Source organism: Mesoplodon mirus (genome assembly GCF_964341445.2).
Source record: "Mesoplodon mirus genome assembly, chromosome: 2".
NCBI lineage: Eukaryota > Metazoa > Chordata > Mammalia > Artiodactyla > Ziphiidae > Mesoplodon > Mesoplodon mirus.
The window spans coordinates 81,437,902-81,557,474 of NC_138977.1; the positions used below are offsets into that span (position 1 = coordinate 81,437,902).

General features: G+C 39.5%; 5 protein-coding genes and 2 pseudogenes across 9 annotated transcripts; 3 read left to right on the forward strand and 4 right to left on the reverse strand.

The window, feature by feature from the left end:
- Positions 1 to 2,429: 2,429 nt before the first annotated feature.
- LOC309795704 (bifunctional methylenetetrahydrofolate dehydrogenase/cyclohydrolase, mitochondrial-like) lies at positions 2,430 to 3,582 on the reverse strand (annotated as a pseudogene). Its single transcript has one exon. The product of its transcript is annotated as a bifunctional methylenetetrahydrofolate dehydrogenase/cyclohydrolase, mitochondrial-like (transcript).
- A 3,589-nt stretch (positions 3,583 to 7,171) lies between these two features.
- Positions 7,172 to 7,552, forward strand: LOC309815868 (small ribosomal subunit protein eS24-like; annotated as a pseudogene). Its single transcript has one exon. The product of its transcript is annotated as a small ribosomal subunit protein eS24-like (transcript).
- A 1,593-nt stretch (positions 7,553 to 9,145) lies between these two features.
- Positions 9,146 to 48,695, forward strand: KLB (klotho beta; the record flags this gene model as incomplete). Its single annotated transcript, XM_082632916.1, is given in 6 exon segments — positions 9,146 to 9,166; positions 9,170 to 9,970; positions 29,275 to 29,785; positions 32,598 to 32,866; positions 40,112 to 41,255; positions 44,340 to 48,695. Coding segments are annotated over 6 exon segments (3,129 nt in total). The 3' UTR covers positions 44,723 to 48,695.
- Positions 48,696 to 49,723: 1,028 nt separating this feature from the next.
- Positions 49,724 to 54,117, reverse strand: RPL9 (ribosomal protein L9). The gene is made up of 7 exons (XM_082632957.1): positions 53,672 to 54,117; positions 53,467 to 53,582; positions 52,777 to 52,872; positions 51,672 to 51,804; positions 50,729 to 50,809; positions 50,095 to 50,209; positions 49,724 to 49,813 (listed from the first exon to the last, which is right to left on the reverse strand). Exons 1-6 carry the CDS (start codon positions 53,952 to 53,954, stop codon positions 50,103 to 50,105), a joined length of 816 nt encoding a protein of 271 aa, XP_082489083.1. The 5' UTR covers positions 53,955 to 54,117; the 3' UTR covers positions 49,724 to 49,813; positions 50,095 to 50,102.
- Positions 54,118 to 54,309: 192 nt separating this feature from the next.
- Positions 54,310 to 71,054, forward strand: LIAS (lipoic acid synthetase). 2 transcript variants are annotated; one of them, XM_082632929.1, is made up of 11 exons: positions 54,310 to 54,461; positions 55,575 to 55,747; positions 56,711 to 56,804; positions 58,211 to 58,291; positions 59,467 to 59,623; positions 59,708 to 59,765; positions 63,277 to 63,405; positions 65,589 to 65,734; positions 66,392 to 66,462; positions 67,411 to 67,522; positions 70,707 to 71,054. In XM_082632929.1, the coding sequence occupies exons 1-11, from the start codon at positions 54,417 to 54,419 to the stop codon at positions 70,757 to 70,759; spliced, it is 1,119 nt and encodes a 372-aa protein (XP_082489055.1). In that variant the 5' UTR covers positions 54,310 to 54,416; the 3' UTR covers positions 70,760 to 71,054. The 2 variants fall into 2 exon arrangements, with proteins under 2 accessions (XP_082489055.1, XP_082489056.1); XM_082632930.1 differs by lacking the exons at positions 56,711 to 56,804; positions 59,467 to 59,623; positions 59,708 to 59,765.
- A 3,842-nt stretch (positions 71,055 to 74,896) lies between these two features.
- On the reverse strand, positions 74,897 to 77,458 carry LOC309815206 (mitochondrial adenyl nucleotide antiporter SLC25A24-like). The gene has a single exon (XM_082641849.1). The coding sequence runs from the start codon at positions 77,390 to 77,392 to the stop codon at positions 76,199 to 76,201; it is 1,194 nt and encodes a 397-aa protein (XP_082497975.1). The 5' UTR covers positions 77,393 to 77,458; the 3' UTR covers positions 74,897 to 76,198.
- Positions 77,459 to 82,651: 5,193 nt separating this feature from the next.
- On the reverse strand, positions 82,652 to 112,848 carry UGDH (UDP-glucose 6-dehydrogenase). 2 transcript variants are annotated; one of them, XM_082611494.1, is made up of 12 exons: positions 112,589 to 112,848; positions 105,448 to 105,616; positions 96,038 to 96,139; positions 93,226 to 93,426; positions 92,917 to 93,114; positions 92,092 to 92,239; positions 89,577 to 89,671; positions 87,971 to 88,101; positions 87,334 to 87,467; positions 86,823 to 86,914; positions 86,598 to 86,708; positions 82,652 to 83,988 (listed from the first exon to the last, which is right to left on the reverse strand). In XM_082611494.1, the coding sequence occupies exons 2-12, from the start codon at positions 105,607 to 105,609 to the stop codon at positions 83,878 to 83,880; spliced, it is 1,485 nt and encodes a 494-aa protein (XP_082467620.1). In that variant the 5' UTR covers positions 105,610 to 105,616; positions 112,589 to 112,848; the 3' UTR covers positions 82,652 to 83,877. The 2 variants fall into 2 exon arrangements, with proteins under 2 accessions (XP_082467620.1, XP_082467621.1); XM_082611495.1 differs by lacking the exon at positions 105,448 to 105,616 and having other exon boundaries at positions 112,589 to 112,847.
- Positions 112,849 to 119,573: the final 6,725 nt, after the last annotated feature.

Genomic DNA, 119,573 nt, shown 5'->3' on the forward strand with positions numbered 1-119,573 from the left:
CAAACTCAAAATGTTTAAAACACCATCTTCTTTCCAAAGTCTTCTGTATTCAGTTTTACCCAGTTGCCCAAATCAGAATTCTGGGTCACCATTGGCTCCTTCTTCTCCTAAACTCAGCCTCAACATCCAATTGATTATTGAGGCCTGTCGATATTATCTTCTAACTAGTTCTTTTTTCTTTTTTTTTTTTTTTTTGGCTGCGTTGGGTGTTCGTGGCTGCGCGCGGTCTTTCTCTAGTTGCGGCGAGTGGGGGCTACTCTTCGTTGTGGTGCTCGGGCTTCTCATTGAGGTGGCCTCTCCTGTTGCGGAGCACAGGCTCCAGTCTCATGGGCTTCAGTAGTTGTGGCACGCGGGCTCAGTAGTTGTGGCTCGCGGGCTCTAGAGCGCAGGCTCAGTAGTTGTGGCGCACGGGCCCAGTCGCTCCGTGGCATGTGGGATCTTCCCAGACCAGGGCTCAAAGCCGTGTCCCCTGCATTGGCAGGCGGATTCTAAACCACTGCGCCACCAGGGAAGCCCTTCTAACTAGTTCTTGAACTTGCCTCTTTCTCACCACCTACACTACTACTACCTTTGTTCAAGCCAAATCATTTTTCACTCAGATTAACAGAAGAGCCTCTTAACCAATCTCCCTGCCCCCAGGATTACCCACTCCCTGCCAGAGTGATTCTCCTAGAGTGCAGATCTGATCAGGGCACTCTCCTGTGGCAGAGGATGCTAGCTAAACACCAAAATGTGTGCTCTCCCTTCCACAGCATTGAATATAGAGTAGAGAATAGAGTGTCCAGCCGGCCTTTCCTCTACAGGTGGCCACAAATCTATAAGATTTATGAATACTGTGACATCTTCAGTTTTAAATTCCAGCCTCCAGCAAAGTGCTTCATCCATAGGAGATAGTCAACAAAGATTTGTTGAACGAATAGATGAATGATTAAATGATGAATTCTGGCCTCTAATATCTTGGTCTCAAAACACTCATCTATAAAATAAAGGGCTGACCTATATGATCTCTACAGACCCTTCCAGCTGTAAAATTCTGTCATTTGTACAAAGCATTATGAAGTGATGTTTTGAATGTAGAATTCCTAGAGTGTGTATATCTGTCCTACTTACCTGGTACTTGGCAGACGTTATTTATATTCTTAGACATTTTATGGTTTTTATTATGTTTTTTCCTTGACTAAACTGCATACTCTTTGAGGGCAGGGACATATATATAGTTCTCTCCTAGGACCTAAGATGGGTCATTTTATGAGTAAAATATTGAATAAATATTTGATAATTGTTTAGGAAAGATGATGCCCTATCCTGATTCACTAAGTCATGATAAATACTTCATGAATTCATAGTCTGTTTTCATAAATATTTAGAAATTTTTAATCTCAGTATTAAGTCATTGTCATCATAAAATTTCTTCATATGTGTTTTTTCTTTCATTCTTTTTTTTTCATTCTATACCAGTCAGAGTGTTTTATTTAAAAAAACAAAATGAAGCAAAAAAGTCCTTTAATCAGAAAGTCTGATTAAATTCAGTATTAACTCAAGTTCTCAGAAATCAATCGAGGAAAGCCAACAGGTGCATCAGAGAAAAGCTGGCAGCTATTGACAGTTCTTTGGTGGAAAAGTAAGTTGCATACTTATACAAGCTGCCCTAATGATCATCAAGCCCAAGTTATGTTGTCCAAATACAGGTTTCAAGATACACTAAAGAAACCATACAGACACCCCCACCAGTATAAAAATTTGACAATGAAGTTGAAGTATGTAGGAAAGTCGAGTATGACAACACACATGACTAATTTATAAAATAAGACTGTCAATCCTAGAAAACTAAAATGGGGAGTCCTCAGGAACAGTAACGAACATAAAACGAGGGCTAATAGCAAATGAAACAACCCCAAACATTTTCCCAATGACTAAGCTACAAAATGACAGCTTAGGAGACTATTAACATGTAGTTTTTCTTCTGGCTATCAATCAATACATATATTAAATTAGGGTAATTTTTTTCCACTCAATTACTATCATTTCTTTCTTTTTACCTTTTCCCTAATTTTCTCTTGCAACATTTTTCCTTTGGCTTGACCAGTTGAACTCAAGAGGTTTGGAACCTAAAGTGAGCATCAACTCATTATTGGAATAGCACTTGGGAAATGCAATTGTAGAAAAGACAAATTTGTGCAGTGTTGGTGGTATAGTGGTGAGCATAGCTGTCCTCCTAAAAAAGACAAATTTTAACTGAAGTGGCTTGATAAAGTTAGGCAGCCATTCTCAATGTGACAGTGTCCCCCTGTTAATCAGTAGGTTAATGGCTTCTCTTGGCTGGATCGCATGATCCTGCACGATAGCGGCGTGTTCCCTGGCGGGTAACTGCAGACCTATGTGTTCAAATACCCACCCATTTAAGCTTACAAATAAATACAAAGCATTGTTTTAAACCATTTAAGTAGAATAAATATTGCATTTCTATCGGCCTGGTTTTCCTCGTGAACTAGCTTGGAGTGCTGTGCATGACACAGAAGACACAATAGTTAATTACTTGCTACTCCAAGCTCCTTAGACTTCAGTACTTCCCGCTCTTCAAGCCTCAGCACTTTTTTTGCAGCAGTAATGGTATTCTTCATTAGCATTGCCACTGTCATGGGACCAACACCACCCAGGGACTGGAGCGATGTAACCGGCTTTCTTCCTGACTCCTTCAAAATCCAAATCTCCAACCAACTTGGGTTTAGCAGTTATGGGATCTCGAATTCTATTTATTCCCACATCAATGACAGCTGCTCCTTTCTTAATCATATTGGCTGTGATCAGATTTGGAATGCCTGCAGCAGAGAGCACAATATCTGCAAGAGCTGTATGTTTCTTCAGCTGCTCCTTGGGAGTTTATGGATGAGAAATTGTGACAGCGGCATCACCTCCAGGATGTTCGTGCGCCCCTCTGGTGTGTAGTAACACTGAAATGGGCACTCCAACACTTTTTAACCTTCCACCCACACCCACATTCTTCCCTAGGGTTGGAACGCCAATTTGCTTAATTATTTCCTACACACCCCATGGAGTAGCTGGTAACATGGAATTCTGGTCCAAACACATTCGCCCTACGTTAATTACATGAAAGCCATCACCATCTTTGTCTGGAAAACAGCATTGCAGATCTTTCTCTCATCAATGTGCTCTGGAAGAGGCAGCTGAACGAGGAGGCCATCTACATTATCATCATTATTTAGTTTATTGATTAAATTCAACAGTTCTTCCTCTGAAATTGAAGCTGGTTTCACAATTGTCTCACAGTTGATTCCCACATCGGCAGCTACTCTGGTTTTGTGGAGGACAGAGGAGTGACTTGCGGGATTCTCGCCAACCAAAACCACGCTCAGGTGCGGTCGTTTGTTGCCTGACGCCACCCACGCTTCCACCTCCTGCTGCACTTCCTGCTTGATCTGCTTGGCAAGTTTCCTTCCAGCATTGACAACAGCTTCATTTCAGACTGCTGATCACTGGAAGGGGCGGTGGTGGAGGCAACAGCTCTGAGCTGCTCTGGAGCAGCAGGGTGGCCAAAGTGGACACGAGGGACGCTGCAGCCATGGCCAGCGCCCTCTCTTTCATTCTTTAAAAAAAGAAAAAGAAAAAAAGCCAAGACATTGAAGCAACCTAAGTGCCCCATCAGCAGATGAATGGATAAAGAAGATGTGATATATATATTCCATTATATATATAATGTATATATTACATACTAGGTATATAGTATGTATAATATATATAGTAATATATACTATAGTATATGTATAATGGAATATTACTCAGCCATAAAAAAAAGAATGAAACCCTACCATTTGCAGAAACATAGACGGACCTAGAGATTATCATGCTAAGTAAAGTAAGTCAGAAAGAGAAAAACAAATACCATATGACATCACTTATTTCTGGAGTCTAAAATATGACACAGATGAACTTATTTACAAAACAGAAACAGACTCACAGACATAGAAAACAAACCTATGGTTACCAAAGGGAAAGGGGAAGGGGTGGGATAAATTAGGAGTAAGGGATTAACAGATACATACCACTATATATAAAATAGATAAACAACAAAGATTTACTTTTTAGCACAGGAAACTATATTCAATATCTTCTAATAATCTATAATGGAAAAGAATTTGAAGCTGTACACCTGAAACTAACACAATACTGTAAATCAACTATAGTTAAATAAAAATAAATTTTAAAAAATACTCAGTACACATTCCAAAACTTGCCTTTGTCAATTAACTTTTTTTAATTAAAAGACTTTTGTTGAGCAATTATAGCTTCCACACACTCCATCACTCCCTCCCCCCACATTTCCCCTATTTTTAACATCTTGCATTAGTGTGGTATATTTATTATAATTGGTAAGCCAATATTGATACATTACTAACTAAAGTTCATAGTTTACATTAGGGTTCACTCTTTTTTTTCAATTAATTTATTAATTAATTTATTTTGGCTGCATTGGGTGTTCGTTGCTGCACATGGGTTATCTCTAGCTGTGTCGAGTGGGGCTACTCTTCCTTGCAGTGCATGGTCTTCTCATTATGGTGGCTTCTCTTGTTGTGGAGCACGGGCTCTAGGCACATGGGCTTAGTTGAGGCACGCAGGCTCAGTAGTTGTGGCTCACGGACTCTAGAGCGCAGGCTCAGTAGTTGTGGCACATGGGCTTAGTTGCTCCATGGCATGAGGGATCTTCCTGAACCAGGGCTCGAACCCATGTCCCCTGCATTGGCAGGTGATTCTTAACCATTGTGCCACCAGGGAAGTCCCAGGGTCTTAGTCCCAATAAAAGCTATTGGTTATAGCTTTTATTACATCATTATGATCATACTATTATTCAATTTATTGTCTGGATTTTTTCAGTTTTTTATCTTCATCATTTTAACGTTACTATATATTCTTCGAAAATGTTAATGACTCTACAACATTTCACCAAATGAATATTTCATGCTTTAGGTAATTATTCTCTTATGAATGAATCCTTAAATTATTTTTAATTTCCTTCTGTCATAAACAATGCTGCTATAAAAATATTTGCACATATAGCATTTTATATATTTGTAATAACTTATTATGATACATTTCTGAAGTTATTAGATTAAAATATATGACAAAAATCTAAGGTTCATGATATATTGAAAAATTGCTTTCCATGAGTATTGTACAAATTTATATTCTAATCAGCAATGTCCTACAATCTCATCAACACTGATTTTCATTACTTATACTTATTTTTGCTAATTTTATAAAAGAAAATATTATATAGTTATTTTTGTATGTGTTTTTTTGTTGTTGTTTTTATTTTTGGCTGTGTTGGGTCTTCATTGCTGCACGAGGGCATTCTCTAGTTGCGGCGAGCGGGGGCTACTATTCATTGCGGTGCGCGGGTTTCTCATAGCAGTGGCTTCTCTCATTGTGGAGCACAGGCTCTAGGCACGCGGGCTTCAGTAGTTGCGGCACGCAGGCTCAGTAGTTGTGGCTCACGGGCTCTAGAGCACAGGCTCAGTAGTTGTGGCATACGAGCTTAGTTGCTCCGCGGCATGTGGGATCTTCCCGGGCCAGGGATCAAACCCGTGTCCCCTGCATTGGCAGATGGATTATCAACCACTGTGCCACCAGGGAAGCCCCTGTATGTGTTTTTAATTACTGGTCATTTAAATTTTTTTCATTAGCTACACAGTCCTCTTTTTATATTTTTCATTCATGTTGTTTGTCCATTTATTTGATTTAGAGTATTTTTCTTATTGATTTGCAATGAAATACTTATATAACAAAAAGTTGGCCATTTTCTTTCTATATCTGCTCATTTTTCAAGTTTGTTATTAGTCTTCCAATTTTTACTTTTACAAATATTTTAATTATAAATTATATGTGATCATATATACATAAGATCATACAAAATATATATTTATATAATTTCATATTTATTTCTGTTTTCTTTTAGAGTTCTGTGGCTCTCTCTTTCTCTCTCTCTCTCTCTATATATATATATGTTTTTTTTTTTTCTTGGCTGTGCCACGTGGCTTGTGGGATCTTACTTCCCCATCCAGAGATTGAACCTGAGCCCTCAACAGTGAAAGTACAGAGTCCTAACCACTGGACTGCCAAGGAATTCCCTATATATATACTTTTTTTTTAATTGTGGTAAGATACACATTACATAAAATTTACCAACTTAAATGTCTGTGGCTATATATTTTTGAAATAAATATATTTGTGAGGGTGCAAATTATTACATTAAATTTTTTATTTTTAATAATCATTTCATAATATATACATATATATCAAATCATTATGTTGTATACCTTAAACTAAAACGATGTTATACGTCAATTAAATCTCAATAAACCTAGAAATTTTCTTTTTTGGCACGCCACACAGCATGCGGGATCTTAGTCCCCGACCAGGGATCAAATCTGCACCCCCTGCAGTGGATGCGTGGAGTCTTAGCCACTGGACCACCAGGGAAGTCCCAAACCTGGAAAATTTTTATTTTAAAATAGGGAATTAGGGCCTCCCTGGTGGCGCAGTGGTTGAGAGTCCGCCTGCCGATGCAGGGGATGCGGGTTCGTGCCCCGGTCTGGGAGGATCCCATATGCCGCGGAGCGGCTGGGCCCGTGAGCCATGGCCGCTGGACCTGCGCGTCCGGAGCCTGTGCTCCACAACGGGAGAGGCCACAGCAGTGAGAGGCCCGCAAACCGCAAAAAAAGAAAAAAAAAAAAAAATAGGGAATTAACTGCATCAACTCCATTCACTTAACAGACAGTGATTAAGCATTTACTCTGATAAGCGATGATAAAGATTTGATAAGAGATATTCTTACAGTCTAGTAAGGGAGACAAACAATCCCCGGATTATGTGATAAATACAATGATAGAGGTATACATAGTATACCATAGGTACATTCCTTCATTCAGCATATACTTTAGGCCCCAGTTATTCAACAGGGAACCAAACAGTAATGGTCCTTATTTTTAAAAGAGAGAGAGATGACAGTCAAACAGAGGATACAAATAAATGTATTATATGTTAAGTGTCAAAACAGCAAAAGCATGGGCTGCTATGGGGACACAGAGAATATCCATCTAAATCATATCAAACTGGCTTTTTTCACTCCCTGGCTGCCTGAGGATCAACTGCCATCATGAATGACACTGTAACTATCTGGACCAGGAAGTTCATAACCAAATGACTACTTTAGCAGAAACAACTGGTCACTGACGTCCTTCTTCCTGGGAACACAACAGTACCTAAGACAGAAATTCGAGAAAAACTAGCTAAAATGTACAAGACCACACCAGATGTCATCTTTGTATTTGGATTCAGAACCTATTTTGGTGGTAACAAGACAGCTGATTTACAGTTCCTTAGATTACTCCCCAAAAAATGAACGCAGACATAGACTTGCAAGACGTGGCCTGTATGAGAAGAAGTATGCCTCAAGCAAACAGCAAAAGGAATGCAAGAACAGAATGAGGAAAAGTCAGGAGACTGTAAGGCCAATGTTAACGCTGGTATAATGTGAGCTGGAGATTGGACACAGGTGGAGTAGATTCTGCAGTGACTTTATCTGCAGCGATTGTGAAGATTTTTCACAAGAGGATTGATAAACTAAAAATTTTTTTAATCTAAATTTAAAAATAAATAAAATCAAACTGGGGAGTCAAAAAGGCTTTCCAGAGGAGGTACTGAAGTTTTGAAAAACAGGTAGACATGAGCTAGTTGAAGCAGGGGAGAACACATCCTATGCAGAGAGCAGAGAGCACACGTACCAAGGCACAGGGATGGGACTGATCAATGTGTGCACAGCTATTTAGAAGTTATTTGTTATGGCTGCAGGGAAGGAGGTTACTTGTGGTTAATGGATGAGAAATGAAGCTAAAAATGTAGGCAGGAGCCAGAACTTAGCGTCTCTTATGCTAAATCATAGCGTCACTTCCTGAATAATCCTTACCTTTCACATAAAAATAAGTAATGTTCACTGAGCACTTACTATGTATGTGTCAGTATCTGCTGGACGTGCTTTACATGTATTAACTCATTTAACCCTCACAATAATTCAGGCAGTAGATACTATTATTATGCCTTATCTTACATGAGAGGAAACTGAGGAGCAAAAAGGTGAAAGAACTTGTCCCCAGTCACACAGCTGTATGACTGGCAGTCTAATTCCAGGGGCCAAACTATTAACCACTCTGCCTCTCATTAGTATGTGATGCTTCAAATATTTAAAACTTTAACTTTTTTCAAGGTTATTTGGAGGCTATAGATTCTGCAATATTTCTTTTTATTTATTCTTTTTGCAGACAATGCTCTTTAAATTGTTTTTTAATGTTTTTATATCTGAAGGTAGTAAACAGCTTCACTATTTTCTTTTTCAGTTTTTTTTTTTTAGTGATTGCCTATTTATTCTTTAAGTGAGCTTCCACAATAATTTTGTTGAACTAAAATTTGGGATTAGAGGACTTTGGTTAAAAGTGCATTAAATGTATAAATTAAATTGGAAATGACTCAATGTTTCGACCCAAACAATTATTCAATGTTTCAGTGTTATATATTTCTTCGTTCATTTTTTTAATTTATAAAGACATTTTTATAATTTTCTTAAAATAGATAGCATTTAATAAGATTATTCTTAGATGTGTTGTAATTTTCGTGGAAGTGTAATATCTTATGTTTTTTAATTCTTTATTTTGGACATATAGGAATACTATTTATTTGTCCATAAGATTGTTTTTCCTGAAATGTGAAAAATAAAATTACCACTCAAAAACTATAAAAATAGAAAAGGTATACACTTTGCTCAATAATGTCCAAAACATTCAGAAGAAATTTGGATCCATATGAAAGGCTACAAAGAAACTATGGCATTTTATTCACTGTTGATGTGTGTTTGTTACACATTGGAACTATTGGCACATGCATTTCCATCTAATTTTTCCAATAATAAGAGAGAAGGTGACGTGTTGGTGAGTGTAATAGAGCCCCCTCCCACAAATTACGTTGCTCTCCATGACCCATCCTAAGTCTCACAGTTCAAGCTAATCATTGACAGAGCTTTACAACCACAAGCTTTTTTACTGAAGCGTTGATAAGACAGTCGAGCCGCTAGTGGCAAATGAAGCCAGGCTGTGAGGCATGATCTCCAGGGAATGAATGGATTTTCTTCAGCACCGATGAAAGAAACATACGCTATAGGAAAACAATGTCCAGCGGGGGACTGCAAAGATCTGTCATCCTGTCAGCATTTATTCTCCTTCGAGCTGTTACTGGATTCTCTGGAGACGGAAGAGCTATATGGTCTAAAAATCCTAATTTTAGTCCGGTAAATGAAAGTCAGCTGTTTCTCTATGACACTTTTCCTAAAAACTTTTTCTGGGGTGTTGGGACTGGAGCATTTCCAGTGGAAGGGAATTGGAAGACAGACGGAAAAGGACCCTCTATATGGGATCATTTCATCCATACACACCTTAAAAATGTCAATGGCACAAATAGTTCCAGTGACAGTTACCTTTTTCTGGAAAAAGACATATCAGCCCTGGATTTTTTAGGCGTTTCTTTTTATCAATTTTCAATTTCCTGGCCAAGGCTTTTCCCCAATGGAACAGTATCAGCTGCTAACGCAAAAGGTCTCCTGTACTATAATACTCTTCTCAACGCTCTGGTACTTAGAAACGTTGAACCTATAGTTACTTTATACCATTGGGATTTGCCTTTGGCACTGCAAGAAAAATATGGGGGGTGGAAAAATGAAACCATAATAGATATCTTCAATGACTATGCCACATACTGCTTCCAGACGTTTGGGGACCGAGTCAAATACTGGATTACAATTCACAACCCATATCTAGTCGCTTGGCATGGGTATGGGACAGGTATCCATGCCCCTGGAGAGAAGGGAAATTTAGCAGCTGTCTACACCGTGGGACACAACCTGATCAAGGTACTGTACAGATGACTTCTTATTATAGCTTCAGAGGATAAAGAGCAGGAGTTTAAAAGAAACTCTAAGAAGTGTATCTTCCATTTAAATAACTTTTTATCAAAATCAACTCAATCAATTTTAGTCTAATTCACAAATTCTATCCTCAAATTTCTTTCTTAGTGTATGTTTTATCTATCTAAGCTATTATTAATGTGTTAATCCAATTATTTTCCTTAAATATTGCACTTTTTAAATTAACTATTTTTAAATCTACTGTTATACATCAGAGAATGAGAATGTGAGTTTCCTTTCATTCTGTGGAAAACCAGCCCTTTATAAATTTAATTGTTGAAACCCTTTTCTGACCACATGCAACAATTTCAGAATTTTATGTTAAGGCATGACCATTTCAAATATGTATTTGTTGTTAGTCTTGCTATTCTTAGTGATATTTAGAAATAGTGAGCTAAATAAATGTTAGCTAACTGATGATACACATTAAATGCAGGAATTGAAATAAATGTATTTCACAGTTGGTTTTATTTGTATTACATGGCAGGAAAGATGAGATTATTTGTTCTAGGAGCTAAAATTAAACTAGTAGCATAAAAACTGGGAAGAATATGCTTTAAGTGTTCTAAAGGAGCATATTTCAAAAGCTAGAGTTTATGCTGGGAAATGCTAAAATGATTAAAACAATAGTGAAAATGTAAGCAAAATAATAGCTAATATTTATTGAGTGCTTACTATTTACCACAGACGACATTAAGCATATTACATGCATTATCACATTTAATCCTCATGATAACCTTATGAACTGGGTCCTATTATTATCCCCATTTTAAAGATGAGCAAACTGAAGCTTAGTGAGATTAAATAACTTGCCCAAGTTTACAGAGTAAAATGAGCTGTTGTCAACATGGAATTTATAAATTACAGCATTAGTAAACATTGGATGCCTCTATTAAGAATATTTTTAAAAGAGCAATCTTTCAGGAATTTTCAAGAGATTTCATCTCACATTGAGGCTAATATCTAGAATCAGACTTCACTTTTTGAGCTAAATAGTTTGCCTGGGAAAAATAAATTACCCTGGACACCTGCTACCTTTTGAAAATGAAAAAAGCTTTCCTAGTAGGGTTTCATAATGTGCTATGAGACATAATTTGATTTTTTAATAATCAAATGTTAAATATATAGAAATAGAAAAATGTATAGGAACATAAAATTACCCCATGTCTAAATTTGCACATACAAAATACGTTAATCCTTCTTTTCTTTTTGAACTTTCTGGATTATTATACGTGTGGTTCAGTCACATCTGCCCTTGCAGTTAACAGATTGCATTACAATCTCAAGGTCATTTACATAGCTTTGAATATAGCTGTATATAGAACATATTATTAATATGTGTGTATACTGTGATTTGGCAAATAGGCCTCAAGGGGAGAAAAATTATAGCTATTAACTATGAAGGTTATGGTATATATTTTAGAAAAAATATTCCTTTTATTTAGTTCTTTCAATTATTAAAACAATACATGCTTGTGTAAACTGAGAAACATCAGATTGTACCAAAGGGTACACAATGAAAAGGTTTAATTTCTCCCTCCCTCTCCACCTGATAATCCCAACCTCAAGAAAACTAGTATTAGTAGTATTTTATATAGTCTTTTTAAAGTTGTCTATGCAAATACATGCACATATATGATTATTCAACTTTTGTGTAAAGAAAAATATTCTAAATTGTTAAAAAGTTTTTGGTTACCTGGAAAAATGTTCACAATTAGAATTATCATGAAGAATATGTTTCAGTGATTCATTTAAAGCCTTATAAACTGACTGATAAAAATACACAAGAAAAAGTTATAACTAACAAATAGATACTGCTTCCGAACCTATCCTATCAAAGCTATATTTTCAGATGTTTTTCATTTTCCTCTAATTTAAGATAAACTCTGCTTCTAACACAAGATTAACACTCTCTGATAGTAAGATAAATTTTATAGTTTTAAATTGATGGATTACATTTTAAAATTATTATGTTTTCCAAATAATTTCTCTCATCCCTTTAAAGTTTCTAAATCACAAACCTACATAAGGAGCATGAGGGGTCCCTTGTAATTAGTCAGAAAGTGAACTCTGCTGCATAACCCAGTGGCTTACAGCACCAGAGAGAAATCTTGCAATAGTCTGGCTGCCTGAGGTGAACTAGATTTTCTCACTTGCTCCCTCTCTGTCCTCCTTCTGACATAGAAAAGATTAATTTGATATTTTATGTTGCAATGAAGTATTTCTTCCTTATTATGCCACCTTGTGACCCAGAAGAAGCATTCTTTAGGACTAGTTTTTTGTCCAAGAATATTTATTGAGTTAAAAAAACTAATATAAAACTAAATTCATGGGTGGTTTATACACCACTTTATTCCCCAATCCTCAGATATTGAAAAGATTTCACAGCAGCTATTGCAATGTTTCTAGTTCCAGGATGATGCTGAAAACGCCATCTCAGTCTGAAATGTCCTGGTTTGCAGGACACCTAAATGGTCTAGGCAGTCCTGAGACTGACCTGGAATCTAGACTCCACTTTATGCGGACTTGGTGGCACCTAGAGCAAGTCTCTCAGGTAGAAATTTACCATAATCACCCCTACTAATAGATGCTCCACTCTGAGTTTTTTACAATATTTGGAACAGAAAGAGGGTGACTTTTTTGGCCTTAACCATCTCTAAGCACTGTAATCATAGCTTTATATACTATCTATAATTTTTTTTCTTTTTTTTCTTTTTTTTTTTTGCGGTACGCGGGCCTCTCACTGTTGTGGCCTCTCCCGTTGCGGAGCACAGGCTCCAGACGTGCAGGCTCAGTGGCCATGGCTCACGGGCCCAGCCTCTCCGCGGCATGTGGGATCTTCCTGGACCAGGGCACGAACCCATGTCCCCTGCATCGGCAGGCGGACTCTCAACCACTGCACCACCAGGGAAGCCCTATCTATAATCTTTACAACAACCTTGCCAGGTACCTATTATTATCTCCATTTACAGAGTGACATTTCTACCAAGCATCATGTCACTCCCTTGCATAAAATCCATTAGTGGCTTCCCAAAGTTTTAGGGATAAAGTCCCAAGTTTTCATCAAGATCTTCAAGACACAACCCCGGCCTCCATTCCCTCCTTCCTGACCATCCCCATCCCTCTCCCATCCCCATCACTAACGCTGACCCCTTGTACCCTACACTCCACAATAATGCACAACTAGGAGTGCCTTAATTTTACCTTACTATTCCTCTCCACTCAGCCTCTACTAACTCTCTATCCAGCTAGAACACCCTCCTTACTCCCTGCTTTATCCAACTACTGTCCTTCAATACTCAATTTAGGCGGTCACCAGCTCTAAGTTCTCCTTGACTCATTAGGGTTAGTGTCCCTCCTGAGGGCTCCCATAATAAAATGTGCTTGCTTTTATCATAGCAGTCTTTTCATATGGTACTTTTCCATCTCCCCCAACTAGCCTGAGAGTTCTTTGCAAGGAGAGACTATTTTTCATGTGTTTTATGTTTCCAGTACCTAGCACAGAATATTAGGTACAAGATAGGTATTAAGATTTGTGGAATGAGTGGTTTAGGATTTCTATCTTAAACCTTGTAATGAAAGAACCAATCTCAAGTTCAAAATTCATATTTCATTGCATTCTTGCTAATTCTTGAAATATTGCTTATATTAATCCAGTGGTGTGTTTATAAGTTAGGACTCTTGGTTGCAAGAGACACAAACCTAATTCAAGTTGGCTTAAGCAAAAATGAGCATTTTCCTGTAACCAGATCACAGGGATGAATGGACCCAGTAACCAGGACACTCTCAGAAGCCCTTTATCTCAGTCTCTCACGTCCATTCCTTCTTGTGGGTTCTCCTCATTCTCTCCTTTGTAGAGGAGAGTTCTCTCTCCCAAGTTCAGTTTTTAAAACCCCAGAGACAGATCCTAGCCTGTTTGGCCTATGCACTCATGCCTCAGAGCAGCAGAGCCACAAGTTTTCACATTAGTAAAGGCAGTAATGGTGTCAGTTTTCATTCTATTTTTAAAGCAGTAAATATGCATAACTGAAATTTATAGATTCCATCCCCTCCTCCTTAAAATGAAATATCTGAGAGCCTCTGAGTAAACATGCAGGGAGGTTGGAGGATATGAGATTGCTCATAAGATGGTAACTCATTCAGTTTATTACTCCAGTAAATACTGCCAGCTTCCATGATAGTTCTGACCACTTCATGGCTTTAAATTATTATCTTTCATAGATGTGAACTGTTTACATAGTACCAGGATTTCTCAACCTGGGCACTATTGACATATTGGGCCAAATAATTCTTTCTTGTCGTGAGTTGTCCTGTGCATTACACGACGTTTAGCAGCATCCCTGGCCTCTGCCCCCTAGATGACAGTGGCACCCTCCTCCACAGGGTTACAACAACCAAAATTGTCTCCAGACTTTGCCAAATGTCCCCTGGAGTTGGAGGCAGGGGGCGGGACAAAATTTCTCCCCCTTCCCTCCCATGAAAACCACTGACTTAAACCTATAAATTGGCAACTGGTTAAAGACATGAAGCATAAAAAATAAGATGTTTGAAATAGAATCAGTATGAGGGACATAAAATTGTCTCAGTTTTACAAAATTGCCTCAAGGAGATTTTCACCAGACCTGTAAGTCACATACATAGACTCTAATTTATGCCATATCAGGATGTTTTTAGAGAACAAACAATTCTTTAAAAAATGTTAAATGAGGAAATAATGTTGATGATTGTATCTAATTTGGCTTTTCACACTTTGGGAATAAAGACTGTTCCTACTAACTTTGTGTTATTTGTAAAATACTTGAAAGAGTTGCCGCAAACTATTTCTCTTATATAGTTATTTATGAACAAAACAGTAAACTTACTTTTTGAAAGCTTGTACTTTTTTTAGAGCAAAATTCAAGAATTCAAACAGAATGTTATAGAAGCAATATTATAAATATATAAATATTTATCCATTTTTGATGCCATAACACTGTGTTTCACAAAGTTTGGATATTTTGTGCATCACTTCATGCTGGCTTTTTTGCTGGCTTTTTTGTTTGTTTGTATATCCAAGTACCACATGCACTATTATTTATTAAAACATTTTTCTTTAAAAATGTTTATTTTGGGCTTCCCTGGTGGCACAGTGGTTGGGAGTCCGTCTGCCGATGCAGGGGACATGGGTTCGTGCCCCGGTCCGGGAAGATCCCACGTGCCGCGGAGCGGCTGGGCCCGTGAGCCATGGCCGCTGAGTCTGCGCGTCCGGAGCCTGGGCTCCGCAACGGGAGAGGCCACAACAGTGAGAGGCCCTCAAAAAAATAAATAAATAAATAAATAAAAATAAAAATAAAAATGTAAAAATATTTATTAAATGGGAAAATGCCAATACTTATGTTTATGTATATGAGTATTTTATATATGAGTATTTTATTTTCTGAATATTTTAAACTTTTCAGTACAATCTTTAAAGAAATAGACTTATATAAAACAAAATATATGTCAACACTTGTTTGTATACCACACACAAATAATGCAATGATTTTTTAAATTCCTCAGGGGCTCAAGAGATTGCTTAGTACTGTGAAAGAGGGTTTCAGGACAAGAAATGTTGGGAAACTCTACTCTAGGTCAAGGCCTCATCCATTTGTTCCTGAGCCTAGAATAAGACTTGATTTATTCCCTATTTTTCCACCTCTTTGAGGAACTCTGTCTTAGTATTTACTGGCGTCATTCTCTCAGAGAAGGTCACACGAGTCTGCATATGTATTAGGTATTCAATAAATAATATTAATTATTTTCTATTTAAGGGAGATCTGCCTTGCCCCAGAAAGTATTTAAAATTGTAATTGAATAAAAGTGGACTTCAGACACACACACACACACACACACACACACACACCAACCCAGATACTGGCATAAATATATAGTCTTTTCAGAACATGCAAATCAATTTCTGTGTATACCAGCTTCTATTAAAAAGTTTACATTGAAAGCCCATCTTGAAACAAGGTGCAGAATGTTGATCATCATTAAAGCTGAGAGATGTATTTTGAGGGGTCATCATACTATTCTTTCTATTTTTACATGTGACAAAAGCAAAAAAAAAATAAGATAAGAAAGTAATGAGAATATTTTGTATTTTTAAAAGAAAAGAAAACAATCATCTTTATATAGTACGCTTCTTAAAGACTTGTCGAAATTCTTAACCAAAATTTAGTGCTAAAACTGCAAAAACAGCTGTGAAAAAGCCACCATTCAAATGATTTATAGCTAAGCCTTCTTTGGCAACAGACAGCTGCAACTGCTTTCTTTTTTCTTTTTTATAAATTTATTTATTTTTTATTTACTTATTTTTTGGCCGCATTGGGTCTTCATTGCTGCACGTGGGCTTTCTCTAGCTGCAGCCAGGGAGGGTTACTCTTCATTGCAGTGCAGGGGCTTCTCATTGCGGTGGCTTCTCTTTTTGTGGAGCATGGGCTCTAGGCGCTCGGGCTTCAGTAGTTGTGGCACGTGGGCTCAGTAGTTGTGGCTCACGGGCTTAGAGTCGCTCCACGTCATGTGGAATCTTCCCAGACCAAGGCTCGAACCCTTGTCCCCTGCATTGGCAGGCGGATTCTTAACCACTGCACCACCAGGGAAGTCCCTGCTTTCTTGAACAAGAAGGCTGCAGTGTTTCACAGGCACATTTAAATAGATTAAATGTCATTTTTAAACCTCTTTGACCCAACCCCCCTACCAATATCTTGAAGACTAAGTGTAATATTTTGAAATGGAGTTTCTAGCTGGAGCATTTTTAGCTTGCCTTGGTTAGACAGAAGCAAAATCTTCAAGGATCGTCTGAAACTTTTTTTTTCCATGAAAAAAAAAGGAATTTTTAAAAACTCCCTTATTAAAGTTGGGTTGCAAGACAATAACATATTAAAATTAATTTTTGCTAAATCTTGTAGCTAAAAAACTAGCCCAAGCTTTTCTGTCAGTGAGAAAGTTAAAAAAAAACTTACGGGCTTCCCTGGTGGCGCAGTGGTTGAGAGTCCGCCTGCTGTTGCAGGGGACACGGGTTCGTGCCCTGGTCCGGGAAGATCCCACATGCCACGGAGTGGCAGGGCCCGTGAGCCATGGCCGCTGAGCATGCGCGTCCAGAGCCTGTGCTCTGCGATGGGAGAGGCCACAGCAGTGAGAGGCCCGCGTACCACAAAAAAAAAAAAAAAAAAACTTACTTGCTACCTTCCACCATGTCCCCGCCAACACCAAAAACAAGCAAAAAATGAAAAAGAACACAGAAATGGGGAGCATAAAGGACAGAGATTGGTCTTAAGTCTTAAAATGGAGACTTGAGACAATTATTACAGATAACTTTTTGACATTCTATCATACTATTCTTAATAACTATTATTATAAGCAGAATTTTTTTTCACACACCTAATGTATTGTCAGAAAGTGTACTAGGTACTTTTCATATGTTAGCTCATTCAATTCTCACATCAACCCTGCCAGGTAGATATTCTTATAGGCATTTTATAGTTGATGAAACTGAAGCCCACAGAAATTTGCCTGAGGTTACAAAGCTGTACAAGTGTGGGTTTTTTACTCATAATAAGTGTCAGATCCAAAATTTAAATTTCATCTGTCTGAATCCAAGCTAGCAAGGTTTAATGACATGAATCAGCTACCTAGCCTCAGTGAAAAACAATTTACAGCCTACAACTCCATTGCAGCCACTTGTGTTGATTCAGACTCAATAGATATTTGACTCATAATCCCTATTTAAAGACCAAAACAATCTATGTATATCCATTCATCTGTCAATGGACATTTAGGTTGCTTCCATGTCCTGGCTATTGTAAATAGTGCTGCAATGAACAGTGTGGTACATCTCTTTTTGAATTATGGTTTTCTCAGGGTATATGTCCAGTAGTGGGACTGCTGGGTCACATGGTAGTTGTAGCACATATATATGATGGAATATTACTCAGCCATAAAAAGAAACGAAATTGAGTTATTTGTAGTGAGGTGGATGGACCTGGAGTCTGTCATAGAGAGTGAAGTAAGTCAGAAAGAGAAAGACAAATACCATATGCTAATGCATATATATGGAATCTAAAAAAAAAAATGGTACTGATGAACCTAGTGGCAGGGCAGGAATAAAGACATAGACATAGAGAATGGACTTGAGGACATGGGGAGAGAGGGGGAAGCTGGGGCGAAGCGAGAGTAGCATCTACATATATACACTACCAAATGTCAAATAGCTAGCTAGTGGGAAGCAGCTGCATAGCACAGGGAGATCATCTCGGTGCCTTGAGATGACCTAGAGGGGTGGGATAAGGCGGGTGGGAGGGAGACGCAAGAGGGAGGGGATATGGAGACATATGTATGCACATAGTTGACTCGCTTTGTTATACAGCAGAAACTAACACAGTACTGTGAAGCAATTATACTCCAATAAAGATCTATTTTTAAAAATCTATCTACATGTTTTATTTGTCCACAAAACCTGTGAACAATTTATCACTGACCCATACATTAACCATTAGTTTTTTCCTTTGTCCCCATGATTTTACTTTTTATTTGCTCAAAACTTTAGCGTCCCATTAAAGTGCTGTTAAATCACATACGTGTGCCCTTGGCAATACCATCTAAAGTTTAAAAATGTTAAAACAATCATTCATTTAATTAGCTAATGCATAGTACATATATATATATAAATACATATATATATATATATATATATTTTTTTTTTTTTTTTGCCACGCCACACAGCTTATGGAATCTCAGTTCCCTGACCAGGGATTGAACCCGGGCCACAACAGTGAAAGCCCAGAATCCTAACCACTAGGCAACCAGGGAACTCCCCGTAGTACCTATATTATTATCCCAACTCATCTTCATTAGGACCTAAGACACCTCTAACAAAATATAGGAAATAATGATCAAACAGGTTAACACTAGTATTCTTATAGATGTTCCTAATCAAATTTGAATAAAAGGTAAAAACAGCTTTTGGATAAGAATTGCTAAAAAGTTTCAATAACCAGAATACCATTGTTAGATAGAAGAGTCATGTAAAAAAAAACTATTTGTAGATGGCAATTGGTATTTTAAACCTTCAAGAGAGCAGTATTTACCTTTTCTAATCATTAAGTAGAAAAAGTTATACTTCAGTGAATGATTAACAGGTTTAAATAAATGTAATTATAAATGTTCAGAGAATAACATTATGATCGTATTTAAACAGCTTAATTTGATATGAACTCTCTCATACATGGAAAATTAGGCCCAACTGGAGAACAGAAAATATTGTAAGTAGTGGAAACAGTGCTAGATATGACGAAATTATGAACTGAGGGAAACTTCACACTCGTTTATAATATAATACATGTATCATTTAATTGCATGTAAAAAATCTTACTGAGAAAACTCAATATTAGAAAATAGTCTATGTTAAAAAGGAGTAATTAAAATTATTGAACATTAACAGCAATTCTGTTGCTGAAAAGTAGAGGGATGCTGAGAATAGATCACAACCTTCTAACTTACTAACCAATAAACAGTGAATCACAGAAGTAATTAAAGTGATTTCCTGGATGATCTAATAGTGCTACTTGTTTGGGGGAACCTTAAGGCTGATGAAAACCAGGATCTTTTAGTATTTGGAGGATTCCATTCATTGGTTCTTTATAGCATCATATCTTGACCAGAGATTATGTGACTGAATCATAAATAAAGAGCTGGGTTTACTGTTATCAGTTCTTCTTCCGTGTTAATCACGTGTGTATTGTACGCCTCCTCCTTTTACCTTTGAATATCAACGTCTTATTCTGGAGTAAAAATATATAATGAAATCCAGAATAACAGAACTTTTATTTTTTTTGCGGTACACGGGCCTCTCACTGCTGTGGCCTCTCCCATTGCGGAGCACAGGCTCCGGACGCACAGGCCCAGATGCCATGGCTCACGGGCCCAGCCGCTCCGCGGCATGTGGGATCTTCCCGGACCGGGACATGAACCCGCGTTCCCTGCATGGGCAGGCGGACTCTCAACCACTGCGCCACCAGGGAAGCCCCCAGAATAACAGAACTTTTAAATTAAGTTTCTTTTTTTTCCTTTGAGATTTTTGGAACTTCAGAGAAAGTGAAGAGTGATAGCATAGAGCAATTAAATTCACTGACAGAAACCATCTGTTTCAACCAATTCTCGTGACTTTTTTAAATTTCAAAGATAATGCATTTTTACTGCAAAACATTCAAACAACACAGAAAGACATAAAGTTAAAAAGGAAAGCTCTCCTCTTTTCTTACTCCCTAATCCCATACCCCAGAAGTAACCACTGCTAGCAGCTCGTTCAATGCCCAAATATTTTTCTATGTATATATAAGCATATACATATAGTCATTTTTTTACAAATTTGAATCATATTACTACCTTGAGCTTTTGTTATCATTTCTAATTAATTGAAATGTAGACGTATACTGTTTTTCTTCTACTTATTTCTATACTTCTCTCTCCTACTAGAGGTCAGAGTTCATCTGAAGGCAGGAGGTGTCTTGTTAATATTTTTTCTAAATGCCTACTAAGGTGACTTGCTTTTTTTTTTTTAAGCAGTCTCCATAGAGACTCTCAAAAATTGCCAACGCCAACTATATTTCAAGTCTTCATGGCAGGGTATTAGGAAATTTTTCAATTAGCAATAATCATGCCTCGGATAAACCTCATTGGCTATGATACTGCCACTGCACAAAGCTGCCTTGTATTTGCTAAATAAGTGTTTATAGACTTGAATTTAAGCAATCAATCAACATAAATGAATGAAGAGTGAAGAAAAGGATAAAATAATAGCCATGGGTTGAGGCCTTCCCTGGTGGCACAGTGGTTAAGAATCCGCCTGCTGGGGCTTCCCTGGTGGTGCAGTGGTTGAGAATCTGCCTGCTAATGCAGGGGACACGGGTTCGAGCCTTGGTCTGGGAGGATCCCACATGCCGCGAAGCAACTGGGCCCATGAGCCACAACTACTGAGCCTGTGCGTCTGGAGCCTGTGCTCCGCAACAAAAGAGGCTGGGATAGTGAGAGGCCCGTGCACCACAATGAAGAGTGGCCCCCGCTTGCCACAACTAGAGAAAGCCCTCGCACAGAAACAAAGACCCAACACAGCAAAAATAAATAAATTAATTAATAAAAACTCCTACCTCCAACAAAAAAAGAAACGCCTGCCAATGCAGGGGGCGTGGGTTCAAGCCCAGGTCCAGGAAGATCCCACATGCCCCAGAGCAACTAAGCCTGTGCGCCACAAATACTGAGCCTGAGCTCTAGAGCCCGCGAGCCGCAACTACTGAGCCCGTGTGCCACAACTACTGAGCCTGAGCCTGCGTGCCACAACTACTGAAGCCCGTGCACCTAGAGCCTGTCCTCTGCAGCAAGAGAAGTCAGCGCAATGAGAAGCCCGCACACAGCAACAAAGAGTAGCCCCCGCTCGCCACAACTAGAGAAAGCCCATGTGCAGCAAAAAAGACCCAACGCAGACAAAATAAATAAATTAATTAATTAATTTAAAAAAATAGCCATGGGTTGAAGGAAAGAGATACGTAAGAATGATTTCTCTAAACTTGATTTTGCTGATGTGTATAATTTCTTGAAGGGGAAAAATAATTAAGCAGAACAGAAGGTAATGCTGATGAACTGTTTGACTGGGGACTGAGGGGGTTGGATAAAGGCGTAATCAAAACCATGACTCTTAGATTGTCTCTTAGAGTGTTCCTGGAACCCAAACACTGTCAGATGGCTTTCTCAATGTACTGGCCCTTGTTTTTGTGCCATGTCTGTTACATACCCTTGCATTTGCACAGCCTGTTCAATCACCTTTGAGTCTAAGATGTAAAAGTCTGTTTCAAAAGCTCATAATTTAATTTGCATCATGTCCAGAAATCACAGTGATCTAGAAGCTGAAGGATTTAGTTCTAATTCTGGCTTTGCACTAACTGAGACCTTGAGCAAGTCACTTCTTTTTCTTTTTCTTTTTTTTTTTTTTGGCCGTGCCATGCGGCTTGTGGGATCTTAGTTCCCTGACCAGGGATCGAACCCTGGGACCCTGCAGTGGAAGCGCAGAGTCCCAACCACTGGACTGCCAGGGAATTCCCAAGTCACTTATTTCTTTTGCTTCAGCATCTTATCTATAATAGAGAGTTTTTAAGAATTGGACCAAATGATCTCTAAAGTCCATCTTCTACCTCTAATTAGCAAGCAAGAACACAGAACTTGGAGCAATACAGCCTGGGCTTGACTTAGCTTATGAACAAGCTACCTAACCTCTCTTCCCTCTCCTATAAAACGGGAATAATAATAGTACCTACCTCTCAAGATTTAAATGAGGATTAAATGAGATGGTACATGGAAAGTGCTTAGAATAGCGCTCAGCACATTTAGCACTAAATATATGTTCATTCTTATTACTGTTTATATTGTAAATTTTCTATGGTTCTGTAATTTAACCACTTCTGTTTTATTTGATCATGAAAGTCACTCATCTTTAAGGACCATTTAATTATGATTTGTTCAAAGGTGATGCTGGGCTAACTGCTATGCAACCACAGCGTCCCTGCCCTTTCAGTCTAATATTGACAATGGTGTAAACATCACCATCCTTGGTCAAGACAGTCAAGTGTAGAAATGGTTCCTAAGGGACTCATTTAGCCTCTGACGCCAGTAAGGACAATATCCAATGTCAACATCGCTGGTTCTAGGAAAGAGGTACAGGGAATTACACATAAATGTTACATGCTGTACTAGACACTTAGACAACTACATGGTTTTCTGAATACCTCAAATTTGCTGGCAGGTCCTCCATGAACTTTCTAGGTAATCCTAAATTCCAGACACGTATAGATATTTTATTCTCAACAGGTGAGAGTGGGACCCTCAATCTAGGACTGTTTAGTTCTTTTAATAACCAAGTACAGCCTAAAGAAAATATAATTTTAAAACAGTATGCTGTGGTTCAAGTCAAATGGCCTTTCCCCAACATTCAAAATTTAGAACTGGTGGGACATACAGAAAGCACGATGGTTTAGTATAGTGATCAGAGAGGCCTGGATTCATATCCTATCTCCACGACTACCTAGCCTCTGTGAACTTCAGTTTCTTCTCTAAAATGGGAAAAATAAAACCTGCCTTGCAGAGGCTGTATTATCAACAATGTATGTCAGGTCACCAACAAACTAGCTGATCCATAGTGGGCATTTATTCAACAAGTATTCTATGCCAGGCTCCTCCCTGGACATCTGTATGTATAACTGTGAACAAAAGAGATACAGTCCCTGCATTCAAGAAGCTCCTAGGCCAGGAGTGGATCTATGTTGCATGGGCCTGAGACTTACATAAGGAAAAAATTCAAAATTATGGACACAAAAGTTGGTACAAAAGTAAACATCTATTTAGAATGAGAAAAATATTACAACAAATTACTGTGGTCTTGGAGATTCAGATTCCTTATTTTCTGAGGTCTCTTCAAGGAATTTATCAGAAATATCGATACTTTCTTAGAAATGTTTCCAATCACTACCTGGCTCCCCACCCTCCCAGCACATTTCATGGGGACTCAGGCGAGTGAGGAGTACTGAAGTTTCAGCTTCCTTAGGTTCATGGTCAGTCTGCCTTTGTTGCAGGCCCCAAAATGGTAGGTCTTATTTTTGTTTCTGTACAAATTATATTGTTTGTAATTTTCAAAGTGGTTTCTATATTGACTATCTTTAACTTTTTATTCCTAAATCCTGAGGAAAGGCTTTAAGTCTCCAACCCAGGCCATTTTAGCTTCAATTATACTTGGAGATACAGTCTTTTTGCATTAAAAAAATTACTAATAGGATCACTATTGTTAATTTAGTACTAACAGAAAGCTTAAAATGTCATTTCACCTTCTGCAAAGTTGGCTTGCAAATGTTCTCCTTGGGTAAGGAACCTGAACTTCAGTAAGGTACCAATTTACTGATATTGATTTCTTCTAAGTGCCCTTCTAATATCTGGGGAAACCCACAGATGCTTCTTTTAATAAATTATGAACTTTATTCTAGACCTTTTTCCCATTGTGTTGCCAGGTTTAGATTCTGGCTCAGGCATTGGTTTAGTTTAGTAATATTATACTTGAAATTAGAATTCTATAACAATAATAGGACTTCTTTTAAGGAACAAATATATTAGGGTTTAGTTTTTACATGATTTCTATGTGGAAATCCTGACACTAGGCAAATTGATAATAATCGATGATTTGTTAGAATAAGTTGAAAATATAATGATTGAAAAGAAAATAGGAGGAAAACGAATTTTAATATGATCATTACTGAGTTAGTCCAACCATAGAAAATATGAATTCGAACCATTAAAAATAGAATGGGTAAATATGTTCTTTATGAAAGGTGGTAACTTTTGTTAATATTTAAATTCTCTCCTAAGAATAATGAGGGTAAAATATTGTTTCCAAGAGTTTTAAGATTGTCAAAAAAATAATAAGAAAATGACAATCACATAATTTTTTTTTAACAATGAACAATAAAGTTCACATATCTTAAGCACCCAATAAATATTTGTGGAATGAATGAATGTTAAATAATCTGGAAGAGCAGCAATTGTAACTAGTAGAAAACTTGATACTTAATATAAAGAAGTGCTGAGTAAATTAAATAATAAATCAAACTGAAATGAATCCTAGCCCAAATGAACAATGAATAATTTTGATCAGCAGCAAAAAAATAAATGAGGACAAAGCGGACAGCTGCAAGCCTTGAGAGGTCAGGGAGCACCATCTGTGAACACCCCTCATGCCTACACAACTCCCCACCATTCTGCACAGTAAGTTAAATAATTTTCAGCTCGCTCTTTCAAAGTCCTTAAAATTTAGGTTCATGTGGTTTTCATAGGGTCTTTACATGTATTACCTCATTCCATCTTCACAACGATTCTCTAGAGTGTTTATTTTTAGCTCAGTATAATGAAGGAGGGAACTGAGGCTGCTAAGAGGGAAATGACTGGTCCAAGACCGTAAAGCTAATTAGTAGGAGGGCCAGTACTAGAGCCTGGGTGTCCTGCTTTCAAGACCCGGGACCTGTCCCCTGTGGTACCAAGTAGGTGAGTAGCACTTTTATATCATTCCTGATGGCCAGTTATCCCCCAAAAGAGCAATCAATGATTCCAAGCAGGTGGTCAGAAAACACTCTCAGTGAAGGACAAAATGTATGGAAATCAATTTGGAAACATGCAAAACAATTCAAAAAATAGGTAGCTCATTCCTGGGATTAAAAAAAGGAAAGGATTTAAACAAATTAAAGGCTATAAGACCAAAGTTAGTTACTACATTATTTATGACAGGAAAGAAGGAAGGCATGAGGAGAGAGAAAGAGAGAGAGAGAGGAAGGAGGGAGGGAGGGAGGGTAAGTAAAGGGAGGGAAGAAGGAAGGGAAGATGGCAGGAAAAGAAAAACAAGCTAATTTTTATCAAAAGAGGGAGATGACTAAGTAAATCATATTTCATCAGATTGATGAATCGTTATACTAAGATTATTATGAAAACTAAAAATAACATGGAAAATGTTAGAGTGACTTTAGCTGGGAAATATATTTGGAAAAGTTGGGGGGAACACAGAAATATGAAAACAGTTTGCTCTGTGGAGTTTTAAAGTATATTTTCTTTAATGATTTTCATTTAATACTTTATTAAATAGCTTTAGCAATAAACAAGTTTATAGTTACATGAAAATATTTCAGCCAAAATGTGGCTTTAATTCATGCAGATTTGAAAATTTAACAAAAATTTAATTTTTGACAAATGATTGGGTGTTCCTTAAATACAGACACGTGTAATGCGCTAGGTTTCTTCAACGTACGCCTTCCAAAGCACTGCCTTCCACCCGTGTCCCTTCCACCACGTCTCCCTGACCTCTGACCCCTTCTTCATCTTTGTTTCTAAAGTTGTCCAGCTATCTTATTTGCCTCCTATCATCCACAGAACTTATCTGAGTCTGGACTTCCAGGGGCATCAAAGAACTGCTACGTTAGATTAGAGGAGGGAACAGAATGAGATATTAGGCCCCTGGCTGTCTCTCAGTGACATTCGGTCCTGCTATCTGCCTCAAAAAGAAAAAGCTGACTTCCCCTTTAAGCTACTGAATCTAAAGAACAAAGGTTGAAGCTCCCTTAAATCAATCATTCCAAAGGTAGACGGCCTTGTACAAGATAGAGGGTAACCTTGGAAAATCACAGAATGACTGTTGTGTAAGGTTGCAGGGCCCAGGTTGCACTCCCCCGCCAACCCCAGTTCAGTTTCCCCAACAGACCTCCTTTATGAGCGTTGGACCAAAGCACACACATAGATACCCCAGTTTCATCAGGAGTTATGTCAAACTCACTGCCTCAGAGCCATAGTTTTTACCTTGTTACCTGGCGAACAGATCAGGTTATAACTACAAGTGCTGCACAAAGAACCTCCCCCACATTCTCCACATGAGGATGGAGAGGCTGTCTTCAGCCCAGAGCAAAGATAACCCTAGATACCTTGATAGCCTATGCAAATAGCAGCAAAGGTGAAAGAGACACTGTGAAACACCAAGGTCAACTTGGGGCATAACAACACATGTATATATAGATATATGGAGAGATATATATCTCCAGAAAACTCGGTTGGAAAGCTATTGCAAAGGTACATGTCTGTCATCACAGCTTAGGTCATCTTTCATATAGTTACAGAAATATGCAATAGAATATCTATTTCAAAGAAAAGCCCCCCTGCTTTTTTTCCCTATTAGAACCGGTTAACTGCTATTAGGACTGGTTTAATACATTTATACTAATTTCATCTCACTCTCCCTTTAGTGTCTGATGGCATCATATTCACAAGGCAGCTAGTTTATGGCTCAGAATCTTACGTGTGTTTAGTGCTTCACAGTTTACACATAAGAGGTGCACACCCACCCTAAAGAGGTGTACTGATCACTCACTGCGGCTTTTATGGTTGAAAGCGCTGAGGCTACCAAGGGATTAAGTGACCGCTTAGAATAAAGCAAAGAATGCCTCCCTGTGAATTCTAGTAATGCATGATTGCTTTTGTTTCAAATCAGGAAAAATGAAGTTAAGAGTTTCTGCTGTGTATACACTACCAAATGTAAAATAGATAGCTAGTGGGAAGCAGCCGCATAGCACAGGGAGATCAGCTCAGTGCTTTGTGACCACCTAGAGGGGTGGGATAGGGAGGGTGGGAGGGAGACGCAAGAGGGAGGGGATATGGGGATGTATGTATATGTATAGCTGATACACTTTGTTATACAGCAGAAACTAACACACCATTGTAAAGCAATTATACTCTAATAAATGTGCTTAAAAAAAAAAAAAGACTTTCTGCTGTGATTCCAGCCCCAGAAAAGTCCAGAAAGAGCTGCTGAGACCACTTAAGGTGGAATCTGCCCTGGGCTGCCCTGAGATTCCTTTCAGAAGCTGGAACCTAGGGGTGGAGGCAGGGGAGAAGGCTACAGCCTGAACACTTTTCTGAGAAGGACATGCTTAAGGATCTTTGGGAACGTTTGGGTGCTAAGTGGTTCCAGGATCTTCTGATGAAAATGGAGTAAGAACAGGCAGATAGAGGTAATACCTTGAGTCATCTGCTTCTTCAGAAAATCTTTCATGGAATTATTTAAATTAGCTATTCTTGCATAAAGCAAGGAGACACCAGTTTTGAAATCCTCAGCCCTTACATTAATGTCTATCTTTCCCCACTTAACAGAGTTTATGGAACATTTTTAATGTCCACAGGATCTATTAGATTTGAGCCATTGCTTGTATTTTTTTGTTTTTGACCTTCAAAAAGGCACTTTTAGATAATTCAGCCCAATATAAAACATCTCCAATGAGCAAAAGGAAAGCTAAAGAACAAGACTGAAAGCAGACTTTGTGGGTTACAAACAGTAAGGGTTTGTGCCCTTGTTTTAGAAACACCCAATTAGAGGAGAAATTGGCACACCTGGGAAGAGCCATTAAGAGACAAGCAAGTCAGGTGCTGAGAGGAGGAGAGGCGGATACGTAAAGGAGCAAGCTCTGGCTGGCCAGGCAGGAAGGAGACCTTGCACATTTAACTGGCCATTAGTCCTTAACTGGAATCCTCAAGTTAAGAACCATACAGCTAGCTCATGGTTCTTTATTGAACCATGCCTCTGCCTTAATTTAGTGTCTTATTTTATTCAGTTTTATATGTTTCTCTTTCATACATTTTAGTCTTATTTTCCCATTAAGATTATTGGCTCCTGAGAGCAAATCCTTGCACCATTTATTTCAGCCTCTTAGGGCAGGGCAAGACAGGCAATGAGTCAGCGCTCAGTAAGTACCTATTAAATAGACTGGAAACTGATCACGAGGCTCTGTTTTAAGTGAACGCAACAGGAAATGTAAATTCCAGGGGGACCAATAATAATAACATCCATCTTTAGGCAGTAGCTCCTAGGTGCTCTATTCTATGCTACATATTTAATATGTACATGATGCTCTACATCTAACAACAACTTTACAAAGGGTATTATTATTTTTAACTTCATTTTACAGCTGAGGATATGAAGAGATTTCACACAGGCTAAGTGCCTTATCTAAGGCTACTATAGTTAGTACCTGAACTTCAAGCCCAACTGTGCTGACGCCAAATCCTACACTATTTCCACTGGTTTTCTGAGTTGTGCCGTGCCTGCCACCCTTTTATAATAATAGTAATAATAGCTAAGGCTTATATAGAGCTATACTGTGTGCCAGCCACTATTCTAGAGTGCATTAATTCATTCAATCCTTACAACAAGCCTAGGAGGTGAGCTCTATGATTATCCATTTACAGAATATAGAAATTGTATTATCCTGGACTTCTACGTTAGGGCCAAAAGAAGACTCTGTAGAACAATGAAAGCGCACTGCTCTGAGTCTTTCTATGTAGAGGAAGAAACCCTATAATCCACATAGTGTCTCACCTGTACCCAGCCCCAAGAGAGCCTGGAAGGGAGCCAGGGAGAGGAGAAGTAAGATGGAGCTGGGACAAGAGCTCTCTGCCTGCCTCTCGGTAATCCTATAAGGGAGGCTTTAGGATGGAAGCACAGGGGAAGTGAACAGAGAGCGGACTTTGCGGTCATCAGGGTTCCCTGGCAGCTTTCCCCTGCAGCACCCGACGCTTCACTAATTTGTCCATGAGAAGACCTTCTATCAGCCAAGTCACAACCCCGTGAGTAAGGACAGTAAAGATTAACAATATTTTCTTGTTCTTAGGCTCATTCAAAAGTTTGGCATAACTACAATAGAAATTTCCGCCCACATCAGAAGGGTCAGTTATCAATCACGCTGGGATCCCACTGGATTGAACCAAACAGATCAGAAAACACAATGGATATACTCAAGTGCCAACAATCCATGGTTTCTGTGCTCGGGTGGTTTGCCAACCCTATCCACGGGGATGGTAACTATCCAGAGGTGATGAAAAAGAAGTTGTTCTCCATTCTACCCCTTTTCTCTGAAGCAGAGAAGAATGAGGTGAGGGGCACAGCTGACTTCTTTGCCTTTTCCTTTGGACCCAACAATTTCAAGCCCTACAACACCATGGCTAAAATGGGACAAAATGTGTCCCTCAATTTAAGAGATGTGCTGAACTGGATTAAACTGGAATATGGCAATCCCCGAATCCTGATCACTGAGAATGGCTGGTTCACAGACAGTCATGTGAAAACAGAGGATACCACAGCCATCTACATGATGAAGAACTTCCTCAACCAGGTTCTCCAAGGTTGGTTGCACATTAGCTCAAAACAACTGTCTTGAATACTTATGCTATAGGGTATTTAAAGTCACCTTTGAATATATGATTATTGTTGTTATGGTCATTGCTGGACTTCTCTATTTTCCAATGTTGACAGAATTTTTTAACGTTACTCTCGTCCTTTTTTCTTTATAAATGTATTTATTTATTTATTTCTGGCTGCGTCGGGTCTTCATTGCTATGCATGGGCTTTTCCCTAGCTGCAGTGAGCGGGGGCTACTCCTCGTTGCGGCGCGCGGGCTTCTCATTGCGGTGGCTTCTCTTGCTGCAGAGCACAGGCCCTAGGCGCGCCGGCTTCAGTAGTTGTGGCACGGTGGCACGTGGGCTCAGTAGTTGTGGCTCACGGGCTCTAGAGCGCAGGCTCAGTAGTTGTGGCGCACGGGCTTAGTTGCTCTGTGGCATGTGCAATCCTCCCGGACCAGGGATCAAACCCACATCCCCTGCATTGGCAGGCGGATTCTTAACCACTGTGCCCCCAGAGAAGTCCCACTCTCGTGTCCTTTTAAATAAAGGTCTGAAAACAATAATTTTAGACTGTAGATACATCCTTAATTGGCAACAAGATGCTGTTTCATTCCTTTTAAAAGGACATAATGCTAAAGGAGACATGTAAAAAGTTTTCTAACAGTAGTACTTTAGTCTAAGATGCTGAAAGCTTTTTTTGATTGTGCTCCTTTTACTCTACTACATGACTCAATGACAAAAAGTCTGAAGACAAAGAATGAGCCATGAATGGCTAAGGTGAGCAACTTCTATTGTTCTTGGATATTTCTCTAACCCCTGCCCATCCCCTCATTCCTTTTCCTTTACTCAGGTAGTGACATCTGCAGGTGGCTGACTGAAACGATGGAGCAGAGGACAAGCTCGAATTATGACGTTCTGTCCCCTACAGAGTTGGGCTCCATTTCTCTCCTATGTAAAGGAATTCTCAGTGGATCTTTCTACAACTCTGTAGCTCTCTTTAGAAGTCACAAGCTTGGAGGGAATTCCCTGGAGGTCCAGTGGTTAGGACTCGTGGCTTTCACTGCTGAGGGCCCGGGTTCTATCCCTGGTCAGGGGACTAAGATCCCAAAAGCGGTACAGCATGGCCAAAAGAAAAAAAAAATGTCACAAGCTTGGAGAAAAATTCCTGGTTCTGCAGAAGAGAGTGTTCAGGGAGGGTCCTCAGGGAGAGCAAGACGTACTGCCCCAACTCGCAGGAGGAGCACATGGAACAGAGCCTTGCCCAGCCACGGGGCACATGCACATGGGGGCCTCCAGAGCAGAGAACTCTGCCCACAGGGCCTGGGCCAAATGCCAAGCACTTTGGCAAAAGTGGTGTCATTCCCCAGGCGTTACCATTCCACCACTCCTCAGGACCCTACGACAGCAGAGAGACTAGAACCAGGGCCTGCTGAAACATACTTATTTCATCGGAACCCCTTTTTTTAGGCTGTGCCATGCGGCGTACAGGACCCCAATTCCCCAACCAGGGATGGAACCCACGCCTCCTGCAATGGAAGCACAGAGTCCCCACCACTGGACCACCAGGGAAGTCCCACATCAGAATCTCTTGACATCAATTCCCTTGACATTGACTCCACCTTTTAGGAAAAGAATATCAGTGATAAAACCCCCAAAGTGCAGAAATGAGACATTACCATGAGAAAATGAAAGTTTTTAAGAAAAATGGTTCATGATTGATTGGGGTATTTGTTGTTTTTATTGCATATTTCATTTTTATCTAGTTCCTAAAAGTAATTGAATTTAAAGCTAGAAAGTTCCTGAGAGATCATCTTTTCCAAACTTCTATATTTACAAATGAGGAAACAGAGATCAAGAAACTTGCCCAATAGCCCCGTCCCAGGAGCACAGGAGAGCAAGCCCTCTCCCCTCCTGCCCCTCGGCCCAGTCAGTTCTTGTTCTCTTACATCACTGTGCTTCTTTCTCCTCCTTAAATCTACATTCACATACGCTCATTCTCAAAGCTGATATTTCAGTCCCTGAGGATTGTTTCACAGAAGATAGTTTGTCCACAAATGGGAACCAACCCAAGGTTGAAATGAGAAACTCTTGGTCATGAGCAGACATCTACATTGGTCCCAAAGGGCTCTGGAAATTATCATGCCCTCTGACACAGATTTTTTTTTAACTATTTCAATTCAGTATTTTACTTTTTTTTTTCTTCTTATAAATCCTCAACTGCTATTTATTTATTTATTTGTTTATTTTTGGCTGCGTTGGGCCTTCGTTGCTGCACGCAGGCTTTTTCTAGTTGCTGCGAGCGGGAGCTACTCTTCTTTGTGGTGCACAGGCTTCTCACTGCAGTGGCTTCTCTTGTTGCAGAGCACAGGCTCTAGGCACACGGGCTTCAGCAGTTGTGGCTTGCGGGCTCTAGAGCACAGGCTCAGTAGTTGTGGTGCACGGGCTTAGTTGCTCCGCAGCATGTGGGATCTTCCCGGACCAGGGATCGAACCCACGTCCCCTGCATTGGCAGGCAGATTCTTAACCACTGTGCCACCAGGGAAGTCCTCTGACACAGATTTGCACACTAAGCCTCAGGAATATTTTAAATTTTATCCTTTAACTGTGTCATTCACTTGGGAAGACCACTCTAGATGAAAATAATTGCCCCTTTTCAAATATAAAAATAAATTTTCTATTTGATATATTGGGCCTGCGAATTAGGAAAAAGGTTGGTTTCACAATATGCTGCCCCTGGCATGTCATTAGTGAAGTCGTAAACATGAACCAGAGTGTGTAGTCCTCTGAACATCTCTGCTTTTTTCCTTCTGTGCAGCAATCAAGTTTGATGAAATACGAGTGTTTGGTTACACTGCCTGGTCCCTCTTGGATGGCTTCGAATGGCAGGATGCTTACACCACTCGCCGAGGATTATTTTATGTGGATTTTAATAGTAAACAAAAAGAAAGAAAGCCCAAGTCTTCAGCACGTTACTATAAACAGATCATACAAGACAATGGTTTCACTTTGAAAGAGTCCACACCAGATGTGCAGGGTCAGTTTCCCTGTGATTTCTCCTGGGGCATTACTGAATCTGTCCTTAAGGTAAGTGGCTACTTACAAATTAACTATAAAGTGGTGCAAATAGTACACAATATTTTCTTTCACTTTACTCAGTGACATCTAGGAGATAACTGTCAGACAATATCAAATACCATGATCACCTGGAGGTTATGAGGGGAAGCTGGGGAAAGAGGAAGGAAGAGGAAGAATTCATGCTTACTGAGAGCTTTTCATACTGCCCTCAAGTTGTATACAGTCTAGAGTGAACTTACAGTCATTTTTGTGAGAGGCATTTGTTAGTACTGTCAAAATTAAAGGAAAATAATTTTACAGATTTAAAAAAAATTTTTTTTGGCTGGGCTGCACGGCTTGCAGGATTTTAGTCCAGGGAATGAACCCTCAGCAGTGAAAGCACGGAGTCCTAACCACTGGAATGCCAAGAATTCCCTAGATTTTTGTTTTGTCAAAAGCAAATTGTTAGTGGCCTTTTATTTCAGTGATTCCTCTTATTTGATAAATTTGGGTTATTTGCCTTATGAAGTCTTTATACCCCAGTGGGGCCTCCTGACTTGTCTCATTCCTCACCTTCTTCAGATGTTTAATCAGATGTCACCTTCTCAATAAGGCTTCCCTCCACTCCAAAAAGCATAACTCCATCACTATCAGTGCACATTCCCCCTTCCTGCTCTATTTTCCTATATAGCATTCATCACTCTCTAGCATACTATGTACATTACACATTTCCCTTTTTTCTCCAGCTGTACTGAGATACAATTGACATACAATATTGTGTAAATTTGAGGAGTATGATGTGTTGATTTGACACGTTTATATATTACAAAATTGTTACTACTGTGGCATTAGCCATCACTTCCATACCATCACACGCAATTCCCATTCCTTTTTTTGTGCTAAGAAAATTTAAGATCTACTCTCTTAGCAACTTTCAAGTATATAATACAATATTATTAACTATAGTAACCATACTGTACAACAGACCCCCAGAACATGTTAACCTTTTTTTAAAAAATGTTTTCTACATACAACAGCTTTCTTTTATTAATTAATTTATTTATTTTTGCTGTGTTGGGTCTTCGTTTCTGTGCGAGGGCTATCTCTAGTTGTGGCAAGTGGGAGCCACTCTTCATCGCGGTGCACGGGCCTCTCACTGTCGTGGCCTCTCTTGTTGCAGAGCACAAGCTCCAGACACGCAGGCTCAGTAGTTGTGGCTCACGGGCTTAGTTGCTCCGTGGCATGTGGGAACCTCCCAGACCAGGGCTCGAACCCATGTCCCCTGCATTGGCAGGCAGATTCTCAGCCACTGTGCCACCAGGGAAGCCGCAAACATGTTAATCTTATAACTGGAAGTTTGTGCCCTTCAACCGGCATCTCCCCATTTCCCCCACCCCCAGCCCCTGATAACCATTTTACACATTTTTCTTACTGATCACCTGTCTTCCCCTACTAGAATGCAAACTTTCTCCTCAAGAGGGTGGAGAGGTTTGAGGCTTTGTTGCCTGCTGTATGCCTTACTAGAGCAATGTCAGGCACATGGCAGGTGCTCAATGCATAGTGCATGAATAAGGTCAACTTTTAGAGCCAGGTGAGCCCTTCGAAACCTCTTACTCCAAATCCTTCATTTTACAGCTGAGGAAAGTAAGACCCATCAATTAATAATTGAGCCCTGGGCTTCCCTGGTGGTGCAGTGGTTGAAAGTCCGCCTGCCGATGCAGGGAGCACGGGTTCGTGCCCCGGTCTGGGAGGATCCCACGTGCCACGGAGTGGCTGGGCCCATGAGCCATGGCCGCTGAGCCTGCGCGCGTCCAGAGCCTGTGCTCCGCAGTGGGAGAGGCCACGGCAGTGAGAGGCCCGCGTACCGCAAAAAGAAAAAAAATAATAATAATAATTCAGCCCTAAGTGACTTGCCCAAGGTAACACAAATAGCGGCAGAACTGTAGCAGGCAAACTTCAAGCCCCCAGATGCACAATGCTCTTTCCAAAATAATAATAACTATTTTTTGAAGCTCCTACTATGTACCAAGCACTTAACTGCTGTATGTATGTGCATTCTGTCTACTTAATCTTTTTTTTTAATTTATTTATTTTTGGTTGTGTTGTGTCTTTGTTGCTGCGTGCAGGCTTTCTCTAGTTGCGGCGAGCGGGGGCTACTCTTCGTTGTGGTGTGCGGGCTTCTCACTGCGGTGGCTTCTCTTTGTTGCAAAGCACAGGCTCTAGGCATGCAGGCTCAGTAGTTGTGGCGCAGGGGCTTAGTTGCTCCGCGGCATGTGGGATCTTCCCGGACCAGGGCTCGAACCCAGGTCCCCTACCTTGGCAGGCAGATCCTTAACCACTGCACCACCAGGGAAGTCCCTGTCTACTTAATCTTAAAACCCTCATTTTGGGCCTCCCTGGTGGCGCAGTGGTTGAGAGTCCGCCTGCCGATGCAGGGGATACGGGTTCGTGCCCCGGTCTGGGAGGATCCCGTGTGCCGCGGAGCGGCTGGGCCCGTGAGCCATGGCCGCTGAGCCTGTGCGTCCGGAGCCTGTGCTCCGCAACGGGAGAGGCCACAACAGTGAGAGGCCCGCGTACAGCAAAAAAAAAAAAAAAAAAAAAAAAAAAACACCTCATTTTAAGGGACACAGATGTAGAGAACAAATGTATGGACACCAACGGAGGAAAGTGGCAGGGGGGTTGGTGGTGATGGGATGAATTGGGAGATTGGGATTGACATGTATACACTAATATGTATAAAATAGATAACTAATAAGAACCTGCTGTATAAAAAATAAATAAAATAAAATTCAAAAACAAAAACAAACCTCTTTTTTTTTTGCGGTACGCGGGCCTCTCACTGTTGTGGCCTCTCCCACTGCGGAGCACAGGCTCCGGACGCGCAGGCCCAGCGGCCATGGCTCACGGGCCCAGCCGCTCCGCGGCATGTGGGATCTTCCCGCACCGGGGCACGAACCTGTGTCCCCTGCATCGGCAGGCGGACTCTCAACAACTGCTCCACCAGGGAAGCCCCAAACCTCATTTTATAGGCAAGGAAACTGAAGTTTAGAGAGGTTACATAACTTGTCCAGGTTACCCAGATTTGTCTGTCCCCTGACCATTATGCTATAAGACCCCACAATACCACACTATTACCTGTATTCTAGAAGCATATGGAAAAACAAGATGTGCAAGTGATAGAACCAGACAAAAGGGCCCAAACCATGAGTGGGCAAAGTTATGAATCTCAACCCCTATCGATATTTAAATAAGACTTTAGTAAAGGCTCAGAGGTGATAAAAGGGGGAAAGATACAGAGAGTAATATAAACACAGTGACTCACCTTCAGTTTGTGTTCCCTGGAGAGCCACCTACTTACCCAGTGTCTATCTCCTCCTCCACATGGCACAGGCAGGCCATCTTTTCCATACCACTTCAAGTAGGTTTATATTTTCCAAAATTCCAGACCCAGCAAAGAGAGGCCTCAGGGGAGACAAGAGTTCCAGCCTATACATGACCCAACCTGTAAGTTCCTGCTTCCTCTGAAGACCTATCTGTTCCCCAGTGTTTGACACTGTGAATGTCTGCCCCCTCTGAGGACCCTACTCCTATTACTCAGAGCAAGAGCTGATCACTTGGGTCAGGGGAAAGTAATTCTGTGATCCATCAGGCCTGGGTTTCTTGCTCACACCTGGAGCCCATCAAGGAGTCAGCGTCCCTTGAACTTAAACCAGGAGTGAGGATGAGTGGTTTGCCAAGAAAAATTAGGGTGCGTTTTGAAAACTCAGCCAGATGATGTATGAATAGATGATGGGTAGGCAAAAGAGTAGATGTTCTCTATAGGAAGACTTATAAAGTGAAAGTAACATTTTAAAAATATTGCTATGCCTACCCACACACATCTTATTTTCCTCCAACCTTTTTTTCCTTCAATATTTTTTTTTTCTTTGGCGGTACACGGGCCTCTCACTGTTGTGGCCTCTCCCGTTGCGGAGCACAGGCTCCAAACGCGCAGGCTCAGCGGCCACGGCTCATGGGACCAGCCGCTCTGTGGCATATGGGATCTTCCCGGACCGGGGCACGAACCCGTGTCCCCTGCATCAGCAGGTGAACTCTCAACCACTGCGCCACCAGGGAAGCCCATCCTTCAATATTCTTCTCCAACATTTTGTTTCGAAAAATTTCAAACTAGTACAATAAACACCCATATTCCCTTGATCAAGATTGGCTGATTGTTAACATGTTGCCATGTTTGGTTTATCTCTCTCTTTTAGAACCATTAAAATGTTGCAGACATCACTATACTTTACCCCAAAGTATTTCAGCATGTGTCTTCTAAGAACAGTGACATTCTCCTATCTCATACTATTATCATACTCAGGAAATTTAATATTTATTCAATATCATCCAACATACAATCCATATTCAAATTTTCCTAAATGTCCCCAAAATGTCCTTTATAGATTAAAAAAATTTTTTTTTAAATCATGAACAAGGAACACATATTTGTTGTTGTGTATCTTTAGCCTTTTAATTCAGAACAATCCCCCTAATCTCTTGGTATTGACATTTTTGAAGAGTTCAGGCCAGATGCTTGTAGAGTGTTTCATGGATTTCTCTGTTTCTTTATTAGATTAGTTAACCATTTCTGGAAATAATACTACATAGATGATGTTGTGTATTTCCCATACATCAAATTAGGAGGCACATAAAATCAGTTTGTTTCATTACTGAAGACATTAGTTGAAGTAATAGTCACCAGATTTCTTGGTTCAGGTGGCATTTGCCAGATCTCTTAACTGAAAAGTACCTTTTCCATTTGTAATTAAGAATTAATCTGATGGTGATACTTTGAGACCGTATAAATACCCTGTTCCCCAACAACATTTAACCAATGGTCTTAACATTGATACAATAACCTTGCCTGAATTAATGATTACTTTGTAGATTGCAAAATGGTGAATTTCTAATTAGATTATTCCTTCTATATTTATTAGGTGAATTCTTTAAATTCAATGTGTTATAATTCATTGTTGTCATTGTTTCATTGGGCCTTTTGATACTCAAATTTTCTCAAATTTGGCCAATGGGACTCTTTCAAGCTGCTCCTGTGTGTCTTTTTGACATTTCCCTTTTAGGTTTTAAGCACTTCCTTATTTTTCTGGCACAAGATGTACCACCATCACTTCATTCTTTTCCTGCCCCAGACCTGGAAAAAGCCATTACTCCAAAAATCCCAGGATCCTTTTAGTGGAAAATAGAACTTTAGAGCCAAGCTCTGGGAGCCAGGGTTGAGATCAGGGTGCAATACTTTAACTATACCTATTGGTAGATTAATCACACACTGGCTAAGACTAATGCTTTCTGGAGATTTTTTAAAGTAAGACAGATTTGGGGAATTCCCTGGCAGTCCAGTGGTTAGGAGTCAGTGCTTTCACTGCTGTGGCCCGGTTCAATCCCACGTCAGGGAACTAAGATCCTGCAAACTGCGCCTCCGCCAAAAAAAAAAAGAAAGAGATTTTTCATTTGATCTTGCCTTACCTTATGGCAAGATTTCCCTTTGTAAATACCCTTTCAATATCATGATGCTCTACGATTTCAAAACACTGAAACTGACCATCTAGGCTAGGAGGGTTTTACTCAAATAATTATATACAGATTTACCTTAATGCTCACATGATCAATGTTCTCTCAGTTTAATGTTCTAGATAACTGGCTGGCAGATGGCAAGTGGGAATGATATGATTTTGTAATTAGACTATGAAAGATGACACACGAGAAAACAATTAGAGGGAAAATATTTACCAAAGGTTAATTACCCATTTATTCCAGGTGTATTTAAATTCAATCATGGGAAGAAAAAGCACTTTAAAACAAGTTCAGAACTTTTACTTTTTTTAAATTAAGCTTGAATTTGGATATGTTTTTCTTAAGCCCTTTTCTGTTTTAATTTAGACTCAAGGGGCTAGCAGGCAATTATTGCAAGGAAAACTAAACCCAAGTTATAAGTACCTTATGTTTGTAGAGTGCTTTAGAGTTGACAGAGCAGTTGCCCAGATCACACCTGTGAGGTGCGTGAGATTGCTCTGTCACTATACAGAGTTGCCAAGCCTTGAGTTTTAAAGGGACAGAATTAGAACAGGAATCCAGGGCTCTCTCCCTGGTGGAGGGGCAGGGAATGGGATGCCATCAGATCGAAGAGTCAACTTGGGAGTTTCTGATGGTTATTTTAGGGTCCTCTCTTTTCATAGTTCAAGTACCTTATGTAAGGAGGGTGTTGAGTATTCTCCCTTTAGATGAATAAGTGCTTTGTTCTCACAGGCACATGGGTGGGGGAGAAACAGAATGATGCACATGCGATATCACTTGGACTTTTCAAATAAAGTGCGTTAGAGAGATGCCTTCAGCAAATGCAAGGGGTCATTCCCCACCCTGTCCCACTGTCCTCTTTTAGGAACCGTGGCTGGGGTCAACCAGCCCCCTCTAACCCCAAGTGCCTATCTCAGTGAAATCCTCGACATCTGGAATGTTAACTTCGCCTTCAATTTATGGCAGGGTTTGGAAGGTCCATCTTTTGTGACTCCTTTTAACTGAGAGGACTAAGCCAATTTCCTGATGCATTTGAACAGAATCACATGAGAGACCCCCACTACATTACTGGGTTTTTAGGACCGACAAACTGGAAAACAGCTTCTCAGTGTTTTCTTTAATTAATTAATTAATTATGGCTGTGTTGGGTCTTTGTTGCTGCACACGGGCTTTCTCTAGTTGCGGCGAGCGGGGGCTACTCTTTGTTGCAGTCAGTGTACGGGCTTCTCATTGTGGTGGCTTCTCTTATTGCAGAGCATGGGCTCTAGGTGAGCAGGCTCAGTAGTTGTGGCACACAGGCTAAGTTGCTCCACGGCATGTGGGATCTTCCCAGACAAGGGCTCGAACCCATGTCCCCTGCCTTGGCAGGCAGATTCTTAACCTCTGTGCCACCAGCAAAGTCCCTTCTCAGTGTTCTCTGAAAGACAACTTGTTTTCCAAGGCAAGCCCTGGGTGTAGTTCCTTCTCTACATTTTCTGGTCTCCCCAGTAAATTTCAAGGGCTGAGAGGGAGGATAACTCATCAGGCCTTTTTTCTGACATCACCAGAATAGCAGGAAGACATATGTTGTTATGAAGGACATGTGCATCATTTATTTTCTCTGTTGTCAGTGAGAGGCAAAATAAGATCAGGCTCTTCTTCTCAGAGGATGTATGCCGAGTCTGTCTGCCAGGGTGTGCTTTACCTGAATGTGCTTGTTTTCCACAGCCAGAGTCGGTGGCTTCCTCCCCACAGTTCAGCGATCCTCACCTGTATGTGTGGAATGTGACGGGCAACAGACTGTTGCATCGAGTGGAAGGAGTGAGGCTGAAAACACGACCAGCTCAATGCACGGATTTTGTCAGTGTCAAAAGACAGCTTGAGATGTTGGCAAGAATGAAAGTCACCCACTACAGGTTTGCTCTGGACTGGCCCTCAATCCTTCCCACTGGCAACCTGTCCACGGTTAACCGACAGGCTCTGAGGTACTACAGGTGTGTGGTCAGTGAGGGACTAAAGCTCAACATCTCCTCAATGGTCACGTTGTACTATCCAACCCACGCCCACCTAGGCCTCCCCGCACCTCTGCTGCACAGCGGAGGGTGGCTGAACCGGTCAACGACCAAGGCCTTCCAGGACTACGCCGACCTGTGCTTCCAGGAGCTGGGGGACCTCGTGAAGCTCTGGATCACCATTAACGAGCCTAACCGACTGAGCGACATCTACGACCGCTCTAGTAACGACACCTACTGGGCAGCCCACCACCTGATGATCGCCCACGCCCTGGCCTGGCACCTCTACGACCAGCAGTACAGGCCTGCGCAGCGTGGGGTTGTGTCGCTGTCTCTGCACTCGGACTGGGCCGAACCCGCCAATCCCTATGCGGACTCGCACTGGAAGGCAGCCGAGCGCTTCCTCCAGTTCGAAATCGCCTGGTTCGCAGAACCTCTCTTCAAGACCGGGGACTACCCGTTGGCCATGAGGGAGTACATCACCTCCAAGAACAGGCAAGGGCTCACGCGCTCCGCACTGCCTCAGTTCACCGAGGAGGAAAGGAGGCTGGTCAAGGGCACTGCAGACTTCTACGCCCTGAACCACTTCACCACCAGGTTCGTGATGCACGAGCGGCAGAACGGCAGCAACTACGACACGGACAGGGACATCCAGTTTCTGCAGGACATCACCTGCCTGAGCTCCCCCACCCGCCTGGCCGTTGTACCCTGGGGAGAGCGCAAGGTGCTGAAGTGGATCCGGAGGAACTATGGAGACGTGGATGTTTACATCACGGCCAGTGGCATCGACGACCAGTCTCTGGAAAATGATAAACTCCGAAAATACTACTTAGAGAAATACATTCAGGAGGCTTTGAAAGGTGAGGTTCGGGGGCTATTTCACATACAGTGAAGTATGACATTCCCAGATAATATGAACAGAAGAATGAGGGGAACAGGCTCATTAATGACAGACAGTGTCAGCTCATTATGGGAAATTTGGCAGAGAAAAATATTTTTAAAAACCTGAAATCTTACACCCCCCCAAAAGTGCCTAGATTCGTGCTGACTAGATATCATTAATACAATTGAGCCCATACTATAATATAGTCTTGTAGCCAACTTTCTTCTTAATATCACATTATAAATGTGTTGTCATTAAAAGTTCCTTAACATTTTAATGGTTGCTTAATATCTCATTATAGGGAAATACCTGTGTACTTAGCCACCCCTCTAATGTTTGATACTTAGGTGATTTTTTAACTACTAAAAAATAGGTATCTTTGTATAAATTTTTGTCTTCATTTCTAATGATCTCCTTGGGATGGATTCTCCAACATGGAATTATTGGATCATATATTATAAACAGCAGTGTTTGAGAGTGCTTATCTCACATACTCCTCCCAGCATTGGTTAATATCACATTTCTAAAAAAGATTATTTTTAAATGTTCATGATCAATTTGTTAAAGCTGCAAAAAGTTCCTAGAAATTTATTCATTTATCTGACAAATATTTATTGAGTACCTAGTATGGGCAAAAACTGTTCTGGGCACTATGCCACCACTGAACAAAAATAAAGATTACCGTCCTTTATGGAGCCTATATTTTTCTGGAATAAGTCAACAAACAAGTGTAAGATATAGCATGTCAGGGGTGAAAAGGTCTGTGGAGAAAAAACAGCAGAGAAGAGGGTGCCTCAGGGTGGGAGACAGGAGTGGTTACAATTCTAAATAGAGTGGCTAGGGAACCTCAAAGATCCTCAAAGACAAGTGAGGCAGCAAATCGAGTTACTTAAAATGTTCCAGGTAAGAGCAAATGCAAAAGCCCTGATGTTGGAGCATGCCTGGCCTATGCGAGGATCAGGAAAGAGGTCAGGATAGTTAGAAAATAATGAGCAAGGGGGAAAGTAATTGAAGATGAGGTCAAGGAGGTAAGGGAAGAGGCAAATCAGGTAGGGCTTAGTAGGCCATTGTAAGAACTGTGGCTCTTTGAGTGAAATAGGAAGATTCTAGGAGGCTTTAAACAGAAGGGTGACATGCTTCAACTCACACTTTAAAAGAATTACTCTGGTTACTCTTTGTGAATACACTGTAAAGAGCAAGAATTGAAACAGGGAGAATTGCACTGGTCTGGGTAAGGATAACAGTGGATTGGATCAGGCTATTAAGAGTGGAAATGGTGAGAAGTGGCCAGGTTCTGGATGTATTTTGAAGGTAGTCAAACAGGAATGGATGTGGGTATGAGAAGAAAGATTCCAACATTTTGGCTTGAGTAACTAAAAGGATGAGTGGCCATTTATCAGGATGGGGAACAGGTTTTTGGAGGAGTTGTTTGTTGTGCACAGGTTAAATCTGAGATGTCTCTTAGACGTCCAATTAGAAATGTCAAGTAGGCTAACAGATATGAACCTCAGGTTCAGAGGAGAGGTCTGGGGCTGAGACACAAATTTGGGAATCAAGAGCAAATGGATGTATTTGAAACAATAAAGCTGATAGAGATCATTAAGATAGCAAGCATAGAGAAGAGGGCTGAGCCCTGAGAAACCAGTTAAAAAAAAAAAAGACTCAACAGGAACCAATGCGGTAAAAGATAACTACAGGAGGATGTGCAATCAAGGGAGGTTGTTGTTTTTGCTTATTAAGATACCAAAGTTATAGCATATTTATATGGAAATGATCCAGTAGTGAGGGAGAATACATGAGAAGAGGAAGAACAATGGAGCGATGTTCTTGAGTAGACAAGAGAGAATAAACTTAGTGAATGTGTAAGTGGAGAAGTCAGCTTCCTCCAGGAGCATGAATAGGTCATCCATAATAACAGGAGAGAAAGCAGAATACCAGTGCAGATGCCAGTAGGTGGGTAGATGTGATTATAGGAGACTGAAGTTCTCCTCTGAGAGCTTTAGTTCAGCGTAAGTAGGGAGGAAGGTCATCACTTCAAAGCAAGGATGACAGAGTAGGGTCTATCAGTTTGAGGACAGAAATACGGTGTGGAAAAGTTGAGGAGAGGGCTTCCCTGGTGGCGCAGTGGTTAAGAATCCACCTGCCAATGCAGGAGAGACGGGTACAAGCCCTGGTCCGGGAAGATCCCACATGCCGCGGACCAACTAAGCCCGTGCACAATTACTGCGCCTGTGCTCTAGAGCCCGCGAGCCACAACTACTGAAGCCCGCCCTAGAGCTCGTGCTCCACAAGAAAAGTCACCGCAGTGAGCACAGGCACCGCACAGGCACCACAATGAAGAGTAGCCCCTGCTCACTGCAACTAGAGAAAACCCACATGCAGGAAAGAAGACCCAACACAGCCAAAAATAAAAATAAATTTATTTTTAAAAAGTTGGAGAGCTAGAGTCAGTGGCTGGGGAAACCAAGTGTAGTTATTAGGCAGCACGAAGGGCACATGTGAGATTTAAAACCAGGCCAAATAGGCAAGATTTTTCTGCTTTTGACACCAGGAACAAAAGTGACAGTAAGTCCTTTGAGCTTCATGGCTCCAATTCTTAAATCTGCTTTTCCTCCAGGTGTTTTTGTATTATAGATCAAAGTTTTACTTCAAATTTCTTTTTAAAGTTATAGCATTACACATATTTTCATCTTCTTAAGATCATAGAAGACTGTCGGGCTTCCCTGGTGGCGCAGTGGTTGAGAGTCCGCCTGCCGATGCAGGGGACATGGATTCGTGCCCCGGTCCGGGAAGATCCCACACGCCGCGGAGCAGCTGGGCCCGTGAGCCATGGCCGCTGAGCCTGCGCGTCCGGAGCCTGTGCTCCGCAACGGGAGAGGCCACAACAGTGAGAGGACCACGTACCGCAAAAAAAAAAAAAAAAAAAGTGAAAAAAATCTTTAATGAAAATCACATTTTATGGGCACGAGTTTCAGACTGTTTCAATGAAAACTAAATTCTTATTCAAAGATATTTTATAGTCCACTTGTGATTAATAATGTTCATTTCTGATATTTTTCAGCATACTTGATCGATAAAATCAAAATCAAAGGCTATTATGTATTCAAACTGACTGAAGAAAAATCTAGACCCAGATTTGGATTCTTCACATCTGATTTCAAAGCTAAATCCTCAATCCAGTTTTACAACGAACTGATCAGCAACAATGGCTTCCCTTCTGAGAACAGTAGTCCTAGATGCAGTCAGACTCAAAGAAACACAGAGTGTATTGTCTGCTTACTTCTTGTGCAGAAGAAACCGCTGATATTCTTTGGATGTTGTTTCTTCTCCACCCTGGTTCTACTTTTATCAATTATCGTTCTTCATAAGCGAAAGAGAAGAAAATTTTGGAAAGCAAAGAACTTACAACACATACCATTAAAAAAAGGCCATGAGAGTTCTTAGCTAAGCTGATCCTACAATATTTCTGTCTGCATGATGTAAAAGTTTAAAAATTCACTCCAGTTCCATATACTGGTAACTTACAGAAGATACGCCTATATTGTAGAAAAACGACAGTTTTGAGATATTAGTGAGAGCCAAGGTAATGACAATAGATGTCTCCACTGTGTGGTTCAAATTTTCCCTTATGTGTTAACTTCAATGAATTTAGTTCTTGGATCTAAGGTAAAGGCTTCCCTAGAAGGTAAGGTATGAGGATTATCTGATACATTGTTTCATGGAGTTTGATGAGCTGTTTCCTATCATTACAGTTTTTTTTCTACTAATACCAATAGCTTCTTATGATAAAAGAAATTGTTTTGAAAATAGTGCAACTTTGTTTTGTTAAGACTCCATACCAGAGATTTAACTCAACACGGGATAGTCAGTGATAAATTCTGTCACTTCTAACAAGGTGCATTCCCCTTTGGTCAGGGTGTTTCTCAAATGGAAACAAAAAATAGGGTAAATAGTGCTTGTCTATAGCCAGTTACAGTATAGACTAGCACATCAATCCCTTAGTTTTTCTCAATAAAAATTAAATTAAGCACTCACAAAACATCTAATTTTGTGAGGTCTTTTCCAGATGATTTAAAAAAAATAACATTTAATTTCCAAAACTCATTTCATGTTAAAGATCAGATGACTAACATTAAAGAGAGCTAGACCCAACTGCCTGTGATGACAGGGAAGTCACTCAACCTCACCGTACACATACAGCAACTTCTTTAGACAAACTGACATTATTCTTCACTTGAATTTTCTGAGGTGACAAGATGTAGCATACTTAGGAAAACTAAAACATTCTAAAAAGACGAAAAGTTTTAAATTATCAAGTTACCAAGGGGCCATTTATCCCATAAGACTTGCTCTCTCCCCTGAAGTGCTTCACTGTTCTGACACATGCACACAGAGACCTCTCAAGGGGTAGACTGCAGCCATATCTGGACCTCTCAACTGTGTCTCTTTGGACACAATTCAGAATGTTGGTGGTCTGCATGAGTTGACACTATTCTTACACTGCAACTTTTTTTTTTTTTTTTGCAGTACGCGGGCCTCTCACTGTTGTGGCCTCTCCCGTTGCGGAGCACAAGCTCCGGATGCGCAGGCTCAGCGGCCATGGCTCACGGGCCCAGCCGCTCCGCAGCATGTGGGATCTTCCCGGACCGGGGCACGAACCCGCGTCCCCTGCATCGGCAGGCGGACTCCCAACCACTGCGCCACCAAGGAAGCCCTACACTGCAACTTTTGAAACTAGGATTAAGTAAATTCTTAGACCTGAATTTGCAGTTTGACTTTCTTGAACTCTATGCTTAATATTCATTCACTGTATTCTCAATGTTGGAAGAAAACCTGAATCTAAACCCATTTTTATACACATTCTTTCTTTAGGTGAGTCAGTATTTAAATAACTAACCACTGTCTACTCTCCTGGAATTTTGACTTTTAAGAGTCAAAGGAGGGACCTCCCTGGTGGTGCAGTGGTGAAGAATCCACCTGCCAATGCAGGGGACACAGGCTCAAGCCCTGGTCTGGGAAGATCCCACATGCTGCAGAGCAACTAAGCCCGTGTGCCACAACTACTGAGCCTGCCTTCTAAAGCCCGCGCGCCTAGAGCCTGTGCTCCGCAACAAGAGAAGGCCACTGCAATGAGAAGCCCCTGCTTGCCACAACTAGAGAAAGCCCGTGCACAACAAAGACCCAATGCAGCCAAAAAATAAATTAATTTTAAAAAAAGGAGCAAACACTCATTAAAAAAAAAAAAAAAGACCAAACGCAGCCCAAAATAAGTAAATATAAATAAATAAATCTAAAAAAAAGTCAAAGGAAAGCTCTTACTTCCTACATAACTGAGATACTAATTGATAACAGCATTACGTTTCAAAGATACAAATAACTGGTCAATTCAAACAAATGCAAAAGTGATGAGACATCAATTTGCTATCTCTGGCTGGCCAATCTCAAATAGTAAAATTTGGCAGATGTGTTCTTCTATATTCTCCTTGCTCCAACTGCACCCCTCCTTCAAACTTAGCAGATTTTAGGTTATGCTTTCCAAGGAATTTTTTGTATTTTCTTTTTGAGAACCACTTAGTTATTGGGCTTGAGGCTATACACAATTACTAGTCAATTATTTTAATTTTATGGATTATCAGTTGAGCAATTCATCAACTCTTTAACCTCTAACGTCCAAGGTTTTGAAAAAGAAATGCATTTCCAGTCATAGGAATAACAAAGCTTTAGAATTAAGATTTTGCTTTTATGGTCTCTACTTTGTGTTTTGACTAAAGTATCTTGTATTGTTTGTAACTCCACTAAACAGCATTATTTTGTCTTTACATTTAGTGCTTAAGACTTATGACCCCCTTTTTTAAATTTGTTGCCTTGCCATAAATTCTTGCAAATAGTAAAGTCCCTAACCCAATGCTTACCTCCTTCCCTTTTTTTTTGCCACTTGGGAATTATTTTACTTTTGGCCACACCATATGGGAATTAGTTCCCCAACCAGGGATCAAACCCACCACCCCCTGAAGTGGAAGTGCAGTCTTAACCACTGGTTTAAGCCACCATCCTACGAGTCCCTAGGTAAACATTTAAATCTGGCTCATGATCAATTATATTTACTATTCAGGTTTTTCTTAAACTCATTTTAAAATCATAAAGGGTCAATTAGGAACTGTTGATAGCTTTTGACAGGGTAAGATCTTTAAATTTAAGCTTTTCTGAGACTTGGAAGAAAATCATCTTAAAATGTAGCTTGTGTTACTTTATATATTGTTACATTACTGTTGTATTCAATGTAACAAACCTTTCACTAAGAAGTCTGATATATATGGAAATATCACAACTATGGTGTTTAAAGAGCCTCTGGAAAATGAGGTCAGTACATTGTGACTAGGTGTTTAATCCTCGATGTAATTTATTCCAAATAAACTGGTTTATGCTGATTATTTATATTCAACTAACAATCTGGTCAGTTTTAAGAACTGTGGAATGTGAATGGGTTTGGTGTTGTAACTGGGTTCTGCCCCAACAATGCCTCCCCCATCCTCCCAAACTGTGTGCCAACTGGGTAACTTACTCCTGAGTATGTTTTCTGATTATACAACATGGACTCCTACACCTCAAAATTGAAAAAACACACACGTGCTTATCCATAGTAAACAGAAAACATGGAGGTCTTCCCTGGGGAGAACTAGACTTTCATTTACCACACCCAAGTTACTGAATGGAAATAACTCCTTAGCTACAACCAGACTGCAATAGTTATGCTGTGAAGGTCTCACACCACCCACTTCACTCTTGGAGAGCATCACACTTACTCCCACAGCTGCTACTACTGCCTATATGCTGACACCCTTCAACAGTAACACCTCTCTATCCCTCTGCAATATTGCCACTTGGAAATTACTTTCCTCAACCCTCAAATTCTGTCAACACCTTCCAAAACATCTTTCTAGTTCCATTACTATTACTGAATCTGCATAACTTGAATCTCCCTGGCAATCTGGGAACCATTCACTCAGCAAACAACTAAATGCCAGACATTTTTCTTTACTTGGAATATCCCAGTGTAGAAAAGACCACATCCTCATGAAGGTCAGACTCTAGCAGGAAAAAAGCATACAAAGTAAACTATTAATATTACATTATAAATACTATGGACAAGAACAAGTGAAGCAGGGTAAGGGTATGCTAGGATGGACATGAGGAATGAGCACAATTAATAGGATGGTCAACGTAGGCTTCACTGAAAACACTGGACTATAGACTTGAAGATAACCTGTCACTCCAAAGGGAAAGACAACTTGAAGGCTTTAAGGCAGTGGTATTGAGGAGCAGGAAGGTCAGCTCAGTCAGTGTGGTCAGAAAGGTTACGAGGGAGTTTGAAAAATGCATTCTGGCTACTGCTGAGAACAGATGGGGGAGGGAGGAGCAAGCGTGGATCAGTTTAAAAGGTTTTGGCTTCATCTTCTAATAGTGAAAAATTTCAAAACTTTCTGCAAATAGGAATAGTATAATGAATCCCCATCATTCAGCTTCAACAAGTATCAATGTATTGAAACCCTAGACCTAGAACCCCAATGCCTACCCCAAACTTCATCTAAAATATTTCAAAGCAAAACTTGCATTTACAATTTCATCCATTTCTTAAATACTTAACCATTGTTATCAAACCAAAGATTAACTCAATATAAAAATTCATTTATCTAAATGAAGATCTTCTAAGATCCTTATGTTCCAAATGGGTTTTATTTTTCCTTGCTTAGTCCCTGAACATACCTTACTTTGAAGGCACAGCCCACAGATTTTTCTAACAGACTAGACACACAGGATGTTAGAGAAATCAAACTTGAATGTTAAGTTTTGCCTGAGAAATCATAAAGTTGGAGTTTCTATCAAGGAAGAGATTTAGAGGCGATCCTATTGAGTTAAGATAGTCTAGTATGGTAGTGTATCTAAAGCATGACACATGGAATGAAGAGACTATGGAAGGGTTATAAGTTTTTTTTTAGATATCAAGGACTAGGACATAGGAGTAAATGGCTGAAATTATGCTAAAACAGAGAACCTTGGGCCACAGCAACCATGTTTATCATGAATATAAATTAACTCTATCTTCTAATTCTTACTAAGACTGTATCACTTCTCAGCTGCTTTTTCACACAAAGTTACTGTGACTCAGGCACTTGCCCTCACAAATATTCAAATTCGTGCCTCTGCGAAATTACACATAACTTCAGGACATCTCCCAAAGTTCTTCATCCAATAATGAACAACCACAGTGTCGCCAGTCACTGGTACCCATATTCCTCTTGCCTGAAATACCCTTGCTATTCCTTCAAACCACTTCTCCCATTAAGTCTTACTAAAAAAAACCCTCCTATTCCTTCTGTTATTGTCCTTAGCACACTAGAATTTACCTAGCTGCTTACTGGCCAAATAGTTGGAAAGGATAATCAATTTAAGAAAAAGTCCCAAGTCAAAAGAGCTTTTATTCATTTTTAAAATATTACATGAGCCTGGCCTCTTGCAGTTTCTGTAACTGGATCACTGTAAAAAGAAATGAAAATGTCAGTAAATCTCCATCAATATCCTTGCCCAGAAAAGTTCTACTCTGAATCATCTCAAACATACTTTAAGATTATGACTTACTGGTTCATAGTAAAAATGTGTCAATTGATAGAATTATTATTATTCTGCCAAATTTACTGTTCCAGAATGCAGCTCTCCATTTTCTACCTTTGCTACACCTCCAGTTTAAGTCTCTTAATCAATTAAGACCCCCAACTAAAGCAGTTAATGAAATTTATATGGACATTACAAGAACCTACCTCAGATCTTATTCATCAGCCTGCTGAACTGTTCCTTTTTCAGAAACATAGATACCATCCAAAAATTTTCTGATATCCTTATTTTTAACTGTTGTGGCTTGCTGAATCAAAGCAGCTGTAAGAGTGAGAAAGATAAGGCAATTATTTTTTCAGCCAAACCCAAATCATAAGTATTTTATTATATGCTATATACTTAAAACCCAAGTATCCTTGGGATAGTTTATTAGAGTCCCACAATTAAAAAAAACTCACCAATCTTTTTGTCTATCTCATTTTTCTGCTTTCTCTCTCCTTCCCCGTAATTTTTTTTATTTACAGTTACTTATGTTTGATTGCTCTATTAGAGGTATAACAAATTAAACTTGAGTCTTTTTGTCCCTATTAATATCCAATGTACTTAAGAGTCTTTTCTTTTGTGCCTTCACATGTCTAACTGTTTTTCTGTACAGAGTTCCTAGGTCTGTTTTTAATTGACTGACCAGTGTCTTTACAAACTCCCCATGGAACACTGTAAGTAAAATAAACGGATGAAAAAAAAAGAAAAAAGCTCACTAAAAGAACATATACCATGTATTCAACTACAAGATTTAGGTAAGATTTTATGGGTTCAATCAGGCACAGTAAACACACAAACCTGAATTTGACACAAGTTCAATGTCATTTCCTTCAAGAATCAACTCATCTTTCTGGGCTTGAGATACTGAACAACCAACACCTAAAAAGGTAAGAGAGCATGTGCATAGTGTCAACATAAGATTTGTAGCGTATTTAAAATACTTAAATTAAGTAGCAATTTATTCCATTTAAAATTCCACACACCAAAAGAAATTGTTTTGTAAAAGAATCTGTATTATTTGGGCCAATCTTGTATTCCTGCTTGAATGAATCTGTCCCAGACTGATTATAGACTCCGATTCAATTAAGGAGTACAAGAAAAAGGTATTCAGCTAGGATTTAGCTGTACAAAGATTTGTATCCAGTCTTACTTCTATTGTATATTTGGTATCCCTTAAAGCTCATTTTTCACCTAAGGGCTCTCATTAAGTATTGCTGACCATAGCAACTATCATGTAATATTATTGTAGAGCCATTAATTGGTACAATCCCTTCTTCCCACACCCCCAATTCAACGGCATCAAAAAGCATCGAGAGCACTAAGTTTTAAAACTTTCTAATGCTTCGGTGTTAACTATGCATCAGACAAGAACTATTTTTAAAACGCATTTCAATTTGAAGTCATTTAATCATGAGATGTTCCCAATTTTACAGATGAGTAAAATGAGCTACATAGAGGTAATCTGCCCAAGGTTGCCAGTGAGAGCTGAGATTTGAAACTAGGAAATCTAGGTATTAACCTCTATTCAAATGGTCTTTTTTTGGATTTCACTTTGCAAAACCAATCAAAGCTCCCATGGCCTGCAAACTACCCCAAATGCAAGTCTTCAGGAACCACAACTGGTATAAATATGATACAAAGCCATAATCAAACTGGATAATTCTGAAATAAATCTGGTCTTATTTATAGTTAACCCAAAATACCAGCCTTCACAAGTAGAAAGAAAATTTCTAAACCATACCTGGCCTCATCCGAACCCTGCGGATGTATTTTTCACCCAAAAAATTTCGGATTTCAACAAGAGAACCATTCTCCTGAATAACAACGTTGATGGGGAAGTGAGCATACACAGACCTCATCTTGTAACGGAAGCCCTAGGTTAAATAAACAAACTATTAGCAATGCTGAGAAATTTGAAAGGTAGGATTTCCAGTTTTTCTCTGAAAACCAAGTAAGAGTTGCCCTTTTATAGGGAACATTTACATATTTCTCAAGACTGTCTCCCTCCCTGCACCTAGAAAAAGATGACCAAATCTCTATAAATTACCAATGGAGACTTTAGAGGAAAATTTCCTCCTTCCTGACAAAGGAAACTGAAACAGTTCTCACGCAGCACTCATTGTCAAGGTTTTGTAAAATGTATCACCTATACCAAGCCTTACAACAATTTTACATACAAACATGTGTTTCTGTGTCTCCTCACTGGACTGTGAAGCTCCTTAAAGAAGCATGTATTTCACCACCTGCTATGCCCACAGTAAACAATGCTAGTTTCCCAGTAAAGGAGAACCCCAAAGCCCTTCATCTTGGACATCAAGCTAACATACTGAGTTACTAAGGTACGCTAGATCGCAAGAACTGATGACACCAAGACAGGCCTCCTGCCCTCAAGGAACCTAACCTAGTATGTTTTTAAGGAAATGGACAGGGAGCTCAGAAATTAGACCCACCTTTTTCTATCCCTAAAAGAGGTCCTGGTGGTGACAGGCATAAAATAAGAAACCAAAACCTACCCTGTATGTTACATTTTTTATGTAAAAAAAAATGCACCCCAAAGGTGAGTCCTATTTTGTGTGGAAAAAACACCATCAGCATACTATGAAGACCATCTGGTCTTTACTCATCTATCACTCAATCTTTACTCACATCACTTAATCCTAAGACCCAGGAATGCCTATTAAACACATTTGCCAAGATCACTTTTTCCCAAGTACTTAATAAGTACACATAACTCACTAAGTTACATGCATAATCTATTCTCTGCGGCAGACATTTATGTTGCATACATAAGTCACAGCTGAGAAACCTCCCCTTCCAAAACAAAGTAGTCTGGTTAACCTGCTTACCAGTGTAACACCCTTGATCATGTTCTGTACATGACTACAGATAGTGCGAACAGTGGCCAGTTCCTTCCTATTCCCCCACCATTTGTCAACCCGGAGCTGTAACAGAACAAAAACTTTAGAAAATTCTTTCCAGTAGTAAGTAGGCTTGGAAAAAAGTCCATTTATGCACAGTAAGTACTCTAGATTCTAGTATTTGCCCAAATTAAAACACACGATTTTCAAGGAAAAATTAAACCACAAAGCCCTCAATTAACATTTTCGTTACTGTACATTACAGGTACACTACTACTTCACAAAGGAATGACAACCCAGAACACACGTTTTGTACAAGCTACATCAAACTTCACTCCTGGAAAACTAAAATACCAGGTTTAAAAGACCTACTGCTGCGTTCCTAAGATTCTTACAAAACAATCAGAAGAAAAATAAACTTAACTTGTAACAGCATTAACACCTGATACGAATGACAACTACTAGTACTGATCTTTTACAACCCACTCCGTTCAGAATCTCGTTTTCCAATTTCACTGAAGCAACAACACCGAAACTAGTTACGCTTCTGGACACCAAATTTTAAGTTAAAACACTTAAAAATTCCATAATTTTAAAAGCAACCCAATTTGATGCTCTTAAAATCACAACCTTCCAAACAAGTAACTGAAGTGTCAAAAAACAAAAACAAAAACTCACCCTCTTCTTTTTCTTCCCAAGGAGACTGAGTTCTACATTGATGTGATTGAAGTCCCTCCGCAGGGTGCCTCTGGGGCCCTTCACAATAACTGTGCGTCCCTTCAGAGTAATGTCGACTAGGAGAGAACATATTCGTGAGGCCTCGGAACAAGGTATAGAGCATGTAGTAAAGATGTAAGAAAAATGCAAGTACCAAGTCTCGTACCATTTTCTGGAATGTCGACAGTCTGATTGCTGAGAATGGTCTTCATTCTGAAACACAAACACTTGGGGTAAGAAGGCCGCAGAGGACCTGTTTTCGACCAAACTACGATGCACGGAGCTCCACTCCTACCGGAGACCGCAGGCAAAAGTCCCGGGAAGGATACGGGAGGACCAGAACGGAGAACGGCCCCCACTACGCCCTGGCCTGGAAGGAGCAGCTCCTCGGCGGATGTTATAAGCCCAACGGGCCAACTCCCGCTCAGCGCAACCCTGGGACTCCCCATCAAGCCGGCGCCATCCCGGCAAAGCTGAGGAGCGGGAGTAGGCCTAAAAGCCCAGCACAAGGCTCGAATCCCATCGCCACCAAATTCATACGGCGTTCGCCGCGTGGGGAGACAACCAAAATAGGGTTTCCGAAGGCCAGACTCGCGCCGCTCGCTTTCCCTGAGCCGATGGCTTCAGATTCCCAAGGCCCACCGATTACGGTAACCAAACTCACCTCGCAGTAGATGCGGCAAAGAGAGAGCGTCTTTCGTCATCACGTTCTTATAGGCCGTAAGAGTACTGCGTATGGCGTCATAAGCGCGCGACGCTACTAGGCTAAAGCAGCCAATCGCGGAGCAGCGCAGGTTCCGCAGGGTCAGGTGTGACTCAGGTAGTCGGTCGTAAATCGAGTGATGGTTTTTCCATCTTTCTTTTCCCGGGAATTAGTGGTCGCTCGGCCCTGCTAGAAAAAAAAGAGAGGGATGTCTCTACGCTGCAGGGGCGTGGTCCGCACCGTGGGCCCCCGGGTGAGCTGCGGGGCGAGCAGGGTGCGGGCGTGGGGTGGAGGGGGCTCCCGTCCCTTAAGAGCGCCCAATAATGCCAGCACTTACTGAGTGTTTAATTCGAGCCAGGTACTGTTCTAAACATTTTTCTTGTGGTATCTCATTTAATTCTTCCGACACCCCCACGAGGTTAAGTCTCTGGTACTGGTTTGTTTGTAGATCTCTCTGGCTGGCACTGAGAGCTTTTTTTCTGCGTATCAGTGATTTGTACTTTGTATTTATTGGAGCGTTATAGGAGCACTGCGGTGAGCACTCCAGATTACTACTTTGTGTTGAGCTCTTGTGTACTAGACACCAGTTTGGACAATTAGAACCCAAATCTATGCTCTAGACTCGAGCGGGAGACCTGGGCAAGTACAATAGCAATCGTGCAGCATTAATAGGCACTGTATATATATATTTTTAATTCTTGAAGGTTCTTTTGCTTTATAAGTACTGACTCTTGAATTTTATAGTGTTTTGGCTGTCTTGTCCGTGTGTGTTCAGATCTAGAAGCCAATAGCTTCTTATGGTCAAATACATATTGAGTGACTTCCTTCTTTAAACACAGAATGTAACCTAGAAAATTAAAGCATTAGGTTTGGTTTCCCTTCTTCAAGTTCTGTGAAACTAGTTGAGCACTTACCTCTACGTTTTAACACGTATGCTTATCCAAAGTCCAAAGCAGAGAGATTTACTTCAAATTTCATTTAAACGTCCTTGACTCAAGTCAGGAATAGAAAATTCAAAGCTGTAGCGTCTTCTCACTTACTGCAATTTAAACCTGAAAAACAGACTTTTAGTACCTAAATGGGTTACATGAAAAGTGTGGCATGTTAGCCAGTTCCAATGGTTTCCAAATCTATTCTAAATCCAGCAGGAAATGGTCAGCTCCCATTCTCCTTTAGGTTTGGTTTGTTCCCCTTGGGTCCTCCTTAATCTTAGATTCTCAGCTCCTACACAGAGCTTGTAAATAGTTTGACATAATTTCTGACTCAGTTCTCTGGGCTTTACCCTTCCTTTTAGGTATTAAAATAGGTTAAAACTAAGTTATTCCAAACCCCACTAAATAAATGTCATAATGAACCCTTTGTTTAGGTATTTGGAAGATATTTATGCAGTCCAGTCAGAGAAGTAAGTTCCTTGCCAGATAAAAAAAAGAAATTTTTACAGAATGGACCAGACCTTCAAGATTTTGTATCTGGTGATCTAGCAGACAAGAGCACCTGGGATGAATATAAAGGAGACTTAAAACGTCAGAAAGGAGAAAGGTAATTGAAATTTTGAGGTAATTTTAATGTCCCATTTCTTCATAGTGCATCATTTTCAGATATAACCAAGTCCTAGGATATATTTTTAATCAGCTTGTTAAATTTAGCTAAAAATCATTAGAAGGAAGTGATAACAAACATAGAATAGGTGAATAGGTGAAATTGTTGGAATCTATTTCTTTTCTCTCTGCCCTCTGACAGTTTTTCTGCAACCTTCCTAGGACTTAGCCATCCTACACCACCATCTCCCATTTTCCATCCAGCAATAAATTTCTTCAGAGAGCAAAGATTATCACCCTGTTACTAGTCTATTACACTTTAAAGTTTTTCATTGTTACTGGGTGTCGGTGATCTAACTTGTTGCTTCGCCTAGTCAATGTACATATGATCTATGGATAGCATGCCTTAGTTTAAAAGAATTGTAAGGGAATTTAGTGCAGAGAGCAAATTGTATTGGGAGATACTTTACCTAGCAACTTCTAGATCACAAGTGGGTGGAAGTCAAAGGGAACCTGAGGAAATGTAGTCTTCACTCCAAATTTTAGATTTTTTTCCACTTAATAACTATCAAAATCTAGAATGTAGAGTAGAAAGTTCACTTGTGGGGTCTCTCCTTAATCTGAACAAATATAGAACTTTTTGTTAGTATTATTTTTTAGGGAATGAGATGTTCAAAAGCTTCTTCATTTTTTTATTGGGATGGTGTTACTCTGTGCCTTTGCAAAAGTAGACATGAGCACAGTGCCCTGCTAGACACAGTTATAGATGTTTTCTAAAGTGGTTTGAGCAAATCTAAATTTCATTCTCTGTTATTACTCCTATGGCAGAATTTAAAAGAGTTAATCCAGGATTATGGGGGGAAAATTCCTAACTAGGAATTGTAATAGAGCAGAGTAACTTCAAAGCTGTGTGATTATTTGGGAACATACTTGTTAATGTATAGTTATATTTGGCTTTCCTCAGGTTAAGACTACCTCCATGGCTAAAGACAGAGATTCCCATGGGGAAAAATTACAATAAACTGAAAAATACATTGCGGAATTTAAATCTTCACACAGTAAGTTATCAGAGGGTTAAATATCCCTCTTTACCAGAAGCCGTAATTTTTCCATATATATGTAACTTAAAAATTAATAAAATACATATCAAAAATAACAAGGAGGGCCTCCCTGGTGGCGCAGTGGTTGAGAGTCCGCCTGCCGATGCAGGGGATGCGGGTTCGTGCCCCGGTCTGGGAGGATCCCATATGCCGCGGAGCGGCTGGGCCCGTGAGCCATGGCTGCTGAGCCTGCGCGTCCGGAGCCTGTGCTCCGCAGCGGGAGAGGCCACAACAGTGAGAGGCCCGCATACCACAAAAAAAAAAAAAAAAAAAAAAAAAAAAAAAAAAAACAAGGAAAGTAAATAAAGATGTTTAGTGATACATTACTCTCAGTAATGGAAATACATTTAAAGATTATTTTCCCTGCAAAAGAAACAAAAAGTAATTGTATTTTTTAAACTTTCATTTAATAGTGCAAACAAAAATATTTTTTTCTGCAATTTCGGGAATGAGGGTTTTTGTGTGTTTTATATTACAAATTAAGTACATGCTTGTTGGAAAGGGTATATTAAATGTGAAGCATCCTATATGCAATCTCAAATGTTTAACTGTTATACCACTTTAACTGTTCAACATATACCCTTGCAGACCTTTTTATTTGCACATGTAAAATATATACATTCATACAGGTTTTTTTTTTTTTTTTTGGTTTTTTTAAATTTACTTATTTATTTATTTATTTATTTATTTTTGGCTGCGTTGGGTCTCCGCTTCTACGTGTGGGCTTTCTCTACTTGTGGCAAGCAGGGGCTACTCTTCGTTGTGGTGCGCGGGCTTCTCATTGCAGTGGCGGGGTTCGGGGCTCTAGGCGCCCGGGCTCAGTAGTTGTTGCGCACGGGCTTAGTTGCTCCGCGGCATGTGGGGTCTTCCAGGACCAGGGCTCGAACCCGTGTCCTGCATTGGCAGGCAGATTCTTAACCACTGCGCCACCAGGGAAGTCCCTTCATATAGTTGTTTTTTGTTTTTGTTTTTGTTTTGCGGTACACGGGCCTCTCACTGTTGCGGCCTCTCCCGTTGCGGAACACAGGCTCCGGACGTGCAGGCTCAGTGGCCGTGGCTCACGGGCCCAGCCGCTCCGTGGCATGTGGGATCTTCCTGGACTGGGGCACGAACCTGTGTCCCCTGCATCGGCAGGCGGACTCTCAACCACTGTGCCACCAGGGAAGCCCCCTTCATATAGTTTTTAATTTAAAAATGGAATCCTAATATCTATATACTTTGACAGTTTTAACAGCATTTTTGAATAGTGAATTTCTTCATAAATAGGCTGTGAAGAATGGATAGTGTAAACATGCCTGATGACTAATTTGCTCAACGGGTAAGTATTTTCAACCTGACTGTATTCAGTTCCCTTTTACCCACAGGTGTGTGAGGAAGCTCGATGTCCCAATATTGGAGAGTGTTGGGGGGGTGGAGAACATGCCACTGCCACTGCCACAATCATGGTAAGCCCAGCCTCAAATTCTAAAGTCTAGAGACTGAAAGGAAATGTTTTGTGTCTTTCTCCTACAAATGTACTTTATGAATCTCTGATCAGATTTCTTGTTACATATGAGTTTATGAGAAATGTGGGAAAAAACCCAACAGAATAATCCAGCCTGTTACGATCTCACCCTTCTCTGAATAAGTCTATTATTGATTCTTCCATCTACCTGATGGTTAATCATGTGCTGCTTTGAGAAATCTCTTCTATTAATTTTTGGAAATGTTCTTCATGTTGGCTTAACTTGTTATTCATTTTGCCCCTTAAATAATAAGCATTTATTTTTCTCCCTCATGGGACTTTCAGTTGGCCCGTGTTCATCTGTTCTTGACTGGGCTAAGTTGGACTCCAGGAAGTTAGGCTGGGTTCAGGTCTGCTCTAGAGAGCTTTATTCATGGACCGGTGGCTTTCCAAGGCATATTCTTATCATGGAGGATGGAAGGAGCACAAGAGGGCAAGCCAACCATCCATGCACATTTGAGGCTTCTGCTTCGTCATGGCTGCTATCATTCTATTGGCCAAAATAAGCCACGTGGCCAAGCCAAGTATGAGTGGGAGTAGAGACATAACTTCCTCCCCAAGTAGGCAGGCCCTGCAAGTTACATGGCAGTGGCTGAGATGTATAATCTTAATATGATAGAGTAAGAAATGGAATTAACAATGCAATCTACCATATTATTTATACAGAGGATTTTGGAGATTGAAGTATTGGGTTAAATATAAATTATGTGCAACTGAAAGTTCATACTTGTCTGGGGAATGTCTGATAAACTGTTGAGTTATATCAGCAAGAGACTATTTAGACGAGGAGCTGGGGATTCTTATGAGATAGAGCTCCTTCTGGAATAATACAGAGCCAACCAGAGAGCTTATCTAAGTTATGCAATGTCAACTCTTGAAGGAAGGAGTGATTCTGAATACTCCATGATGGAACTCTGGTTTTATCCCTTGCCTTTCCTTTTCTTTAGTTTTACCATATATGTTTGTATTCCTTAACTGTATTGTTTAGCTTTGAATGTTTTAAATTTCTTAAAAAAAGAATCGAAGTTTATACATTCATTGCAGTTTTATTCCCTTAACATTACATTCTCTAAGTCATCTGTTTATTTGATTTAAATTGTAACATCTCTATTCTAGTTGATGGGTGACACATGTACAAGAGGTTGTAGATTTTGTTCTGTTAAGACTGCAAGAAATCCACCTCCACTGGATGTCAATGAGCCCTACAATACTGCAAAGGCAATTGCCGAGTGGGGTCTGGATTATGTAGTCCTGACGTCTGTGGATCGAGATGGTTAGTGCATCATCATTACCTCTTCCAGAAATTGGCTCTTATTAAGTTATGACATCATCTTAAGCAGTGGACTCTTGTTTTTAGATATGCCTGATGGAGGAGCTGAGCACTTTGCAAAGACTGTGTCTTACTTAAAGGAAAGGTACTTACTTGTGTTTGCATTTGCTTGTGTAATTTAAGGACTTTTGTTGATCCATGTAAATTCAGTTTATTTTAGGTCTTTACCTTAAAGCAGTGGTTATTAACCTTTTGTGGGGATTATAAACCTGTCTCATAATCTGCTGGAAATTATGTGGTCTTTTCTCCGGAAAAGTCATATTCAAACAGATACACGTTCGCAGAAATTTTAGGGATGTAGGGACACAAACTTATTCATGGACCTTTAGTCCATAGAACCCCTCCTTCATATTTGAGTATCAGTTTAAACTTTGAGTAATTTTATGAGAAGTATAAAACTAGTCTTCCTGGCACTGATTTAAATAAACCATCATCTAGAAGAAGTTAGGATGAGATAAACTCCCACACTGTTAAAATATGTAATCTTGATATAAATTTTATCACTATTGATATGCCCTGGGAATTTTACCCATAACTCACATTTTATTAACATGTAAATTCTATGTATTTAAAAAGCATTTAAAAAGGAGTTTGTTTTTTTTAATTAATTTATTTATTTTATTTATTTTTGGCTGCATTGGGTCTTCATTGCTGCATGGGCTTTCTCTAGTCGTGGCGAGCGGGGGCTACTCTTCATTGCGGTGCGCGGGCTTCTCATTGCGGTGGCTCCTCTTGTTGCGGAGTACGGGCTCTAGGTGCGCGGGCTTCAGTAATTGTGGCACACAGGCTCAGTAGTTGTGGCTCACGGGCTCTAGAGCGCAGGCTCAGTAGTTGTGGTGCACGGGCTTAGCTGCTCCACGGCATGTGGAATCTTCCTGGACCAGGGCTCGAACCCATGTCCCCTGCATTGGCAGGCGGATTCTTTTTTTTTTTTTTTGTATCAGTAATGTTTTATTTCTTTGGGAAACTATTGGATACATGGTTTTTTTTTTTTTTTGCTTTATAACAAATTTAATCAGTTATACATATACATATGTTCCCATATCCCCTCCCTTTTGCGTCTCCCTCCCACCCTCCCTATCCCACCCCTCCAGGCGGTCACAAAGCACCGAGCTGATCTCCCTGTGCTATGCGGCTGCTTCCCACTAGCTATCTACCTTACGTTTGGTAGTGTATATATGTCCATGCCGCTCTTTCACTTTGTCACAGCTTACCCTTCCCCCTCCCCATATCCTCAAGTCCATTCTCTAGTAGGTCTGTGTCTGTATTCCTGTCTTACCCCTATGTTCTTCATGACATTTTTTTTTCTTAAATTCCATATATATGTGTCAGCATACAGTATTTGTCTTTCTCTTTCTGACTTACTTCACTCTGTATGACAGACTCTAGGTCCATCCACTTCATTACAAATAGCTCAATTTCATTTCTTTTTATGGCTGAGTAATATTCCATTGTATATATGTGCCACATCTTCTTTACCCATTCATCCGATGATGGACACTTAGGTTGTTTCCATCTCCGGGCTATTGTAAATAGGGCTGCTATGAACATTTTGGTACATGTCTCTTTTTGAATTATGGTTTTCTCAGGGTATATGCCCAGTAGTGGGATTGCTGGGTCACATGGTAGTTCTATTTGTAGTTTTTTAAGGAACCTCCATACTGTTCTCCATAGTGGCTGTACCAATTCACATTCCCACCAGCAGTGCAAGAGTGTTCCTTTTTTTCCACACCCTCTCCAGCATTTATTGTTTCTAGATTTTTTGATGATGGCCATTCTGACTGGTGTGAGATGATATCTCATTGTAGTTTTGATTTGCATTTCTCTAATGAGTAAAGATGTTGAGCATCCTTTCATGTGTTTGTTGGCAGTCTGTATATCTTCTGTGGAGAAATGTCTATTTAGGTCTTCTGCCCATTTTTGGATTGGGTTGTTTGTTTTTTTGTTATTGAGCTGCATGAGCTGCTTATAAATTTTGGAGATTAATCCTTTGTCAGTTGCTTCATTTGCAAATATTTTCTCCCATTCTGAGGGTTGTCTTTTGGTCTTGTTTATGGTTTCCTTTGCTGTGCAAAAGCTTTTAAGTTTCATTAGGTCCCATTTGTTTATTATTGTCTTTATTTCCATTTCTCTAAGAGGTGGGTCAAAAAGGATCTTGCTGTGATTTATGTCATAGAGTGTTCTGCCTATGTTTTCCTCTAAGAGTTTGATAGTGTCTGGCCTTACATTTAGGTCTTTAATCCATTTTGAGCTTATTTTTGTGTATGGTGTTAGGGAGTGATCTAATCTCATACTTTTACATGTCCCTATCCAGTTTTCCCAGCACCATTTATTGAAGAGACCGGCAGGCGGATTCTTAACCACTGCGCCACCAGGGAAGCCCTATGCTTATCTTCTACAGCTCAGTACTAGTCTAGCACCCTCAGTAAATGTTTTTTCAGTGATTCCCCCAATATTTTCTATTTTATTTTTTTATAGTTCATTTAAAAAAAAGTTTTGGGACTTCCCTGGTGGCGCAGTGGTTGAGAGTCCGCCTGCCGATGCAGGGGACGCGGGTTCGTGCCCCGGTCCGGGAGGATCCCACATGCCGCGGAGCGGCTAGGCCCGTGAGCCATGGCCGCTGAGCCTGCACGTCTGGAGCCTGTGCTCTGCAACGGGAGAGGCCACAACAGTGAGAGGCCTTCGTACGGCAAAAAAAAAAAAAAAAAAAAAAAGTTTTGTTTGCCACCCACAAAATTGATCTCACAAACTACTAATGAGTCTCAACTTGCAGTTAAAAAAACAGTGAGTTATAAGATGTGTTCTTTGAACATCTCTTGTATCCATGGGAGGGTGTGTATGTGGTCCTTTCTACATCTGTTCTCGCATGAAACAGCCCCCAAAAAAACTTTGCAGTTGGGTTTGTGAAAAAGTTTTAGTTTCCCAGTCATTTCTACTACTTGTCAAAGGGAACAGCTTTATGACCTAGTTCATATTTTAATGCTTGAATGCATAAATATAGCCAGAATATAAATAGGAGGATTAATGTTTAGCTTGTATTTCATTTAAGCAAAGCTCATGACTCAGCAACTCAGAAGATAGTTTTTAAAGGTCAGAGCACTTGTGAAATATTTGTCTAGAGGACGGGAGGAGAATTCATGAATTTTAAAAGAATGCAAAATTAAAGGAATTAATATTTGCATTCACATAAGAGATATACCAATTTATTTTCTAAAAAAAATACAAAGGTTATTTTATATTTAATGTTTTATATTTGTATTTTAATTCCTTTAAACAATTTTTAAATACCTACTTAATTAAAATTCTATATAATCCCAAAATTTATTCTGATCATTATTTACATGCAGATGTGTTTAAACCACAGTGTGCATATTATTTGATATTATAGGTTTGTTTGGTTTTTTGGGGGGTTTTTTTGTTTGTTTTTCATTTAACAGTTCATATATAAACATTTGTGTGTTCTTGCTATTCTTGGCAAGGTCCTAAAGCTTACCATGTTGAAACTGATACTGAATGAGTACTGGTGACTTCTATTTTGAGCAACAGTTATGTCAATTCTTTTCCTCAGTTTGATACTTATCTCTTTTTCACCCTAGGAATCCAAAAATCCTTGTGGAATGTCTCACCCCTGATTTCCGAGGAGATCTTAAAGCAGTAGAAAAAGTTGCTCTGTCAGGATTAGATGTGTATGCACATAATGTAGAAACAGTTCCAGAATTACAGAGGTGATTTCATATACAGAGTAATGTTGGGAAGTTTGGAGGGTCAGAATCTGCTATATTTTCTCACTTGTTTCAGGGGAGAACTTTGTAATTTGCTTTTATAAAGTGAACTCTTTTTAAACAAAAACAACATATGTCTACTGCAGAAAAATAAAAAAATGTAGCCAACAAAAAGAGTGTAAACATCACCCATAATATTTCCACCTAGTAGTATCAATTACTAACATCTAAGTGTAATATATATACTTATATATTTATATATGTGTATATATGTCTTGGTACACACACACATAATCAGCATCTTTTTTTTCTTTTTGTTTTTGTAAAGTATCATTGCAGGTGCCAATGAGCTGTTTTTTTCAAAGAACAGTTTTCAAAACTTTCAAAACTTACTCAAGAGCAATTGCTTTGATTGTAGTTCTAAAAAAAGACTTTTAACCATCCACTTGGCAATAATATGTGCAGTAAATGATGCTGAAGAAAAACCTAGTACACTCAGATGTATTTCAAATCTCTTTTAAAAAGTAGATACTATGCTGTCTTACTTTTCCTAATAATTTTAGTAGTTAGGAATAATTACAGATTGTTATTCTGCATCAATAAGTATATTCATATTTCAGAAAAATGAAAAATTTTGGGCAAGATTAATAATTCATTTTCATTATTTTAGTAAAGCATTTGATAGTGATTTTATTAGGTTCTACACATTATTCTGTGTTAAAGAAAGAAGTAGGATAAACAATAACCAGGATTTCCACTAAATTATAAATATATTAGGGAGCATGACTTGAATTCAGTGGAGAAATAACTTCCAAAAAGTAATTCCCTTATTATCAAGTGTGTGTGTGTGTGTGTGTGTGTGTGTGTGTGTGTGTGTGTTTAATATTTATTTATTTATCTTGGCTGTGCCTGGTCTTAGTTGCTGCATGAGGGGTCTTCATTGCGGCATGCATGTGGGATCTAGTTCCCCGACCGGGGATCAAACTTGGGCCCCCTGCATGGGGAGTATGGAGTCCTACCCACTGGACCACCAGAGAAGTCGCAGTGATTATTTTTAAATTCATTAATTTGTTTCCTCTCTTCCCTGTGAACTGGTCACTGATTAAAAATAACAACCATAACAACAAATCAATTACACAAAATAAAGGTACATTAGAATTCAAATGAAGGCTGATTTAACATCACCAACTTTGTGTCCTTTGGGCCTTATCCATTTAAGCCATGGTGGTTTAGCCCCTGTTGAAGTCTAGCACACAGCCTGTTCCAACCCTGTCATATCTCATGATACCACCACCAGTGGGTGCCAGTTTCTCTGTTTTCATTTAAAAAACATTATCCGGGACTTCCTGGTGGTACAGTGGTTAAGAATCCACTTACCAACGCAGGGGACACGTGTTCAAGCCCTGGTCCCAGAAGATACAACATGGCTGCGGAGCAACTAAGCCCGTGCGCCACAACTACTGAACCTGTGCTCTAGAGCCCATGCTCCGCAACAAGAGAAGCCACTGCAATGAGAAGCCCATGCACTGCAACAAAGAGTAGCCCCCACTCCCCACAACTAGAAAAAGCCCATGCACAGCAACGAAGACCCAACACAGCCAAAAATTTAATTAATTAATTAATTTTTAAAAATAATAAATAAATAACATTATCCTTTGCAGTGAAATTTCCAGAATGTATTTGGATGTATTTTTTTACCTAAGAGATGTCAAGCTATATACTTACCAGCAGAGGGCAGCTTAGTCTTTAGAAATGAACATAAAAGTTTCATTCCTCTGAAATGGTTCAGGTTAAATAGTTTTTTCTTTGTTCAGTATCGAGATTTTCTTCCACTTTTTTCCCCTTCTCTCTTGACTACTCTTCTAATCACTATTCTCAGCTTCGGAATCCTGGTTTCTCAATGAGTAATTCATAAAATGAATTACTTCATTCATTACTTCCATTCTCATTTTCTCTGCCTCAGGCTTGAAAGGCCTGAAAAGTCAACAGAGTTGGGGGCCTAGTGAAGCTTGATTTTCTTTCCTAAAGGAGCACTTAGACATTTATGCAAAAATGCTACCATTGAACCATATGATGTAGCATGATGTCCAGAATGTACTTTTCTGGTCTTTCAGGTTGCTTGCATAATTATGTACTTAGTTCAGCTTGTGGTTATTCTTGCTGACAACAGTTTTGCTGTTTTCAAGGAAGGTTCGTGATCCCCGGGCCAATTTTGACCAGTCTCTACGCGTACTGAAACATGCCAAGGAAGTTCAACCTGATGTTATTTCTAAAACATCTATAATGTTGGGTTTAGGTGAGAGTGACGAGCAAGTATATGCAATGATGAAAGGTAAAGAAATTGAAAATGAAAACTCTTTTCCATTTAATTTGAGTAATAGCAGGAATCCCACTTTGAAGGACCTGTTATGTTTTCTCCATTGTCTCAGTGAAAGTGCCAGTGAGAACAAACATATAGTATATGTTGTAAACAGCAGCATAGAAAGGAAAGGAAGTATGTTTTCTTAAAACTTTATGGAATGATGTACAGGATGCTCAGGATATGAAATTTGCATCCCATTTTATCTCTTACCCTTTCATCAGCTAAAAACGTGATTTTGTCCACTTTTCTTATTCACTCATTAGACAGTCTTTGAGTCCAGCCAGGTACCAGGAGCTCTGTCAAGCACTGACAATCCACAGATGACTAGGATGAATTCAGGCCTTTGAGGAAGTGCTTACTTATAGAATTGTTACATAACATGGTGTGCTTTGGACTTTGCTGAACCTTAGTCCATTAAATCCATTTGCTTTGTGATTCTTGTGCTTCTTAAATTTTAAAATATAAAAGCTTTTATTTTACCTGAAGATCCTTGGCTAACTTACAGTTATTTATTGGTTCAAAGAGTAATAAGTTCAAATAATAATTAAAAGCTGCTCTTTACAACAATGCATGCAGTTAGCATTGTAAAAACATCTGCTAATGTAATGTGTGCTTTTTTTCCTGTAGTACTTCGTGAAGCAGATGTGGACTGTTTGACTTTAGGACAATATATGCAGCCAACAAAGCGCCACCTTAAGGTACAGCTACCATAAATTGCCAAATGTTTAATGGTAATTTGAATTAAATCTTTATTTTCTTTAGGTAAAATTAAGAAGCTACTGGCTTTTTAGTGTAGTGTTCTATGTATATTTCTAGGTTCCAGTTTCCATTTTATAATCTGCATAAAGCAGCTACACTGGCACTTATTTGTTGCCCCCAAAATTGTATAACTTAAGTGACCTACAGGAAAAAAATTTTTAAGTTGGAAAGTTGTGTTCATTCACACTTGGTGATCTTGTGATTTGTTTTAGAATTATATGAGAGCCAGAGGTGAAGTAAGAAAGAAAAGTAGGTCTCCCTATTTCTATATTGGACCTTTATTCATTCATTTAAAAAACATTTCTTGGGCTTCCCTGGTGGCGCAGTGGTTGAGAGTCCGCCTGCCGATGCAGGGGACACGGGTTCGTGCCCCGATCCCGGAGGATCCCACATGCCGCGGAGCGGCTGGGCCCGCGAGCCATGGCCGCGGAGCCTGTGTGTCCGGAGCCCGTGCTCCGCAACGGGAGAGGCCACAGCAGTGAGAGGCCCGCGTACAGCAAAAAAAAAAAAAAAAAAAAAAAACATTTCTTGAGTAGTGACCATGTGCCAGACACAGTGCCGAGCGGAAGATACAAGATGAGTAACACAGTCTTGTCCTTAGGAATCTTTTTTTTTTTTTTCTGTCAGGAATCTTATAGAAACAGGTGTGATTAATTTTTGATTGTACTTGTTGGTCAATAAAGGAATGATACAGATACATAATCTCTACAAATCTCATTTTTTTTCCCTTTTGGAATAGCTAATATAATTCCAACTTGATATGTTTCCCCTCCTCTCTAATTTTACTATAATTACGTTCTGACCGAGTAGCCAACAAGTAGATTTTTGTATAGAACAGAAATGATTTAGGAAAATTCTATAATCTAGAATTAATTCTTTAAATCTAGGTTGAAGAATACATTACTCCTGAGAAGTTCAAATACTGGGAAAAAGTAGGAAATGAACTTGGATTTCATTATACTGCAAGTGGCCCTCTGGTGCGTTCTTCATATAAAGCAGGTAAGTTAGACTGCAGAGCATGGTTCTATTTAGTCCGTAATTTTCCACATTAAAATGATAATAGCTGTGGTTATCTTTTGTGGGGAAGAAAAAAAAATTTTTTTTTCTGAAATATCTTTAGGAACTTTGCTCCATAAGGGTAAGTATCTATTTGACAACATTGCTGCTTGCATTAATATCTTTGTGTTTTTCCTCCCAGAAGCAACAGGGAAAAAAATCCATAAGGTTATTTACCCTATGGAAATGTTTAGTGTAATTTTACTATCTACAGTGCAATTATTTATTTTAACTTATTAATTAATTTATTTATTTTTGGCTGCATTGGGTCTTCGTTGCTGCACATGGGCTTTCTCTAGTTGGGGCGAGTGGAGGCTACTCTTCCTTGCGGTGCATGGGCTTCTTACTGCTGTGGCTTCTCTTGTTGTGGAGCACGGGCTCTAGGTGCACAGGCTTCAGTAGTTGTGGCGCACGGGCTTAGTTGCTCCGCGGCATGTGGGATCTTCCCCGACCAGGCATTGAACCCTGTCCCCTGCATTGGCAGATGGATTCTTAACCACTGCGCCACCAGGGAAGTCCTACAATGCAATTTTTTAACCTCTGTAATTTCAGCTCTTATTTTGATCAGTAGCTTGAGCTGACTTATAAAAATAAAAGCCAGTTTCTTTTTTTCTTTTTTTAATTTATTTATTCATTTTTGGCCGCGTTGGGTCTTCATCCCTGCACATGGGCTTTCTCTAGTTGCAGCAAGCGGGGGCTACTCTTCATTGTTGTACACGGCCTTCTCATTACGGTGGCTTCTCTTGTAGCGGAGCACAGGCTCTAGGCACACAGGCTTCAATAGTTGTGGCATGCAGGCTCAGCAGTTGTGGCTCACAGGCTCTAGAGCACAGGCTCAGCAGTTGTGGCTCATGGGCCCTAGAGCACAGGCTCAGTAGCTGTGGAGCATGGGCTTAGTTGCTCCGCAGCATGTGGGATCTTCCCGGACCAGGGATCAAACCTGTGTCCCCTGCATTGGCAGGCGGATTCTTAACTGCCGCACCACCAGGGAAGTCCTGAAAGGCTTTTTCAAGAGATAAAGTCATGTGGTAATGGCCATTACAAGAATAAACAGCTAGTTATTTTTTGGGTATGTCCAAACCATGTTATACTATTAATGATCTTTTAAATGACTGTTACATAGTGGAGTCTAAATCCTAGATATGTTAAAAGTAGGCATAAATTCTATTTGTAAAAATTAATGTTCAGATGTTAGTAATATTCATTGTGTTCCTGTAAAGAAACTGAAGACATTTTAATGAACTAACAACAGCTTATCTTAGTTATAAAATCCAAGAATTTGATTCAGCACTGACTGACAGGATGTGGGAATTTTGGAAACCAATAATGATAAGTGATTTATTCTTTAAGGAGCACTACTGGCAAGCTAAAAATATATATAAAGGATAGGACCAACATCAGCTTTCAGGGTGGTCAAAGTAGAATAATGTCATTTGAAAGGACTTTTTATTTTGTTGGTTTGGTTTTTTTTGTTTGCTTTTTGTTTTGTTTTGTTTGTTTTTGTTTTTGGTAAGAAAAATTTCTAACAATTATGAGGAAGTGAACTATAAACTTTTTAATTCCTTTAAAATTACCAGTAAAAGGTCAAAGTCTTAGATTCAGATGATGGATTAGGATCTGATAATATGGTTCTACTCTTACCAGATTTAGATGAGGCATGGGGCAGCACGGATTATTCTCTCCATTACTTGGCAAGGTTATGAGCCTTAGGATTCTTGGTGATTGTGTACAGATACAATCATCACAATTCTACTCATGTATTAAGGTGACAGAGAAGTTCATCAGACTCCTCATAAAGTCGGGCCTGCAGTGCTGAACTCTGCCAATAAGCTTTGAGCCGTGCTATAACAGTGATAGACTAAGTGGAACCTAATGACCTGAAAAGTGAAAGTGCCCCCTCTAAGCAGCTAACTTAGTACACAGGCACATCTTAGGGGATGGAGAGAAAGCAAGCCCATTATAGATGAGAGCTCTTGCTTCCCTAGAGGGGAATAAGCTAAAGAGATGCCATCAAATGAATCTGCTCAACTGCAGCAAGGTCTGTTTTATAAACATCAGATCCAGGCTAATAATGTAGCAGAATTACTCTCTGAAATGAATTGTGCCAACAGCAATACTTTGTCGGTAATGAGGAATAGATTGTGCACATGAAGTGGAATAAATGCACAGAAGCAGCCCACAGATACAGTAGGGTCACCCTTTATAATATTTCTTTACTAGAAAGAGTAATGGTAAAAATTGTAGTGATAGAAAAAGTTTTTTAAGAATAATGACTAGGGACTTCCCTGGTGGCGCAGTGGTTAAGAATCCTCCTCCCAATGCAGGGGACACGGTTTCAAGCCCTGGTCCAGGAAGATCCCACATGCTGCAGAGCAACTAAGCCCATGCATCACAACTACTGAGCCTGCGCTCCGGAGCCCGCGAGCCACAATTACTGAAGCCCGGGTGCCTAGAGCCCGTGCTCCGCAATAAGAGAAGCCACTGCAATGAGAAGCCAGCGCACCGCAACGAAGAGTACCCCCCACTCACTGCAACTAGAGAAAGCCTGCGCGCAGCCACAAAGACCCAACACAACCAAAAATAAATAAATTAAATAAATAATTAAAAAAAAAAAGAATCCATCTGCCAATACAGGGGATGCAGGTTTGAGCCCTGGTCTGGGAAGATCCCACATGCCGCGGAGCAACTAAGCCCATGCGCCACAACTACTGAGCCCGCATGCTGCGACTACTGAAGCCCACGTACCTAGAGCCCGTGCTTCGCAACAAGAGAAGCCACCGCAGTGAGAAGCCTGCGCACCACAATAAAGAGTAGCCCCCGGTCGCCACAACTAGAGAAAGCCTGCACACAGCAACAAAGGCCCAATGCAGCCAAAAACGAATAATAAATAAATTTATGGGAAAAAAAGCTCTTTTAAAAGAAAAAGAATAATGACTAAGCATTATGGTTGAGGAAAGGACCAAAGATATGGGGGATATGTGAAGTTAGAAAATTATTGCCATTGAGATTTGAGAAGAGAAAAACACCAATAAATACAAAAGTCTTCTTTAAAGGGAAACACTGAAGTATAATTATTCTGAAATTTACTTTAAATTGCTATTAATGTATTTTTATTTTTCCTAAATAGGTGAATTTTTCCTGAAAAATCTAGTGGCTAAAAGAAAAACAAAAGCCCTCTAACACTTAACAAGACATTCAAGATCACAGGAATTTTAAAACTTTGACTCCAGTTGGTAACAGAAGTGATGGCAGAATGCCTAGACTTCAGTGGATATATCCCAGTCTTTTTGTTTTACGAAAAATATCAGTAAGCTGTGCATATTTAATTATAATAATTAATTTGTCTTTTAGCATATCTTCTTTGTCCCAGTAAACAATTGCTTGTTATGATGTAATCATGAAACATCTTTGTAAGAGTTTACTGTTAATAGTGTAGTTTAAACAATACATTAAAAACTTCTAGAAAATCTTTTAAGCCTCTATACATCATTGTCACGTTTCATTTCTGAAAAATGACATACTGTGATGAAACAGTCAAAATAGATTGAGATTGTATCTGTTTACTTATAAGTAGCATATGTCCTTTGCATAATAGCATAACATCGTTGGAATAATGTAGAAAGGCTTAAGAGTTTCAGTGTTGACTCTTCACATTGATATGACTACTTTAGACCTGCAGAAGAGTTTTATGCTGATTGCTTATTTAGGACCTCTATTAAACCAAGACCATGATGTTGTCCAAGATGGGGAAATAGAACCTAAAAATAAAATATTAACTCTCATTTTATAATAGTTTGCTACATCACATGCACTATCCATTTGTTCCTTTCATTCCTCACACCACTCTGGTGAGGTGGCTGTGTTCTATCATAGTAATGACCTGAATGAGGCATTTCTTTCCTAAGTACTAGAACTCAAATTCATCTTTTGACTCTGAATCCTGTTTTTCTACTACATCTCACAAAGGAAGTACTTAGATGGCAATATTGTAAAATATGTAATTTGGATAGCCGATTCTGTTTTGAAGTTTTAAATATGTGAACTAATATTTTTTTTATAAAATGCATAACTTTGAAAATTAGTTACATTTTAATTTAACTCAGGGAGCCATATATACTTTGAATCACTTTCCTTATAGATCCTAACAAATTTTGCTGTGTAAAATTAACCCCATCAACTTTCCATTTTAACATCTCTGGCAACTACCCTCCTTCAAAATCTATTATTTCACCGGAAAAATGGATTACTTTTCAGACTCTGATTTTGTAACATAATCTAATGTTTCCTAATTTTGCACAGTGTAGGCAGTTGGTAATGAAACATTTTAGCAGAAGAGTCATTTTGTCAAATGAAATGTTTGGTATCCCAACGTAAAATAATTTAAATGGCATTTTATTAGCACAAATGTATGTTAAGGTTTTAGATTTGTAACAACTACACATAAAAATGGTGAATGATAAGATGAAGCTGTTTTGATACATATGTGAAATTGGGAGTCATGGATGACGTTTGCAGTCTTTGTCAGACCTCAACAGTCTACTTACTCCTTTGTTTTATTTTGGTTATATAGTATTGAGAAAAATCCTGACTGATACAGCTAAATAATGATAAATTATTTTAAAAATTTAAAACATCTTGCAATCTCAGCATACTCTCCAGTTAAATTTAATCCAAAAACCTGAAAGATAATTAGCAGGAAATGTTTGTTTCAAAGTGGAATCAAAAATAGTATCTTCTGAATTTGTTATTCATTCACTCATTAGAATATGTGACCAAATGCCTGGATCTTGCTGGACATTTGAGTGTAGAGAGTGGGTGCTGTAGAGGTGTAGTCCCTTGCATAAATATACAAGAATGGACAGGCTTGAATTTTAAAAGGCCAAGGCAGAGCTTTGACCTTCCTAAACAATGATGCATTAAAAGAAGTGTATTTAAATGCACAGACATGGCAGGTGGCCTATACAAAATTTCTTGATCGCGCAGCACAAGTTAATGCATCAGTGGTCTCCAGTGTGTTAAAATCTGATATGTGCCCATTTCAGTATGTCTGATCTTTTTCTTTCTGTAGCACCAATAGTATTTTTAAGAAAGTGAAAGTGACAAATGCACATGGTTTTTAAGAAATCAATTAGTACAGGGGTCACTGTCCCCTTTCCAGCCACTGAATCAGCCAACCCCAATTCCCTGAAAACCCAATTCCTGTTTAGTGAGATATCTTTATTATTATTATTATTATTTTTGACCGTACCATGCAGCTTGGGGGATCTTTGTTCCCTGACCAGGGATAGAACCCAGGCCCCAGCAGTGAAAGTGCCGAGTCCTAACCACTGGACCGCCAGGGAATTCCCTGAAAACATCTTCACTTTAGAGATATTATTTGTATTACTGCATTAAGAAGCATGAGCTCCAGTGTACTTAGGCAGAAAAATGGAAATAACACCCCAAAGAAAGATTCAGAGTATGAGTAGAGCAAAACAGCAGGAGCAGCCGCTGAGAGAGATTTGAGTACATGCCCTTCATCCTTGTGGGGACTCCCAGCTACTCAGAAGCCACACATACATTTTAACATACATTTGTGCTAATAAAATACCATTTAATCTATTTTTGTATTGGATTTCCATGAAATTTTAATTTGATGATGATTCTCTTGCTAAAATTTTGGCCACCACATTTTAATTTTCAAGAGCAGTTCTCTGATTTTTTTTTCCCCGTTTAAATAGCATTCTGTTCTTGTTTCCTAGCTACAAGTTCTTCCATTTTTCTCTCTGAGGATAGTGTCATTCTCTGCATTGAGCATTGTCTCTGTTTCCTTTTTTTGTTTGGTCTCTGCCTTTTGTTTGTTTTGGTCTCTGCCTTTTGTGTTAAAGGCTCTCCTTCATCTCCTTGGCTGTACAGACATACTGAGTGATGAGCCACTCTAAAGCTATTTGGAAGCTGGGGTGGGGGAAGCTGTCTAATTGATAGAGCTCCACTGGAGCGTGTTTGGGGCATGAGCTAGATTTCTCAATGAGTGACTCCCAAATGTCAGGATTGAAAATAATAATTATAATCCTCAAGTCTTCTGCCTTGAGGGTTATAAACTTGGCTGCCTGCTTACTCAGAGCCAGATGAGTAAAAGCAAGCTGGTTAGGGGAGCGTGGGTCTCTGTTCCATAGGCAGGCTTTTATTTAGTTTCCTTGTTTCCAGTCTGGCAACTTACTAACACCCTCCCCAAGGCTGAAACTTTCTAATTCTATTCCTCCTGAAAATAAACCTCTAATATCCCATGAGAGTAAGGGGTGGGAAAGGGAGTTTCTTGGTGTGGGTAGGGTAGAGACTTGGGTGCAGTCAACTCTTCCTTATACAGCCTTCCATCAAAGTCCCCTGTTTTTAGCCCCACACCTAAACCCCACCTGTTGTGGTAATGTGGTGCCTCTAATTCTTGTGATCTTCTAAGGGACCAGTTACCTACATCTAGAAGGCAGTCCCTTATGTGGGCATTGAAGTTTCTGCTTGCTCTTTATAGTAAGTTACTTAGCCTCCCGTGGTCCACCTTCTAAAAATTGTTTGACATCTCTCATCTACTGGTGCCTCCTTTCTCATTCTTTGTCCTTATCTATTATTTACAGCTTTCTTCTTTCTTTTTTTTTTTTTTTTTTTTCGAAAACAAACATATATGTATTTTTAATATAAACAGAAAGTAAATATGCAGTAATGCCAGAAATAAACTATCTTCAACTCCAGGCTCTTTTCAAAAGATACAAGATACACAGATAAACCACATTCATTCCTTACAAATGTTAAAGAGCAAACAATTTAAATTCATAATGAACAATGAATATTTTTCAGTAGCTGAAATTTTACTCATTCCATAATTTTACAAGTGAAAAAAGAGCTAATCATGTACCTTAATATTGTCATTTATGTATTACTCAAAAGTACAAACACCCTGAAGATAGAGTCCCATTCTTATCATATGTATTATAAAAATACTGAGACATTTATCAGGTATAATTAATATAATAAAAACTATATGTTAGGATATGTTTCACAAACACAAGTCCAACATTTCTCTCTGGTTCAGAAAATATGAGAGGTAGGTTCAAATAAAGTAAATGCCTATTATGTCACTAGATTTCCATTAAAATGTTGGTAATTTATACAAATTACTAGAAATAAAAATTGAGTTTAAGAACTAAATTGAATATGGGGATATGAGTATATGTATAGCTGATTCACTTTGTTATGAAACAGAAACAAACACACCATTGTAAAGCAATTATACTCCAATAAAGATGTTAAAAAAAAGAACTAAATTGAAAAATGATAAGAATAACTTCAACTAATAAATATTTTTCTAAGTCCTAATCACACAAATCAGAAAAGATAGTTGATTACAAAAAATGGCTTCGGTAAAATAAAAACATGCTATCAATATTATAAATCAAATTTTCTATATCATAATGTGTTTCTAAGCTGGGGGCAAGAGAAAATATGAATGTACATGTTTGTAAATTGGGCCTTTCATTTATAGTACCAAATATATAAAATTAATATATACTACTATTAATATACACTATTCTCCTAGCTTTGTGGTGCCCAAATTGAGAATTACAGGGTCAAATAAATTAAAAGTGAGGGGGAAATGAGAATGCCATCTACCCATGATCAACCTACTTCATGTAATTAAGAAATTTCAGATAACCAAGAATGGTCCCCAGAAGCCTTCCTGATTAAAATGGAAGTCTGATTCAAGTAGGAAACAAAGGACAAAGAGAAGAGAGATGCTCTTCAGAAACTGATACAAGTAAAAGGGTTTTGTTTCCTGGTGCTTTTCAAAGCAATGACAATAAACAGAATTTTTCAAGTAAGTTGACTTGTGTTGATAATTTAACAGTAATATACTGACAATCAGTGTGTCATCCTGGGAACCAAATAACAGTACAAGAAAAATGGAGAAGTGTTCACTGAAATAAATATTATTTTATCACTCTTACACAAAAATCATATAAGTGGACTAGGGTATTCACATGTCTTGAAGTTCTGTTGCTTATGTTCATTCTTATTCAGCTTAAAAAAAGAATATAGACCTTATACCTATTTGGCTGCTGTAAGATTATGTTTTCATGCAATGATTCTCCATGAATGGTTCTACAAGGAAATTTTAAGAAGTTTATAAAGACATTCAAAATATATAAACAATTTAAGTTTCTAGGTTTTCCAATCATTTTGTTTTTAAGAAGAAGACATTTAAGTATAAAGGAATTGGCATAATCTTGAACCAACCAAAATAAAGATCAAAGATTTATAATTCACACAAAGCAAATTTAGTTCAAGCAAGTACATTTTTTCAGATTTAGGATTCCAGGCAGAGATTTGTAGAAAGGACTAATAAGAAAAAATATAATTTTATTGCCTTTTCAAAACTGTATGAGTTTATCAAAACAATGATTTTTAGCATTTCTGAATGTATAAAATTGAGTCCAAATGTTTGAAGTTACCATTGATATGCTCTTCCCTTTTGTGAAAAAAAAATACAGCTTCTTTTTGCCATGGACTTGTTGCAGTTCTAGGAGAAAAGGTCACTCTGGAGATGGCTGAAAGTTTCAATAATCATGCTAAAGCAAAAAATTCATCATGTCACTTCTGAGTTACTCCTAAAGTTTGTCTCATATTTTCATAAACCACATAACTGATGCCTACAGCAGGGAGCACCTTCATAAAGTTTGGGGTGATGCCTCTGTAAAGTCCTGGTATTCCTTCTTTAGAAATGATTCGTCGAAAGAGCCCAACCATGTTCAGCTGTGGGGCTCCTTCTACCATGGCTTGAGCCTGCATGCGTGTTCTCACCAAAGCCAAGGGGTAGCTGGCCAGCTGACCACAGGTGCTGGATAAGGCACCACATCCCAGCAGCACCATGACTCCAGGGTTTACAGAGTCTTTGGCAAAATTATCTAGCCAATGGGACTTCAAGAGCTCATACACAGCAAGATCTATACCTGCATAAGGTATGATGCCTAATAAATTGGGAACATAACCTTTGTAAAAAGCTCCCATGCCTTCATGTTTCAAAATCTTCTTGGCACAATCAAACATCCCAGAGTATTGTCCAGTTTTGCCTACAGCCAGCCTGGTTTTCAGAACCTCCATAGGATAAATAAATGTCTGTGCAGTTGCTCCAGCCATGGAACCAGAAACAAATCTCTCAAAGGTTCCTACTTTTTGTCCTTCCTCAGTAAGCAACTTCTTGTACTGTTCATATGCCCAGAACTTAACAGCTGTCTCAGGAGCAATTTTAATGACATTTGCACCATTTCCTCTCCAAAGTGAGCGGATACCTCCCTCTTTCACCATCTGTCGAAAGCCACCATATATGTTCATTTTCTCTGATTTTGAACCATGGACCTGCATCATGACTTTCAGACGATCCAAAGGGGCAGTGCTTGTTCGAGAGACGGCACCAGCAACACCTCCTGCCAAAAGCTGCCTCCACCACTGCCCCGACTTCTTTTCATCTTCCGTGAATTCATCTGGAATAGTTAAACTATCTCCTATGTCAATACCAGTAGAATGTTTCCAGAAACGGATAATTTCCTCAATGTCTGTAACAGGGTTAAATAAGAAGTAGTCTCTCCATTCATTCCAGTCCACTGTCATCGTTCCATCAGCATCGATGCTTTGAAGAATCAACTCTGCTTGTTGTTTAGAAATAGTTAGACCTAGTATCTGGAGAGACTGGACAATTTCAGAAGCCTTAATTTTTCCATCATTATTTTTGTCCAAACTCTTAAATGCCAATTTCATTTGTTTCTCATGGTCTTTAAGGTACTTCATAAATTCTTCAAAATCCAGCTTTCCGTCTCTGTTGACATCACCAGTAGTAAAAATTTTAATTTCCAGTTTTGTTAAGAATTATCCTCTTCCTTTGGAAAGGCTTTCAAACATCATCAAATTTTCTATCCGTCTTTAAAAACCTCTTTCAATCCCTGTGATGAACACTCGGTACTTGAAGAGAAGCTGCTTGAAATGGTCACCTCAGACTTAAATGTTTTTCTTCTTCTTTGTCTTTTCTTTCTTTTCTTTACAAGAGCCTCAGGTGATCTTTCACACATTCAGGTTTAAGAAGCTCTGCTACCACTCAAAGTGTAATTTGCACACTGGTGCCAGACTGTAGGCTGTTACCTTCTCTGAGTGCAGGCCAAAAGAGGAGCTCCAGTTTTTCAGGCCCTCTTGGAGCTCCACGATGTACACCAGCCCGTCGCCATTGTGGTCCAGGTCTTGGAAGAGAATCCTGTAGCGGAAGTAGTCGTCGTCGTCGGTATGGCAGGTCGCCGCGGGCAGCACGAAGCCCCGCAGCCAGCGCAGCATGGCCCTGCCGGCGCTGGGCCGCGGCGGCCAGCTTTCTTATTTCTTTACTGCCGTTTTAGTGAGATTTCAGAAGAGAATGAAAATAGTGCATGTGGTTAATTCAACGCACGTAACCCAAAAGTCCAGACAGTGCTTTGACTTGCTGGCTTTGCTTTAGGGCAAACTTGCAGACAGTTGGTATTGGACTTAGGGTTTGTTCTGGTGGAGAACAGTACGCATTGTTATAGTTCTCCCCAGGCAGTCGAATCAATTTCTTTAGAGAAGAAACTTCACCCTGTCTCCACCTACCTTTTTTTTTCTTTCCCCTTGACCCTGGGGGCTGGAAGATGTAATCACATGGGTGTAAATGCCAGGCTGCCTGTCATTGTGCCTCTAGAGGTGGATGAGATGAGAAGGTTGACTGTTCAAGTTAAAGACCTACAGTTAAGGCCCTGGTGGGTGCCCCTCTCTCTCCCACCTCCTTTTGGGTAGAGCCTCTGCTGTTCTGCTGGGCAGGGCCTCCTCCTCTGGCCCTCACATCAATATTCCAGGAAGCAACTCTTCTCTTTAGTCCGTATACATCTATCCACTCAAGGCTTTTCAGAAACTATTAAATTTCTTGACCACTGATGGCCCCCTCCTATTCTCTTTGCTTTATTGGATTATGCCTTTTCCCCCTCACTGTAATTTTAATGGTGTCCTTAGAAGGGAGTGGATATAAATGTGTGCTCAGTTTGCCATCTTGACCAAGAACTCTACTTGCTGTCTTTTTAATAGTAGCTTTGTAGATAATTTTACATATATAATTATCTATGTGTGTATATATGTATTTATGTTTATATTTAAATCAATCATTTGCTGAATCCCTGAAGCATCTCTATAGAGATGCTTGGGTCAGTCATGGTTTGAAAATCATTGGTAGAGAACAAGTAACATTTAATATTCACTTTACATCTATATGTTTTCCATTATGTATGCTTGCTCATTAGTGTTAGAAAAACTAACAAACACTATGTTTAGTGTTACTAATTAAAATACATCACCTACCCCTGTTTCCTAAACTCCAGTCATTCATGTAAAACCGTCACAAATTTTTGCCCTATCTGGATGGGAACTATAGTATTATACATATATATATATTTTTTACAATTGACTAAATTTCTAAACTTAAATTCCTTTAAAATGAAACTTCATGTAGAATATTTAGCTGGCGCATGGTTGATTATCCTACTAAAAATTATATTTCCCAGAGTCCTTTGCAGCCGGTTGTGGATATGTGACTAAGTTGGGACTGATGGTATGTGAGCATAAATGATTTGTGCTACTTCTGAATGTGCTGTTAAAGGGTGGGTCCTACTTTTCCCTTCTCTTTCCCCTCCCCTGCTGGCTGGAATGAGAACATGATGTTGTAGCTGGAGCAGCCATCTTGAACTATGAGATAGGAGACTTGTGTAGAGGGTGGCAGAGCCCAGGTAAAGAAGTCTGAGCCTCTGATGACTACGGAAGTGCTCTCTCTGCCAGCCGTGGACCACTGACGTGGACTTCCATGTCTGAGAGAAATAAGTTTCCCTTCTGTTTAAAACACTATCATTTTTGGTCTCTGTTAGAGCAGTCAAGTTTATGTACTAACTAATATAATTTGTAAGTCATGTTTATTCTAATGCCTTTAAAATAAATGCCTATTAAGAAAAATGTATGTTCACCTAAAATAATCTGCCTTGTTACTAGTGGTATATTGTAAAATGCAGATCTACAATGAGGGATCTTTTGGACTATATTCAGGAAAAGGAAGGGAGGAAGACAGCAAGAGGTCACTGTATCCAACTTATCCTCTGAAGTTTAAAGGTCCCTTGTAAGTATTATTTTGCAAGTCTGGCACTAATGATATATTCATGCCTGGGTTTTGGTCTAAAACTTTAATACAGTGTCAATGTATGAATAAACTAGATGGTAACATCTAGTTTGGGGCTGCAACTCTGGAAAGCAAGTTTGAGTCTGCCCTTTAGTGTGACTAACAAACATCTTTTTTTTTTTTTAAGAAAATGACTGCATTTAAAAAAAAACCTTTGGTGATTCCATTTATCATTTTTTTAATTAATTAATTTATTTATTTGGCTGCGTTGGGTCTTAGTTGCGGCACACAGGATCTTTGTTGTGGCGTGCAGGCTTCTCTCTAGTTGTGGCGCACAGGCTCTAGAGCGCACGGGCTCAGTAGTTGCGGCATACGGGATCTCTAGTTGTGGCGCAGGCTCAGTAGCTGCGGCGCGGACTTAGTTGCCCCACGGCATGTGGGATCTTAGTTCCCTGACATGGGATCGAACCCACGTCCCCTGCATTAGGAAGGCGGATTCTTAACCACTGGACCACCAGGTAAGTCCTCCATTTATCATTTTAACAATTCTAAAGTTTACACTTCAGTGGCGTTAAGTACATTGACAATGTTGTGTAACCACTGGTGTCTCCATTTTGACTATTAAGTGAAGCCCAAACTCAGCCTGAAGTTCAAGGCTTTCTACAATCTGTCCTTAGTCTAAACTTCCAGTCTCCTCCAGCTGTTCCTCTTCATGCTCCCTTCAACCCCAAACAAAAAGCAACTTGCTTTCCCTAGAACCAGTCTGAATTTTCCTGCAGGCGTCTTTTTGCTCCCATTGCTTTTGCCACTGACGTGGTCATTTGACCCACTTTCCGTATCAAGATCATGTTTGTCTGTTAAGGCCCACTTCAAGTGCCCAGATAGCATTTCGTTTTTATCATTTATGGCTGTTTTCATATTTGGTCAGTTATTTCTGCATGTGTCTTAGTTTCTCCACAAAATTGCTCTCATTCATCTGTGCCCTCCATTTCTTAGCACCTCACAGTATCTGCCTTACAGTGGGTACACAGACACCCAATTTGAAATAGTTTAAATAGGGTTACTCAAATGTGAGTACAAATGAACTTACATAGAAAACGAGACCTTAACTTCAGTAGTTTGTCTTACTGAACCTCGCTGCTCTTCCCCATCCCAACCCCCTGCAGAACCTCAGACCCTTTTCTAGTAGTTGGGAGTCCCTGGGAGGGGGAAAGGCAAGTATTTACATCCTTCTCTGCTGCCGCTCATGCTGTTTTGCCCTACCCATCATCTGTTTCTTCCCTTGGGATGCTATCCCATCAGTCTGCTTAAGGTCACAAGTGCCCACTCTTAATAATAATACCTCTGAAATTAGGATGCTTTCAACTTCAAGTAAGAAAAGCTCCTATTCAAATGGTTGTGACTGTGAGCAAGTTACTTAATCTTTCTAGCCTTCTGCCCTCCATCTGAAATGGGATGGAACTTACCTCAAAGGCCTTACATGAGGAATAGATGAGAAAATGCACCTAAAGCGCTCAGTGTAGTGCCTGCCCTGTAAGGCTGTGTCAATTACTGTACTCTTAGTGACTCCAGAGCCTACATGTGGCTCTGGGTCAGTGGGCCTAACAGGAGTGCCCATCACCTGCCGGCCACTGCCAGTAAGATCTCTGTGTAGACATTGATCTCATGTAATCCGCATAACAGCTCTGAGTTAGAGATGAATTATCTCTACTTTACGGATGAGGAAAATAATGCAGTCAGGATTTAAAGCTGGAAGTCTTAAGTGGAATAACATGATTTCTGGAGAACATATTGTGGGAGACAGATTTTACTTTTTCATATATTCTTTTCTATCTATTTGAACTTTTAAAAATCATGTCCATGTATTATTTTCAATTTTAATTACTAGTTAATAATCTCACATAAAGTACTAGCTAATAAAAATAGAAATCTTTTTTTTCTTTTTTTTACCACACCTGTACAGTTTGTGGGCTCTCAGTTCCCCAACCAGGGATTGAACGCAGGCCACGGCAGCGAAATCCTGGAATCCTAACCACTAGGCCACCAGGGAATTCGCCTAAAAATAGAAATCTTTATCAGTTTTTAAAATACACATGGTCTTTAATTTTCTTAATAGGGGAGAACAAGGCTAACCATCTTCTTCCAACTCTTCACACAAAGGCCTCAAATAGCTGTAAGTTACCTGCCCAGTCACTGGGGGATTTTTCCCCATTACAAAGAGCCAGTTTACATGGCTCTATGAACGGTCTTTTGTATTTTCTTCCACTTACCAGTTCTCCTACCTTCTAATCAGTGACTATATTTTACATGTTTACTTATCAATTTACTTATCAATCCTAGGCATTGAAGCATCCTGCAACTTGAAACCAGTGCCAAATTCTATCTGTTTTAGCAAGACATCTTTGGGTTATTATAATCCCTTTACTAGAATATAAGATTATTAAGCACAATACAAAAATATTTTCAAGCAAAAATGTAAAGCAAATTCTAATTAATAAGCTCATCCTCACTTCAAAGTCTTATGAGCAAGGGATCATCTTATGTTCAAATACTCTGGCATTTATCTCTTTTTGGTGTTTTGTTTCTTTCACTCTGGTCTGCAAACTTTTTCTTAAAGGACCAGATAGCAATTTATATAACCATTTAAAATGTAATCATGTAAAAATGTAAAAGACATTCTTAGCTCACATGTGGCTGGCCAGATTTGGCCAATGGGATTTAGTTTGCCGATACCTGGTCTATTTGCTAAATTCCCTTGCTTTCTTGCATCATTTGAAAGAACAATATAATTCCCCTTTCTCAAAAAAGTAAGGAGTGTTGTTTTCCTGTCTAATGTCATACTGTCATGACTTATTAGTTACTTGCACTAGACAAAAAATAACCCACACAGTGGCTTATGCAGAATATTTTATTTATGTATTTGATATCTGTATAGGTGTCTCTGTCCTCATCTTTGTCTCTGTATCCTTATTGAACCGCAAAATTCCTAAAGGATGAGACTTGTATCTGTTTAACTCAATTTGTATACTCTCAGCAGAGCACAAGCATCAAATGGACATCTGACATATTTCAATAATGATAAACACAAGAGAAAATCAAATATAAGTCAAAGAGACATAAGAAAAAAAGTAGTTGAAGACACAAAATTCCTTATTTTAGGATTATGCTATACATAACCTGTAAAACCTACTACTTTAAGTTTATATATGAGATTATATTGGTTTTATTACTTAAAGAAAAAGGGAGAAATTGCAATGAGTTACAGGAAGAAAATGCAAAGTAAAAGTAACAAATATTGGACTAAAAAAACGTAGTGATCAGTGAGGAAAAACAAGAAGTGGAGTGAAATAGATTTTCATTTCACTACACTGATTTTCTCTTCATGTTAAAAAAAATATTGCCTTTTAGTCTTATTTGGATTGATTGGAAATGGGCAGTGATGATCTTTTTGGACTAGAAAACCAACAACACAGCTCATTAAAACAAAAGGAACAAAAGAACAATAACCAAACCATACTTGTAGGGTTACTTCTAACATGGAAGCATAGGAAAAAAAAAAGCTCAAAGGCCACATTCCGTCCATTGCACCCTCCTCAGTTCAGAGAGACAAGAAATGGCATGGAAAACATCTTACCCAATTAATCCAGAAACCTCTAAACTTCCATGACACTTTTGGAAAGGTTAACAGGTTTAGCCCAATATTTAGCATAGCCATTTCATGGTTTAAAATACATACTTAAGGACAAGTAGATAAACCAATGATCAGAAAAACTGAAGCGTGCCATTCCCATTACGATGTGATATTAAAGTGCTGCCTAAAGACATTTTATAAAGTAAAAAGTGTTTGAAGTTTAATTTTACAAAAATTGACACCATTAAAACCAACACAATTATTTGCTATGCATCCAATCACTGAGGTAACAACATTATAAAAATATGTAAAAAATATTCTAGTTTCATAATTACCAGATATGCTAATTCCCATACAGCTAATATAAATTTGATTATTAAAAAAATAGTTTTGTTTCCTTAAAAGCACTTGATTCATTTACCATTTAATATCAGATAGATGTTTGCTATCCTGAAGTACCAAAAAAATTACAAATAAAAATGGCAATGTCTATACTCTGGGTTTCTTGTTGGGTAGATCCTGAAGACTAAACTTTGGAATTTCACCAGAAGGAGCATATGGAATTCTCTTTGAAGACACCTTTTTGCCAATTGTTTCAATCTAGAGGGGAAAAAAAGATTTTAGAAAGAAAATTATTAACAATTACAATACTTAAATGTAAAAACTCTGTAATGTAGTATAATAAGGGCTAAAAGCTAGATGCTTTTTTTCTTTTTAAAGGCAGAAAAAGTTTCTCAAGTCGTCTGGGCTGCTATGAAAGATCTTTGGTTCCTTCCACACTGTTTATGTTTCTAGAGTCAGTCTGCACTCCCCTTTTCATATTCATAAGAGGGCACACTGACTCCTGTCATTCTCAACACCAGACCCCCTCAAACAGAATAGGGAACCACCTGCCACGATTGTTTCAGTAGCACATGTGAAAGCAATAAATAGACCGGATTCCAGTTAATTCACATTCTTTCAAACTCTATTCTAATGTCTGTTTCCCTCATTCTAAAAAGCTTGCATAAGCTATAACAGCATAGCTTTTTAGAAGTTCAGGCTTCAGAGTCTGAAAGGATCCAGCTGGAATCCTGACTGGTAAGTGCTGTTACCTAAACCCTCGAAGGTCTTTCTTCCTCATCGTAAATGGTGTTACCCATCTACCTCAAAGAGCTATGGTAAGGATTCAATTAGATAAAGTGCTCAGCACAGTATCTGGCATGCGAGCCAACCTTCGATAAATCAACGGTAGTCAATTTTCATTTTGCATATTACATTAAAAATTTCCCCCCTCTATCCAAAATAATCAATCTTATCTTTAAAGACACTGTTTCTTTAATAGTCATAAGTTTATCTCCTCTCCACACAGCACAGATAAATATACTAAACAATCTTCATAAATGTCTTTTTAATTAAAAATTAATATTTAATGCTGACTCGTACCACAAAGGGCTTCTGCTTTATATTCATCAATTGTCTTATTTAGTGGCTTATAAATTCCCTTTATTTAGTAATTCCAGTCTAATTTTTTTTTAATCCTTACTTGGAAAAGTTAATTTTATAAGAACTGAAACTCATTTTAAATATATATACCTCTACATATCTTCTCCTTTAGATGAGTAACACAGGAATGAGAGAAAATGTGTCTGTGCCTGCAAATAATCTTTAAAAAATAACATTGCTGAGTTTCAGTCATGACTGTGAAAAACAGTCACATTACTCACTAAGGAGGGGTAGGATAAAAGGGCCCCCAGGGGGACTTCCCTGGTGGCAGAGTGGTTAAAAATCCGCCTGCCTGGGGAGGGTGGGAGGGAGGGAGATGCATGAGGGAAGGGATGTGGGAACAGATGTATATGTATGACTGATTCACTTTGTTATAAAGCAGAAACTAATTAAAAAAAAAAAAAAAAAAGAATCCGCCTGCCGATGTAGGGGACACGGGTTCGATCCCTGGTCCAGGAAGATCCCACAGGCTGTGGAGCAACTAAGCCCGTGTGCCACAACTACTGAGCCCGTGTGCCATAGCTACTGAAGCCCACATGCCTAGAGCCCGTGCTCCGCAACAAGAGAAGCCACCGCAATGAGAAGCCCGCACACCGCAACAAAGAGTAGCCCCCGCTCGCCACAACTAGAGAAAGCCCACATGCAGCAACGAAGACCCAATGCAGCCATAAATTAATTAATTAATTAATTTAAAAAAAAAAAAGGTCCCCAGGGTCTTTGATGGAGTGTGAACAGACAAGGATGTCATCTGATTTTTCTTGCAAGTTAATCTCTCATGAATGAGACATGGGCACTGAATTCTAAATAAGAAGGATCTTCAACAAGTCAGTGACAGGTTAAGAGAACCAGATCAGATATTTTCAACAGTGGATGAAGCCTTATCAGTACCTCTCCAAGACAGCTGGTGCCGAGCAGATGCACACAGCCAGCTCTAAACACTGCTGCACTCTGCTCTGCTTCGGGACTATGCTGACCGCAATCTCCCGGCAGATTTCTTTATCCTCCCAACCACCCCCCAAGCCTCCCACCCCATTTCTGCTCCTGCTCTGAGGAAATGGAAAGTAGCTCCCTCTTATTAATACTTTTGGGGCCCCTGGTAGAATTGAAATGGATGCAACATAAAATGTACTGTGCAGGTTTGTGTCAGCTCTCTAAACGTTCCATAATTAACTGACAAACTCTGAATTAAAAGAGCCAGCACCACTGCAGCTCCCATACTTTTCCTTCAGACCTCTCACAGCACCAGCACAGTGCTGAGCACCCAGAGGCACAGGATCCTATACCAACATGTGACAACTATATTGCATATTGCAGTTTTCAAAACATTCATATAGGAATAAGTGACCTGGCCTCAGAGTGGGTCAGTGTGATGCAGACAGTGCAGCAGAGTAGCTTTGGAGGCTCCAGGAAAAAAAAAAAATTTTTATGTGTATATTTTCTTACTTGATGTTTATATGAGGTAAGGCAAGGCATATCTTGGCCCCATATGATAGGCAACTGATATTATGTAAGAAAGACCAACACTGAATGACCTTTAGATCACAGTTTTAAGGAGGGAGTGGAGTACTTCACAAATATCACAGAACTTCCCAGAGAATTGACTGACATGTTGCCCAGAGTTATGCTATTGCTAAATGAAAAAATTTTTTAATTCTAAAACTCAAAGCCTTTAAAAAGGAAATGACCAAACAAATGAAACAAAACCAATCCAGGATCATGCTTACCTGGAAGCCAATGGTTTGTAGTTCATTGTGGAGCCCATCCAGGACACGTCGTCCATCAAAGATAAAGGCTGGCTTCAGCATTTTTTTATGAATGCGTTCATAGTCCAGTTCCTGTAAAGACAGAACCAAAGAAACAAGTAGAGCATATATGGCAACACATACTCAACCCCAAATGGTACTAGAACACCTCTAAAATTTTCCTTAATCTCACTACTGTCACCTCACCTTAAACATGTCCCATTCAGTGCAAATCACAACAGCATGGGCACCATCACATGCTTCATAGGGGTCCTTGGAAATGGTCACAAGCCGGGCCACTATAACAACCCAACAGAAAGTTGGAATAAGAAAGGAGTGATTTGAAATTATGCATTTTAACACTAAGATTGCTGGAGGAGTTGAGGGTCTGACAGAAGTGGAATGGTCTGGTTGAAGTGTGAGTAGGGGTAACGGTGGGGGACCTGGAGTACTCCCAATTTTGCCCCAGAAGCAACTCCTTGGAATCTCCGGGACTTTTTAGAATATGTCGGAAAAATCACTAGACTAACCCATAGCTGATTACTTCAAATCAAAGTTGATGAAGCAATGTCTGAGAGTTTAATTTTAGAGAAATAAGGTTGAAAAGACGGGCCTACCAATGATATAAATGATAAATACTGAGCAACCAAAGGTTTCTAGAGGACAAAGTCTGGGGGCCCAAACTCAAAGTGATACATGAGACTCAAAGCCTACTTACCTTGGTCATCCTCTGAAACTCCTGGATGAGAAAGATCCACAACTATTTGTTCCCTTGGTACTTTTGGATCATATATATGGAGGTGTGCGCCTTCATCCATCAAATATTTGCTAATATATATACTAGACGACTCTCTGAAGGAAAAAAAAAATCAGTATTGCTGCACTTTTAAATGGCATATATTCTAAATTTTTTTTTTAATTTTTTTTTTTTGGCCATGCCGCATGCAGGTGGGATCCTAGTTCCCCGACCAGGGATCGAACCCACAGCCCCTGCACTGGCAGCACAGAGTCTTAACCACTGGACCACCAGGGAAGTCCCATAAATGGCATATATTCTAATACCTAAGGGGTTTAATATACAGGTGAGATTCTATTCCTTGTGAAGATATTGATGTCCACTTTATTTTTATTCTTTATACTATATACATACATGTATTTCACATATACAACCACCATCAAAAAATCAGGATAAGGCCTTTCTCGCCTTCTGAGATGACCCACACTCTGTGGAGTGTGTTTCTCTCTAAATAAATCCACTTCTTACCTAAAAAAAAAAAAAAAAAAAAAAAAAAAATCAGGATAAGACGAGGAGTTAACATTCTCAAAAAGGTTGAAATATTTCAAAGAACTGGTACCTCGTATCACCGGTGTCCTTTTTGAATGCAAACCCCAAAATAGCTATCTTCTTATCAGTCACTGTATTAAACAGACTGTCTATAATCCGGGAAGCAAACCTCCTTCTCTGGTAGTCATTCATGTCTATGACCTGAAATGACAAGGACAATTATGCAAGGATCAGTTAGAAGAGGTGCAGCCTGTACCATACACTGCTCACAGCTTTATGGTGAGTACTCTTGTATGAATACAAGCCTTATAAATTAACAGGAGGCAAAGATTAACAACCTCTTTAGTATCTGCAGACTGAAAAAAATAAAGAATTACCCACCCCCCACTCCTTATAGCCAGCCTGAAAATTTTCATTTTCATTTGGCTTAACTTTCCATGCATCGGGCTGGGATGGATGTTAAGGTGGGGAGCACAGCTAAATTTCAACCCCATTTGAGGTCCAGCCATGAGTCCACCTAAAAAAAGACAGCTAGCCAACTTCTCCAAACCCTGTGGAAGCAAATAAACCCCAAAGTATTCCTTCATATGCTTACTCCCAACCCCTCACCAAAACTGAGTGTGAGTAGAAAGTGGACAGAGAACAGTCAAACTATGTAGAGTTATAGCTGCCTCTGGATGAACCATAACAGCACAAACATCTGGCAAAATTTTTAACTAAATGTTACGAGTAAAACATAACATAGTCTCTGATCACCTAATCTGTTACTCTCCTAAGAATTTACAAACAAGACATCATATTGGTGACCAGATGGATATAAGGAAAGACTTTTTTTTAAGGCTCTAAGCTTCTAGAAGCCGTCTCAGAGCCTGAGAGCTTGGGAAATGAGCCAAAGTTTTGGAAAATCAAGCCTTTATCTAGATTTCCCCCACAATGGACAGTAATATAAAGCCATCATACTGGATTGACTGAAATGAACCTAAAAGTGTACATTTCCCTAAAAATGTTAATTTCCTCCCATTCCTACTCACTGCTGAAATCTGAAAAACTGTAAACTTGGGGGAAAAATATTTGGGAAAGTTACATACACTGGCTGTTATCTTGAACAAACTACTTAACATTGCTAAGCCTCAGCTTCCTCATCTATATATGAGGGATAATATTAACGATGAGGACTAAGATACTACATGTAAAGTGCTTAAAAGAGTGCCTGGCACAGAGTAAGCATGCAATAAATGTTAACTCTATTTCCACTTTGAGAAGGGTCTCTAATTTTAGCTCTGTGAATCTCAAAGGGACAAAACAAATATCAACATATGCAAACCACTTGGAAGCATGACAATAGAGGTTCTTTTGCCTTTACTTTTATCTTACGCCTTTTAAGATAAAGAAGAATTATAATTAAAAGTAGTATTTCTTGCTTTACTCAGGGAGCAAATTTAGTTATTAAAATTAGAAGGAATACTGGTTTCTCATAAACTTCCATCATAGATGATTACCAAAAAAGACAAATTATAAACACAGAACCCCAACAAATAAACCTAAAATGAATATATTGAATATAATAATAATTGAGTTCCTGGAAAAAATTAATCCTATCAAAAACATTTGACAGAAAAAGGTGACATGTTTTAATTAGAAGTTAATCATAACCTGTTGACTATAAAGATTAATACCTGCTGCCAATAACGAGCTACTTCGGGCAAATTTAGAGCCTCACAGAGATAAACCAAATTCAGAACATCCTTTTGAAAGCAACTGCCACCAAAACCTGAAGAAAGGAAAAAAAAAAAAGATAATATTTTCATTTAGGAACCAAACAACTAAATCATATTACAAATTTCTTTGTCATACTAATCAGAGGGCCTATGCTTGGATTTTTAATAATAAAATTTGAATGTTGGAAAATTAATGGGTTTATAACTTGTATGAAATTTGCAAGCAACTAATCAACTCTATAAATAATTTCCTAATAATTATAAATAATCTTAAATAATTACAAATAATTATAAATCACTTTCTAGCTTAAGTTTTATTGTGGCTATGTTTTCTTTTTTTTCCCCTCATTCAGCTGGTATCACTGCCCTGCATCTCTAACTCTAACATAGAGCTGGCAAACTTTTACAGGCCAGGTAAAAAATATTTTAGCATTTGTGGGCCAGATATTCAACTCTGCCTTTGTAGCTCAAAAGCAGTCATAGACAATATGTAATCAAATGGGCATAGCTATTTTCTAATAAAACTTATTTACAAAAACAAGCTGTGAGCCGCATTTTGGCCTGGGGGCTGTAGTTTGCCCACTCCTGTTTTAATGCAATGCAGTACACAATGAGGGTTGGCGTGGGCTTTGGAGTCAGAAACATCTAGCCACTCATTAGTTTTATGACTTTGAGCAAGTTACAAAAATTCCCCCAATCCTTAATCATCTCTAGAAATACCAACACCTTTGTAAAAGGTTATAAGGATTTTTTTTTTTTTGGCTGTGTTGGGTCTTCGTTGCTGCGCGCAGGCTTTCCCTAGTTGTGGCAAGCAGGGGCTACTCTTCGTTGCGGTGCGCGGGCTTCTTATTGCAGTGGCTTCTCTTGTCACTGAGCACAGGCTCTAGGCACGCGGGCTTCAGTAGTTGCAGCATGCGGGCTCAGTAGTTGCGGCATGCAGGCCCTGGAGGGCGCAGGCTCAGTAGTCCTGCCACGCAGGCACTAGGGTGTGTAGGCTTCAGTAGTTGTGGCTCACAGGCTTAGCTGCTTCATGGCATGTGGGATCTTCCCGGACCAGGGATCAAACTTATGTCCCCTGCACTGGCAGGCGGATTCTTTTTTTTTTTTTTTTTTTAAATCTTTATTGGAGTATAATTGCTTTACAGCGTTGTGTTAGTTTCTGCTGTATAACAAAGGCAGGTGGATTCTTAACCACTGCACCACCAGGGAAGTCCTGGTTATAAGGATCAATAATTAAGATATATAAAGTTCAGAACTTGGTGCATAATACACCTTCAGTAAATAGGAGCTATTTTTATTAAATGGCCACTAGGAGAAAATATCAAAAAGATACAAAAGGCCAGGGAAATCAGTACTGAGAAATGGCATAAAGCCCCAGAAATACAGGAAAGGCTGTCTATGGCCCCATCTGTAAAAGACTCTATTTACCTTTACATCAATCTTATTAACTTATATGCAAAAGAAACATTGTCAGTTCTTATTAAACTCAGTAATTATGTTCTACAGATTTGCCACAAACGCTGAATTAGCAAATACTGAAGCACTGCTCCTAGGCGAAATACAGCATTAGGTTCCTGTGAGCTTCTGGTCACATTTTTGCCAACTGATCAACATAATCTTGTTTTATGTGTATTTCTGTTTAAAGACACCTTATTTAAAAATATTGTTGATTCATTAACATTGAACTCACAGCCAATAGCACTATAACTCATGCCTGAATGAATGAAGCTTATCAAACCACATGTATTTTCTCTGTAAGGCACATCTTAGCTTGCTGATGCTTTGGAACACTAGACAAAACTTCAGCAATATGCTTGGGGGCCATTTTAAACAGTGAAATCACAGGAAAAAAAGCACAAAAATGCAGCACTAAATAGACCATAAAAAGAGCACAAATTTGCAGTATGAGAGCTAAAATAAGAAATGAGTATTGCCTTATTCAACTTCAGCTGGGAATATATGTGTTGGGTGACTCAAATTTTTTGCTGCTCTGTTCATGTCTGCAAATGACCACATGAGTATTGATGTTGGGTTACAAATACATTTTATCAAGTAGGCTAATTCACAAATATGGAATCCACAAATCATGAGGATTGACTGTAGTTCACCAAGGTCACATTTCCATAATTGTAATAGTAGGAAAAGCAAATGATAAGGAATTTTTTCCTATTTGCTTCAATAAAGTGTTACATGATTTCCTATGTGGTATCCCAAACTTATTCTACCTAAATGTTCTAACAAAATACTAACATATTCCTCCTAAAACATTGAACTATGTTTATCTACCAATCAGTCAGTAATTATTAAACAATATAAGTAACAGTTGCCTCACTTAGAAAGTCCCTAATAGGCTGAAGCCTACATGTATAATGGAATCATTGTTTTAAGGGCATTTAAATTAAGCAAAGGCTTCCTTAAAGTTAGAGACCTAGCTAAATGAACCTACTTTATGTACAGAAAAATTTCAGCTTACCAACACTGGCTTTCAGAAACTTATTTCCAATTCTCTGGTCCATTCCAATGGCTGTTGCCACCTCTTCTATATCAGCTCCTGTTGCTTCACAGAGGGCACTTATAGAGTTAATGCTGCTGATTCTCTGTGCTAGAAAAGCATTTGCTGCCTTAAAAGAAAAAAAAGGAAGAATACGATGAGCTAAAATAAAAATTTTATATATCCGTATTATATTTCATTGAGTTGATCCAAATTACTGAGGGAGATATAAAAGTTACTGACGGGCTCAATTTGCGTAGGCAATGGGTGGGTTGGTAAGGGAAATTTTTTTTTTTTTTTTTTTGCAGTACGCGGGCCTCTCACTGTTGTGGCCTCTCCCATTGCGGAGCACAGGCTCCGGACGTGCAAGCTCAGTGGCCATGGCTCACGGGCCCAGCTGCTCCGCGGCATGTGGGATCTTCCCAGACCAGGGCACGAACCCATGTCCCCTGCATCGGCAAGCGGACTCTCAACCACTGCGCCACCAGGGAAGCCCGGAAAATGCTTTAAATTAGAGAAGAAGATGAAGAAAGGGTAAAAGAAGGGAAAGAGTGATTTTTTACATTACTATTTTAATTAATTACATTAATAGTAATGTAATTACTATTTTCTTTTACATATTCCAGAATATTTTATACCCAAATATTTGATCCCCTTGTGAATATTATTTCATAATATACAAGAATATTATCTTCAAAAGCATATCTTTTTATTAATGTTAAGAAAGTACCTGTGTAGCTTATCAGGGTTAAGAGAAATAAGTCCTTGGCTTTAAATTTAACAGAGAGTTGAGTGCTGTGTACCAACCAGTTTGGAAAGTTCTGAAGACCAAGTATTAGTGGTGAGGATCTTTTCTCTGGGAACCCAGTGCTCATACACAGCACACAGTGCCTGCACAGCTCTCTGACCCTCTGGGGTTTCATCCCCTCCAATCAGTACTCTGTCTGGGTTCTTCAGGTCCTTGATGGCTGTTCCTTCTGCCAAGAACTCAGGGTTGGACAGCACCTAGACTCCCAACACAAAGGAAAGTTTTAAGCTAGAATTAATTACGGACAACTTTAAAGCATTGATATTTACATAAGAAGAGCCAGATTCCAATGCTTCCTTTTTTTATACCTGTAAATTCAAGTTGGGTTTTGTGTTTGCATCAAATATTCGACGAATACTCTCTGCTGCCCGCACTGGGACTGTGCTTTTCTCAGTCACAATTTTGTACCCGTATGAGTTTTGCACAATGCGTCTAGCACAAGCTTCAATGTACTTCAGATCTGCTGCGCGGCCTTTCCCCATTCCGTAGGTTTTGGTTGGAGTGTTCACCTGATGAAAGTATACGGGATTAAGAAGAGAGTATGAGATATTCACTGATTACAAGATATGCCCTGGACCATCAACTGACTAGTCAACTGGGCAGTTAACATCATTAGGAGCCCTGGTTTCACCCTCTATTAGTTCCATGGAAATAATATTTTATGAGAACTCATTCAGTACATTTCTGTTGAGAAGCTACTATATATGTGTCAGAATCAGGGCAGGCAGGTTCCAAGCTAAGCCTGCAGATATAAAGATGAAAGAGACTCCAAAAGGAGTTCACAGTCTGAAATGAAATGTAAGTTTTCTCTTCTTCCTCTCTTGATGGTATGTAATATACTATCCTGGTCTTTAAAACTAAACTTTAAACTCCTTTTTATTCTCCTTTTTTATAGACCTATATCAATAGGTTTTTTTAAATGTCTGCAGTATCATTCACAAATGCTTTCTTGGCTCATTAGAGCTAGAAATTATCTAGCGCCTTCAGGATACAGAATACTATGTGGACAAAGACTATCATATAGAAAGAAAAATAAATCATGAGTCCAGAGTCCACGCATTTAGTTTTGGCTTAGCTGTATCATGTAAACTTGGAGAAGTGTGGCTGCCTTTGTCTCAATGACCTCATTGGAAAATGAGAATAACACACTCTCTAAAATCTAACACACAAGTTTTATAACACTCTCGTAAAAATGAAAGTACTCTGAAAAGTCTAAAATTCTATGTAGGAATAATTTTTGAACCAGTAAGTAGCACCAACTGTCTTCTCTTGACAAGCTTATAACTTAATGGGAGACTAAATAAAGGAATCAAGCCAAAATAAATCAAAACGTGAAGATTGGGTTGAGGTGTAAAAAGCAGGAGGAAAAAGTGGTTTATACGCATGGAACAACTTAGGAAAAGACCTAGACATGGAAGTAAGGGTGCAGTGGAACACAGAGGGGCAAAAATGGTTAATGGGGTAATGTGAAACATGTCAGAGATGGGGATGATCAGATGGCTTCCCTGGGAAAGGAGCTCTGAAGATAACAGTTGAAAACTGATTCAATAGTATAAAACTATTTCTACCTGGAATTTGCCTAAAAATAATTTGGGTAATCTGGGGTGGGAGGAAAGGGAGAGAAGTAGTAAATAAATCAAGATCAGCCATGAAAACTGTTGACAATGGGGTTCACTATATTGTTGGTTTCATTTTTTGTATAAGTTTGGTGTTTTCCACAATGAAAAGTATACAACAAGCACATTAAAAAAAAAAAAAAAAAACGGATGCAGAGAATAATGGGAACTAGGTAGGAGTTATACTACAATAAATTACCCTAACAGGCACACAAAGTAATAGCTTGGAAAGATTTAAGGCAGCTCAGGCTAGATCGGCAGAGAAGCAAGCGTAAAATCAGCTATCTGTGCCAGACCACACTAAGGTGAACTCTATTGCCTTAACAATAGATACTTAAAAAAATTTTTTTTCATATAGAAAAGTCCCCTATTCCTATTCCAGGCTATGGTTATCCAAATGTCAGACTAAGGTAACTTCTTGATTTTCTCCAAACATCTAGCTACTCCAAAATAATTTCTCCTTTTCTATGCCTCTACCCTAACCTCCTGCAAGCTTAAGTAGAAGATTGGGTAGGTGAGTCATAGAAGTGGCACCAATTTCTCTGAAGCAATTTTAAAAAAGAGAGACTGAATTCATAACACAGTTTTACCAAGGGTTTCATTACTACTTTCTTCTGGAGTTCCTATTTCTTCACAATACTGCTTTTGTCTCAACACACAATCAATTCAAGATCATCTCTGCTCTATGGGCCCCATGGTGTTTATCTCATGGAACCCAGTCAAAGCTCACACCACTGGCTTTCCCTTTATTCCTTAAGGCTGTACAGGTCTTGAGTCATATAACACCTTAGCTCAGCCACCAATTAGTGATAACTATACCATTACACACAGAATATTTGAGTAGATGGTTACCAGGACAGCAAGAAAAAAGTTACCTTGGTTCAAATATTGAATTATCAGAGTGTATTCCCAAGCATTCATTCTACTTGTTTCATCACAAAGGTACAACAGTTAAGCCCTATTATGAGCTGAAGGTGTCTGTGGACTAGCCTAATAACCTAAAAAACATGTGCCAAGTTCTAAACAATTAATTTAAAATGACTTTTGGAACATAAACTCATCTAAATAGGAGATGCCTGTAAGTTTGCTGCAAACTTACAGGCATCTCCTATTTAGATGAGTTTATGTTCCAAAAGTCATTTTAAATTAATTGTTTAGAACTTGGCATATGTTTGTTAGGCGCAGTGGAAACAAGAAATGATGAAATACATATACTATCACCATATGTGCTCACACATGCTCACATGTTACCAGCACTTCCTAATTCTAGATCTCATATTAGAAACTTTCTCTGAACTTATTTGTTCAATGACCTGAAATGATCAGATGATTATAGAGTTTGGTGAAGTGTTGGATAAAGTTAGTGACAATCAAAATTCAACTGGACAAGTCTATACTAAGTAATGCTGTGGCTTAATACCAATGGCTTTACTATTAAAATACAATGAAACTTCTATATAGACAAGAATACATTAAAACTCACACAGCAAAGGAAAATACTTACAGAAATAAATACAAGATCAGCTTCTTTAATGGCATCATCAATATTGGTAGAAAAAAATAGATTTTTTCCTCGACAGGATTCTACCACTTCTTTTAGTCCTGGCTAAAAAGAAAAAAGAAAAGAAGTTGTACATACATTTTACCAGTCATATGAGATAACCCAATAGTATAGAATTACATTCATTAAGGGGAAGGTCATGTGTAATTTAAAGGTCTAGATTTGCTCTCAAATAACACCTCTGTAGAAAAATCAAAGATTATACTGGTACTGAAGGCCATCAGGTGTACATTATGTAACAAATAAAGCAAACCTGAACTTGCCACAATTAAAGCAGCAGATTAATTTAATGCATGTCATTCTTTACCATGTTCCGGACTTCTTCATAAGAGTTAACAATTAACTCCAAGTATCAACACAATCATCAGAAAAGTCAAGTCTTTGTGGTTTCAAGCAAACATTTGATTTTGCATTGTCACTAGAATACAGGTTTTTACTCCCAAGAATTCAGGCCATAGAATACAGGCCATTCAGAGTGGCTGTGAAATAGTCTTTACTCTACACATACATAAATATATATTTTTTCTAAGTCCCATTATAAGAAACACTTCTATTAAAAAATTTGTTACTTTTCCCATACAATTTAACAGGAGATATAATTAAGAATTTTGAGCTGTACAACACCACCTAACAAGTATTCTTGACTCCACCCCCCAAAAAAGTCAGGTCTAAATCTGATCAGACCAGTCCAATCAGCAAAATCTGTTTATCTACAGGATAAACAACCTGGTTTCTTCAATAAACAAACTGAAGAGAAAAACAAAGAGAGAAAAAGAGAGATTAAAATATTGTGGTCTTGGGACTTCCCTGGTGGCACAGTGGCTAAGACTCCATGCTCTCAATGCAGGGGGCCTGGGTTCAATCCCTGGTCAGGGAACTAGATCCCACATGCATGCCGCAACTAAAAGTTTGCATGCTGCAACTAAGGCGCCAGCGAGACACAACTAAGGAGCCCTGGAGCCACAACTAAGGAGCCCTGGAGCCACAACTATGGAGCCCACGTGCTGCAACTAAGACCTTGCACGACCAAATAAATAAATTTTAAAAATATATATATTGTGGTCTTAGGGAATTCCCTGGCGGTCCAGTGGTTAGGACTCTGTGCTTCCACTGCAGGGGGCACAGGTTTGATCCATGGTCAGGGAACTAAGATCCCACATGTTGTGCAGTGAGGCCAAAAAAAAATATATATATATATATATTATATATATGTATATAGTGATCTTAAAAGACACTTAAGTGATACAAATCTATTGCAATATATGGCTCTTACTTGGATTCTGATTCAAATAAACCATGGAGGGGAAGGACATGTTTAAGAATTCTTAAAAACCAAAGCAAAACAGACCTTTTCTCCTGGGAGAGAAGGTTCAAATAATATCCAAAATATTATGAATGTATAGAAAACTATATAGCAAAGTAAAAAGTCAATTCAGGGGCATAGGTCTAGAATTATATCCAGAGGTAATTCACTTTTCTTCATGGTTCCGTGAACTTTTAACATAAGCAATCAGAGAAAGTGTAAAATGTAAATTCAAAATTTCTATTAGTTTGGCTAAAATGTATAACAGGACCAGCAAAATATATGAACCACTGCACCATGAATATAGTGTCACTAATTACGGCAACTGGTTCCTTAGTTATTTTGACTAGTTTCTAGAAAATAAGAGTAAAAGGTTATGGAGTTGGAATTTTACAGAGATTTAATTCAATCCTATATAATCTCCTAACATTTAAATTAAAGTAACCTAAAATCACAGCAACACAGAATTTATACTAAGTCTTAATAAGACCTCAAAATGAACAACTACATTACTCCGTTAAAATCAATGGGATATTTGTAGATAACCAAAATGGATGCAGAAGCAGTTGATAATATATGTTCTACCTCTTATTAGATTCATTATGTAATTTTCATAACTAGTATTTAGAATTTATATGGCACTTTTTATGGAAGTAAAATCCTTTCACAGGATAAAATTAGCTTTCATTTTACTCAGAAAAAGCAAAGCAAATTATCCATTTTGGCTTTTTAGAAGTAGTTATTACATTGTTTTTTTAATGAACAAAGTTAACAAAAAAGCAACGACTATTCAATAAATATGGCAACACAAAACAGAATGTTTTCATTGTTTTTTTTTGTTTGTTTGGGTTTTTTTGGCCACACCGTGCAGCTTGTGGGACCTTAGTTCCCCAACCAGGGATTAAACCCGTGCCCTTGGCAGTGAAAGTGCAGAGTCCTAACCACTGGACCACCAGGGAATTCCCTTCATTGTTAAATATTAAGAGTTTCTATTATGCTGTTCCCTGAGTAAAAACTTGAATATCTTATTACCATATTTCATCTGATAGTCATTACTATTTACTTCTCAGGTGGTAAAAATGACTACTTTTTTATTAACATAGTTTTGACCCATAAAATATAAGCCTATAAGACTAGAAAGAACCACAATGAACACATAAATTCATGGACCCTAAGTACATTTAGCTGGGTTTTTTCAATGTAGCCTGGTAATCTTTTTACTTGTCCTCTCATTCTGAGATTACTGCTCCAACCTCCACTACATCATCTTCAGAGTAGCTGGCATCCCACCTTCAATTGAGATGACCAACGTTTCAGTCACTTTTATTTCCTGTTCCCACTAACAAAACAGTATCTTCATCCACCCTTGTTTACTTCCCTCCAGTCTGAGAAAGAGGCTTTCAAGGCCAATTCCTCTTCTTGTGTTTTTGATACCATCATCTTTGCTATTTTTCTAGACTTTATTCCATCAATTAGCCCCTTTCTTCTTATACTTTTTTTCTTATACTTTTGACCTTTCCTTCTCTATGTGATTTGTCTACCTTAGTTTATTAACATGCTTGATTCTTTATCAACCATAGGAAGAAATATAATTTTTAAAAATCACTGCTTTTGTGCTTCTCTGGTGGCACAGTGGTTAAGAATCCGCCTGCCAATGCAGGGGACACAGGTTCGAGCCCTGGTCCGGGAAGATCCCACATACCATGGAGCAACTATGCCCATGTGCCACAACTACTGAGCCTGTGCGCCTAGAGCCTGGGCTCCACAAGAGAAGCCACCACAATGAGAAGCCGGCACATCGCAACGAAGACCCAATGCAACCAAAAATAAATTTAAAAAAAAAATCACTGCTTTTACCCTGTGTCCCTCTCCAGTGACCACCCCCTTTATTTCCTTCTAGTTAAACCTTTTAAAAGAAGAGTCTTGGAAAATAGTGCGGTGGCTGTGTGAGGGAGGGGGCCAGGCGGACGCAGAGCAGCCCTCGGGCGTGGAGGGTCCTAAATAGGAGAGGGATAACATTTATGATTATGATTTTAAAATGTTTTTATGGTGAAATATAGCAAAGGTACAGAAAAGTATATTTTTTTAAAATGTGCAGCTTAGGAGACAAAAAAAAAAAAAGAAGAGTCTTACTCCTTTTCTACACTCTCTCACTTCTTCAATTTCCTACCTTTTGCAATTGTTCTTGTAAAAGTTACAATGGCCCCCATAATACCGAATTTCATGAGTATGTCTCTGTTCTTATTTCTCCTGTGTTTGGCAGAATTGACAGCTTACTCATTCATTCAGCAAATATTGATATTTGTTGAGCACTTACTAAGTACTGGTCACTGTGTTCATCACTCATAATCAAAACATATACATCTTTATGGAGCTTGCGCTACTAAAACTCTTCTGGTCTTTGGTTCACCTTCTCTGAACTACTCTTCATTGCTTCTCTAAGGCATTTCTTCCTCCACCCCTCATCAAACATTAGCATTTTGACCCCAAGCTCTGTTCTCTCTACAGGCTCTTCTTGGGAGAGCTCAACTGCTCTGACTTTAACTACTGCCTGCATAATTTATTTTTTTAACTTCCTGCATAATCTTAAGTTTACATCTTCAGCCCTGAATTTCTTTTTTTTTTTGGCCATGCTGCACGGCTTGTGGGATCTTAGTTCCCTGACCAGGGTCTGAACCCAGGCCATGGCAGTGAAGGTGCTAAGTCCTAACCACTGGACCGCCAGGAAATTCCCCAGCCCTGAATTCTTGAATATCATTCTAGATTCCTTCCTCTACTTCATCCTTCTTGAATCAACAATCAAGTCTGATCATTTTTCCTTCTGAATATTTCTCTTGGGAATTCCTTGGTCATATACCAGAAGCCGCAGGGTAAGGCCAAAAAAAAAATATCTCCAATTAGTCTAGTGAGTTTCAGACTGAATGGAGCCAGGGTGGAACAACTATCAACGAGGCTGTGTACTCAAAAGAGTTCATTAAATATTATAATTACATATTAGTTATCTTTTCTTTATCAGTGACCAGGAGTTAAACATTAGTCACCAAAAGAGACTCTCTGATATTAAAAATTGGTATTTACAATGAAAAATCAATGCCATAGATATTTTTTTTTTTTTTTTTTTTTTGTGGTATGCAGGCCTTTCACTGTTGTGGCCAGCACAGGCTCCGGACGTTCAGGCTCAGCGGCCATGGCTCACGGGCCTAGCTGCTCCGAGGCATGTGGGATCTTCCCGGACCAGGGCACGAACCCATGTCCCCTGCTTCAGCAGGCGGACTCGCAACCACTGCGCCACCAGGGAAGCCCCATAGATTTTTATAATATCATTGAAAACAAACATCTGCTTGGTTGTGTTTTTTTTTTTAATTTTATTTATGTATGTATGTATGTATTTGGCTGCGTTGGGTCTTCATTGCTGCTTGCTGGCTTTCTCTAGTTGCGGCGAGCGGGGGCTACTCTTTGTTGTGGTGCGCGGGCTTCTCACTGCAGTGGTTTCTCTTGTTGCGGAGCACGGGCTCTAGGCGCGTGGGCTTTAGTAGTTGTGGCGCGCGGCGTTCGGTAGTTGTGGCTCACGGGCTCCACAGGCTCAGTAGTTGTGGCGCATGGGCTTAGTTGCTCCCTGGCATGTGGGATCTTCCCAGACCAGGGCTCGAACCCGTGTCCCCTGCATCGGCAGGCGGATTCTTAACCACTGCGCCACCAGGGAAGTCCCTTGTTTGTGTGTTTCTTAATGCATAATAGAATATACAAATTTAAGGAGGAGGTTGACTGCAAAGGTATCTAAGGTTACTCTGGAAATAAAAATATTTCTTTGCCTTGTCCAAGGTAGATCAGTATAAAATCACAAGTAGTAACAATATCTATAAGCTACTCAATAAAGGAATTCAGAAAGCAGCATAAATTCTGGTTAAACCTGCCATTTGTTTTTCTTCTTTTATAGTTCTTCCTGTTTGACATTTCACATAACATTTTACATCTCCTATACGGCCAAGGGAATGTGCAGGAATAGTTACAGTTTTACAACATAAAATAAACAAAAAATGGAACAAAGGCCTAACGTATCTTTGAAAATGGATAATTGGGACACACAGTTTTGTTTTGTTTTGTCTTTTTAAATACACGCTACAGAAATCATTTATTTTCTTCTGATTTATAAATTTCTTAAGCAGGTGTCTTTTAACAATTGATGTGTAAGAAAGACACATGAAAATTATAAGACTAAAGTCATTTACTTGCTAAGAGGAAAATCATTCTACTTGTTAAAAAGATTCCTTCTAGAATTTTAAAGTAGCAGTGCCATGTTTTTAACCTCCAAAGTCAGCTGGGTTGTTTTTTTTTTTAAAGATTCCATTTCCTTTGCAGGATACAACTAAATAGTGCAGAAGTAAAACAGCTGCTTCGGTTGTCATAATCTAGTTTTGTGGAGTAGACAGATTAAAAATGAGATAAAAATAAGACTTTAAAGACCAAATAATTACAACCATTAAATAAAGCCAATACAATTATGGGACATTAGAGTTCTGAGAACTCAGAAGTTGCTTCTAATGAGCACAGTGCTAGCTAGACTTTGAAATCTTTTATATTCTATTTAAAGAGATTTAAAGAAGAAAAAATTTATTCATGAAATAAAACTGTGAAACAACAAGAAATACTTTTGTTTGTTTATAAAAGCTAGGTTATTGAGAAAAACAAGTAAGATGTGGAAAAAAAATCATCTTAGATCGTAACTCTTTTAATCTAACTATATATCCCACCTGGATTCAATATCAATGTAGAACACACTATTTTCTTTTTTGGAGGAATTTAACTTTTAATTTTTAAAAAAGTAACAAGAGTATAACATGGCAAATTCAGATCATCTCACTTCTTTTGTGACTTACTATTGTTTTTATTTGGGTTTTTTTGGTTGTTATTTATTTATTTTTATTGAAGTATAGTTGATTTACAACATTGTGTTAGTTTCAGGTCTATAGCATAGTGACTCAGTATATTTGCAGACTGTACTCCATTATAGGTTATTACAAGATGATGGGTAAAATTCCCTGTGCTATACAGTATATCCTTGTTGCTTATCTATTTTATATACAGTAGTTTGTACCTGTTAACCCCTTACTCCTAATTTGTCCCTCCTCCCTTCCTTCTCCCCTTTAGTAGCCACAGGTTTGTTTTCTATATCTGTAGAACACACTATTTTTTTTCCCCATTTATTTATTTATTTATGGCTGCATTGGGTCTTTGTTGCTGCGTGCAGGCTTCCTCTAATTGCCTTGAGCGGGGGCTACTCTTCGCTGCAGTGCGCGGGCTTCTTATTGTGGTGGCTTCTCTTGTTGCGGTGGCTTCTCTTGTTGCAGAGCACGGGCTCTAGGCTCATGGGCTTCAGTAGTTGTGGCACATGGGCTCAGTAGCTGTGGCATGCAGGCTTCAGTAGTTGTGGCTCACAGGCTCTAGAGTGCAGGCTCAGTAGTTGTGGCACACGGGCTTAGTTGCTCCGCAGCATGTGGGATCTTCCCATATCAGGGCTCGAACCCATGTCCCCTGCAGTGGCAGGCAGATCCTTAACCACTGTGCCACCAGGGAAGTCCAAACACTATTTTTAATTTAAAGCACTAAAGTCTTAGGAAAAAGAGTTTCAGATTTCAAATAATAGAAATAGTACTAATAATAAGAATCTGGCCAGGGAATGTGCCTGGCCAACTAATTTTTTTGTTTTCTCCAAGAAAAACATCTAAATCCAATATATTATAGATAGTTTATACTTTTTTCTAGCTCAAGATAACCTTTTTATTTTGTTTTTATGTAAAATTTTTATTGAAGTAAAACAAAAATACAGAAAAGTGCATAGATTTTAGTATAGAAAAGTGTATAGCTCAATTTTCACACGTGAACACACTTGTGTAACCATTATCCATACAAGAATTAAAAGAACATTAACAGGGAGTTCCCTGCTGGCTAGTGGTTAAAATTTTGGGCTTTCACTGCCAAGGCCTGGATTCAGTCCCTGGTTGGGGAACTGAGATCCCACAAGCTGTGCAGCATGGCCAAAAAACACCCAAAACAACATAAACAGTAAATCAGAGCCTGCAGTATGCCCTCTCCTAGTCTCTACAGCCCCTCAAACTACCATCATGCTGAATACTATCACCAGAAATTAGTTTGCCTATATTTGAACTTTATACAAATGGGATTATATAGCATGGACTACTTTGTGTCTGACAACACATTACTTTTGTGAGAATTTAAACATATGCTTGCATGCAGGAGTAGTTCCATGGATTTTAAATACAGTATAGTATTTTACTGCAGGATTATACTACAATTTATGTATCAATTCTACTGCTAATTAACATCTAGGTTGTTTCCCATCTGGGGTCATTATGAATTACACTGTTAATACCTGTCTTTTGGTGCATAAATGTATGCCTTTCTGTTGGATATACACCTACAGGTGGAATTTCTGGGTCAGATATTCACATTTTCAGCTTTAGTAAATACTGCTGCACAGTTATGCAAAATGGCTGTACCAGTTTACGTTCTGACCAGCTGTGTATAAAATTCCAGTTGCCCTAAATCCTTGTCAGCACTTGGTATTATCGGTAGTGATAATTTTAGCCATTCTGGTACATTTTGTGTTTGAAAAGTAGAGTATACTGCTGGCATAATTAATTACTGAATGACTGGATATAAATATGGCTCACAAGGTTTCAGATGACTTGCAGCCCTTTTATGGATATCAGAATTATAAAACTCTTAAGTTATCTTTCCAAAATGTTTTTTTAAATGTTTTAAAAAATTCCCCACGACCTACTATAGTAGTAATGTTATGTTTATATAACAGGAAAAGAAATGCTATAACACTGAGATATTTAAATAACTATTATGGGAAGTTAATCTGGTAGAGGAAGAAAGGGTAAAGTACAAACAGAAGCTACCACACACACAGAGGGCTTTTTTTTTTTTTAATTCTAAGTCTGATTCAGATATTGGTTAATCTGTGATGTTAAGTGGTTACTACTCTATAGGTACTTTTTCATGGATTTCTATTCATAGGCCTATAAATAGCGGGCAGATTTATCTTACAGAGACTTCCCCTTCTAAAGATCACTTAAAGACTATGGTTGATAAGAGTCTTATAAATAATAAAACTTTTCAGAAAAAAAAAAGAAAAGAATATATTAATGTTGGAGAGAAAATGCTACCCTCAAATTTTCAAGTGCTTCTCTGTATGTCAAAAGCATAATATCATGAACTCATTTTACAGTGAAAATTTTAAAAAATGGAACCCTGCTTAATAAAATAGAGGCATATTTTCCTAACTATGAGTTCTCTAAATTCACAGAAATTTTGAAATTCCAATTTAAACAAATTTATGGTACTAAACACTGAATATGAAAGATACCATTTATTCATCCAAGGTTTACCTGATATAATAAATACAATCACCCAAAAATATAATACTTAACATGAATTAATATTATAAACATCCACAGTTTTTTAATTTTTACAGATGTCACTATTTTTTTTTTTTTTTTTTTTGCGGTACGTGGGCCTCTCACTGCTGTGGCCTCTTGCATTGCGGAGCACAGGCTCCGGACGCGCAGGCTCAACGGCCATGGCTCACGGGCCCAGCCGCTCGGCGGCATGTGGGATCTTCCCGGACCGGGGCACGAACCCGTGTCCACTGCATTGGCAGGCAGACTCTCAACCACTGCGCCACCAGGGAAGCCCCAGATGTCACTTTTTAATTGTACTATTACCATATGGTAACCATACTAACAAACAAAATTAGAAAATAGAGAAGATAAGAAAATTACCCATAATCTCACTCCACTAATATAACCATTATTAATATTCAATATACTTTTTCCTAGGCATTTTCCCTGAGCATATTTGACATAATTATAATTGTAATGTCCATAACATTGTATATTTATGTTTTTTCATTTAATTTCTTATCAGTTGAAGTCATAGAATTTTATATTAAAAGTAAATTACTTAGCAAAAAGAGTAAGAAAACAAAGAGCATAAGAACAAAGCATTGTTTAATATGGTTTACCTCATAAATAGGAAGTGTAGGAGAGTTCCATGCATTGATTCTTGATTCATTGACATCAACAACCGTTACCCTGATTTCAGGGCACATATGAGCAATGACACTACATGTGGGTCCTCCAACATAGCCTGCACCGATGCAGCAGATCTTCTTAATTTCAAACATGATTGTACTAGAAGGGAAACAGTAAGACCGTCCAACTATTGAGAACAGAAAATTTAAAGAAGTCACACTGCACATTCATCACCCTTTATAAAAACTGTCAAGGTGACAGATACTGGAAAGATTTCCTACATTCACACTCATTAAGAATTATGAAAACAATGATAATAAAAAAATAACATTCCAATTGGATGACCTAGCCTGTTCTCAGCTGTACCAGCATGAAATAGGGAAAAAATTATAGTTACTGATATTACTAAAGAAGTGTCACAAAGATTATAATGACCTAATATAGAAAGTCAAGAAGCAAAATAAAACCATACTTAATCTTCTAACACTCTAGGGTAACTTTGATTGCTGAGGGAAAATTCAAGGGTGAACACACCAGTGCAATTCTTGCTTAACTAAATGCTGGTGTACAAAGGTCAGCTTTACAACAGGTTTAGACTAAAATGACAGATATTAAGATTAGTTCCTAAATCCAGAATTGGCCTCTGAGATTATATTCCCTGCACAATTTGGTTTCAGCAATTCATTTTTAGGTACTAGACAATGATCTTAAACTCTATTTCAACTTTAATCAGAAACCAGGAGATGGTTAAAAGAAAATAATTTCTGTAGTTAGCAAAGCTGTTACACAGATTTTGATGGGTTTTTCAAAAACCAGTGAATTGATTCACTCAAATCAAAATGACAAGGGACTGAGTTATATGTAAGAATTTCAGTTTATTCAGTAATGAGAACGAGAACGGTCAAACTGATAAGATTCTTAGAATTTTTGTCCTAGAGAGTTTAAGCATTTTTTAGTATATTCCTGCATGGATCAGAGAAGGTACTCTGGAAGGCTGATCTAATTACAATGCCTGGCAAGTATATCTCTATTATGAAAAAAGATACACAAAGCACATAATTAAGATGATCCAATTCCCTTTGGTCTGAATCTGTATTAATCAAACAATGCTCTAATCTTCGTTGGTTCTCTGGGTAGACTTCCCAACTGGAAGAGAATGAGCTGACAACCCAAACAAGTATCCTGGTCTGTGTTAATAAGCAAGTAATCTGGCTTATAAATTGATCTTTAGTAGTTATGATTAGCAGATATCAACTCATAGAGTCTGATCTCTAATGACTTTTTTTTTTTTGGCTGCATGGCTTGTGGGATCCTAGGTCCATGACCAGGGATGGAGATCAGGAGTCGAAAAATAGCCACCCCACCCCACCCCACCCTACCCTACCTCACCCTCACTGGCAGTGGAATAGCGGAGTCTTAATCACTGGACTGCCAGGGAATTCCCTCTAATGACTTTTTTTTTTTTTTTTTGCAGTACGCGGGACTCTCACTGTTGTGGCCTCTCCCATTGCGGAGCACAGGCTCCGGACGCACAGGCTCAGCGGCCATGGCTCACGGGCCCAGCCGCTCCGCGGCATGTGGGATCTTCCCAGACTGGGGCACGAACCTGTGTCCCCTGCATCGGCAGGCGGACTCTCAACCACTGTGCCACCAGGGAAGCCCCCCCTCTAATGACTTTTTAATAACCTAAAAGAAATGGAATTTTAGTAAACCAGTAAATATGAACAGAATTTGGAATCTAATGATTCCCCAAAAGAAAGAAATATTCTTAGCAATATACATACAAAGAAATATTTTAAATGTATTTTTATTTTGAATAGGTAATAATTCATATGATTCAAACATTAAATCTGGGGAATTCCCTGGCAGTCCAGTGGTTAAGACTCAGCGCTTTCACTGCCATGGGCCCAGGTTTGATACCTTGGTCAAGGAACTAAGATCCCACAAGCCAGGCCGTGCGGCCAAAAAAAAAAAAAAAAAAAAAAAAAAAAAAATTCATTAAATCTCTATAACAAGGTAAACACTCAGAAGCCACACACTACTCCATCCACATCTACTTTGCTACCCTCTACTTTGCTTCTACAAGCAACCTCTTTATTAGTATTCCAAGATTCACCTTAGCAAAAACACTGAGCCTAGAAAAATTTACGTTTAGCAACCATATATCTTTCTTCACCCTTCTTCTGCTTTTCAGTTCTGCCCTTCACACTCTCCAGGCCTCAAGGGCCCTATACATGAGGAGAATGCATGGGGAGATAGACTGCACTGGGATTGCTAAGTGGCTAAGACTGAGCTGGATGTTCTGAAAAGCTCCCACCTGTGGGAGGGACAGCTGGCCTGGAGCAGGCTTACCAAAGATGTGTCTCCAGCATTCACTGCTGCTGTCCCCACCTCTACAGCAGAAAAGTCTTGGCATCTGGTTTCAGAAAAATTGCTTCAAATGGCTTCAGGCTTATTCCCTTCCTCTCATTCATGAAAAATTAATATTCCCAATTTAAGGATTTACTGTGTGGGCACAGCAGAGAATTTGGCCATAGAATAACATAGGTCCTGACACTCCAGTACTTAACAATTTATTCAGCAAATAATTCAATTGAAAAATGTTTATTAAAGACCCCACTATGTAACAGCCACTATTGTTCTATGTACTATAGATACAATAGTGAACATGACAGATACAGCTCCTACCTTTACATAGTTATATTCTAGTAGGAAAGCACACAAACAAAATTATGGCAGTTGTGGTAAATTCCACATAAAGGAAATAAACATGTAGCTAAAAGAGAAAGATTGTATATGGGGAAAGGACTATTTTAGTTAGGGTAGTTAAAGAAGGACTCTCTGAGAAGGTGACTTTTAAACTGACTTAGGGGCTTCCCTGGTGGCGCAGTGGTTGAGAGTCCGCCTGCCGATGCAGGGGATACGGGTTCGTGCCCCGGTCTGGGAGGATCCCATATGCCGCAGAGCGGCTGGGCCCGTGAGCCATGGCCGCTGAGCCTGCGCGTCCGGAGCCTGTGCTCCACAACAGGAGAGGCCACAACAGTGAGAGGCCGGCGTACCGCAAAAAAAACAAAAAACAAACAAATAAACTGACTTAAAAGATAAAATGGAGTTAGTTGCATCCAGGTAACATGGTTAAATTACACAAGGCAGTATAATCAATTAAATGACAAAATGAGGGTTAAAGTCCGGGGGGGGGGAAATCGAAATAAGAAAGTACCTATATCAAGGCAAACGTAAAATCTAAGCTTGACCTAAAGAATGAGTAGGATTTAAAAGGAAAGATAAGTGGGGAAGGCATTCCAGATGCCAGGAAGGAAATAAATAAGGACTTGAAAGACATAAATAAGGACTTATAGACATAAATGAGTCCAGGCTTCCCTGGTGGTGCAGTGGTTAAGAATCCGCCTGCCAATGCAGGGGATACGGGTTCAAGCCCTGGTCCGGGAAGATCCCACATGCCGCGGAGCAACTAAGCCCGTGCGCCACAACTACTGAGCCTGCGCTCTAGAGCCCGTGAGCCCCAACTACTGAGCCCACGTGCCACAACTACTGAAGCCTGCACACCAGAACAAAGAGTAGCCCCCGCTCGCCGCAACTAGAGAAAAGCCCACATAGAGCAACGAGGACCCAACACAGCCAAAAATAAAATAAATAAATTAAAAAAAAAAAAAGAAATAAATGAGTCCGAAGAAGTGAGATCTGCCTAGTTGCACAAAAACGTGGGTGTTAAGAAGTAGTGAGAGGTAAAAATTGTCTCAGGGTGGAAATGAATTGGAAGTGGGTCTTGAATGCCCCTTTCAGGAAAGCATGACCATAAAAATCCATGAGGCTATAATTTAATAACTTAAGGTAACACAGCTGAAAGTAACCATAACAACCAAGGCATTAATATATTAGCTAAAATCTAATAAACTCCACTGAAGAAAAAAGGGGGGAGGGGGCAAAGGGAATGATCAGCTTGGAGCCTGGAAAAGGGGCATTAAGAATAAGAATGATGGAAAAAATCTTTAGAAAAAAAAAAAAAAGAATAAGAATGATGGGCTTCCCTGGTGGTGCAGTGGTTAAGAATCTGCCAGCCAACGCAGGAGACACGGGTTTGAGCCCTAGTCCAGGAAGATCCCACATGCCACGGAGCAACTAAGCCCGTGCGCCACAACTACTGAGCCTGTGCTCTAGAGCCCGTGAGCCACAACTACTGAGCCCCCATGCCACAACTACTGAAGCCCACGTGCCTAGAGCCCGTGCTCTGCAACAAGAGATGACACCGCAATGAGAAGCCCACGCACCACAATGAAAGAGTAGCCCCTGCTCACCGCAACTAGAGAAAGCCCACGCACAGCAACAAAGACCCAATGCAGCCAAAAATAAATTAATTTTTAAAAAAAAGAATATGAATAAGAATGACACAGTGTTTATTTCAGCGTTTCTAAAGAGTGACACAGAATCTGGAAGTCAGAAGTGTTCTGGTTTCACAGAGGTGGGGCAAGAAAAAAGCTTTCCGAATGCTTGGATGGCACATTCCCCCCAAATTCTTTGTTCTGATTCCACTAGGCCTTATGAGTTCAGATTGCCAGGAATCAAAATACTAGAAAGGGATGGCCTGGATTTGAGACATAAGTATTCCAGACACTGGAATAAAGTTTCCCTACTGTAATAGCAAGTTTCCATTCTAGAGTATCCATCAGTCTCTTATGAGCTTAGTAATCATAAGTTACCTAAAGCCTCATTAACCCTTAGGTTTGTGGGAGGAAGAAAAAAAAATCAACCTTCCAGATCTGCAAGGCTGAAGATCAAGTCCTGAACTGTGATGAACCTGGACTACCACTCACAGTAACCCCTTACTGGATAGGTGGCCTCTCTAATCAAAACCAGTATATCTGGAATACCGAAAAAGCAAAATCTCAAAGGATTTTTGGACCAGAGGATCTTGTGGTGTTACCACTTAATCCATAGCCAAGAGGTTATAAGGGCAGCCTATGCCCTCAGTCTCAACCAGAACATGGTTGAACCAGAACATGGGTTGAGCCCATGATGAACTCTTGGGCTCAAGAGTTTTATAAGGTACTCCCAGGCTAACACTTCTCTGCTGCTGTTCACCTCAGCACCTAGAACAGTAGGCTCTCAATAAATATTAATTGCATGAGTAATTCAATAAGGGCCTATCTTTTTGAGATGAAGACTGGTATTTGAATATCTTTATCTCAGATGCTCGATCAGAGTATTTTTGCAGATTGTCCACAATCCTATCAATCTTTCTTCTTTAGGTAGAACTTCAGCATGTCTTCTCAGAGCTACTTCTTATCTACCTTGGTTGCCACGCCACATTCAGCTTGCCTTTCAGACAGCAGCTGGGGTAAATTATTGATGGCAAGTGGGTCTGTATTATAGAACTGCACGTGTTTTAGGGTATCCCTGCGTTGCTCTTTCATATGAAGTATGAAGTATGGCTCGCAGATGACAATGGGAAAATTACTGAAGAAGATAGATGTACAATCTGTGCAAGTCCAAATAAATTACCACTTGGAAGTTTCAACAAAATCTTCAATAAGCTTTAATACGGAGCTTGATACAGTGTTAGTGATATACTTTGCCTGACACAGATATCTTCTGATTCCATTTTCTATTTCTACTTTTATTTACCTTCTGACCCTCTACTGTGCTGTCAGGAAAATGAGAATGTTTGCTTACTGAATGAGTCAGTTTGAAATGAGTTTTTACCTCCGTATTTTGGGAAAGTCACAGCAAACCAGGCCATTCCAAAACTACTTTTCATCTAAAATTTTACAAATTCAGATCAATATTTCAGCCTAAAAGATGTGGCTAACAAACAGCGAAGCTCCTATTACAATCTAAACTGAATATAATCCCTCCACCTCCACCACTCTTCAGTATACTCTGTATAATTACCCAGTATCTAAGGCAATGGACGTTATAGCTGGATACATCAACTTCACACATCATCTTAGACATTTCCAAAAATTAAATACTAACAGATGCCTGACCCGGGAAAAATATTTAATCAGTGAGAAAGACTGTTAACCTCATATCTAAAGAGTATCATGTAAAACTGTGGAAACAGCAAGAGAGACGATGGAGTATGCTTATTGGTTACAGGTTTTATGTTGGAGAAAGGAGTAGTACAGCAATAGGCGCAGAAATGAGATCCTTTCAATCAGGGTTGTCTATCCCTTACCTTAAACTAGATGCTAGGCACTAACAAGCACATATCAGAGCAGACAGTAACCTCTTTCATTTCCAGAACCACCCTCCGCTCCCCGCATCCCCCAAGAAACAGACCACTGTTGTCCATTTCATAGGGGATTTGAAGAAACTCAAAGACTCACTGTGTCTTTGAGGGCAGGCAGGCAGTGAACAGCTACTCCTCTGTATATCCCTGAAAAGTTCCCTACCAGTGAATCCCTCTTTTCTATATACCAAAATTCTCGACCTTACTCAATTATTTTCCTATATATAAAGAGGCATCATTTTTCAAGGTCTCACACAAACGCAATCTCCTGAAGCACCCAAGAAAGGCCTTCCCTAATATGAAATAAAGCCATTATATAGTGTGGCGGCCAACAATGGATTCCAGGACAGTCCATACAGATGTCACGACAGAATGAATGTCTTAGGATTTCGCCTTCAGAAGGGCTCCCTGGTTCGTTTTCTCTTTAGTTTCTTAAGAAGGGCGACCAGCGACGTGAGGAAATCAGCAGCCCTCCATGTGAGCAGATTCTAAACACAAACAAAAGACTATGATTCTGAGACCAAAATGGGGTCCCTGACCAGAGGACCACTTCCTTTGGTGGACGTTCGGCTTTCAGAGGCGCCAGGGAAATCTCATTTAAGTCGGAAAGTGGGGAAAAGCAGAAAGAGAAGCGGTTGGAAGACTCGCGAGTCTTGAATTAAAAGCCCAAGCTCTCCCTCTTCCAGGGCAGCAGATCCAAAAGACTATTCCCGCCCAGAGCCCAAAAGAGGAGACGGGGGGTCGTGACACTGGGAGCCTGGGACCGAGCGCAGGGAGCGACTGGAAGCAGCGCGCACACCCCGCCAGGCTCCTTCCACATCCCGCCGGGACCCGGGAGCATCCCCACGGGGTGGCGGAGCCAGCCCGGGAAAGGCGCTTACCCACTTCCAGGCAGAAAGCGGTAACTGCTCCAAACCCGACCGCTCGGACAGCTCCTCGCTCTGGGCCGCGCAGCCGCAGCTTCAGCACTCCCGCCCTGCTCCGTCTGATCTCCCCTCTCCGCACACCCCTCTCGGGCTGCCAAGCGCCGCACCCCGCGTCCCGGGCCCGAGCCTGTATTTAAAGGTCTCCACCCGAGAAGGCGGAGGCTTCATTCCCCCGCAGCCAAGCCCTCCCGGACTTTTCCCTCCGCTGCATCCCTGCTCCCCCTCCCGCCACTGTAGGCCGGGGCCCGCCCCTATTTCCTGCGGGCCCCAGGGGCGGTGGATACGGGGGCGTGACTAGTCGTCGCTGGGAGGGGCAGACCCCAACCCCCCCGCCGAGCCTGGGCAAATCCGCTCAGGCCAGCTCAGCGGCCCCGCCCCTGCCGCGAGCGGCGCTGGGGAGGGCTGCGTGCGCCGCAGGTCGGCCAAGGACCGAGGGCTAGGCTCCCTGTTACGCCTAGGTCAGGTTCTATTTTCCCGGTAGTCCAAAACCCGCTCTTGCCGTCTGGCCCCCGCTTCCCTCCCTGTGTCCCCATCCTGCCTCACAGCGCTGAGGTGGTGCCCCGTGCGCGCCAGGTCAGCCATACTCTGGGGCTGAGGCCCAGGGGGACCGGAAGGTCCAGGCTCCCTTTCCGGTCTCCCCAGCAGCCTAGAGGGCCTGCCTCGTCTTTCGGCCCCCTTGACCCTGTGGATTAGACGTGGCCAGCGGCTTACTCCACTCCCACGCCTTCCGGTCCCATGGGTCCGCCGCACCCTCCGGGCCCGCGGCCCAGGGTTTAGTCAGATTACCAACGACCCACCGCTTCTGGGAAGGAGGCGCCTCACGTCAGAAGGATGCTGAGTCCCGTCATGACTGGACCAGTTAGTGATCCCCGTCCTGATCCCTGGGTAGAGAAGTGGGACAGCCCTCCTGCCACATTTTCCAAATACTCCTGCCAAATTCGGGATCTGAGATGTCTGTGCATGATATATAGCAGAGAGCATGCAAGATGTAAATGCCGCCTAAGAGGAAGTGAAATTAACGTATGGAGTCTCCCACTTTTAGTGAGAGTAGTTCTGTTCCTGTTTCCCCACTCCAAGGTCATCTTAAACGTCAAATTTAAAGAAAGAAAGCACAGTCATGACTTTTTATTTCCTCTCATTGGATTAAGAATTACATCATCTAGATGGACCTACAGATTATCATGCCAAGTGAAGTAAATCAGACAAATATATGATATTGCTTATATGTGGAGTTTAAAACAAAAATGATACAAATGAACTTATTGACAAAATAGAAGTAGACTCACAGACATAGAAAACAAACTTATGGTTACCAAAGGGGAAAGGGGAGGGAGGGATAAATTAGGAGTTTGGGATTAACATATACACACAACTGTATATAATGTAAATAACCGACAAGGACCTACTGTATAACATAGGGAACTATACTCAAGATCTTGTAATAACCTATAATGGAAAAGAATCTGTAAAATTATATATATATATATATATGAATAACTGAATCACTTTGCTATACACCTGAAACTAACACAACATTGTAAATCAACTATACTTCAATAAAAAATTAAAAAAAAAAAAGAATTACAGGGACTTCCCTGGTGTCACAGTGGTTAAGAATCCGCCTGCCAATGCAGGGGACACAGGTTCCAGCCCTGGTCCAGGAAGATGCCACATGCCGTGGAGCAACTAAGCCTATGAGCCACAACTACTGAGCCTGCCCTCTAGGGCCCGCGAGCCACAACTACTGAGCCCACGTGCCACAACTACTGAATAGAGCCTGTGCTCCACAACAAGAGAAGCCACCACAATGAGAAGCCCATGCACCGCAACGAAGAGTAGCCCCCACTCGCCACAACTAGAGAAAACCCGTGCGCAGCAACGAAGACCCAACACAGCCATAAATAAATAAATAAATAAATAAATAAATATTTTTTAAAAAGGGAAAAGCTTTAAAAAAAAGAAAAAGAACGATACATTCCCTGCCTTTGTAAATTTTACTCTCTATGGGGAACATCAATCACACAGCTACATGTAAAATTATAACTTTATTAAGGAGAGACACATAGTCTTGTGGGAATACACAATAGAAGTATCTAACATAGTAGGTCAGGGATGCTTCTTCAAGTTTTGATAATTAAGCTCCTAAAGGAAACATAGGTATTAACTAGAGGAAACAAAGAGGGTGGTTAGAGGAATAAAAAGGATGAATGTAGGGAGAGCAATTCAGAGCTAATTATACTCATCAAGAATTAGAAGCAGCATGTCCAGGGTAGTAGTCATGGAGATTTAGAGCAAAGAACAGACTCAAGAGATGATCAGGGAATAAAAGTTATACCCCTCACCCATCTCACACCAAGGATGACACTATCTTGGCTTGACAGTAAAGGTTATTTTTGCCTTGCACAGATATATTTAAGGGAATGAATTTCTAGCTCAACTTCCACAGGTATTCTTTCCCAAAATTCTGCCCAAGAACAGTCCATTTTACAAAAGAAAGACTTACCTTTTACTCAAACAAAACGTACTATGATTCATTATCCGGGGTAAAATTCTGGGTGCCAAACAAAGGGATGAAGTGAATTCTAATTTGGGGGAAGTCTCTTATAGTGATTAACCAAGACACTTCAGATCTCTTTCCTTGGGCTTCCCTGGTGGCGCAGTGGTTGAGAGTCCGCCTGCCGATGCAGGGGATACGGGTTCGTGCCCCGGTCCGGGAAGATCCCACGTCCCACATGCCGCGGAGCGGCTAGGCCCGTGAGCCATGGCCGCTGAGCCTGTGCTCTGCAACGGGAGAGGCCACAGCAGTGCCAGGCCCGCGTGCCAAAAAAATTAAAGTCTTTTTCCTCATTTTATATTTATTTTAAGGCTGAAGTTCAGAGTTAGAAACAGGACACTTTGGACATTTTCTGAATTCCAAACAGAAGGTGCCATATAAATTTGTAACCTTGATTATTTTAAAAGCAATTTAAGTGTTTTGCAGGACTACGAAAATTTTCAAGAGATACTGGATAAAATTGACATGGATAAAATTGACAGGATTTATTCAGTAAAGTATTTCAACTTAGTTATATCAAATCTTAAAATATTTTTTCCACTTGTAGTTTTCATCATATATAATGTTTAATATTTTTATTAACAAAATTATACCCACTTATATATAAAAACATATTAAATGTCAACTTAAAATGTGCTAAGCATTGACCAAAATCAGAGCCATTCTCCATAATTTCGAAGGTGTTTAATCACACTGATTCTGGCACTAAGGACAGCAGCTGGAATTGTAGTTTTCTTAACCCTTTGAAACTATCCATTTTTGTCTGCAAGTCTTACAAAATCTCTTGTATTTTTTCCATTATAATCTTGCTGTTACTAGTGGCTTTACCCAACAATTGTATTAAAATAAATGAAGACAGTTTTGAATCTGGAGATTGTTTGGTTTGCTCACAAATGGAACCAAGTAAGTTTAGGTGAAAAGTTACAAATCAAGGCTTAGACCCCCTTCTGCCTCTGTGTGTATTTTGGCCAGATAGAGAAAAAAGAATTAAATGCCATCAACAGTATGGTTATTGAAGTGGGAGGGACACATATGAACCTATGTTAAGGGAGAGCATCAAGATTGCTTTGCATTGTACTTCTAAAAGGAAAAAAAAGTTTAAGATAGTATGACATTTTTCAAAGTTCTCTTAGGAATATACAAGCAATAAAGTTAGAAATTATAGGTCTAGGATTTGCCAATGGGAGTGGATGGCTCTAGTTGTGTGGAAAACAAGATTACTAGAGGAGACATTATGGGACTGAGTATTGGAAGGGTGGTTTACTTGGATATTGATATTGGAATCACCATAGGAAGAGTGTCAAAAAGACAAGCAGAAAGTCCAGTGCTAAAATCTTCAAGGAATGAGGAGTAATCCAGAGGTCTACAAATGACTATGAAAGATAGGTTATCAAGTGGAATACTCTGACAACATGAGCTTCAAAAGAGTTGGTGAGTTTTAGGGAGGAGAGAGTGATAACCTGTCAGCCAAAACAAGGAACTGGGAAGAAGTTCAGTCTACATCTACATTCTTTGGTTACATAGTCTGGAAAAGAAAATAGCTCCCACTTGAGAGGGCAACAGGAGAGTCAATGCCCTTAGGAGATGCCATGTTTTGGTGAAGGGAATGTTCAGAGAAAAGGTTGAAGATATGGAGCTTTTGCTGATCATGACCCTTGAGTTTAGGAGTCTTGGGGCATGAGGAAGGGTATGAGATTGAATCAGCTGAGGGGGAATGGCTGAGTGATGGCCTGGGAGTCTTGGACTTATGGATGCCAATACAAACAGGGGTATAGGACATGATAGGATTAATCAAGATGGTCTCTAAGGCCAATTATCACAGCCAGGCCATGAGTACAGGGAGAGAGTAGGAAGGTAGGCTTGAGGGAGCCTTGGCAAAAACATGTAGATCTCAGTGGGTCTTCCTGTCAGACATGATATTGGTGCTCAGGCCAATAAAGGTGGGATATCACTGTGGAGGGGGATCTGTGGGTATCCCCTGACAACTCTGCTCATACTCTTATCTTCCATCTTAAAACAACAGTAAAAACCTCTCCCTCTCTCCCTAGACCCTTATCCCACTCAAGTCACTACTGCATTTCTCTGTTCCCATTCATTGTAAACCCCCTCCAAAGAGTTGCTTATACTTTGTCTCTCCTTCTGTACTCCCATTTCTTTCCTTAACTACTCTGGCTGGGTTTCCATCATCATCACTCCAACAAAACATCTTTTATCAAGTTCACCATGAATCCTTTCTGTCAAAATGTTCAATTCTCCATCCCATGCTTTTTCTCAGTAGAATTTGACACCATTGAGCCCTCCACCCTCTAGAGATTTACTTTCTTTTCAGGCTTCCAAGACAGTACACTCACAGGGTTTTCTTCTTTCACTGGGTGCTCCTTCTCAGTCTACTTTGCCAGCTCCTCTTTCTCAACCAGAGCTCAAAATATTGCAGTACTCCAAGTCCCAGTCCTGGTATTTCTTCTCTTCTCTTTCTTTTTTTCTTTTTTAATTGAAATATAGTTGACATACAACATTATGTTAGTTTCAGGTGTACTACATAATGATTTGACATTTACATACATTATAAAATGATCACAAGTCTAGTAACCATCTGTTCCCATACAAAGTTACTACAATATTATTGACCATAGTCCTTATCCTGTATATTACATCCCTGTGGCTTATTTATAACTGGAGAGCTGTGCCTCTTAATCTCCTTCACCTATTTTGCTCCCCCTGCTTCCCCTCCCTGCCCCCACCCCGCTCTCTCCTTTCTGGCAACCACCCATTTGTTCTGTGTATCTGTAACTCTATTTTCATTTTGTTTTGTTTTGTTATTTATATTTCACATATCAATGAGATCATATGTATTTGTCTCTCTGACTCATTCATTTCATTTAGCATAATATCCTCTAGATTCATCCATGTCACAAATGGCAAGATTCCCTTTTGTTTCTTTGAATGACTTAGTAAAGTTCTATTGTATGTATACCACATCTTCTTTATCCATTCATTTATCAATGGACACCTAGGTTGCTTGCATATCTTGACTACTGAAAATAACGCTACAATGAACATTTTCAAATTAGTGTTTTGTTTTCTTCAGGTAAATACCTAGAAGTGAAATTGCTGGATCATATGGCAGTTCTAATTTTTTTGAGGAACCTCCATACTGTTTTCCATAGTGGCTGCACCAATCTACAATCCCACCAACAGTGCATGAGGGTTCCCTTTTCTCCGCATCCTTGCCAACAGTTGTTATTTCTTGCCTTTTGATGATAGTAATTCTGAGGGGTGTGAGGTGGTATCTCATTGTGGTTTTGAATTGCATTTCCCTGATGTCTAGTGATACTGAGCATCTTCATGTGCCTGTTGGCCATCTGTATGTCTTTGGAAAAATATCTATTCAGGTCCTCTGTCCATTTTTTAATCGGGTTGTTTGGGTTTTTTTTTTTGATATTGACTTGTATGAATGTTTTGTATAATTTGGATATTAATCCCTTATCATATATATATTTTGCAAATGTCTTCTCCCATTCAGCAGGCTGCCCTTTTGGTAGTTTCCTAATTTTCCAAAAGCTTGGAAATTTTGATGTAGTCCAATTTATTCTTGCTTTTGTTTCCCTTGCCTGAGGGAACAGATCCAAAAAATTTTTGCTAAGACCAATGTCAAAGATCATACTGCCTATGTTTTCTTCTAGGAGTTTTATATTTTCAGATCTTACATTTAAGTCTTTAATCCATTTTGAGTTAATTTTTGTATATGGTGTGAGAAAGCAATTCAGTTTGATTCTTTTGCATTTAGCTATCCAGTTTTCCCAACACCATTTTTTGAAGAGGCTTTTCACCATTGTGTATTCTTGCCTCCTTTGCTGTAGATTAATTGACCATATAAGCATGGGTTTACTTCTGGGCTTTCTATCCTGTTCCATTGATCCATTTTGCTCGTCTCTTGTCTTTATTGTCTCTTTAGGTGATTTTATCCAGTCCCAAAGACTCAAATACTATCTGTATTTCGTTGGCTTTTAATATATCTCCCTTTATCATGGAAACTTAGCTCCACACATCTCTATCCAACTACCTACTCAAGATCTCCACTTGAATGTCTAGCACTCAAAATCATCATAGCCAACACTGAAGTGTTGTTTTTCCTCTGTGGCAGTGACTGCCAGCTGACCCCAAGAGCCACACTTTTCTTATTTAGTAATAGAATTCCCAAATTTTAGCTAGGCAGATATTTCCCATGATGAAGACTACATTGTCTAGCCTGCTTTGGGTATGGTCATATGATGAAGTTCTGGCTCAGGGGATATGAGCGGAAGGGATATGTACAACATTCAGAACAAACCCTTAAATAGGCAGGCCCTCCATATTTCCTTCCCCGTCTTCCCTCTGGCTGGAGCA

Coding starts and splice junctions, on each gene's coding strand:
- LOC309815206 (XM_082641849.1), bottom strand. CDS start 77,392: ATGAAGTACCTTAAAGACCATGAGAAACAAATGAAATTGGCATTTAAG.
- LIAS (XM_082632929.1), top strand. CDS start 54,417: ATGTCTCTACGCTGCAGGGGCGTGGTCCGCACCGTGGGCCCCCGG. Junction 54,462..55,574: donor TCCGCACCGTGGGCCCCCGG/GTGAGCTGCGGG, acceptor CCCTTTGTTTAG/GTATTTGGAAGATATTTATG. Junction 63,406..65,588: donor ACAGTTCCAGAATTACAGAG/GTGATTTCATAT, acceptor GCTGTTTTCAAG/GAAGGTTCGTGATCCCCGGG.
- UGDH (XM_082611494.1), bottom strand. CDS start 105,609: ATGTTTGAAATTAAGAAGATCTGCTGCATCGGTGCAGGCTATGTTGGA. Junction 93,115..93,225: donor AACCCAACTTGAATTTACAG/GTATAAAAAAAG, acceptor TTGGGAGTCTAG/GTGCTGTCCAACCCTGAGTT. Junction 86,709..86,822: donor CTGAATGGGACATGTTTAAG/GTGAGGTGACAG, acceptor CTGTCTTTACAG/GAACTGGACTATGAACGCAT.
- RPL9 (XM_082632957.1), bottom strand. CDS start 53,954: ATGGGGAGTCCCAGGGTTGCGCTGAGCGGGAGTTGGCCCGTTGGGCTT. Junction 52,873..53,466: donor TTGGGAAGAAAAAGAAGAGG/GTGAGTTTTTGT, acceptor GTTCTGTTACAG/CTCCGGGTTGACAAATGGTG. Junction 51,805..52,776: donor TGATCAAGGGTGTTACACTG/GTAAGCAGGTTA, acceptor TATTTAACCTAG/GGCTTCCGTTACAAGATGAG.